Genomic DNA, 115,750 nt, shown 5'->3' on the forward strand with positions numbered 1-115,750 from the left:
CAGGAGTCCAGAGCCACCAGAGTGAAGCAGACGAACCTTAAGTACACTCACCTGAACACTACACACACACACACACACACACACACACACACACACACACACTGCCATCATGATCAGTGACATGGCATCACACCTCCAAATGCTCCCTTTAAATAGCCCCGTCAGTTTATTTAAAATGAAAAAATAAACATTTTCGTGTATTTTGTATGTATTTGCTCCAGTGCTTTCTATGATGTTTACATCAAATACAAATAATCTGGACTCGCAAATATCGGCTAGATGTATTTGCAATCAACTGTTTTTGGTTAATCAGTGTTTTGGCATTGTCAATATCAAGAAGGGACTATGTTATTATTATTTTTTAAATGTTTGATGGTAAAGTATGTGTACATTCTGTGTTTCACTTATTTCCCCTTGGGGACAATACAGTTAAAGTCATGAAAAAGCTACTGTCGACATAAACACACACACACACACACACACACACGCACACACACACACACACACACACACACACACACACACACACACATGGTCACACACATTTGACTTACTTACAGGGTATGTACATACAGGTTTAACCAGCTGAAGCCCTGCAGGCTGTATACACATGTCACTGTAGATACACATTGATAATCAAACTACACATTATATAATATACGTATATAATATATTGCTGCAATACGTCACTTCTTCCTGTATTACTTTTTAACGTGTTAATAGATAACAAAAACAACAACCAATACTTACTTTGGTTGGAAACAATTAAGGTGATTATCTGCAAATGTTGGCATGATTATTGGTCTGGAAGTGTGTTAACTGCGTTAGTTAAAGTGCAGAGGAATTTGAGAACGGGGGTTAAACTTTAACTCTGAGGAGTAACTATGGGTGAACAAGCAAGAGCACATGACTCCTTGCTCCTTCCTCATTAGCCCCTGCTGCCCTTTGACCCAGAGGCCATCGGAAAAAAAAAATCATCTTCTCTTCCTTCTTCTCTCTCTCCCTTTACACAACACTCTCTCCATCCCCGGGCCTTTGACCTCACGCCAATGACGGAGCAATTTAAAATACACAGAGCAGTGGAACCTGCCTACGAAAAACATCTGCTGGGGGGACTCCAGAGCAACACAGCATCCAATCAATATTTGCCCTCCTCCCCGCCTAGGACCTGCTGGTGATGGTGGGAAACTTCCCATTTGGTGTGTGTTGTCATTCAAATCAGCTATCTTGTGTTCAGTGTGAACAAGCTATCAACCCATTGTTTGTAAAAGAGTCAATAGAACGATGTACTGTAATAGAAATGGGGTTTTTTCTCCATGTGTTTGCTTTTAAGATAAGAATGAGTTTAAGCTTGAACTCTGATGTTAACAATTGTATTGTTTCATTTTTTAATCGCTTCAACATTACATAAAGCATTTTCCTACCTGGGTGTTACAGGTGAAGATATACCTCACTTTAGGAACATGATCTCACAGAAATACATGACCACAACTGGTGGTTGTGGTACACGGTGGTGGCAAGTAATGTAATGTAATATTTGGGCTACAAACCACTTTACCAGTTAGGTCAAGGAAAAGCATCATGGTTGAGCTTAAAGTAAATACATAAACAAAAGTAAAATATGTAAACACACGTGACATAAGTACAGGGAAATACGTAACTTCAAAATAACTCAACAAACCTTTAGGACAGTCTCAAAAACAGGCCTCCTGGTTGAAAGTCTTGTGTTTATGTTTCTACTACGTCATCAGCTCTGGTGTTTGCATATTCACATGATACCTTTAATTAATATTTCCACCCAGCCCAGTATGGTGACACACATTGTACATTTTTACATTTCACTCAGCATGAAAACAATGCCAAAGGATAGTCAAATAGGATCCTTTTTCATAGTTGGTACAGAAAATAAACGCATCCACGTGACTCTGACAGTCATAGCTAGAGACGTAGTATTGAGTATCGAGAAGGGCCCCTTATGTTAGGGGGGCGAACACTTGGCTCTAGCTTGGCTCTGGCCAAAGTTAAAAACATGTCTACCGGTACACACTGTTGCTCACCAAGAAATACGTCTTTGTAAAACAATTTATAGTCATATGATGCAGATCAACAAAATACACTATAGGCTATGCTAAGCAAATCTCAACATGCTACATTGATAGACAGATAGTTACTTTATTAAGGTTTATCAAGGTTGCACACTTCTTAAACCACTTAGCCATAATGGCCTGAGATGACTTGAAATATATTATTGTTAAAGTAGCAGAATGACAATGATTATCAGCTGATGAAGTTGTTACACACTAACATTAGCATTCTTCGTGTTTCAGGCCACTTGATTGATGTCAGTCCAATATTCACTCTATTAGCTTTGGTTTGGCCTTCACAAACTCTTAAAATAGCCAACTCTTATAGCCAACTCTTTAGCTCATAAATGCTCAGCTATGCTCACTGTTCACTGGGTCAGTCTGCTGTTTGATGCTGGGCAGGAAGTGAACAAGGTTATGTTATAGCTTGTTCGCTGCTTTAGCTGGAAATGAGGCTGATGAGTCATGATAGCGAACTAACCCTCTAACCAAAGCAATGATCTGACAGATAAATTAGGCCAGCTTTACATTTTCACATTTTAAATATTTAAATGTAGATTCTTCTTCATGGCTAACTTTGGGGGTCACCTATGTATTCTCATTTTCCTTGATTTGTATGGAACGCCATTATGCTCGTGATTGCTTTTATTCTTTGTCTTCTTGCTATAATGAAATGTCATGAACAAAGCATCAAAGTAATTACACCCTTGACCAACATAGATTTCTGTCGATTCAATGTGACATATGGTTGACTTGATTTTAAAATAAAACTAATGGTTTAAACTCAGACAGTAGAAGTTTGTAATGGCGGGGTTGAAGGGGCTGATGTGCATCAACGAGCATTACTCAAACAACTATTTCAATGAAGAAAATATAATTGTTTATTATTAACAGATTATATGTGATGATAAAGTCTTGATTGGACTAGGATTGAACTCTACAGGTAGATTTGTAATCAAGGGGCGTCTGCCCAGAGCAGCAGCAAGATGAATCCCCCCGTGGAGTCCAGACCTGGTGGTTTCTGATGAGGCTGATAGATGATGAGGTGATGAAGCAGATGAATCTGCGAAGACTGACCGGAGATGGAGAGATGGAGAGATGGAGAGGTGCATAACAGCAGCATGAACGTACTGAAGGTAGAGGAACAATCATAAGAGACAGCAGCAAGATGATAGGCGAACAATTGTTTTCATTGTGCTAAGAGACCAGCTGATCAGAACAGCTGATATCTTGATTGACAGCCTCTAGCAATGACAGCAATGCAATTATAAGTGACCTTACATGAGGAGTGAATGGCAGCTGTATGAGAAATAAACAACAGCCTAAGCATTCAAGAGTATAGTCTTCCTGACTGAATTTACGCGAGAGCTTCCTTTAGCTAAGTTCTTAGCTTCAGATGTAACATGATTACCATGGACAGATTGGCAATATGAATTTCAAAGATGAACTTGTTTGGCTTTTAAGATCCAATAATGCCCTGTCTGACAGGGCATTAACCTAACGCTCACTCTAGCCACAACAATTTGATCGTGTTCCCGATCACCAGGTTCAATCTCTTGTAAATCTGAGTCCAATCTGTTGCTCCCTGCTTGTGCCTTATAGGTCAAATACGGTGCTTGGGATGGCAAGAAATTATCCTAATCAGCTCAGTGAAGACGACTCAAATGCTTTAAGGGGATTAGGACGAGGCCACACCCTCGGCCATCTTTCCCCTCGAAACACCTTATTGCTGTAATCTACTGCTCACAAGCTGGCGAGCTAATTGACCTCTTCTACGATCAGCTGCTCTGTTATTGGTCTGTACACTGATCTGTGCTCAGCTCGACTGTGACTTACCGACAATGACTTACTACAGTAGGCCTACATCACAAAAACATGATGAACTCTGTTCAGATGAGAAATCATGGATTTCCTACATCAAGAAAGCATTAAGTTCATATTCACAATGCAATCAATGGAAAGGAAAAAATAAACCAGTGGGCCCATGGAAGATGGAAACACATATTTTGCATTAAGCATCACTGGTTGAATGTTATTCTCCAGCTCTCTCACCCCTTATTTTCTGTCATCGCTCTACTGCCAAAATCCATGACATGGAGCAAAATGTCAACAGAAATAAAAAAGGAATAACATAATTAAACCTATAAAGACTGGCAAGGGCATTTTAAGAAATCTTGTAAAGTATTCTGTGAAGTGTATTTCAGGATGGGATGTTTTATTTTTATGGGGAATAATTATTTCCACAGTTTGATTATAAAAAGTACAAAACTTCTACAAAACTTCTCTCGCATGAGAGAAGGTTTTCAATGAGGCAGATCTATGTATGCAGGTAAGCACTTGGTGCACATGTTGGTAATACGTTAATAATAGTTAAAGGACTATTTCACACTATCGAAGAAGCTACTACATTTTGTGATTCAACACTGAATTAAACTGACCGACTGAAAACTTTTTGGGTTCAAACCACTTTTTTTTACTTTGGTTACATCTCATTTGCTTTTCTGAGTCTACAAGCATCTGGATCTTGAGGGATGAAACAACCTTCCTCTACAAGGTATTTGGTTTGTTGATAGTGGTGGAGAACATGTTGGTTCAAAACCTCCGACAGTTGTTCAACTGGGTTGAGATCTGGTGAGTATTGTTATTCACATCAGAATCTGTAAGCAAGCAACTCCATGTGTTATGTTTCTCCACTGATTTGTTGAGAGTCTCTTCCATCCAATTTGTTGTAATGAAGGAATCTGCTTTGTGTCATACCATTATCTAAAAATGTCCATCTCATATGGGATCACATGAACCACAATAGCACCACATAAAGTTGACATTCATGTTCCAATAAAAAAATTTAAAACATTGCTGCAAACAAACAAACCTTCTTTTTTTCTTCTTAATGACCAGGTACTGTCCAGAAACCCTGCTAATGAGTATCTGGAATAATAAAGTGTTTTATTTGTGTTGCGCAACAGACCCTCTTCCTGGGATTCATAGGAAAAAAATACTGTGACAATAATGTAAATGATAAAACTATATGGAGTCTACAGAAGAATGCACTTCTCCTCTATATTCTTCAAAAAAAATATCTAAGCTCTATCAGACAGAATAAATCTATCTTTGACCACAAGGAATCGCTTATGCTGTTTAAAAAAAACTAATCTCCTTCAATTCATTTGTTCATTGCCACTTGTTTAGTACTGTAGTAGTGCTTATACTATAATTGCACTAGCTGCTTATATGGTGAAAATCTTCACATTGTTTTATCATTTTCCCAAAAAAATGTCATCTTACTTCGCTTCACTAAATAAAGGACCAAATCAAACAAAGTGTGCCAGGTGTTGGACGAATTTCAGGCGTCAAACAACTCTTTTAACCTCTAGACAAGCAGGCATGCAATCCTCTGATAGGAGCTTCAGCATCCAAGTCCCCAATATTCGTCTCAGTCTCACTGGCAACAAGATTCCACTTTTTTTCTGGTGGTTTTGGTGGTTGGTCTGAGCTATTTGCTGTCATTATCTGAGTGGGTGAGAGCACAAAACGGATGTGATCGGCCATTTGATTGAGGTCAAAATCTCTTTCGTGCTTCTCCATGCCAATTGCACCCCCATCCTCCTGACCTCTCCACGAGCGGACTGGTGACAGAAAACTCAGGAAAGAGGTGTCAGGTCAGCGTAGCACAGATCAGAGAACAGAGAGATACAGAGACGAGGAGGAGATGAGAGGGGATATGGAGTGGTTGTGACAGGTGAGCTAATGGCTTTGAGAAAGAGAGGGCAAGGGGATGAAGCTGCAGGCTGTGATCTCTTTATACAGCTTACAGAGGGACAACTTATTAAAATGAGGAACGGATGCAAAGAGTAAATGAGTTGACCTAAAACCCCTAGGTCACTGCCCCTCCCTTCTTGTGGTGGTGTTTGTGTGTGTGTGTGTGTGCGTGTGTGTGTGTCAGTGTGTGTGCGTGTGTGTGTCAGTGTGTGTGCGTGTCTGTCCACCCCCCACACTGATTGACAGCCTCTGTCGTTGTCTAATAAAGGTTTGAGTATTTTTCCCAGGCACTGAAAAACTCCCCTATCCACAGGCTTGAATGCTTGCTGTTACATGTGGGGGTTTTAAAATGTGTCCAGAGATGTGGAGCTTAAATGTTACCAGATGAGAGTGTTACAGCCTTTATACAAGTCCAAAATAATGGCTATTTAAATACCTAATCAGTCCGTTCTCATGCGCTTTGTTTGCCTTTCTTATCTCACTTGTTCTTTGGTGCACTTTTACAAAACTGTATTTCAATGCATATTTTATCACACACATACAACTACAATCATTTTATCAAACAAGATTACAGTAGAGCTTTCATGCTTTCATGTTGGGTCAAGGTCAAAACAAGGTTTTAGTTATTCAACATAGAAATGTTGAGGTATATTTCAATAGCATTTATTTAAAAGCAAAAAACCTCCAGCAGTCCAATGAGTTCCAGTTGTTTATTGTGATTTTACATTTAAGAAATACTAAGATTGAAATTAGAAACCTAATACACTAGTATAAATTGTAATAATATATAAAGTGGTCAAATTGAGCACAATATAGTACATTCTACTGTTAATATTCGTTATTTTACTTCAGTAAGGTTTTGAATGCAGGACTTGTATTGCGGTACTTCGACATTGTTGTATTGGTTCATCCTTTGAGCTATGAATGATAATTAAAAACAACTTTTCTTTATAGTGGACAGTTTGGCATAATGTGGCCTCTTTTCTACAAGAGTCACCCAGAGGTTACAACAAGCATGTCGTCTAAAAAACCTTTGATGAACTCAGAAGCTTAACATAGATCTTAGAGAAACAGAACACGAAATGGAACTATGATTGCATCATCATGCTCTAATGGCAGCTATTACAACAATAGAGATGGTGACCTGGAGGTTTGGGGGGAGCAGCGAGGACTGGTCCTCGTTGGTGACCTCTGCTCGGGAAAGGGCAAGCTCAGGCAAGAGTCAGGGCGTCAGGGGCTCGCCACCTCGTCTGGCACTCTGAACCCTCCATTCACGGTCTAACACAACAGCGCTGCATCGCTGTGACCCTGTGGGCGTGACACTCAACCTTTGCCTTAACCTCCTGACCGCCGGTCACAGCTGCAGCTGACCGGCTCGGGTAGGTCCGGGTAGGGGGGTCGGCAGGAGAGGGGGATGAAGATGATTGAGAGATGAGTGAGGAGAGAAGATGGAGGGAGAGGAAATGGAAGTATGAGTGAGGTAAAGAGTGAAGGATTGGTATAAAAAGATGGTAAGAGTTAGCTGGGGTTTTTAAAGAGGTGGTTCGCCCAAATTAAGTTTCATTTCTCATTTATTGTCAGTTGTGTGTGTTTGTTTATTTGTACAGATTTAGAAATATCTGTATTTTGCATTGGCAACAAATAGGCTACAATGTAATGACTGTTTTAATATTTACATTTTTATTGAGTATTCAAATCTGGGAACAAAAACATTTGAAAGAGGCACAAATACAACATGACATATGCTCACTGCAAAGGACACTAGACTCTATTGCAACTCTAAAAGAAAAGATAATAAAACAAAATAAGTAAGCTTCATGGTATGATCCTCAAACCTGCAAATTAAAGCAAACATAACAACATAACAATAGTTTATTTGAAGATTTTCAGTCAGGATTTAGAGTGCATCGTAGCCTAAAGACAACACTGGGAAACATTACGAATGACCTTCTAATGGCATCAGCCATAGTTATCTCTGTACTTGTCTTGTTAGATCTGAGAGCTGCATTCAACACCACTGACAATCACAACCCTATTACAGAGACTGCAACCTTTAATTGGCACTAAAGGAACCACACTAAGCTAGTTCAAGTCCTATTTATCGGATCTATTCCAGTTTGTACATGCAAATGATAAATCCTCCATGCAGACCAAAGTCAGTCATGGAATTCCACAAGGTTCTGTGCTTGGACCAATTCTTTTCACCTTATACGTATATTCTTCCTTTTGACAATATTATCAGACAACAGACCATACACTTTAATTGTATTGCAGATGATACTCAATTATATCGATCTATCGATCACAGACAAAATAAGCCATTTAGCTAAACTCCGAAGATGCCTTAAGGACATAAAAACCTGGATGACCTGCAACTTCCTGATGTTGAACTCAGACAAAACTGAAGTTATTGTACTTAGTCCTTAACACCCCAGAAATGCATTATTATATAGTTACTCTTGATGGCATTGCCTGGGCATCCAGCGCCACCGTAAAAAGGATCCCGGCGTTATCTTTGATGTGTGGGTTTTTCGCTTTTCCCCAATTTCTGTTTCTGCTTCTGCTTGAGGCTACATTAGCAGCTACTAGCATAACACACCCAAATCTCCAACCCAACTGTTGACGGTCGAGCTGCATTGTGGGTAATGTAAATGCCTGGTTTTGACAAGGAAGAAGAATGCACTGAATGAAAAAGATCCTTTCTTTGAGACTACTGCATCAATTTTGTTCCTTTTCTTTAAATCGCAAGTTGACAATGTTATAGGATTTCATGATGATAAGTGAATTAAGTGATTGAGTGAACTACTCATTCGACTTAAAAAATAATAATAGTGACAGACAGAGGGAACTATGAAAGTGCTATGGAGACAATAGGGCTGCGCATCAGCCATTGTCCTGCCGCCCATCCCCCCTCTCTGAGCTCTGTGACGACAACACGGCCGGCTTGTATGGGAAAAAGGACATGTGCACGCTCGAGGTCAGTCCTGAGCTCCTCAGAGGGCTCAGTCCTTGAATCAGCCTAACACATTCATGACTGCATGACAGCTGTTTCTCTGAAATAAGGAATGTGTCTTGTGATGTGTGAGTCCTGCTAGACAAGTTGAGCTCCGGTTTATTGGTTACTCACACGGGGTGAAAAGGCAGAACTTAAACTGCTTTCCATGTTCTACTGCCCTACATACGCTGTACTTACCTCTCTCAGACAATGAATGCCTGAACAAATTGCTGTAAATGTCATTGATAGGTTGACAGATACGTAGACAAAAAGGTATGAACATCTTAATGAGAAGACTAAGAGTCTACAGCCATGCTAGCAGCTCTGTGAGGCTGTGAGCACCGCTTTGAGCAAAATGCTCACATGCTCACAATGTCAATAACTCCAGAAGTTATTAAAAATAATACATATAAGTGACTTAAAATTAATTATACATTTGACGATTACTCATAGGATCACAGAACCGTCTCTTCTCTCTTCCACTCCAGGCCCTCCGCTGTAGCTTTCGGGGCTCCACTCTGGAGATGGTGACTCTCCATCACGGTTGCCACTTTCTGCTCCAGCCTCCACACCTGCTCCCGGTACTTCCGGCGAATCTGCCGATATGAACCCAAGGCTTTACTGGAATGGAAGAAACCGACGAAGCGAGATACAATTTAATACACGTACATAAACAAGGACACTATGAAACTACTTCTTTTTTTTTTACTTAAGTTGTACAAGCAGAATGATAATGATGAACAAGGACAAAAACATGCAGTCTTTTTATTACTTTTCTTGAGATGCTTACCTGTGAGCTTGTGTAAGTCGGGCAATCTGCTCTCCATTGTCCCTCCTGTGCGAGGTGCTGTCTGACAGAGCTGTGTTTAGTGAGTCTTGAACTAAAGCCAGTCTCTTCTTCAGGGCTTGTTCCCTGAAAACCAAAATAAAAACAGATGAAACACAAGGGAGAACATCATGTAAGTCTGTTCATTTTACTTTTGAGGCACAAAAGATCCTTACATAAACCATTTATAAACTATGTGGAATATCATAAATATTTTTATGACGAGTTCGTGTGAATGTGAGTCAGAGTGCTAAGAGCTGAGCTTTGTTCAGAAGTATTCACGACTCAAGGTCGGTGAGAACAAGAAGCCCTTTATGTCTAAAGTCTTCATTTCGGCTGACAATGTTCCTAAGCAACAGATAAAACCAGGCAACAGATGTCTGAATGATTAATCTACGCTGACAACATTCATCAGGTTCCTTTTTTCATTTACCAGCGAATATCCAGATTTCTCCAGTTGACATTACCTTAAATTATTTAGCAGGTTTCCTTGTTAAAGACACGTTAAAAGGGTAATATTTAAATATATCATGATATGTGCTTTTACCAATAGTATTTTACAGTAAAGTATTTAATTAGTGTTTTAAATATTAGACTGCAGTGCATAGAGAAATGACAATGTCTCACCTTTGCAGTACGGCCTGCAGCTCTTTCAGAACGGGTCTGGTTCGAGGATCCGTGATGTCCCCATCAATGCCCTGTTTAGCTGCATGTTCACAGAGCCTCTGAAACATAACAATCAATTGCGATTATCTTTAAAAGTTCAAAAGACATTCCCCGTTCAATTCTGTACTTGTGAACATGGCATACAGTTATCTAATACAGTGCTGCAGTGTTGTGAGCAGTTTTAACCAAAGAAGGCTTTCTGTTTTATTTGAATAGGCTTCGGAGGCCTGCAGCAGTAAACATATTAAATATGTTTGAATAAAAAAGATTAGAGAAAAGTTAGAAAAAATATACTTTATTAGAACAGAAATGTTTTATTTTTCTTATTTTCCATCTCCTTAATCATCTCCTCAGACTTATCTATCTTTAAAGGGACCCGACATAACAACGTTTATTATGCTGCAATCAGAAGCCAGTGGGGTTTTGGTTGAAATGGTGTGCAACTATGTGCATCCAGATAAAACTTCTTCTAAACAATTTAAAATAACTATTTAGGAAGACAAGAAACCAGTTTTAGAGGAAAACTCTTGAAACCCTTGAAGCACAAAGGCTCTTGTTTCTGAGGCCCAGTGTCTGGAGTGATCGACTGAAAGCTGTGCTAACTTAAAGTAGCTGTTCAGCTCTTTCTCCTTTGACAATGACAGAGGTGTGTGATAAATCTGTGCTGCCGCGACAGGACAGCCCAGCAGAAGACCTTGTGGAACCAAAATATCCCTCTTGGCCTGGAGGGATTCTGCTTTGGTAGATGTGTGATTTCCCATGTGGGACACCCAGATTTGAATCGGGTCTGCCACAGTAGACCAGCGTCCTGCTCCCTCTTGCTCATTTCACCTTGACTTTGTATTATTTGATGAATAAAAAGCCTGGTCCCTGTTGCTGCTGTAGAAGTCTGTCCCACCTGTTGTTCGGTCTTACAATCCTCCATCTCCTCTCTCGGGCTTTCTGGAACGAAGGCTTCAGCTGCTTCATGGGCCTTCTGGGCCATTAAACCCCACTCCAGACACCTCAACTCTTTCTCCTTGAGGCGGATTACAGCTCGCAGATCTGACATCTCTTCCTGAAAAAGTTAAACCATAAACCACAGTAGATACAACGTAAGACGAGCTCTGTATGTCGTAGTGGCAGAAGCACAAGATGTAGATATTTTATCACAACCAGCAGGTTGTTTAATGTGTATATTTGTATATGATTTCTGTATTGGTCCTTTGTTGGTATTTGCCCTATAGTTTTTAAAATGCATCGTTATCTGTCCCGAGCTGGAATAAAACTGTGGAAATTGGGATTATATGCGCCTGATGAGATATAGCATCTTAATTTGTGTGTTTTGGAGGTGCTGGTGGGTGGATTCTGTTACCTTTTGACACAGCCAAGCTAGTGATTTCTGTTCTTTGCCTTCAAAATGGCAAACTTTTCACCAGTTTCAGGGCTCAATGCTCCCTGACCTCCCTATCTAGATATAGTGAGGTCAGAATGTCTTGTATGCATACTGTGTGTACACTACAAACGCTGTATTTTGGAATGATAAGTGTAATATTATGTAGTACAATATAGATGTTGCCTCAAATAAATTACCCAAAACAAATATGACATTAGGACAAAGCCACAAAGGCCACTTTTATGTCATGATCTCTTTGCTTTTTATCAGTTTCAGATCTTGATTTCTAAATCGTATATTAGGACACGCCGTTCCTACCCTGACAGAGACGAGTTCATAGAAGAGGGAAGCCTTCTCTTTCTTGGAATCAGGAAGTTTGCCGTTATCTTTAGTCACATGTACCCCTCTTGATCCAGCAGGGTGAACAGTTTCAGGGCTCATTTTGCCCTCAACTCCTGGGCTCAGCTTTGGTCGACAAATGGCTGCCCGGTCTCTCTTCAGGCGCTCAATTTGCTGACGGAGAACCGTCTCTCGCTCCACCAGCTCAGGTGTCCTGTGGGGTTATAGGTAGTGAGTGACGCGGCAAAAACGTGGTCCGAGAAATGGCCTTTTTTTTTTTTTAAAGTTATTTATTATTGTTGCACGTCATTGATTCCTAATGCTTTAATAGCATGTAGATCTTTGGTGCGGGGACTGAATGATACATATGCAATATTTGTAAAATGTTGATATCCTTCTATTTGCAATTTCAGTCTGTCAATACTGAGAAACAGACACTTTCTTTTCTACTCATTCATATGACTTCTGCTTGAATGTACAAGGAGCACTTTGAAACGTCACCTCTGCCCTTTGTGACTCTGTGTTTCCGTCTCCTCTGTGAGTCCTGCTGTTGAGAAAGAGGTGGACAGCTCTTCAGGTCCCATGAGCTGAGCTGACTGACTGTCGGGCTGCTGCCTGTCACCGACTGCCTCTGATGAGAGGAGAAACCGTGAGCTGTGTGTGTGTGTGTGTGTGTGTGTGTGTGTGTGCGTGTGTGTGTGTGTGTGTGTGTGTGTGGTTGACATGCATACATAGTTGTAGTAGTATTAAAATATGGTATTCAAACACCTGCTGAGTCTGTCTGCAGAGGAATGCTTTGCTGCTTCTCGGCGTCATAGAGTGACAGCAGCTCGCTGTAGGCCTCTTCACACTCCTCACTGTCAATCACAACCACAAAGACAAAACACGACCTCACTACATTAGAAGAACCTACAAGAATACTGTTAGATGGCTGACATGTACACATTGATTATTTTAAACTCCCTTGAATGGCTTCTGTATTTGTGTGCAGGTGTTTGTACCAGTTTCTGAGAGCCATCTGCAGGGCGGAGCAGTTCGCCTCAAGTCTGTTTAGTGCAATGCTGATCTGTTCTGACTCTCCCTTCCGTCGCTCCAGAGCTGCATTCAACCGTCCATTTCTAGCCCTCAGCCTCTCAATGCACCTGAAACAATAAGGGAGAGGATGAGAGAGTTAAGAGCAAAAACGGGAGGAAACACCTTTAGTTCATAAAGAGTTTTAATTCTACAAATAATAAAGCTTCTTTTGAGGAAGAAACCATTTAACCATATTGGTTGATTTAAAGAAAAATAATCACTGGTTTCTAGCTGTAGCAGTGCCTACTTACAGTATCCAGCTTGCCTACGTGATCTTGAAAGATCATTCAAATAACTTTGAGTCTAAATGTAAACAAGAAATATATAAGATTGTAATTTTTTGACATTCATTCATGACATGACTCTTGGAAGGTCGCTTGGACTAACTAGCTAACTTAAACAACATATTCTTTCAGGCCTTTGCTCAGCAGAAACCCTGTATCGGCATAATTCACAATCCTGTTCACGTGCTCTACAAAGTATGCGTGTGAGTTTCTGCGCCTTTGTCTATTAGTAGTACATTTAGTAATAGTAAATGTATTTCAGTTCTATGAATGCTGTATACAGAGCTAGTTGTGCAAGAAAAGTAAAAAACAAAAATAAGTCAATCAAAAATTCATCAAATATAATGTTGCCAGTGTCCTAAGGCTGATTTGTGATACGTTGAGAGAGGCAAATCCCCCTCAGACTCACCTGTTCAGTCGTTCTGTCTCAGACTCGAGGCTGACGGGACTAGGACAAGGACTGCATGAGGTAACCGAACCCACTGGAGAGCCATCGTCCCCCACAGACAGAGGTGTTACAGCTCTGGCTGTCCTTCTGTAGAGTAACGGGGAACCAGGTGGAGGAGAGGCCCAATCAGGACTCAGAGCCCCTGCAGTGAGCCGGTAGGAAGGAGAGTGACCGCCTGACCTCCAGGACTTATGGAGACCCAACAGCTGAAAAACAAGAGAAGGGGTGCTACGTTTATTTTTTTTACTAATTAAGGTGAATTATTGAATTTGTGTAGTATTTATGTACTCACAATTTTTATATTTTGCCTTACCCCTGTTATAAAAAAAAAGCCTCTCATCTACCTTGTTCTTCTCCTCCTCCATCTGGCTGAAGGTGCCTTGTGCTCTCTCCAGCTCCTCCTGGTGACTCTGCAAGGGGCTTCTGAGATCAGAGTCTCGCTTCTCCAGATCCAGGATGTCCTCTTGATATTGGTCCTTTGGCAGGGCGGATGGGCATGAAATCCCAAACTCTGTTTCCATCTCCTCCAATATCTGAAACCAGTGAGCCGAAATTACCAAAGGGTCTGGTGGGATTCTAAAGATAGCCTACACAATGACATATTTTTCTCCTAAATGTATCCATTAAAAATCTGACAGCAATGATTTACCTCTTTTGGTCACTTTTGGAATTAATCAAGTTTTTTTTCATTGTGTAATTCAAGTTAGTTTAGCGATATTTGTCAGTAAATTTGTTCTAAAGAAACAAAAATCTGCAACTTTAAGAACAGAAATTAAAAAATGTCAAGAAATCATGAGAGTTTGACACAGTTTTAATACCCGAGTGGCCTTAACCCAGCTCTCCTGGGCTGCCCACATATGCTCTCTGTGCTTGTCTTGGTCAGAAGCTGTGATGGGGGCGGCCCAGGACCTTTTACAGCTGATGGAGTCCTCCACTGATGATAAAACCGCCTGTAGTTTAGTCCAGACTACACCACCGCCCCCTTGTGGATGTAAAGTAGAGGTGCAGTTAATTATCTGTGCAGTTTACATCTAAACTAAAAATAATTCAATAGTTTCTTTTAAACTTTTTTGCATACTTTGTTAGTATTGTTTGCTTTCCTCAAACATAACTTACTGTCTTTTACTGTCTACAGAGAACACATTTAAAATAATACGTTAGTTTTCTGGCCTGGATGGAGGACAGATATCCTAAATTTAGAGCAGGTGGAAAGCATCCAAAAGATTGATTCTACTGATTAATAACAAAGTATTTTCATTTCAGTAGCAACCTCGGTCAGTCATTGAAGGTTTCGATGTGGCAGCAGAGGCAGCGCTCCTTTCTGGGCTGCTTCTGGCCAGCCTATGGCACAGGAGGTCTGGAACCAGAGGTCTGGATGCTCTTTGTGGTCTCAGGTCCCCTGGTTCACTGCAGAATACCAGCAGCATTAACATTTTTCATTGTAAATACCACTTTGTTTATTTTGAGACAAGCTAAGCAGACCAATATATCATTTATTGATGGGAAATATTAAACAACAAAACACCAACATATTTATTTGGAGTGATCCCAAATGTATTAATTCAGATAACTTTTATGACTCGTATCAGTGCCCCATTTTCATTAATCCACAACTGATTACTCTCTTCACAAATGTTACCTTGGTGCCTTTAATGAGCCCATCTTCTTATTCAATTCAGCAATGATGCTGAGCAGCGTCCCCACTTCAGCCTCACACTGAGCCAGTTCGGCTGGCGAAGGCTCCCGGTTTGCTTTGGGGTCAAAGCCCTCAGGGTCGAGCGTCAAATGGTTGATCGGGGTCATCACCTCCCTGTCATACTCTGATCCAGCATCCAGGCTGTCACATCGGACCAGGCAGAAATCCTGCAGACACATGAAGTCGGAATTTGGATTGTAAGACAATAATTTGCCTTATGTAAGTAATCATTTTTACAGTGGTACTGTATTTTTTTTACCTTTAGTTGTACTCATAAGTTTGCCAACATAGTTTAACAATGTCTATATGTTCTTGCTGCCTATTAATAATCATCTGCCACTGAATAGCTGCTCATAATGAAACTGAGCCAAATACTGTGTTAATACTCTGTGTTAACCAGACATTGTTGCTGCACTATATAGCAGCGTTTGTTTTGAGCAGCGGAAAAAGGAGGAAACTTAAACATCCTGAGATCCAACTTCCTGCTGAGCAAATATTTGTGGACCAAGCCATCTTTTGTTGTGCACAAAGAATGTTGGCTGAAGTAAATTAGAATACATTGTTTATTTTGTATTCTAGTCTCTATTATAGGAAATACTGATATACCATATATAAATACAAATGGGCAAACAGCAAAGACACACTGTGGATAGGTCACTCCTTAAACACTCACATTCCTAATTTTAGGATAACATATAATGTTTAATGTCTAAAACCTGCCACTCACGTCAGCAATATTATTAAACATTATGCTCGATAAGTGACATTTTTTAAAGACAAACACTGAAACACTATATCATAACTTACCTCCATTCTTCTTGATCCTGATGTGTGCGGCAATGATCTCCTTCCTGTTGTTCCTATTCACTGCATTTGACCAAATAAGACGATGTTTGGCTGTTTCTGTGTTATTATATCTTCTAATAGTTAGTCAATCATTGCTGCAGTCTGCTCTCTGCGTGTCTGCCCAACAGTGTTAAGTGTGATGAGTGAAGTAGTGGGAAACACTCAGAAAGTCATCCACACCCATTCCCTGTGACTTTGTGTCCTTTCCTGTTTTGTCCAGCTTGCGTGCCTTTTACTTGTCCACTATGAGTAACTCTGGATAGACACTGTCGACAGAAGTGTGTACTGCAATGTTGTGAAAGTCATGAAGTTACAATCAATTTGGACACTGACTTACGAGACATACTATGTGGTGTTTTTTTTAAATCTTTGTTTACTGTAAAGTCAGTTTCTGGTGTATAAATATACCTAGACTGAAAGTAGTAAGCCAGGTTCTGCAGAATGTGAGAACAGGTGATCCAAACATGAATTATACAAGTTCATACATTCAACTTCAGATTCCTTTCAATGTAGGGATGTGTTTTGAATATATTCATACGACACACCATATGTTTGCATCAAGTAATACAGATTTTGCAAAGGAAGATGTTACAAAACGCGAAACGTATTTGGCGACATCATAACGATGTGTAAATAGGATTAGCATTCATGGAGGACTTTGTTTTTCTGTTTGTTTGTTCTTTCAATATTTACTTCCTTCGTTGTGACTATAAATAGAAAAGAGGAAGGAAAAAAAAGGTTAGACAATTTACCCTTCTCATTAAACTACATTACCCATAATGCTACACATTTCGCAGTTCCGGCTTCGATCATTTCCGGTAAGGAAGTAGTCCGATCATAACAAATGCTAGCTCTTCGTTGACATATTTTGCAACTTTCACGGTCGTTGTATCGTAGACGTTTCGCAGTTGATTATCACGTAAGTGTGCCTGCACGTTTTAACATAAAAATACACACTGTTTGGCTCTAATATCTATTAAAGCCAACGCTAACGGCTCCCATTGATAGTGCGCGCTCATCAGCATCACCTGTTTTAGCTTCATTGATTGATGCATTTTTGACTAAACTCTCCATTCTGTGAAGCTTGAGCATCTCCGTGTTGGTTTCTCTAGAAATAAGATAAGTAGACACAGTGGTGTTGGTTCTGGGATCCATGCAGCTGTCTTGTGTCCAGTGTATCTTTCTTTTTGATCTGTCGTAGCTATTGTTTTACATTTGTTTTATAGGATTTATAGATCTTTGTCTTGTACTTGTATTTTGAGTGGCAGGTACAAGGACCACTTGTGTTGCACTTGCATTTTTAATATCATTAGACTCAATCCACAGGTAGGTGTAGTAAGTTAGTAAGTTAAAAAACAAACAAACTTGCCACTGAAACCAAACTCATCAGCTCCTCTTCCTCAGCACCGTGTGTATCCATGGAGACGCCAGAGCCGGGCCCAGCAGACGGAGAGGAGCATCTCGTGGAGCTGCGACCTCGGACGCGCTCCAACCCTGAAGGCGCCGAGGACCGCCGCAGCAGCACGGGCAGCCTCGGAGGGAACAGTAACCCTAATGTATCTCAGCCCGCTGTGGAGAGTCGTGTTGAGGGTGAGGGTGAGGCGTCCACCAGCGACAGTCCTCCCAGTTCCACTACCCTGTCCGTAGCTGCGGCTCAGAATGTAGCCCCTGTTGCAGCGGCGCCGGCTGCAGCCAGTGCCACAGTGCCACTAGCCACTGCTGCCGTTGCAGCCAAAGAGAGGCCGAAGCCCACGCAGCAGCCGCCCACATTGACGGCTCCCATCCCTCCACCAGCAGAGTACCAGCTCAGAGTTCCACGTGTCAACTGTCCAGAGAGAGTGGTAGGCCCACAGAGCAGTTCTGATTTAGGTTTTACATGGACGTTTATTTTCACCTTCGGGCTTATTCTAACTGGTTTTCTTCATGGCAGATCATCTGCTTAGACCTTTCCGAAGAGATGTCTTTGTCAAAGTTGGAGTCTTTTAACGGGTAAGCTACAGCGAAGCTCACCTTTATTCCTCATTGCTCGTAACTTCATTTGTCATCACTGCCTAATTTGACTGTCTTTCCAAATAGGTCTAAAACAAATGCCCTGAACATATCCCAGAAGATGATTGAGATGTTTGTCAGAACTAAACACAAGATTGACAAACGGCACGAGTTTGCCCTGGTAGTCATCAATGATGACGCTCTGTGGGTGAGTACAGGAATGTTTTAATTTGAACGTTTATGCAATGTATCTGTGCAACATGTTTCCCTTTTTTCTTGATCATTGCCATTGCCTTCTTTCATATATTTGTGTATGTTCCTCAGTTGTCAGGCTTCACTTCTGACCCCAGGGAGCTGTGCAGCTGTCTGTATGACCTTGAGACCAATGTGTGCGAGTCCTTCAGTATCCTTATGTTCAAAACTAACTCTGAAACAATGATGAAAATAAAGTCCACACAATGAAGCGATGCATACAGTAGGACATTAAATACCTTCTAGCTGTTGGGTTTTAGCCTTAACTGTCCTCTATAGACCTTGAAGATCTTCTTAATGTAATGTAAGTACTGTCTGACTATGAAGCCTTTTGGTCTCTTAAATACATGAAATGTTTACTGAAGGTCAGCTCTTCTTTTTTTGTCTTCGAAGTCGTCAGAAGATTGAGCTGCCGTCAATGGACAATGTTCAGACTGTCCCTCCTCCATATGTGGTGCGGACAGTGCTCATTTACAGCCGTAATGCAGGACAGCTTCAGTTTAGCCCTTCAGAGGCTGTTAGTGTAAGTATGACAACTGTTGAGATATCCGTCCTCTACTCTTTGAGTTTGTTCTTTTGTTTCTATTTAATGTGTATTTGATTTTTCCTGTTAGTATGTCGTCGGCTGCTTTGAACAGTGCATTCACTTTACATTGAAGTTAAAGTCTTGCTTGTTTTTGTGTCTTGCCACAGAAAATGCTGCAGTCTCCGTATTTTTTCTTCGATGTGGTCTACCTACACAACGGGGAGGAAGAGCAGGGAGAGGAGACCAGCTGGAGGGTAAGTGACTCCGCTAATGAATAATAATTTATTTTAATGAAGACACTGATTGATTTGATTGTGTGCTGTATGTATGCTGTAGTCGGGCTCAAGTTTGTTTGGTGTGGTGTATCATTAGTGTATTTTAGTAGCACAGAAAAACTTAACAGTTGGACATCTGGTATCCGTAATAATTTGTTTGAACTATTTAAGAGACCTTCCTACGGCGCCGCTGAACGGTCACAGCGGAAATACCTTTATGGCTGAACAATATTTCCTTTCCGTTAATATAGTCAAATAAAGAGTAGTCACTCTTACAGCTGCCGTAGTCATATCCATAGCATCACAGATGGAGCAACAAATGCAGCCATAGTCCATCAATAATTATATCCAGAGCCACAGCTTCAACCAACACAGTCGACAGTAGTTTTGTTCACCAGTGACTGTAAGCGGTTGGAGCTTAGCCTTAAGAGAGGAGTAATGATGATGTGTAAAGTAGGGCTGGTTGATGTGGCCAAAATATACTGTCACGTTGTAGGTCATTTAATATCTTGATAACAAGATATATAAAGATACAGCGTGTTTTCTTTTAGTTCAATACATACGTATTATATATGAAATAAACACATTTTATCACCTATACCGTGACACCTTGGAGGCTCTACACCTTCCTGTATTTGCAGTGAATTAATTTCAGTATTTCTGTCCATCTCACTAAGTCTAAACAGTGTGGAGGGAAGTTGTGTAAAACCACTTTCATCTAACAGCTTGTCACAATGATGTGCTCTATATGTTGCTCTGGTGCTGCATTTCATCCATGTTTTTATGTTTTCTTTCTCCAGGACAACTACACTTCTTTCTGCAAGCTGGACTCAAAGGGCATGTGCTATCGCTTTGAGGTTTCCCTGAGTGGACCTGCCATCGAGCTGCACAACTGCATGGCCAAACTTCTGGCTCACCCTTTACAAAGACCTTTCCAGAGCCACGCGTCCTACAGCCTGCTGGAGGGGGAAGACCTCCAGGACATTGAGGCAACAGTGTAAAACGGGGAACACTCACAAAACCCGTTTCTTTGTGAAATTCACACACTGTAGTTTATTATAAAGGGGCAAGGGTTTTCTAAGTACACCTATAACTGAAGGTTGTCCATTAACTGCTGAAGAGCAATCATTTGTACGAATATTTGTGAAAACCACGTGTAGTTCTAATGAAACGGCAGGGTTTTAGCAGGTTGCTTAACTAATTAGTTGTTTCCATAAAAGAATGAGTCATGATTGTTCCAAGCCGCGGAAGTAATACAATTATCCGGTTTTTGGCTGTAAAACTGCTGAAGGTTTCCAAGGGATGAGGTGATAAAGTGGATGTCAGAGTCCAGGAGGAAGATTATTAAAGCATCAGGCTTTGTTAAACCTGCTCCCTGACATTACATTTTTATTTCAAACATCACCACCCTGATTTGTCAGAGAGTCTTAAAGGGGGAAATCAGTGCACGCCTTTGTCTCAAACTGTCAAACTGTGATATGATGTACTGCATCAGAGAGGTCACAACTTCTGTAATAGTTCCTCCCCGTTTAGGTTGTAGTTTTTCACCTTGTGTTGCCGGTTTTTAATGTTTTTTTCTTCTGTTTTATAATGGGTTGTTTTTAATCTTAATTTAATTTGTCAGCCTTGTATGTTTTGCAGACACTGAAAGAATGTACAGTAATGTAGAAGAGGCCCCTCCTTTGTTAAAGATCTCGGTGACAATGATGGATTGATTGTGTAAAAAAAAAAAAAAAAAAAGGCCCCACATACTGCCAGTCTAGCTGCACTTGTAACACATTGTACAGGTGAACTTTTTGAAGCCGTTTACTGCAAATTAAAAAAAGACATGTTGAATCATATTTTTCCATTTTCACATCTGCTTTGTGTTTTTGTCAGGAGATGGCAGCAGAGTCCCTCTAGAGCTCTGAACTGAATTACATTTCAAAAGTCGAGTTTAAAAAGGTTCTGTGGTCCATGAGGATAGAGGGGAGTCTTCAGTTTTCATAATTTTTCTTTCTGCCTTGATCAATGTTCATCTGTCTTCGGTTTAACGAAACCTTTCTTCCTTAAATCTCCAGTCATTGTCATGCTTCATTAGTGTCACTGTATATTACAGCATGATTAAGTAGTTATCGCAGCTTTTGTTGATGACCTTATCTGTTATCCACCAATGGTATCAGTATTACTTCAATGGCCAAGATATGTTTTCCTCTGACCCTAAATGTGTCTGGTCGGTTATCTTAAAAGGTGTTTTTTTTCTCAGTCTTCAACCGTTTGGTTTCCTGTTTTTGTTCAGAAGTTGATCCGATGTCTGTCCTGACTCCTGATAGTCACTCATTTTCTGTCACTCTTAACATACCTTCATAATTTAGTTTTTTTCCGGTGAGACAGGTTCTCAGGGAGACAATGGGGAGCAGGAAAACCCCGGCCTCACAGGACCTTTCCCCTTTCTCACACACTTCCCCAGAAGAGCCGGCTGTTCCTCACGTCATCCCTGCAGATAACGGCGCAGGGGGATCCAGTGTGTCTGTACTGCAGGGAGAATTTGTTATTCCCTCATCCCTGAAGAATGACAGGTCTCTATTGTTTTCATTCTTTCACTCCTCCACTGCCATGACTCCTTTCCGTGCTCACTCGGACAGGATATGGAGGACATTTTTTTTGTTGTTTGTTTGGCATTTTCTGCTTTTACTCCTCACACAGCTTACATTGTTCCTCCACCAGGGGAATATGATTAGGAATTCTGTAGTCGCTATATTTAAATGTGACACTGATGGGTGATCTTTTCTGGTTTCTTTATTTATCACATGCAGACAGTAGTGGAAAAATAACTGCATGTACTCGAGGTACTTGAGTATCTACTTTATACTTCTAATCCTGTACATATTGTACATATCTAATATTGTACATTTCACTCCACTACAATTATCTCTCACACATACTTGTCACTTTACTCGGCCAATATTTTAAATACAAAACTTGTGTAAATGAAGCTAAAATACCCAACAACTTGCTGGGATTACCCGTGAAGGGGTCCCTATTGCCCCTTTGCTTGTTGGTCAGCCAGTCTCGTACTAAAGTAAGTGAAGTTAGTATAAAGAGGTTAAAATGAACTCTATCTTGACCTAACTTGTAAATGTATATCCCACTTTTGATATTTTAAGTACATTTTACGATTAAAGTGACATAAGTAACATTTCGGAATGCAGGATTTTTAATTGTCCTGGAGTTAATCTGTTGATCTCTTCATCATTTGATGGTCCTGTATTGTTTTTTATCATGTGCATCACAGATAAATCCAAATTTTTTCAAATTTTACTCCAACAGTCACATGTCCAGATGTGGATTGACTGAATTCTTTGTCACTGTGATCATTCTTCCTGTCCATACTGGTTGTAAAGGGATCCCTTTCCCACCTGATTTAAATGTAAATTGTAAGGGACAAAAGCTTCACCCTGTGTAAAAATGACCTCTAAAGTCTTTACTTTGAAATTCACTCTAATTGTTGCAATCTCTCCAAAACCGTTTTGGAAAAACACAAAGAGACAGTACATGCTTAAAAGACCGTAACTTGATATATATAATTTTTTTGTTCTCCATCACTAACCTTGAAAGTGCATTAATAAGGCAGCTCTTAATGGCCGGCATGAACAGGAGGAATGATTACAACAAGCAACACCTGTTTCATTGTAGACATGTACATTAGAAGAGGAAAAAATGTTTATTGCATGAAACATTTTTTAAAGTATAAGATGCTCACAAGAGAAGTAAATACTGCAGCAATGTTCATGAGCCCAGAACATAAATTATCTTTTTGTATCGATCCAGTTATTGACTTTGCATCAGTTATATTGGTACACCCTGAACAAGTCGTCTATCGCAGGGCACCAGCTGTCATTGGGCGAAGGTAGGGTACACCCTGGACAAGTCGGCAGTCTATCGCAGGGCACCAGCTGAAAAAGAAAGATCATACCAGAGACATTATTATTCGAAGCAGAGTATTTCTACTTAAGTTAAATGTCTGGAGAGAATCCTTATTTAATCTTCCTGCTGCAATAGTCTCCTTTTGTCTCAACCAGCAGGAAAATGTGTGATAATTTGGGAGGTGTTGCACTGTAACTGTGACAGAGGTCGATGGGGGAGGAGAGAGGAGGAGAGGGCTGGGCTAGGATGGACTCCAATGTGCCTCCAGCAGCATTTATAAACATGGCCCCTTTACACATCTAAAGGTCATTTTTGCACATCCATACATGCCATATTTGCGTGTATCACCCTGACAGTGAGGCACAGCTGTAGAAGACAGAGACACACACTTCTCACCACCGTTTTTTCCTCCATTTCGGCTCAACAGTGTCCTCCTTGAAGCCTCAGCACCTGCTCTGCAGAGAAGATCACATCTGAATGGAAAGCTTGTGGATTTTAGCAAAAAGAATTCTTGTTTAGTTCTTCCAAGATCAGCTGCCACTATTTCACCTCCATCAGTCATGTATAGCTCCAGCTACTCCCGGGCCAAGTTTGGACTGGAAGCAAGGGAGCCCCTGCACAAGTCCAAAGGGAAGAGCTGTGGCTACTACATGAGGATTGTCTTCTTTTTTTCCTCTCTGATCCAGTCTCTGATCATCGTCAGCCTGGTGCTCTTCCTCATCTATGGACAGCCGGAGAAGTCTGCAGAGGAGATGAGGGTCCAGGTAAGTGATTTGTTTTAGTATAATCCTCATTTAATAGTTGATTTTGTCAGGTATTAAAGGTCCCCTCAAAACATGTTTGAAGATGTTATACTTGGTTTTTAATGATAATTTGTGTCTGATATAATAAAAGACTTTGAGAGACTTAATGATCATTTCTGTAGCATCAAACAGTATAATATGTAAACTATGTATATAATATGCTCAGTGCTGTGAAATACGGTGATGAAGATGCTCTCTGATTGTTATTCTAAAGGAGCTGGAGCTGAACTTCAACAGGATGAGTGAGATCAACATCCAGCTGAGAAAGGAGAAAGGCGAGGTGGGAGCTCAGCTGGGAGCTCGCACAGCTGAGAAAGCTGCTCTGGAGGCAGAGTTGGTGAAGCTGAAGATTAATGCTAACAAATCAGAACATGTGTTTAGGGAGAAGTTGGTAAGTAGATGACTTGATTAATATAATCTTAATCTTAATCTTCTTTAAAAAATTATTGACAACAAGTTTAAATGAAGGTTAAAGTATGTTATAATGTGTGAATTATACAACATGATTATTGTTCTAGTTATCCTATTGATGACTAGTAGTGGAACAAGAATCCAGAACCTTTACTTAAGTTGCTAATACCAGTAAAAAGTACATTACAAGTAAAAGCCATGCATTGAAAATGTCACTTAATGTATCTGATTTTTAAAGACGCATAAAAAGAACTCTAGTGAATTAAAAGTACCTCCGATTTGTTCTTAAGTACATTAGTTGAGTAACTGTACTGACTTACACCACTAGTAGTCACCTTGTTGATATAATAAAACAAATAATTAATCATCGTGTAAATATACAGATTTATTTGTTCTTTCCATTTCCAGTCCACCTGTGAGAGAATGAGTGCTGTAACACTCAGCATGATGGCGCGTCGTCCCACCACTCCGATCCATCTCCCTCCTGTGGTCATGAATAGTGGTATGCACTCCAATGCTATACTGTTGGGAGATTTAATCTAACGCTACAATACTGTTTCAATATATTTTAAAGAATTACTGTTGATTTACTTAGGCTTTATAGATCAATTACGAGACATTAAGAACTTAATTGATGAATGTTCTCACTTTTGGTGACTAACCAACATCCTGGCAATCCAAAAGTTCTCCAAATCCAAAGCGACATACAATAAGTGCATTTAACCATGAGTACAAACTCAGAACAACAAGAATCAAGAACGTACAATTTCTTCAAGAAACAACACTACAAAGTGCTATAAGTAAATGTCACTTAAGTGATACTAAAGTGCTACTTTCTTTATTCAAGGTACAGTCGGAAAAGATGTGTGTTACTAAAAGTAAAACGGTCCATTTACAAGTTCCTGTGATAATCCTGCTTTACACTGAACTCTCCAGGTGAAATGAAGACTTTACAGACCCTCAACGCTCAGCAGAAAGCTATGATAAACCTCATTGAGGCGAACTTCACCCAGACGTTTCAGTACCTAAGCCAGGAGAGAGACAAGGCCCTCAAAAACCGAGACACACACCACCAGGATGCCGTCACCCTGCGCAAGGAGAACGCCATGCTGAATGAGCAGCTCGCCACTTACACCAGGTACTGTGTCTCCATATGCTCGATGTGTCTGTCTGAAAATAAGATAAAACACATTCAAGTTTTTGTTTGCTATTGTTTTTTAACCAGGAAGTGCAAAGAGGACTTTGCTCAATCTTTGGACGGGATCAAAACCGTGACCAGCAACTTCCTGAACAAGATCAACAACCTGTTTCCCCACCAGCTGACCTTTCACCTCACCTGTGAGAGCCAGCAGGACCAGATGGAGAAGATCAGAAACAGCTGCACAAACCTGTCCAGAGACGTGGAGAATAAGTTCCAGCTGTATTTAGACAACGTGGGCAACAAGGTATGTGCAAGATTTTAATTGATGTGTGTTGATTTTATGTAAGTATTTCAAATAAGAGGGACTAAGTAGTGCAATAACTTTGTTTTTACATAAAAAAAATCCTGTTTGGGTAAAAGTACAAAACTATTATAGAGAGATATTTAGATCAATTGTCCCAGAAGGAGATTCATTATCACAGCACACAGAAAGGTACAGATCTCTAACCCATCACATTATCAGCTAAAGTTACTTAAATTATCAAAAGTAAAACTACTTGTTCTGCAGAACAATGGCAGCTACAGGTCTGGTCCATGGAAAGGATCTCAAGATAAATCTAAGGGGACATGAGATGATTAATGAGGAAGAACAGACAAAAAAAACTTCTGCTTCACACATTTGTATTTTCAGACTTTTCTCTAATAGTTGCTTATTTTTCAAATATTGGATACTTTTACCTCTTCAGGCCTCGGAAAGTAATTTAAATGAAACCATCTGATCAGTTTAGTGGGTAAATATTGTGTCACAAGATTATACAACACAACATACATTGTATTTTATAATCCTATCCTTTCTTATTACAATTTTTTTTGAAAATTAAATAGTAACGATGTCGATTAAATTTAGTGGAGTAAAAAGTACAATAATTCCCTCCTAAATGTTGTGGACTAGAATTATAAAGTTGCATAAAATGGAATTTGTCAATTCCATTTTTGTGCCTTCCTTTAAACTCCTTTAACTCTGATGGAATATTCCACATAACAAATTGAACGGGAAGCCAGCTTCTCAAGGGAGGAAGTGCATCATTCACAGTAAAGCTACAGCTAAAGAGACAGCAAAAATGAAATTGTTTGTCTCTGCTGATACAGCAGCACAGTGCAGGACCCTAAACAAGTAGCTTTTCAACAACATACCCGAAACATACCTTCTTCATGAAGTGATTATTTTAACTTTTGTCTCCTTCTTTGTCAGAAGGTAATTGTACATTTTTTTTCACCATTTTGTGCCTATGCCAGCACAATTCTAAACCAATTTAATTCTATTCATGATTATTCATGATAAGGATAAGTATACAACATGGACCACCATGACACACCAGAGAATCTGTATTCTATGCTGCATTAGATTTGTAAAAGTGGCAACTAAGTGTAAGTAATAACACAATAACAATACACAATAACTTAAATGTGATAATAGTGTGGAATAAATTAAACTAATGCAGCAAAAATTGGTAAGCAGTGTCTAGTGAGTCTAAATGCTTCCATTAAGTTTGGTTTTGTAACCTGCAATGTCATGAAAAAGTCATAGCAATTATAAAGTTCTATAAAAGTCAAGGTATATTATGCCACTAAACGTTATACTATGTCATTAAAGAAGTTATGATATAGGATATAGTACACTGTGAAAAGTCATAAAAACAAAGTATAGTATGTTGAAAAAAATAGATAAAAAAGTCATAGTAAAGTATGTTAAGTCGAGAAAAAGTCGTCAGTGTCATACGGCCAAGAAATTATGAAAAAGCCACATGTTTGAAAAAAAAACAAAATAGTCATAATGTACTATGTCCAAAATAATAACATACAGTCATAGTATAGTATGTCAAAAATGATCTGTGTATTATGCCTTAGTAATCAGACTTAGGAAAAAATTAATTAAAAAGCCATGTTATGGTATATCGAAACATTATTGTATAGTATGTCGATGGAAATAGAATGGATTTAGAAGAGACCGTCCTATTCAAATGAACATAGAAGGATGATCAGAGTGGAGGACATTGTAATATGTAGTGTAGTACTGCCATTGCATAGAACTGTGACGAGTGGGCTAACTCATTCCATGTCTGTGGTCAATGCACAGTGCTAATTGCTGTATTCTTTTGAACTTGTCAAATGATCACAGCAAACCGCTCAATGTTCATTCTACTCTCCTTCTATTTCTATGGATGGAACATAATTAGTGTTTGTTTGCGTCACAGGCATCTCAATGGCTTATTTAGAGCAACATGAGCCCAAGTCCCTCAGGGAGACATTCAGTGTATATTTCATTCATGGACTGTGACGCTGAGGAAAATGTACATTAAGAAACACTCACAATGATACATAGAAATAGACACACGGACAAAAACAATTGCAATGATGTAAAAGCACCACCTGGAAACACATTTGGTGCAGTCAAGACACATTTTTCAACCACAGACCCTTATAAGTGACTTTCTGCTGCATCGCCTATTAAAGTATTACATTTAAAGGAAAAATATGGCATCAGAGAATTATATCTAGAAAAAAATGTTCTTCTTTCAGGTGTCTGAGATCCAAGCAAAGTCCAGTCTTATGGAGGTGCAAAACTCCCGTTTGACTTCTGAACTGCAGCAGTCTGAACACAAACACAGCGAGGCGGTCGCCGAGGCAGCCAAGCAGCTACAGCTCGCGCAAAAGACTCATGATAACCAGGTAAATATATTGTGTGTGTGTGTGAAAATAGTAATTTGCACATCATACTTGGCTTTAAGTGTATCTTCACAGGTGTGTGTGTGTGTGTGTGTGTGTGTGTGTGTGTGTGTGAGAGAGAGAGAGAGTGAAATGGAAACCCAGGGCCATCCATGGAACAAGCCGATTTTCTCAGTTATTGCTTGTAAAAATGTGACTACCATTGTAAAATGCATACTCTTCCCCTGTGAATTGTCAGTAGCATTAAATAAATTATATATATATATATATATATATATATATATATATATATATATATATATATATATATATATATATATATATATATATATATATATATATATATATATATATATATATATATATATTTATTTTCCATTAAAGATAAAACATGTATATTTTGTTCAGGTGGAGAAATTACTGATGGAGCAGAACCAGCTGAGAGAACAGAAGAAGCTGCAGGAAGACACTTTGGCCCACAGAGACAGAGAGCTTCAGACCCTCCAGCAAATGCTCCCTGCTCAGCCCAATTTAAAGGTAAAATAGAAACCGAGGACCAGCTAATTCCTCTGCACAGACATGAAGGGAAATAAGAGAAGGCAGCACCCAAAAATGATTAAAAAACTCCATAAATGTATGAACAATATCATTTTTTTGACTTGTGAAAAGCATAATCTAAGCTGCTCTTGAAAACAACCTGGCTTAATATATTGTATTTGGCTTTGAGTGTATGCACACCTGTGCCTTTAGACAATATGCACTTCACTGACTACATGGACAGCAGTGCAGAGGTAAGGACTCAGCGGAAAAGAGGAACCTGAGGGCAGCAGGAAGGATGGACAGGCAAGATAACAACGGAAAAACACATTTAAGCAGTCTTAAGTTCACAAAATGCCCCACTTTAAACCCCACAGTCATTAGTGTGCAGCGTAGGGGTCCATACACCCTCAGAAAAAGCTGCATATGTGTGCTATCTGTGTTGATATAATGTGTGGTAAATAATACTAAAAGATAATCTCATTTGTTTTCCAGTCCGGTGTTCCTAAAGCTGCCACCCTACAGGCTTCTGTTGGAGCCCCTGGCATCAGTAAAACTCCAATGGTAAACCTTATATGTGAATAAATCACAATTAATAGATCATATACTATTTATATGAAGTGTAAATAAAGTGCAGTAAGTGTAGTATTTTGTCGACTGTACAAAGCATGCGATTACATTTAGACCTAAAAAGAAGATGATTAATCAAAGTTTTGTTATTTGGTGGTCTTGGTGTGAAACTGTGCTGTAACACGACCTCATTGATATTTGATTATACTCAATGTTTTGTCTTTCAGGGGAGATGAAATGAACCAGAAGAGTAGTGACGGAAAGCACACAATATGCACCACAGTGAACAACATATTGCCTTTACACATTTTTAAGGACATGTATATATTCCTGATTTGTAAATATGCTAAGTTTATGTTAAAGACATATTTACTGTTGCTGGTTTGTGCATGCTTTTTTCTTTTTAGCTCTACGTGAAATAGAAGATGAATTTGTATTTTACATTTCCTGTTTGATAGTTACAATGACTGTGAATAGCCTTCCAAGGTAAATGTACAAATCTCCATGACACTGGTGTAAATAGTTTCTATTGTGTGTCACTCATTGCGGTTTCTGTTGTAAAGAAAATCTTGTTTCAAAATAAATTAAAATTAACAAAAATCCAACTCTCTCCTGAGCTGTATTGTCCTCTGTCTTGTTCGTCTCGGGCATTCAAATACAACAAATACTTTTGGCAGCAGCTGCTCACTTGTCTGCTATAAACAGAATACTCTTAGCGACATTTATGTTTCCTCGTGGTTCACAAATGAATTTCTACCGCAGCCCGATTTACAATACATACGCCGACCGAGTCGTGAACACATCTCCAGTCGTTAGCCGTCCTAAAAACAGTTTCAGGAATCAGGAGGAAGACATTGGGCTTGAATTGGACTGTAAGTACTAGTTCTTTTTTACGAGTTCAGTGCAGTAGCTGTTAAATAAACTGTTCTCAGGCTTTACTACTTCCTTTTTCTTTTCATAAGCACACAATGTTGAGCGTCTGCAGTACTGCAGCTGGAAACAGCTGTGTTTTCTTTGAACAGTTTTATGATTATTGTAGTACCCCCACACACACCTATATGTACATAATCATTTTTACAGACTGTTCTGTTCACCATCAATTCATTTCTGAATACATTGGAGGTATGTTTTATGTACCGTGGAAATTTACTGTTCATTAAACTGTGTAAATCAGCGTTTAAAAAAAAAAGAATCAAAATGTTCAAGTTTCTAAGAGTCCAGGTATAATGTATAAGAAATCCCATGAGGATAAACTCCCAGGCTGACTGCACTGATGGATGTGATGGTTACAGGTAAGACAGTCTGCCTCCTGTCCTCAGGAAATCCTTTGTTTAACATGAAGTGTTTTCAATCCCATGTATAGACCTGAATGCACACGCAGACACACGCACACAGCCAAATGGCTACTGTGTGGAACTGGGCTGTACTGGACCTGGCTACGTCAAACTTGCAACTCAGGATAGCCGTTAATCAAAACTACAGGAAACTGACAGACAAGAAAGCTAAAAGTATAAATATATAGACTGAAATATATCCACAGCACCAAGTAACAAAAACTGTCACTGTGAAGTTCTGCTTCTGGCATAGACGATCTGGTTATATTTGTCGTCAGCATTTAGCATCTAACACATTTCCTACATTACCTTTGTGATAAACATATCACGCACAGACACTACTTCAAAGATAAACCCAGCTCCAGAATTGACTGCCACTAATTTGTACAACAGCAAGTCCTGCTTTTAGCTTGAAGTCCCCCTCTGTGGTAATTAATCAGGGTGAACATGAAAGAAGACAAAAAAGGCTGACAGAGCAGTGCGGAAAGAGGAAAGGTCAGGTAGCAGAGACAAAGTGGGATGGGGAGTTGTGCTGGTGTACAGCAGGGCAACTGTCGTCAGAGACTGGGCGAGAAGAAACCAACTGGGGAAGAAGGGTGAGGAGTTCAACAAGGAAACATAAATATTTGATCGAGGCCAGATTGACAAGGGAACAAAGGGCACAAAGAGCATTGCCTCCAAAAACGGTCTCTTTCCCACAAAGCAGGAGGGGAGCTGGAAACTCTGGTTTTGTCGAGATCGACCTAAAGTGTAGTTTTCATGCAATAAATCCGAGCATATTTGTACTCAATGTGACAACAGCTACTGTGTAGCAAGAAATTAGACCTCACCAATTTAATCTTTAATATTTATTTCATGTGATGAAGGTATTATAAACACGTGAAGCGCATAATGTATGGTACACCATGAAAGTGCATGCAATGAGGTACTTGAAGTGCCTTTACTAAAGCCTTACATTCATTTTAATTACAGTAACAACCTGATGAGTTTGAACATGTAAAAATGTAATGTCCAGAAACACGTCTGGTGGAACAACTATAAGATGATATTAATGCCGTGCTTACAGCCTGTTGCACTACCTCTGAGTTGTGAAAATACATGTAATGAAATACATTTATTCTGTACATTGTCTCTCTCTCTCTCTCACACGACCTTGCAGCTGGCTTTATTTTAAATGATCTTGGCTGTTGTGTTGCGACCCAAGAGCCCAATGTTCAGAAGCTATTTTTAAATTACGACTCAAGACTTACAAAACTCTTGTCCAGCACATGGAGCTTCCGAGGCACCTGTCATCTTGTGAAAACTATTTCCTTCTGCTGTCGAGCATCAACGGAAAACAAATAGTTATATGTCTTGGGAGCAGAGTGATAATACAGCAAAGAACACACATTGTATTCTTTTTACTCTTAGGACCTCAACACCTGGCACATGATGGGCGGTGCCCTTTCTTTACCGATACCCTGGGATCAAACAAGAATGCAGCCTTTCCTTCTGAGAAGGCGAGCAGACTAATATTACATGTATTTCATGTTTTTGCTGATACTCAACTGACTATTTTCCAATGCAAAAGTCTTTGAAGATAATATCCAGGATCTCCTCTGCCCCGACATGTCCAGTGATCCGGCCCAGACTCGTGAGAGCCAACCGGACGCCCTCGGCTGCCAGAGCGAGGTCAACGTCTCGATAGCGCTGGTACTGAGCCAGGGCCGCTAAACACTGCTGCAGGTGGGCCCTGTGGCGGGCCTGGGTCAGGGTGGGGGCACAAGACAGAGGGTCGCCACACCTAGAGAGGAAGTTAAATAACAAAATGGTTGAAATGGACTTATTTTGTCCTTTAAAAAGGATTAAAAAAAATGTATGAAAAAAAACATTAAAATACACTGTGGAACATCGTATTAGGACATTTTTTGGCATATACTATGATTTTTTATTTAATTTCATGACACACTAAAAAATTACATATTATGACTTTTTAGGACATATTACACAATTACCTTTTCATGACATACTATACTATGGCTTTTTTAAATGTTCAAATATACATATTTGATTGGCTGAGTGGCAACACGTGAGATGGTTTACAACAGTGGTTCTCAAATGGGGGTACGTGTACCCCTGCGGGTACGACACGTGAAGGTACTCCAGGGGGTACGTTAGATTAAAATAATATGAATAAAAATTAGCATCCATTCCAAAATTCTTTGAAAATAGTCATTTATTCGTGAGTGTAAATTCATAAACTGAATGGTGTCTATTCTACATTAAATTAGACACTGATGGCACAGCGCTGGTTAGTACATACTTAAATAATAAATAAATTATCTCTCATTTCAAGTAAAATAAGGACTGGATTCAAAAATAACATACATAACAGTAAGCATCTTAAAATAAAATACATTATTTTAGAAAAATGAACTGAACTGCAGCTTTAAATTCAGGGTGAAGTGATGTCACCCAAAAAAGCGACGATATTATATTCTTGTAATTTTCTTGTCATTTGTGTGCAGGGACTTTATCTGTGGTTATTGAACCACTGGTTTCCGCTCTATTCTCCTCTCTGTTAACATCAATGTTGGACAGTAAATTACTGTATTAGGATTCTCATCAGATTGGGCTCTGGGCTTTATTTTTCAGTGCCTTCATTTCGGATTTGAATGGGTACGTTTGCTCATGTTTGTCTCGTAGTGCTTCACGTAGAAAAGCTGCACCAGTTAAAATAGAAGAGATCCGTGTAAATTTAGTAATTCTCAATTATCTGTCGGTTTTAAGTTTGGGTCCAGATACAACGGTGTCTGGGTCTAGACATTTTTACAAAATTTTTTGACAAAATATACTATGGCTTTTTCCAATATTCTATACCATGACTTTTATAAATACTATATTATAGCTTTTTCATGACTTTTTACACATCTTCAACATACTATATGTTTTCAACATACTATACTATGTTTTAAAATGGACTTTTCTTTCTTTTTTCTCATACAATATTATGACTTTGTAAAAACTTTTTCATGCATACTATACTATGGATGTAGAAACTCACAGAGTCTTGACACTTTTGTGCAGCACTGCGAGGAAGTCCTGCAGTCCCTCATTAGTGTGACAAGAAATGTGACAAGCAGGAGGGAGTCCGGAGACCCTTCTCAGCTCCCGGTCCAGCTCCAGCCTCTGCTCCTCAGGCAACAGGTCAGTTTTATTTAACACTAAAAGAAACCTGTCTGCAGGAAATACTGGGGTAAGACAGGAAAGAATAAAAAAAGTTGATCAATTACCAATGATTCAACTATTACTCCTTCAGGCACAGAGAATTTTATTTGAATAGTCTCAATGACTTAAAACTCTCTTTCAAGCCTGTACTCTTTCTGAAATCCTGCTCACCTGTAGTAATCCAAAGTAAGTAGAACTGAGGTTGTTTGATGAGGAAAAATGGAACTTTGCCAGAGTCTGTAACTGTACCATGGATATCTACTTTATTGTGCTTAAAGTGAAAATATGGTTCCAAACATCCCTGACTGTCCAGGTGAAGCAGGTGAGGCCAAGCTATCATACCTGACTCTGGCTGCTCCTGAGTGGACAGGACACTGCTGAGGTGCCCCTGAAGGAAGGTTGCAGCTTGCTTTACATCAGAAGGTAGATCCGCACAGTCCACAACCACCAGGGTCAGATCTGCCTGTTCCACTCTGGGAAAAAAGGAAATAGTCTCAACTTTTGATCTGGAATTATTCAATAGGATCACATCAGCATTTTGTCATACAGTTTGTCATTTTTCTAACTCCTAAATTCACACTCTAAGCAAATGGCACGAATCTAGAAAATGTACTTGTATGTGCTTGTCCATCATATCTACATTATTACTGTTTGTTTGTATATTTACTATATGTATATATGACTTATAAGACTTATGACCAAATAACTAAAGTATACTATTATAATACTCAGTATTTTCCAGCAACTGTAGCAGCTCCAGGTTGTACACCACTGACACCTCTGAGTAGGGACTTTCCACTGCGTTGTTTGTTTCAGAAACAATACAGGGTAGCCAACAAATACTGTGAATAATGGCAGCGATATTTATAATTAATTCATCCAAATGGTATTCACGTCAACTACTCCTGCAACTTGGTCCCACTGTGCAGTTAGCAGCCTCAGCGGATGCTTGTACTCACCACGTCCTTCCTGGAGTGACCCAGGTCACAAGCCTCTGACCTGCTCCCTGCACAAAAAGTTCCCCGTAGAATACAAACTGCCCACCCTTCCTATAGAGCCACCAGGTCGCCCAAATAACTTAAATCAACAGTAAAGGAATTACAGAACGTTTGCTCTGAAAATAATATTTTTGTAATCACATGTTCATCTGTATTTTCACTGTGCTCCGTGACTCATTTCCTGCAGCATGAGTCAACAAGTAATCTTTAGATTGTCCTTATTTTGTTAAAACATTTAACTAATAAATTACATTTTCAACAGTACTTTCTCAGAGTGTAAAGGTGTGGTAAGGCCCCTTAAATGTTGAACAAATTAAATTGATATTGGTGACATGTAGTGATGTAATATCTAATAAACGTGTCAGATGTTTTATCCCCCTGCCAAGAACACAAGTACTTCGGAAACAATTGCAACTTGTCTTTCTTGGAATGAAAATTGTCATAATTTATACTACATAGTTGCTGAAGTCCATAAATTCTGTACATTGAAGTCATTTAGTCAAATATCAGGTGTGTAGGCAACATACTGCATTGGTTAAACACCACATGTATATAAAAGTATAAAACATTGCTTCTTTTTTTTTTACTAAACTTGACTTTCACATATAAATTAACTAATAATGAAACAACCCTTCTCCTCCTGCTCTCTGACACCAAAATCATCTCACACAACATGGCTGTTTGTATGTGCTAGCGCGCCAATACGTCTGATGGTTTGTATATGATAAAGCAGCGATGACGAGTGCTGGAAATACTGCCATTCTTCCCTTGTGTAAATAGTGGAAGCAGCTGTCAGCAAATTGCCCTATATGTCCATTCTTTACACCACACCTCTTAATGGTAAATACTCTTCAACACGGAAAGGAGGCACTTCGTTACGCAACCTCCTGAGAGTGTTTGTCCCATGTATTTATAACTATGCTCAGTAAGAATATACACTCCGGAGGTTAGACAGACATTTAAAAAATATAGCATGATGTCCAGGGGAAAATCATGACTTATTTCTTCCTTTCTTTGTTTTCAAGGACATATTCCATTGGTCCCATGGCTAATTTGTTTTGCGTTATATTATACTCACATGAACAGATGCTGAAGCAGCAATCGACACATGATGTACTCTACATGTCTCCCTGTTCTGTAGCTCAAACATTCATAATACTATAATAGTTCTATATATTCTCAATAACATAGGAAAACTCAGCTAAATTACTTTTTTTTTTAAATATTAACAAATAAATAAAAAAGACCTTTCCCGAGCACGGCGGACCCCCTCTCTCTCCACCAGGTCCAGGCTTTCTCTGAGGCCGGCTGTGTCACTCAACAGGACCAGGAATCCACCGATGTCCAGTGTCGTCTCTACGATGTCCCTGGTGGTGCCAGCAATGGGAGACACAATGGCTGCAGGTCTCTGGCCTGGGTATACAAAGGTTAAGGGATAAGGTTGGCTATATTGTTTTATGTTTCTTATTATCAACAAATCCCTTGAAAAGACCAACACTAACAATGTTAGTATGAATTTCAACACCTTCTGACTTCCTTAATCTGTTTGTGTCAGACCCAAGCCCATGTGTTTCTCCTGCAAAATTATAAACAAACCGATTGGACAGGCTTATTACAGTCCTGTCGGGATATAATGAGAATTTTCACAAAAATAAAAAAGAAATGTTGAAGAACATTACCAGCCCTAGCTTTAAGATTGTAATACCCGACAGTATCGCTGCAGTGTCTGCAATCCAGGATGAACTATTTGATCATGACATTATTTGTAAATTGCTTTGAGCTTGTTTTTTTTCTCCATCACATTGGATTTTTCTGTGACAATCAAATATATCAACAGTTGCATTATTATTACAAATGTATACCTCATAAAGTTCTGCATTACACAAATAAAACAGAAGATATTCTGTCATAATTTCTATATTATCTTTTCAAGAACTTGGCAGACCGTCCCAATGTATCTAATGTGAAATAACATCGTCAGCTCATGAATAGTTGTCTCTGCTGACAAGGTGTGAGCCCAGGCCACTGGGAAGACTAATCAGAAGAGGAAATGATAACAGGATTTTATCTGAAGTTTGATAAATGTGTCTATTCTTCTGATAGGAAGCTGTGAGGAGGCCCTGCCAAGCTCCAAGCTCTATAGAGTGATTCTAAATGATTAAGGATACCACATCCTAAACAAACATAACCCTAGACCATAAACAAGGGATTCATTAGGTTGCCACCACGTGTGGATAAACATGGAAGAACTAATTTATACAAGGGAGAAAATATAAAAGTGCAGGAGCAGGATCTACTGTTCACAGATGGTGTGTTGTGGTGCTTATGATATTACATGCCTTCACTATGAAGAGACTATTATAAAATAAACCAAAAATGTCCATCTTTTGCATGAAAATAGTAACAGGAAAATATTGCAAACAGTTTAAAAATAATATTAAACTAACCACAAGATCCATTAGTAGTTTAGTAGTGGGAGTTTTCATCAATACGAGGCACAAGTGCCAAGAAAAGTGGTAATTTCTTCATCTACAATTCAATGACAACTTGTCAAACTCCACTTTTGCCACATTCTTTGAATCTTTTGTTAGATTCTGGAAAAACAAGCATGACTTTTGATGAAAATAAATAATTATAAATGTTTATTGTTATTTCAAACTTAAACCTGGTTGTTGGAGTTGAAGGATACTTTATATAACGCCAACCTCCAAATCTATTTTCATGCTGCTTCATTTCAAAGTCAGACTTCCCAAAATCCCATCTTGTCTTTCTGAGCATGGAACAGTACATGTGTTTCTATAAATAAATCACATTCCTCAACACATCCATGCTGCGTATAAGATGACAGATGTTGCATTCTTTCCCTCCCAAGCCTCGGCTGACAGCAATATGATTGAACAGTAAGGTCTGTATCTAGATGATAGTAGGTCATACTTTGTGTTATTCCCTTCACAATGTGTGTATGTGCTGGTGTTCTTGGTTCTCTTACAGAGCGTGTTAAGGAGGCTACTTTTCCCTGCATTGGCGGCTCCTGCGATGACCACCTGGACTCCGCTGCGTCGCCGCTCGCCCCTCCTCTCATCCTGTAGGTGGCGCTCCATCTCTGCTTGCAGATCACACACCCATTTGTCCACTGTGGGAGTTGAGAAGGCGATTAAAGACAGAGAAGGGATGGGATGTGACAAAGGTTTTCATACACAACTTCACTTTCATGGCCTTGTGAAGGGAGTTTCTGTCCTTTGAAGGACAAAGGTTGGTCCGATGTCTGACACCATTTGTCTGGACGAAAAATGGGTCATGGACATGTCTCTTTCCGCATGTGACGAAAGCAGAAAAATGGTTTCGACAATCCAAAGCAATACCTACAGTACTAACATTTATTTTAACTTGTCAATCTTGATGGTCTCAAGCATATTAATTCATCCAACTTGGGATGACTTGAGATAAGACATAAGAAAACTTCAGATATCAAACATGTTATTTGCTCTATATCTTCAGATGGTAAAGTACTTATGTTAGGGTTTTCTATTTTTGGAAATGAGTCTATTATTATTTGCCACTTTAAGGGCGCAATTCCACATTCCGTGCCACCAAAACAAATGTTTCTCCCAGGCTTTGTGTCGAAACTTCACAACATCCAAGGCTTCTGATGAGCTTTTCCAGTGCCAGATAGCAGGACACACACACACGCACACACGCACACACGCACACACACACACACACACACACACACACACACACACACACACACACACACACACACACACACACACACACACACACACACACACACACAGCACAGTTGGACTGTAAGTTGCTGCTGACAGCACTATTCCTGTAAGATTGGCTTATCAGGTTGGCTTTGAAGGGAAGACAAATGCCTCTACTGTCCCCCTGGCCTTCTCTCCACACTTCCTAAAAGGAAATTGTCTTTTAAGCAGTTTGATCTCCACGGCTTCTCCCTACAGTGCAGCAAACACAGCCGATGGCCAGTTGAAGATCCAAACAGGAAAGCCAGCCGGACCCCTCTCTCTTCAGACAGAAACAGACCCCTCTGAAAGCCCAAGGGATGACTGTTCTGTTATTTTCTCCTGTAAAGAGGAGGACAAAGTGTACACATACCTTGGTTTAAGACCCCATCCTCAATAAGCTCATCCTCACTGAAGTCTATGAAGGCCTCAACATGGGCCAGGCACTGTGCGACGCACAAGAGAGAGAGAAGGGAAGAGGCTGAATCAGTGTGTGAGATTAGCACCTTGGATAGCAATTATTTTCTATTTATACTGTAATGATTATTTGCATGTTCAAGTGTTAAAAATTGGGCAGGGAGCACCGAAAACGTGAGTGACAGTAAACAGGGAGCCAATATACAGTTTATCTTGCTGGTGCAGCAGCTGCTTGCATGGTTATATTATTGTGTGATATGCTATATTCATCCAAAGGAGAGAATCCTAACGATTCTTACATACCTAAACAAATAAATAAAAAAGATCTTCACATTTTTAAACTTGTTTTAAAACATTTTTAGTAAAAAAAAAAATTCATTAGTGTGGTGTTGTAATATACCTATGTTGATTTAGGGAAACAATTACGGTTATTTACATTTTTGATTTATCTATTGATTTGTTTTTAATTAACCAATTAATGAAAAAAAAATCACATTTTTCCAGAGCCCAAGGTGACAACATATGCAAAGATTGTTTTAACAGTGTTCACCCATACATTGATACAGCTTATGTATAAAAAACATTAGACACTAACATTACAATTTTAAATGTAAATATATTTTAAACTACGTAGAATACAGAAAGGGGAGAGCTTCAGTATTTCCACCACAGCGCTGATCTGTATCTTGATTGACATGCTGAACATCAACACAATAGTAGTATAGCTGCACAAAAACAGGAAGTGTCAGATTCCCATACTTTTATACATACACAAAAGTGGGAAGCCAGCGGTTAAAAAAACTGCATTGTTTTGGTGTCAAATGAGGGTTGGAGGCCTCGCATCATACAGATGGTATACATCTGATTAACAGGATTCCTAGAAATTTGACTCCAAACCAAAGACACGTTCAAATTGATTCTAGGAACCTTCTTTAGGAAGCTGCCAACAAGCAGCTTAACAGAGTTTCTCAAGGGAGATCACCTGGACCAGTTGGTCAGATCTGGTGCCAAAGTGTTGAAAGATCTAAACTCTTCAAAACAATTCACATTAGAGGAGGGTTTGGCCTGCATCCATTGAGCTTGAGTGTTCATCTGCGGTCAATGACCTTCTGCTCTGAACCGCCTCAACACGATGTGAAAGGAAAACTAAACCTGTCGGGATTAGATCTAAACAAGACAGACATAAGAACATATACTCTACCATATCATGGTAATGAGCTTATTCTGAAGTCATATCAATGAACATAAATCAGTACACTACAAGTCAGGTGTCTTATATGCAGAAACTAAACACAAAATACAGACAGGCTTGGATGACTACAAAGCAAAAATAAAGTTGCTATATTCTCTACCAGATAGTTCAACTGCATGAATGTCGAACATTTTTGGACAGTTGGTTCAAGTATAAAGTGTTGCAGGACCACCATGTGAAGAGGTGGATATCATAATTCACTTGACTGATTCAAGTCAGTATCAGTTCAGTTCAAAGGTTTGCAGTCACTGACAATGTTATATATATAAATACATTTAACCTTTTATTGCAACAAATGGATATACAGGTTTGCTTGGCGCTGATGACTCTGCTCTGAACATACTCCCTGGATTAAGCAAGGCAGCATGAAGCAGAACCAAAGACTAGTTCCTTTGCGCTCATTCTTCCTCCGTTACTCTACCCTTATCTGTATCATTTGGCATACAGTTCAGAATACTGTTTAGAAAAAAACAATACTGCTTCCCAGACTAAATTAATGTCTTGATTGTGTGCCTGTCTTAATACATACAGCAGCTGTGCGTGGTATAATTCATATTTAATCCATCCAAAACAACACAAAACCAGATGTGCTGAGATCGGAAAACATTAAATGAACATTACTTTTTCGAACAGCCCTTTCACTCATCATGTAATAGTAATAGAGACCAGACTACACCTTCTGTTCCTGCCCCACACAACTACAGCGACACCTCCCTGGGCTCTAGTCCAGATGGAAACATCTGTTTGTCCATCATCCTGCTTGTATTGGAAACCGCTATGTGAACCAGTGATTGACCAACCCGTTTCAGTTTGTGAGTCCAGTCCTGATAAAGGCGTCCCAGGTCTCCTGACATCTGCCTGAGAGCCTGCCTCCTCTGAGCCTCTGTCTCAGCATGGATCAGATCCCCGAGCCCCTCCACCTGCAGGGAGCATTATCAAGTTATTATTCCCATTTCTTGGACTAATCATACATGTTTCCACATGATGTGTCACTGTGTGTAAGATGCACAGTATACTGCCACAGTTTCCTGCTACTGTTAAAGACAGCGTTTACATTGTGTTGTGGTGCTGCAGCTCTGAGGTCCACATTCTTCTCAGGGACATCTTATCTCATTATCACATTGATATCTACAATAAGATATTATTTTTGACCAAAGAAAGCCTTTTGTTTCCTTGATGTGACTTTAAGAGGCATTTTCATAATATCCAAGATAAATATTACATTTGCCTTGTCCATTATTAAATAAATATTACATTTACTGTACGCTGCTGAAAAATACTCAATCATAATAGACTATAAACAGCCTGTTCATTTCTGACCCTGTTTATTCAACATTTACCCTGTAAATTGCTCTGGAAGGCTCTCAGTATGTAAATCTGCACTCATCCGTCTCAGTGTGTTTTTACATTCTCATCTTGACCTACCTCTGTTAAACCCAGCTTCCCTGCTTGAAAGGCCCTCCGTGTGAACTCTCCAGCTTCAGCAGGCCTCATGCCAGGCACGCTTCCTGAGAAACACACACACACACACACACACACACACACACATACAGACACACACACACACACACACACACACACACACACAGCATACAAACACGAAGAAATAAATGAGGTACGTGTTGGGCATGAATCATGCACACAACTCTCACACACAAACAGAAGAGGATCAAATGCAGGGTCAATGTGTCACTCGGGGTTCACTTGACACAAGAGTGGAGGTCAAAGAGGTTACGTGTTCATTGTTTTCATGACCATTTTTCAATTCTCATCAGGAGGAGACAACTGTGAACATAAATCATTTGGCAAATGTAGGTCATGATCTGTTAACTAGAGGAAAATATTCTCTGAAACTCTCTTTTTTCTTCACAACACTGTCACTGTTATCTTTCATCATGTACACCACTAATATTTTCCTCTCTCACTTATCCTGATTAATGATAACTTTACATAACTGGTGACCAGCTTTCATTACCATTTCTAATTTATACAATACTGCCCCCTAGGAGACCAGTAAGAGAACTGCAGGTAATATTGTAATATTACTCATCAGACCCAGAGGGATTGCCACGCTTGCCAAGGCACATTTTATAAGTATCTTAGAAATAGGAATGTTCTCCCTTTTAAGTCAGTGATGGGCCATCACATGACTCAACTAGCTACTGTGTTGCAGGCTTAGGGCTTTGGAGACACACAAGCAAAGTGACGGTGCATCACATGACACTGTAGGCATGTGTGTATACCGCATCATATGAAGTTGTAGGATATTCTATCACACTCAGCATTTCTGTATGTTACCTAGAGCATGTAAGACAGCAGTAATGACAGCAGGACCGCCGTGGATGTGGAACTCCACACTGTCCTCTCCTGTGAAGCTGTGTGGAGCTGAGGACATGAACACATGAGACACAACAACTCAATATCATTTAGTCATTTCATATGCATAGGACCAATATGTTAAGGAACACTTAATTCAACGTGGGCTAGTACAAGTGACTGACACTGATAAAATGTAAGATATTCATAAGACTAAATACTGGGATGAGTTACAAACTCTAGCTTGTAGGTTAATGACTCCAAATGGCAGCAAGAGAAAACTGTTTAAAGGCATACGACTCCTAATTCACACAACACGACTTTAGCCCGTATTTTCTGCTCCCAGTCTGCGCACAGACCTGGGAACCAAAAGACAAGTCCACGGTCCAGCACTTCTTTGGTTTGGGGGTCTGTGATGCTGCGTAACAGGGCCTTGCGTGGAGGGGGCAGGTTGCGTGTGAGCCTGGTCATACACCTCAGAGCTGTGGATGAGGCTGGACCAGTGGCTCGTACCACAGCCACTCCACACCTGCCATGGCCCGATGATAATGCAAAGATGGTCTCAGCATCCGCCAGTCCAACTGGGACTCCATCACAGGTGGACACTAATCTGCAAGCTGAAGTTCCTCTGCAGGAGATAAGTGAATGTAAGACACCCGTACCTTCTGACTTTAGTCAACTAATTAAGTCTAATAATCTCATATGCTATTTCTTTTTTGTCAAAACATACATGCTATACATTATTTTACACCAAAACAAACGTATAGACTATATTCTGAAGCATCAAAACTAACAAAAGGTTGTTACACAAGTGCAGTAAACTGAAATTGTCAGTAAATAAGAGAACTCTTTATACTTGCATGGGGGAAGAGAAGGGATACATTTGTAAATGTGTGCCATGGCAAAAGAATATATGAAAAACTAGTGAGTCAAAATTAAAATGCGTTAATAAAACATAAACAAGAGTCAAATTAATTAGGTTTTTATGTATTTAATCAAGTGGTTAAGGACAAATACACACTGATTGAAGGTTAAAGGAAAAGTATATAGCTTTATATTTCTTTTCAGCGTGTATTGATGTGTTCAGTTACATTTTTGCCTCATCTAAAAATAATTTATTGCCTTTTTTTTAAATCTTTTTGGGGCTTCACAACATGAATTGTAACATACATGAAATCCCCCTTTCAACAATATAAATAGCAACATTTAAGGAAAAAAAACATAGGTTTCAGTGTAGCAGTTTCTGAATTAGTGGCCAAAATACAGAATGTGAGGTTAAACTTTGGTAACAAACCTTGTCCTAAGATTGAGGACAGCAGCTCTCCATATCCCACGAAACATTGATGGCAGCATGATCATGTGATTCTGACACCAACCATGTCATGTGCGCTTTCTGGTGTGGCTGATTTTAGAGACTGACATTGAAAAAAGCATGCTCTATCTTTGACTAAATCATTATGTTTACCTTATTCTACTATCAGTCGGAGGGACCTGTGAATGTAGCGTTAACTGGCAAGTGGACATATTTCACGAACCGTATCTGTTTTCTGTTAAAAACTACACGAATAATATTCAGCTTGCGAATCATCTACTGCTTACATTTACCACGATGTCTGTCTGCAGTAAGCCACGCCCACTGTGCGCCATTGAATACGGTCCGTGTAGCTACCGTTGCTCCCTTGTATGATTGCTCTTCACTGTACATCGCTGACTATCTATCTATCTATCTATCTATCTATCTATCTATCTATCTATCTATCTATCTATCTATCTATCTGTGTCTGTCTGTCTGTCTATATACCAACATGGTCAACATTTTGGACATTAGTTTTTAAATTAAAACGGGCACTTTGTTGATATTGTGGAGAATTAAAGGTGTGTTTTTTCAATGCTATAGTGAACTCCACATAGAGCAACGTCCCCTAATATACAACGTTGCTTATGCAAACATTTATTTAGATTACAAACAAGAAATTGTTTCTCAACATAGTTGGAATTCTGTTCATTTTGTTCTCAAATCATTCAAACATGATAAGTGAGAGAAGTCTTGTAACAGATCATGGAAATGGACTCAGGGGGAAACAGTGATGATAGTTGTGGCACTCTCTGAAACTGACAAATAATGGATGAATCCATTTAGATTAAGGATTAGTATTTGAGGTGGAAAAAGGCACAAGCATGAGAAAAAATAGTTTTTTTCAAATACACACATTGTCCATCTATTAATAGTTGAATTGCCACTTGTAATTTTTCTGTAATTGGTAAGAATTAGTTGTTGTCTTATACTTACACTGTGTGTGTGTGTTTGTGTGTGTGTGTGTGTGTGTGTGTGTGTGTGTGTGTGTGTGTGTGTGTGTGTGTGTGTGTGTGTGTGTGTGTGTGTGTGTTCCACTGCAGCTCCTTGCAGCTGTCAGCCCAGGGAGTGGTGAGTAAGCAGAATTTATGCTCAGACGAGGTACTTCTGAGCGGTGAGCCGTACAACGGGAAGGGCGGCCTGCCTGCCTTCTGCACGATGAAACATGGTATCCAGGAGGGCTGGCCAAGGAAGTACATTGTGCACATACATGCTGAAGAGACATGGCCTGAAGCCCCGGGAACAATCTTTAACCTGAGATCACAATCATTTATAGCTGCTCTGTGTGCACAACGCGTGACAACTGCCACCTCGCAGCTGTCTAGCACCATCAATACACAAACATCTTTGTCTCTTCTGACCAAAAGAATGTTAACACGGGGATCTTAATAAAAAAGGGACATTTGATTTTTAGGAAAAAATTACCTCTACCCTCCTAACACACCTCATGTAAAACTGCACATGACCGTTTATGATAGAAACATACTGTATATTTTATAAAGGGTCCACCAACTGATTCTGCGCCATCAGTGTTTGATTTAAAGGATGTGTTTGGGCGTACATAGGGGAGACCATTGTTTGCTCATCATTAAAGACATGTGGCAAATGTGAACACACATAACAACACTGTTTGCGTATACTTTAATTATGTTGATGGTGTAAAGATGAAATGATAACTAGTACAGCTGCTGCATAGAGAATATCCAGTGGACGGAAGTGAAGAGACATACTTGTCCCGACCTGAGTGTCACTAAAATGTGCATCTATGAAGATATACAGTATTTTGCATGTATCAATAAGTCATAGTCTATTAATTCTGCCAGGACAGGGTATAGTGCATTCTCACAATACGACAACCTGCTGGACTGCAGAAACTTGCTTGATAGATCTGCTGCTTGTGTTTAAATTAAAGGTAGCAGGTACAATTTCTTAAAGAAAGAAGAAGAAAGTATAAGTAAGTAAAAGTATAAGTAAAGAGCATGACAACTCATTTTGGATATGCCATAAACGTCATCAATATAAGCCACGGATTTTGTTTGCCTTAGTGAACCAAGCTGATTCTATTTCTGGCACCAATGTCAGGCCTATTGCTGCTGGAAGGCAGAGGTCACTGTAGGGCAATAACTATGAGTGTATCCTGGAGAACCGCGAGACTGCAAGGACATGTATGAATGAAAATAAAAATACACTGTTATGTTCTTAAAATATTAATGTGGGTTGTGCATTAGGTGATTTAGTAATAATAGCATGAATCTTCTCCATTTTTGTTGTATCTGCCCAATGAGACAATATGGGACAATACTAATATAATCATGATGCTATGGTGAATTGTTGTAAATTGTGTGAGTGTGTGTGTGTGTGTGTGTGTGTGTGTGTGTGTGTGTCACCCAGCCCCCCTCCCCTGCGCGCTCCCTCTCTTTGTCCCTCCTCTGTAGTCGTCGGAGGAGAGCTCTCCATCTAGCCGCGCATCAGAGTACCACCAGGATGATCACCCGCTGCACCGACAACCTTCACTTCACTTTCACACTCATTTAACCCTCCACTCGGACACCCGCCGGCCGCTGCGCTACACCCATGCGTTGCCCTCCTCCTGAGATGCGATACTATTGTACAATCTCCCGGAGAATATCTTCATCGTCCGTCGCTCCTCCTCGCTGATAGAGAGCATGCCCGGCACGGGGTCGGCAGCGACTGGCGCTGCAGCCGCGGCGGCCGCCAGTGGCGCGACCACCGCCGGCGACGGCGCCGAGGGCTCCCGGCACCGACACCGAGCCCAGCAGGGAGAAGCGGAGAGGCCGGAGCCGGGCGCTGCCCCGTCACAAGGCTCCACCGGGGTACTGGGTGAGTCGAGTGTGCTTCTTTTCGCGTTGGACGCTGCGGTTTAGGAAGCGCATACAGGAAGAGAGGACAGGTGGACGTGATGTTGGTACCGCAGCGTCATACACCTCGCGGCAGCGTTCTTTTGTCTGCACGAGGGCGTCCCAAAAGTAGCACTTTATTAGACTGCAGGCCTGTAAATAAAGGTTTTTACTTCTATTGCATGTCTGTATAGCAGTGGCTTTTTAAAATTAGCCAGTTATATTATATCGTCTCTTCAGGAAAATGGCTATATTTGGTCACATCCTAATGTCTGGTTTTGACCTTATTCTCGGTTACCTCCTGTCTATTCCCACTGTTTATTGGTAGCTTAGGCTACTATATTTATATACTGCTATATATGCTATATCTTTATATACTGTTTCTCCTACTATATATTGTTTGGGCTGCTTGAGGCTACCATTGGCTGCTAGTTGTGTTTATTTATGTGGATTATGTGGGTTCCATTCTGTATTATGAGATCTGCCAGGTAACCAAATGTTTCTGAACTTCATGATGTCATCCAGCGATTTCTAAACTAGTGTAGCCTGACGAGACTGCCGCTTTCTATTTCCACGTTATTGCCTCACTGTCGGTAGCCTGGCTATTGAACGGGGCAGGTGCATGTTTTGTCATTTGAGGGTTAAACCATAAAGGCTCTCACAATGATATTGTCATAACCTGGTGCCGTTGTATGTGTGGTGTATAGCCCATTGTCATTCATTATTCTTTAGGGAGCCCTACCATTCTAGTATGATGTACCTTTTAACAGGGTAAGCATAACAAACATGCTTTCTGTTTACTCTCCATGACGCTGATAGTGCATCAGAATAGAACAAATCATAGTTGTCTTATTGCGAGAACTGCAAGTGAGGCTATTTTCGGAACATAACACAGTATTAGCTCGTGTAGAGAGAGCCTCAGCTGCCGAGCCAGGCTTGTTTTCCTGTGTGGGGTGCAGACTGCCTCTGCTCCCTGCAAGAGTACTGCTGCAGCGTGATGCAGTGGAGCAGTGGGCTGTCAGCCGATGAGCGCCCCTTTCCACACTTGGTCGAGGTAACTGGAGCTGCCGACTGGAAGAGCAGCCTGATGCAGACACTGGTGCCTCCACGGGTCCCAAATGGGTTTCAGGAGGGTCAGCAAAATGATTTTTTATTTTTATTTCATCAGCTGGAAGCAAAATTGGAGGTAAAGAGGAGGCCTGGGAGCCTACACCTGGAAGGGCAGGTAGCAAACATCAACTCTCACATAAGAGTTTACTGGAACCAAACCCTTAATAAATGGGGGCCAATGCACTTGAACAATCTCACACACAAACAAGTGAACAGTGTCCAAGCTTCAGTCCCTCATGTGAGAATTTACAGCCACACGCTGCTCCCTCATTATGCCTGTAATCATTCAACGAATGAACACTGTCACAAAGATAACAGTAATAACACATTTAGGTTTTGTTAAAAGAGTACTCAACTAATACAAGTAAAATAACCCCAACTTACAAGCATACTTGTTATAAAAGACACAACTAATCTTGTAGCCATTATATTACCTTTTTTGTGGACAGGACTTGCCTCCCCATGCATCAGGACCACCTGCTTTGTGTTAAGTTGCTGTCAGATTCAAATGTTCTCTTTTTTTTGTGAGAATATTATGTTTGACAGTGAATGCCTGGACAACAGCCTTGGGGAAGGTAAAAAAAAAGTCTCTGACAAAAAACAAACAAGAACTTCACAGTCATGAAAAGTATCAAAGGTTAGGCGAGAGGGTTTTGCCCTCTTGAAACCTCCTGGCCCCACTTGCATAAATATTTCCTCGCATTGGTCATGAGGCAGAAGGATTGGGTTTGGGGACTTCAGTAGGATTACCCTGATATCACATAACCGTCCTCACACGTGTCAGTGTCAGTCAGCACTCGCAGCCGCAAGTCAGAATGATTTCTCCAGTTGAGATTGTGGTTCCAGCCTGAAAGGATTTTCCTCAGAGGAGGCTTGGATGCTCGATTGTCTCCGTGCCTCCACCACATTTTCCTAATCCCCCCACAGTAGACTGGAATGACTTTGATCCTCTCAGCCATCTTCCTTTGTAACTCCAACACTCACCAGCCAACATTTCAAAGATTAATTAAGCGGCCATCATTAGAAAACGTGACGTAACAGTCGCACCAATTAGTTTGTGTTCCCTTTGAGGCCAGTGTTGATAAGATTCTGTGTTATGGAAATCAGGTCATGTAATTTGTGGTTGCTAAATCAACCAGATTTAGGATTTAGGACATTTGTTAGGATATACGATGAGATTCTCGTGACGGAAAAAGATGGATTGGAGCCCTATCTATTGTACTATAAATTACATTTTTACTTGAATTCTTCTGGTTTTTCATCTTCAGGTTTAAGCTTTTTGTTGTGGACTGCTGACACTCTGGGCTTAATGAGCTGGTTGGGAGATGACAACTAAGTAGTTTCTCTTGTCAGGACGGTGTCCAAAATACTTCAGTAATGAATGTATTGTAGCCACATGTAGGGAAATTCACATTTTTCTCTCATTATTACAGTCGGCATCATGATCTAATTGTATATCTAAGCTATGATACATATTCTAAACTATATACAATAGGTTTCCCTGTATAAATATATAAAAGTGTGCAGGTTAGTAAAGTAAATCTAAAAATAATTTCACCCATGTTCTGATCCGATAGTGAAGGTCTTTTCTGAGGCAGTAGGTGGACCTGAAGGGCCCATTTTCATCTATGTATACTTATTTAACTCTATCCTCGATGCTTGGCATGATTTATGTGCACTTTACAGTCTGCAAAATGCATGAGAAAAATGTATTAAGCAATGATCTGCACTCATGTATAGACCTTTAGCTGGGCTCTTCTCTCCCGCTCTCACTGCCTCTTCAGTAGAATACCTCAGCTTTGCTTCAGACAGATTTAGTCAGGTTCAGTGTCACACAGGTTGCTTTAAATACAGCAGTGTTGAGAGGAAAACGCATCACACTGAACTCCTCAAAAGAAGAGCTGTTTTTCACAGCAGCAGACAGACTGAACCATTGGTTTTGTGCCCTCCCACAGCTTCATTAGTGAAGGAGCTGATGAATGTAATGCAGCATGATATAATGACAGCAGTGTGTTATCTCTAATGTCTCTAAACTTAATGCCTCTTTGCATCTCTTTGCTCGTCTCACTCACCCTCATTGCATGCTCCCAGAAATATCTTCTCTTTCTCCTCCCCCATATAGAATAAGTACTGAGCTGCACATTAGCTGCATTAGCGAGGGAGGAAAATCGCCTCTCTCTGTGGTGACCTCGCTGCTTGCAATGTTGGAGCTTTATTAATCTTACCTGGACGGTCAAAAAACCACATAACAGATTACTCTGGAGAACCAGTTCTTGATTTTATGATAGAATTAAGCAGACCCTCAGGCTAACTATAAAACTAAGTGGCTGGCTCCTTACTGTGATAACGCTTCATATTTATTATGAGCTTGCCTTAGAAAGATCATTGCAGTGAAGTAGCTGCTAGTCAGATGAAGGTAAACACTGCAGTTAATGCCTCCGTCATTTTAATAGATGTTAGTTTGTGTGACTGGTACATTTGTTTCATGGTCTATTAGGCATAGTGGCTGCATCTGCTCAAGAAAACCACTCAAACTCATCTTTCTGCTACAGTAAATACAAAATCCATCACCGCTTGTTTCTGTGAGAATTAAGGATGCATCTATCCAACACTGACCTTATTAAGCAGGTCAGGAATTGCCCATGATGTGACCGATCCACATCACATTACATTTAGCTGACACTTTTAGCCTGTTTGTTTTTTCACTGTTGCACAGGGCCATGTGCTTATTAGCCAGTTTTGGAGATGATCAATATGTTTCAGAGTTGCCATAATGCATTTAAACAATGAGCGTTTCTTGCATCAAATACATTCTTAAACAAACTGATAGCAGCACGATCTGTTCATTTCTATCCGTTCAGTGACAGGTCAGTGTGGCTGCACCCTCCGACCAACAGCTCAGTGGGCTTTTTGTTATTTGAATCTTGTTTGCTTGGTTCTCTCCAAATGTAGAGATGATCCCGTACATGTAGCCTCCCCCACCATGAGACACCTTCAGGTTACAGTATCGCCCTGTAACTGCTGTGTTGATACCTGTATCCCAAGCTACCATTAGGTGTGTTTTAGGAAGTTCCTGTCCCAGAGTTGTGATAACGCCTTTGTCTTGCCAGTGGTGATTCACTTGCCCTAGATTCTCATGTTTTTAATATCTTAATCATATCAGCCATAATGCATCTTTGCCTCTAGCCAACCAACTTCTAAATCCCCATCCATGCTCTCTGGAAATTTACACTTCTTCCATTTATAGCCGTGAAGATTATCAAACTGTAAGCAGAAAATGATAATGCACACTCCAGCGCTTAATGCACTCCAAGCTCAGAGAGAGAGAGAGAGAAAGAGAGAGAGAGAGAGAGAGAGAGAGAGAGAGAGAGAGAGAGAGAGAGAGAGAGAGAGAGAGAGAGAGAGAGAGAGAGAGAGGTCGCCTGTCTCCTGCCTATGGATGCAGTGGCATGTCGCAGAGACTTTATCGGGGAGTTTATGCTCCATTATCTGGGATCAAAGCAGAGTCAATAACCAGCCTCCTCCTGTGTGTACTGATATTGCATTCCTGAAGGGAAATGTAGTGCATTCGGTCACCCTGTCCATTATCCTCTGTGGCTATATGGACGAGGCCTGAATTAGATTTTTTTTTTCTTTCTCAGTCATAGTAATTGCTCCACATTAGCCACTTTGCGGCCTCTAGAGAATCCTAAAAGTCCATGAAAGTGTAACATACAACACATGGGGGAGAAAAGCTATTTCTCCTGCAGCTAATAACTAGACATATTGTCCAATTCAGAGCCAGTCAATGAGAAGCAAGGGAATCTTTAAGCACCCAGTCTCAGTCTGTATTGCAGGTTTTGGTCATCTCTATTGTTCTTGTTTCCCTCTTAACTCACTCCTGTGTCTTGTTTTATTCAGCAGATATATTTTTACATTTGTTTGGTTGGTAGAGAGGTGCTAATCTTCACCTTTTTTCCTGTGTGGCTCTGTATGTTTATCCTGTTCGATAGTGGTGAGTGGCAGACGGGAGCTTGTTCAATGCATATGAGAAACAGAATCGGTGCTCATCAGGCTCCACCGTTTTATCTCCGACTGAAGTGTTCAGAGAGAGTAACTCATGCCCTGCTCTGCAATGGGGGAAACAGCACTTTCTGCTCATATATTAGCATAGAGGGCACAGCTGTAGATTGCAGATAAGATCTTAGCAATATTTCCCTTTTTCTGTCCTTCCTTTTAATCAGTTCTCCTTGTTGGTGTGAAATATATTGAAGAGAATCACTTAATTTGTAGTCTGTCACCAAGGCACTGCATTAAACTAGGGGACTAAGCATACAATAGTTTGAACTATTACATCAAGTACCATGTCAAATAAAGTCCATATAAAATGAATATCTTCTGTATATTCTTCGGTTTCTCCTCTTCTAGCTCTTTTATTGGTCTCTACCAACTATTTAGATGCCAAATGTTCCAAGAGCAGGTAGAGTAAAGTGAGCTTTTTCAGCAGTGACAGTGAACCAAAACAATAAAGTTGTGGGTGACTACTTAAAAAAATTAGCTGAAACTGATTGAAGCCACTTTATATTTACACTGAATGAAGTATTTAAACCCAAGACTCCATGTTTTAATGACTGCACCATTCCATCAAGTGGAAATATGCTTGACGTCTTGTGCATCATCAGTTTCCCATAATTCACACTGACATCTTTGGGAGCTTTGGTGTTGAATTTATTAAATAAAGTTATGTCGGTTCAAACAAAGCATTCCTAACCAGATTGAGTTTGCACTGACTGGACCAGCGGAGTGTCAGTGGGGGAGAAGAGCTTAGAGTGTGTGATTAGGACTGAGGTAGTTTTCACTTTTCTCTTTTTTGTTGAGTACAGTTTTGCATCTTTTGTTCCTCGTCTGAAAAGTCCAGTCAGATTCTGGCCCCTGCCTTCAATAAGAATTTGAATGTGGTGAAAGCCTTTTCACAACCAAGGGGAAACATGCGGTTGCAGCTCTTATGTTTGCACACTGTCAATGTTGACTGATGAAAGCCTTCAACAGTAAAGTACAGGCTTTCATTTAGCTTCCCTCTGCCTTTACCCCTCTTTTTCCTCCTTTCTCCTTTTCTTTTTGTTTACTGTTCACTCCACACCATACAAAACAACATATACTTTATGTGCCGTCTACAACACGCCTGTTTTGTTGGACACAATCCTCATATGGTCAGACAATCAGGATTCTGGTGCACTGTGTTCTGCTTGCTGCAGCTTTTACTCCCGTCCTTTCCCTTAGAAAAGGCTGCGATTGTGCAGTGATGCTGAAGAAATTGTCTGTCAAGGAACATAAACCGCATTGCCACATTGTTATTTGCATTTAGGAGCGTAATATCTCCAGTTTTACACTTTCCTTAGCAGTCCTGTTGTTGTAGGGAAGTTTCTGAGTATAACTTTCTCCATTCACATGGAGAAGAGTAATAATTTGCTTCTTTTTTAAAACTAGTTGTAGTGAATTTGTAAAATCAGTTGAGTTGAATTAGCTCAATCCTGCACTAGTTTCTGATGAATCAGTCATTATAAACAGCACTACTCGTGTCACATTCCTCCAGCGTTTAATACATTATATGAAATTCTGCATAGATCTTCCTCAAGCTCTTTTTTGAAAGGCACAAGAAATCAAAGCACCATTCAATATGTCTTCCTCTGCTTGTCATTGTGTGGGAAAGGAAATCGGAGGAATGGTGTAATAATCACTGGTTCCTCTGGGTATTGATTGGACTTAGAGCCTCCCTCCCATCTTTCCTGTCCAGGAATAGAATATCGTACCATCATAAAGATCAGTTAATCCACAGCCATCCGACTGACTGACTCACTCCAGCAGTATCTTTTCTCTAAATTCACTCTTTATCATCACTTCCGCTCCTATTGCCATAGTCCCAGCATAATTTCTGACGTGAATAGAAATACCCAGTTGGCCTGATGCTTATTGGGTTGTGTCACCACAGCCCAATCAGTGGCTGATTATCTAATGATTATAATTATGAATGACCTCCAGAAAACTATAGCCCCTCAATTTTGATGATAATTTCTATATTTCTTCCCATAATTCAATTAACTTTCACAAAATAGATGCACTACAACTTTCCTTGACAAAGGTTGCTAGGTTTGAGTCTGCTACAGTGAGTCAGATGTACAGTATGTATGAGTCTCAGTTGTTGGGTCTATGACCCTTTGTGTGCTCTGAATAAGAACAATGTGTGTGCCATAGTGATTCAATTTGCATTGCCATGCAGCAGGCCACCACCTCCTAAAACCTTCAAGTATAACAGTAACATATTTTGGGAAAAATACTATGTATTTACTTTCTCGTAATTACATGACCCATACTACTCTCATGACAATTCAAAATGAAGCTGCAGCTGGTTAGCATTCTGGTATGAGGGGGAAAATACTCTGGTTTGTTTGTATTTCTTTAAACCAATCACAATGGTTTTGGGTGGCGCTAAGCACAGGATGCAGCAACACCGACGTCCTTGCAAAACAGAAAGCAGAAGTCAAACTACTGCTAGCATGGCTCTGTTGGATGGTAACCAACCCCTCTAAAGCTCAATTATTAACCCGTTACTTGTTGTTTGTTAAATCTGTAAAAACACACACGCACACACCATATACCACATGTATCTTAAGCTAAGCTAACCAGCTGATGGCTCCAGCTCCATAATGAACCCACAGATATGAGAGCAGTATTGATCTTCACATCGAACTCTCGACAAGAAAACCATAAGCGACTATAGACTATAATATGAATTCCATCTGAACTGTATTTTTCGTCCACATATTTGGCCATGCTGTATCTGAATATCAAACCTGGAATCTTTGAAAAATGCTGTGGTGCTGCAGGGATCCTTAATGCACCACACAACACAGAAATGACCACCAGGACGTGTTCGCATTGTTGCTATGTGTAATCCGTGTCCCTTTGTTCTGTGTGTTAATCAAAAAACCCTTGTGGCAGTTGTCCACTACTCAACAAGAAGGTCTTTTTGCTCCACAAAGGCTGCTATTCACCCCACTATATTCATCATCACCACTCACTTATTCATAATTCGTAATCCACCCCTGTGACAATGCTCAATTCAGCCAGTTAGATAACCAGCCTGTGGTTGTCTGATGGAGTAGTCTGCATCAACTGGCCAGTGTTGAATTCCTATTCAACACTGGCCAGTTGATGCAGACTACTCCGTCATGATTGTTACCTGACTGAATAGTAAACATAATTTTCCTCATTTAACACTACCTTCATAACAGATATGACAGCTCATTCCCTGCTTCTTCACTGAGATACTGTAGCTCACCAAAATTAACCAGCTAACCCAGAAAGACCCATGAATGAAAGGAAGGAGGAAAAAATGAAACGAGAAGCAGAGACAAAAAGAGAGAAAGAAGATGGGATGGGGGAAAAGTGATACTTCAACTATCCTGCTGTGTGAGCACTGTGGCTCTTCTGGTCTTCTCTTGTCCTTTTCTTGGCCTGCAGCCACGGGCGGCTCGAGTATCACATCTAATCATTGTTATTTTGAGGCCAAGGACGAGCCCCTATTATCCTCCATGCGCCCGTTAATGAGGAAACCCAAGTTCTGACATCCACCAGCATTGACATCTTCATCCCATTTGTCACAAAGGTGGAACAGACACCTCCTATCTGCCCCTGAAGAAAGACATAAATCATAATCTCAATTACATCATATATTAACATCATATACAGGTTATTTTTTTCTAAGAACAGGTTTCTCTAGTGATGGTTTTAGCGACTCTAGCAGCATGGCTCTCGGTATGGCAATATTGGTCGCTTGGTCCACCACTTTGGTCCTGACTGAAATCATCGCAACAATTAATGGATTGCCATTCATGGGGCCTACTGACTTTGGTTCCAACCTTTTGTCTTTTTGTAAACCACAAGGTTAACGTTCTAATTTTTTAGGGAAATGTCTCAACAACAATGTTTTGGCAGAATGAATTGTAATATTGTTGTGTCAATATTGCATGAATGGAGCCTTTGAGCTAATTAGTTAATGTTAGGGTGTTAACATGCTAAACTAAGAGGATAAACATAGCAAACAAAATAGCTGCTAAACATCAGCATGTTAGTATTGTCATTTTGAGGATGTTAGCATGATAATGTTAGCATTTAGCTCAAAGCACTGGTATCTTTACGTAAAAACTCACATACCTCTTAGGCTTGTGTTGTTTTTTTTGTTTACTGTTAAAAATAATGTTTAGTTTCCTTTGGAAAACTACAGTAAAGCTGTCCTGCCTTTGTTTAGTTGGGATCATCGAGATACTAAGACTATGTCAGTAGTGGTTTTAAATGGCTAGAGAAATAATTATGTTAATTATAGTAGACCTGATTTTAAACTTTTATATATAGGAAACCAGTTTTGATGTAATGCTTTAAAAAAAATGCATAACACAGCTGATATTGAGCCTAGCTGAATGTAATTTGTCTTTGACAGAAAACTTGTAACCTTATCTTTTGTATGTACCTTCAGTCCTTTGATTGTCAGTGGTGAGAGATACCTTTTTTGTAATGCCAAAGGCAGAAATTAAGCTTTTGCAAAAAACACTGTTGTCTTAGTGCTTTGGCACTGAAGCATCTGCACTTTGTTAACTCAGGTTTATTTGTATCACTACCAAGCATCAACTCCCTTCTTTCCCTCTGCCCAGTTTGAAGGCATCATCCATAGGAGCTACATGTCCACGGTGATGACAAATACCTCTTGAGACTGCCTGGGTGAGAGGAAAGGCAGGAGAGCTGAGAGAGAGATAAAAAGAACACATGGAGAGAAGGAGGGACTGAGAGATTCAGCCCAGCAGGGCTAAGCGAGAGGATTTGGATGAGAGAAAGAGGCAGGGATGATAGCAACAAAAAGATATAGAGAGTAGGGCGAGAGACTGAGAGGCGAGCAGACTTGGGTGAAAGAAAGCAAAACAAAATGTGGAGTGCTCTGCTGCAAAGGGAAGAGAGGCCTTTCATATAATCTAAAACACATCTGTGTGTGCAGCTGCCGTGGAAAAAGAGAAATGCTATGTGGAATTGGGAGTGTTTGTCAGTTTGGTGCCAAAACGTATGTAGACTGTATACCTTGCATTGGGAGGGTGCAGGTGGCCGTTGCGATTCAGTGTTTGGAAGTTGGAGAAAGCGGGAGGCAGAAGTGAGAGAAGGAGACAGATAAGAGGAATGTTGGGTTAAGGTTTGCTTTTTTCTCCCTCAAGACATGTAGGCTGCAGTTGCAGAACCGAAAGCTTGATTCACATTATATTCACAGGTGGAACGGTCTGATTTGGTATTTTTTTCAGACATTTCAGCTGCATGATTTGATGACTAGTATGCACGTCGTCGTTGAACCTCTCTATATGTACAGTGATGTTTGTTTTACTGTCTTACTATTTTTGTCTGTATTTTCTGTGTGTTTTGGGAGTTGGGAACCAGTTTAAAAGTGCACTGTCTGTCGGTGACTGTATGACTGTGGACTCAGCACAGGATGGTGATATACAGAGTCAAGGCTGTAAATTATTCTAATTAAGAAAATTGTTGGGTGTTTGAACCTGATTAGGCTCTCTGTCCCACTTACTGATGTAATCATTCTAATAGGGTCATTTGTTTCATTCACACACTCCGTAGTTGTGATAATAGAAATGTTTTCTTCCTGACTTATTTTTTATTGCTAAATTCCCTCCTTGTCTCTGCAGAGTTCAGTCAGTATGTCTGGCTTTTATTATATTATGTCTGTTTGCTTCTCTCTATCTGCCTCTCTGTTGGACTGGCTCGCTGAAAAGACAGAAATCCTGTTCAAGTCGCAGCCTCCCATATACACTGCTGCCAGGCATATTTAGAAAAGGCATTTTTTTCTCGAGGTGCATTTGAAAGTACAAATCCTCAACATCACATCAGTGCGGTAAATTTACACTGCAGACCTCAGAAACGGAGAAAGGGGGAACATTTAGTCTCTTCAATGATTCCAGCTGTATTTGCATTAAGGCGCCACTGTTAACAGCGGGTCCATGATAGGCAGCCAAGGAAAAGTATTTTAGTATTTAGTTTATTTGTAATGGGGTGTGAACCCAAACTAAATAAAACATCTATTCCACATTTGCTGCCCACATACTGCTTTGGTGCTCTCTTTTTTTTGTTTCAAGTTAATGCTATGTGAACAATTACTAAGAAAGGTTTTTCTGAGGTAAAGTGATCACTTGATTACACCATCGGTGGTGACTCAGCAAATATCTTGCATACTTGGTTAAACAAATAACACCTTTATGCCCAGTCTAAATCCAGACTGTGAGATAATTGGTGGACTCTTTATGAAAAGTATAACATTTCATAAAAAACTAGATGCATATAATACATTATAATATATTACTGTTATTATCCTATTACTGCATGTGTGGTATTCTATCTATTCTGTTGAAAGTCATGTGTTTTACATCTACAACAGCAGCGTGTCAGGAACAAGGCAGATTAAATGTACAGTATGAAGTAGCTGCAGTAAGTGTCAATGAGTGGCTCCTATGCAAAACACTAAAGCGATTGCTACTCACCAAATTGATTTTCAGAAAAAACAAGGAGCTTGCAGTTCATCACTTTAACTGACACATTTTCTTTCTGAACCATATTGCATAGGTTCACTGTGTTTCGCATCTTTCTTAAGGAATGATATGTGAATTTATGACTTTAAATTAGATAATAGTTTATTTATACAGTTAAACAGAAAATACATACATCTTTTTTAACGGCCTGTAGGTTTGTACTACAAAGTGCTGTATTTAGCCACTTTTGGGGTTTTCTTTATTTTTCAACTTGCTGAGAAGGCTCATGCAGGTATTCTATATGTCTACTGCCCTCCCAGAGCACCACTGCATCATCTATATGAACTGGTTAGTTTTGTATATAATATTTATATGATCATTTTTACAAATAAATCAAAAATGGATTATGTCCGTGTTCATGGTAACAATTAAAAAAATTAACAGATCCCGAGAAGAGTGTTTTGCGGCTGGTAGAACACAATGGATAAGCTTAACCGTGAGCATTTATTTCACACCATAGATTTGACCCGGCAGTTAATTCATGATTTCTTCGTACGACTTGGATTACTCAGCTATTTTCCCCAGCTGTGCTCTTCCTGCCCATTTGCAATTAACGATTGCTCTACTACGCTCTTATGCAAGGGCGTTTTTCTAGTGTTTAATACTAGTCAGCAACTGGGTGAATGACAGTGTCATTGCAAAGGCCCTTAACCGTCTGCTGAACAAAAGTTTCCGTCAAAACAAGAGGAGGATGTGATAACGGTGCACTTCTTTATTGTTGCAATACCCACATTCAATGTTTGTGTCTGTTTATTTGTAGATCAAACAAATCTTTTAGAAGAAGAATATTTTCCTCTGACCACATTTTCTCATGCCATTTTTTTAAACTATCTATTGGAAAGCGGTCTCCATGGAAACTGTAGACTATTATCGCTATACAATCTCAATGCAGTAAATGCCTTAACCTTTTTCCTTAACTAAGGCAATCTTTGAAGGAGTTCTGTGCAACACCCTTAAATAAGTAATAAATTAAGCCTTTTGTGTCATATTTATGGAGAAAACACAAGGTGGTTTGTGCTACCAGCCCCTGAGAGTTTTCAGAAAAGTCACAAAAGCAGCAAAGACAGTGTATGCATCATGAAGTCGTTCCTTTAGTCTGTGACCTTCACTTCTTAGTGCATCGCCTGAGTTTCTATTACTCTAGCACGTTATATCTAAAGCTCACACACAGGCACATAGACAAATACCTATGTGCACACACAGACAGATAAACATCCCGCAGAAAGACACCCTGCTTGTTTTGCCGGCCTGGCTGCTGTCTGATAAGTGCCAGCCTTGAAACAGTCGTCGCCCTGTAAAGGCCGTGAGTAATACAGGCTTTATCTGTATCACTGCTACTTCTGGGCCAACGAGCTCAACAATGCCCTGGTTTCTGTTACAGGGCCAAATTATACATTAACATAAACAACATTTGGGATCACTTTTCTATGTATTTACAGATTACCAAACTTGGCTGTAATGAAAATATTTAGGAAAACTGGGTGCAATTTAAAAAAAAAATTGAAACATTGTACTCAACATGAACTCGAACCATTTGAACATACATGTTTTACAGTGTAAACTCTGCATGTACACAATATCTGTGGCACTCAGTCTATTCAAGAACACTGATGAGTAAAATGGGTAAAAGCCATCAATGCCAAATTGATTTCCCTCGTCAAATCAATCGGGGGGGAGATGGGGATAATGAGAAGCAAATGAGTTTAAAAAAATGATTGTTAGTAATGGACTGTGACTCAAAATCCAGACGGTGAGGATATTTAGTGCATGTAGCTGAATCAATATTTTATTATTGACAATGTATCACATTACTATTTTTATCTCGCAGTTACAAACATTCTCACCTGACTGCAGTTTCCCTCAGCTCTGCAAAGCTGTAGCTTCTTTCAGCTCATTGTTTTGGTTCAGACTTTCAATTCTCATCAGCATTACTTTCAGCTGCAGAAAAAAAGGAAAAGGTCTGTAAACGTCCTGCTCAGAACCAAACTGACGGAAGAAATACATTTCCCTCGAGAGCTGGTGGAGACCAAAAACAGAGCTAAAAGCAGAGTGAATATCTGACTTTTATTAACCAGGTGGCCAGAAACATATCTTAGATTGCCAATGTTTTACTTAACAGTGACCCTGAACACTCTTTCTAATCCTGCTAATAAACAGCCTGAAGGCTGTTATGGCTGTTGTTTGTTATGGCTGTTGTTTCATGTGTGCTGCTTTGAGGGAACTGCTTCCCTGAAGGTGACAACAACCTTTCCCGTGGCAGCTGAAAGGTGGTTTGTTTGCGTAGACTGGCTGAGACTGAGTAGTGAAGCCTTGATGGCCTTGATGTATGAATCAATATCTATCTTCAACCAAATACAAACACACAAATGCATGCAAAAGATCTGGACACATGCTCAGTATTGAGGCTTATAAACTGAAGCATTGTTGAAGCGGCGAAACCAATCTGTTGGCTGTACCAGGAGTGTGTGTGTCTTCTGTGTGCGTTGCCCTCAGCGATGAATACAGGACTCGATTAGAATTGCTGTCATGTCGCACCACTGCCTGCAGCATTTCATCTCAAGCACAGCGGACCGGGCAGTCAGATTTCAGTATCTAGGAGTACCACTCGAGATTAAATAATAAAAAATACCTTGTGCTGTTTCCTGTTCGGCCCGTTTTCGATGTTTGAACATGTTCTTCAGAAGGGAAGAGCGTTGTGGAACCAGATTAAGTTGTCACAACCTCTTTGTAAGTACTGAAGAGGGATGCTTTAAATAGTAATGCTACCTTTAAGTCTAGGTCTGTTCAAGTGTTTAACACTAACGTGTTTTGATTTATCTTGATAGAAAATATCTTCCGCCAAATGTGTTTTGAAGGCATCCTCTTTGTATCTTCAATGACTTTTGCTTTATTTTGTACAAATATAAAACATTTTAGATGACAGCCAAGGGAGTCAAGAGGAGGAGATAGGACTGCTAAAAAAGTATTATAGCTGAGTCATGATACAAGGCTAATAAATACAATCTGAGTTGAAGCTTGTTAGAAGAAAAACTTATTTACTCTTAATCAAGTACTGTTTCACAGTTATATTATTAATCATATACTGTGTAAAGGCTTGTGGCTTCTCATTTGACCTACTCTCCTGTTAAAACATACGTATGCTTTAACAGTGACCTTCTGATAGTCTTGAGACTGTGGATGCCTATATGTCTCTGCGTGAAGAACGTGGTGTTCCTTGGTATCATATGACAATGCCGATGCAAGCGAATCTAAAGACGTCATGAGAGCTTCTGTGATTGTTTCATTAATGTATTTAAGAGGTAACTCTCTGCTCATTCATTGAGCAGTCCAGGATACGCAATTGACATATCATGTTGTGATTCTGACTCTGTTCCTTCTTCGAAGAATAAATGTCCTGATCTATGATTTTACCTCAAGGTGTCGAGTAAATTTTTCTAACAAAGCTACAATAGTCAATATTCATTCACATTAAAGTCTGGAGGAATGCAACATCTAAGCAACAAAAAAATAATGGCAAAACTATGAAAAAAAGGCAAGTTTTAAAGCTGCAATAATTGACTTTCTTAGCCACCAGAACACAACATTGACATATTATTACATAATACAATTGTTTTTCGGTGAATAATTTAGCAACAGTTGACTATTTGCAAAGTCAGCAGACACAGAGCAACATTTCTCTCCTTTCACTGTAGTTTACTGGTTTGGTCTCCACAAACCTCTGAGGGAAACGTATTACTCTTCAGCTGCTAAATACTTAACTTTGTTACCCAGCTAGTTGCTAACTTTGTTTGTCTGTGGTTGGTGATATTCAGGTAGTTTACAGTGGGTTTATCACAGCTCTTTACCTGATAACAGCTGCGTACATTGGTTGGAAATGAGGTGGAGATTATTGAGTCAGAAAACCAAAACATTGACCCGAAATGGATCAGAGGCTCTGGGATGAAGGTTACTGCAGATTTGGGTGATAATTGGTTTTCAATAATAGTAGTAAACCCTTTCAATTAATTACACTTAGTAAATTGCATTGGACAATGGTTGGTGCAGTGCTTATGTGCAAACATGGAGCGAGTATATATTCCCAGGATACGGCTGGTTTCTGGGAAGCCCCATGACGTCTCCATCTCTGACACCACTCAAGGAGTAGAGATACACATTCGGCAGCAGCACAGTGATGTTTTTATGTGACAGGTGCTTATTGGACCCACAGAGCACTGTGTGATTTACAGCATCATGCTAGTAGCGTTGATATCATGGTTAAATTTACAGCTTGCCATGACCTTGACTTTTGTGAGGGTGTTTGTCTTAGCATTCACTTTTGTAACTGTGTAAGCAAAACGTGAACCAGTTCTGGGATGTACATTACATGAAAATAAGATGTATATTTTGGTCTCTTTATACATAAGAATAAACAAATAGTCTTTTATTGGATGAATTATGTGATACTTAACATATTTATGTGTGACCTCTGGAAAATGCCCCACTTCCCAGCTCTTCTGTTGCTTCATGCCTCAGTGACCACAGTGCTGTTGTGAGACAGGCATTCTCTCCAGGCTACTGTCATTATTATTCAGGACCCGGGAAATGGTTTTCACAAACTGTCCTCTGACAGCTGAGCAGGGTCTGGGGTTAAACTGGTTACAGAATCGCTTGCCGCTGCTGCCCTTCTGAAGAACACATCAGTGGGAATATGAGAGTCAATGGGGTCAGTGGGAGATAAATGAGGTGTCAAAAATGAAGTTCATTTGAGCCTGGATACAAAAATTGCAGTTGTTTTAAGAATGTTTCCATAACGTAACTGTATCCACTCTAGAAGAAATATATCATTTTCATTCAGATGGCTGCATGAAGGGAGACTGTGTCATAATGTGACATTACTGTGTGGCTAGAGTGGAGCTGTGTTTGGTGTACTGTTGACCGCAGGAAATGAGACAACGTCATTCTACACAGGAGGCTGTTTATTCATAGTCAAACTTATTGTATTGTATTGTGGTATTGTGGTCTTTTACTATTCAAGGCTCATATGTGGGAGTTCCTGAGACTCAGGACATATGACAACACTGAGAAATAGCTTCACTTGCATGTGTTGAGTTGATTGAGCTGAGTGTCCGTGTGTGTGTGTGTGTGACAATTCAGGGAGTGTGGACAGTGTGTGGCCTCCGGTCTTGGCACGGCAGGATTAGCTCGGTCAGTCTCATGTTGTGAGGCGAGGGGCCGTGACATTTAAATCTGTCTTGTCAAGAGGGATGATTTTGTGTGCCTCTGTGTGTGTATCTTTCTGCGTGTGTATCCGGGCAGCAGGGGTACGAGTTTTGAATGCAGGGTTGCAGGAAATGTTATTGCTCCGTACACTTTGAAAAGGTGACTCTCTCTCTCTCTCTCTCTCTCTCTCTCTCTCTCTCTCTCAGATAAGCTGTTTGGAAAGCGGCTGCTGCAGGCTGGGAGACACATCATGTCTCATAAGTCTTGGATGAAAACGGTGCCCACGGAGAACTGTGATGTCCTCATGACATTTGCAGGTCAGGCACTTACACACACTCACATGTTTGTATTTCTATACTTGTGAGGAATCTTGTTGACGTTATGCCACCGTAAGCTGTAACCATAACAAAACATGCCTAAGGTCAACCCTTACCCTCACCTAAATGTGCTACTAACATATATTTCCATTAATTCCCTGAGCCCAAAGTACTATATTCAACACAGTCCCTTAAACCTAAAACTTTAAAATGTACTCGTCAAGATCAATACACTTACTGTTAATAATAAAGAAGAGGATCATGACTTGTACATTAATCACTTAACTTTCTGAGCCATAAACTGAAGGTCAGAGAAGCTGTTTTATGACTGGTTTAAATCTCTGAACTTAGAAAGCAGAGAAGAAGAGTCGTTCTCAAGTGTTTGTTAGTACGAGTCTTAACCTCCAGCTGCTGCTCAAGAATAAATAGTACAGGACTGTGGGAGTACTCCCGGCAGCTCCAGTGTACAGTAATGCGTGGGTATTGTTAAAAATGTATTTTTATTTTTCATTTCCTGTCACAGACACTACAGATGACCACACGTTGCTATGGCTACTGAACCATATCCGGCTGGGAATCCCAGAGCTCATCATCCAAATACGACATCACAAGCACACACGAGTCTACGCTTTCTTCGTCACTGCTACATATGAAAAGTAAGGCCTCCCTCCAAAGGTTGCAAACTCATTTTAGCAAGGGTGTATTTAGTCATTCATTTCTATAATTGCTTATTATTGAATGTATGGCTTTAACTGAGTCGTAATTTCATTATTGGTGTATCTGTCAATTTTTGTATTACTCAAGCATTGTTTTTTGTTGTTTTTAAAAGTGTAAGTGTTCATAACACTGACATCTTCAGATATCTTGTTTTGTCTGATCAACAGTGCAAAACCCAAAGATATTCAATTAACAATTACATAAAACAGAGAAAAGCAGCACATCCTCAAAGCGTGGAAGTTAGAACAAGTAAATGTTTGTAATTTTGTATTTATAAATGACTCCAAACTGTACCCAGTACATTTTTTATCGACCAATTAATCAATAAATAATTGTACTTCTATTTGACAGCCTGAGGAGGTAGACATAAAATAAGATAAGATATTCCTTTATTAGTCCCGCAGTGGGGAAATTGCAGGATTACAGCAGCAGACAGGTAAAGTGCACACAAGAGACACATAGTAAAATAAAGATAAACAAGTAATATAAATAAACAGTAAAACAGTAATGCAAACAGTAAAGAATCTACAACAGCAATGAACTTACAGTTATGTATTGTTTTAAAATCAGAATATCTACTGTCTGGGAAATACAATAAAAATAGACGAAGCGTATGAAAAATAAAACAAGAAAAGAAGAAACAAATAAGATCCAATATCTTGAGTTATATATGGTTTTACCAGTGGCGAGCCGTGGATTTTCTAGCTGCGCCTTCAGTCTGAGTCATAGTCTCTATCAGCTGTTCAACAGCTGGGCGCGGCTGACACAAGGACGTACGGCGAAACACACGTCCATAATGCTAGAAGGCCTCTCCATGTAGTTTAAACCGCTAATCTACTGGAGAAACAGAGGTGAAATGTGATTGGATGAGCGCTCTTAACCAGATCCTTAACCAGCGGCCACGCAGCAGGCTGGAAGCTGCAGGCTGAAGGCAGAGCAACAGAGGAAGCTGTGCAATGAGAAAATAAGCTAATAGGGAAAATAATTATAATAAATGTAGTGTATTTGTGAAAAGTAATTAAATTATAAAATAGCTATAACTTTGTGATTCTGTTTAGGCCAGCAGAGAAGGCTTAGCAGGCCCTGACAGCCCACCACTGGGTTTTACCATCAGATAGATACAGTAGTTTTTCTCAATGATTTAACATCCTGAAAGGAACAGTTTGACATCTCTTTCTTGCAGAGAGTTAGATAAGAAAATTGATACCACTCCAGTGTTTGTAATCTGACGGTACAGTCAGTAACATAGTTACAGTTAGCGTAGCTTAGCTTAGCATAGAGGTTGGAAACAGAAGGATGCAGGTAGCCCGACTGTCTGCAGGTAATGGACTCCGAAGTTAACTCGCTTATTTAATCTGCACCAAAACTTCTAGTTCTGCTTCCAGTTTATGAAATGCTTTATGCCAAACTGTTACTACTGTTTAAACTGAAGCTGTGTGAATTAATCCCCTTGTTACCCGAGACCAAATACAGGGAGGGAAGCAGCTTTTATCAACAGAGTCAGAACTGCCAAATGAATAATACAGTATATCATAGTAGTTTGAGGTTTAGTTATTTTTAAATGCTCCAAAAAATACTCCTGGAGTTGGGATGTTTAAGACAAAAATATTTGTTTATTTTTTTGTAAAGCTGCAGCTATGGTAGGCACAGTATCAGCATCGCTGCTCCGCCTCTGGCTGCAGGTTATTTAAAGTTTTGCAAAAGGTTAGAGTCAGACCAAACAGTATGGATTGCGTTTCCTCTGATTACACTGCCAAGACATGGTCTCTTGTTTTGAAAACATCTCCAGGGGAATTGGGGATGAGCCCAGGGTCATTTTAATCTCATCATTGACTTTGGTGTATAAATACTGAGATATACAATCCGGGGGTTAGGGTGACACTTGCTGTTCCATACTGCATTTATGAACTTGACAAAGGTAGAGTCCTCTCTGTTGACTTGGCATGTAATAATGGGCCTCTTGAAAAACTGTGAGTCTTAACCAGACCTCTTACCAATGAATGCAATAGAAATTGACAGATGGCCTGAGGGAACGAAGAAAGAGAGCCAGATAGAAACAGATGCAAGAGAGAATAAGAGAGGAAGAGAAGGAGTAAAGCAGAGAGACAAAGATAAAACAACAGGGAGGGTAATGTGGTAGGAGGATGGAGAGAGTGCTTTCTGAAAGTGTGCCAGTGGGTTTTAGATGAAATACTCAAGTAAAATGATTGCTGTGTGACAAGAAGACCACTCTCCTCTCTCTCTACACACACACACACACACACACACACACACACACACACACACACATACACACACACACACACACACACACACACACACACACACACACACACACACGCACATCTGCCGTCAGATAGGTTGACCTACATTTCATGTGATAGAAGAGATAACCCAGAAAGTATTACATCCTCCCAAACTCACCTTGAATGGTCGTACCCTTTGCATACTAAAGCAGTGAGCCGTCCCATGTGAGAATCCCAGCTGAGGGCTCCAGGAGTGTTTACTGCCAACTATAGGCTGTTTTTTTTAATATTATCCTATCAACTGAAATGGCATTGCTTTATCTCCCTGTCTATTCAGTGAAGAACATCTTGGTCTGAGATCAAACCAGCTGGGGTCATAGAATCAGTGCTGTTATTGTGTGTTAGTCTCCAGTTCTTGCTTTGAAAACAACTATTAGCAGACAGTACAATTGCAGTAATTACCATACTGAAGTGTGTTATATGGTTAATGTCCTCCTCCTCCTCTGTTCCTAGCTGACATACAATCCATTACTCATTTCTCAGCTCTGACTTGGAAATTTACAGCATGCCGTTCTGTTCTGCTGAGTTTCCATATTACGCCTGATAGATATTTGCTAAATTAGCATAAACCTCACGTGCAGTACTTTCCCTCGGCAGTATTCTGCTCTTTTACAAGGTTAACGCTGTCCACACATTCCCTTTGACTGTGTCCCAAAATTAAGACTCCCTTTATTTGGAGAGAACAAGTGCAAAAGGCGACAAAGTTTTAGATTGATTAAGAAAGGGGAAATGGTTTCCAAATTCATGGCAGCAGCAGAAGTCGCTCACCTCTCAAAGCCCTCGCAGTTATTGGCTTAGATTGCTAAACAGTTGGTTTAAATAGATACAGCCCTTTTCTTTTCTCAGACAAGGACCTTTGTTGTGATGGGGCTGCACACTAAGCAGTATTCAGCGGTGATACAGAAGCTTACACCTCACATTTCTGTTGTAATCCATCATGGTGCTGATTGTAGTTCACTGTACAGCTCCTCCAAGTGCAAGTGCTCGGAGCTGAATGATGGATGGATGTTACAGGCCCACCTCAGCTGCACTCCTGCATGTGTGTGCATACACTTTATACGAAAACAAATAATATATATATATATATATATATATATATATATATATATATATATATATATATATATATATATATATATATATATATATATATATATATGTGTGTGTGTGACAGAGAGAGGTGAGCTGTCCGCCTGGAGGGTACAGAGGGCGTGGTGTTGCATTATTACTGCGATTTCAGCACAAAGCTGCTGGGAAGGACAGAAGGGGAGGAGGGGTTGAAGGGATAAAGGAGGAGGAGGGGGTGAAGGAGACAAAAGAGAGGACCCTGGGAGATAAAAAAAAGGATGAAGAGAGAAAGGTGGATTAAGAGTGATGGGGAGAGGAGACAGAGCTGCTGGAGAATAGAAGAGGGAGGATGAGAGGAGACATGGAGGAAGGGCTGATGGGAAATGAGACGATGAGAGAGACTGATGAGGTTAAAGCATTAGAGGGGAGATCAGATGACTTTAACACTATGAAGGACAATCCTTCTCTGCTAATGTCATTGTTTACTGTACTCTGCTTAAATTGATTTTCATAGACATTTGTCCCGCTATCCACAATAGGATTGCAACTGTTTCTTTGTTAATAATAACCAAAGTTAAATCTGCAAATTGTATCATCCAGCCAACTGTCCAAAGGCCAAACAGATTTACAAAGATACAAAACAGAGAAAAGCATGATCCTCATATTTGGGTAGTTGTAACTAGAAAACATTTGATATCTTTGCTTAATAAAGTACCTAATCAATTATCAAATGTGTTACTAACTAATGTCAACATTAAACAGGAAATGACTAAATGACTCCATCAGAGTCAAAGAACAAGGTTATAGAACATTGACCATTTTCCCCCAGTGTTCAACAATCGCACTCGGAGAAGACATCTGATGCTCGGTAACACTCAGTCTCGCTCTGTTGTCCCCCAGTTTGTTGCGAGGTGCTGAGGACATGGGACTGAGGAAAGGGGTGAAGCCGGAGTTTGGCGGAGGAACACGTAACTTCTCCTGTGAGGAGGATTACATCTACGAGAACATCGAGAGCGAGCTGTGTTTCTTTACTTCACAGGTCAGTTTCAAAATGCGAAAAAACACACACACACACACACACACATATGCAAGTAAATATGCTGTCATCGCCGGAATTTACTCCCCCCTCCTCTCGTTCGCTGCAGGAGAGGCAGAGCATCATTACGTACTGGCTGGACAATCTACGGGCCAAACATGGGGAGGTGCTTCATAATATCAATTTCCTGGAGGGCCAGCCAATTAGTAAGTCGGATCCTTTTATAGTATTCTATATGATATTTTTCTTAAACATAACTTCTTTGGCAGCTTTTGGAAATAATCCCATCCATTTTCGGGGTTTAGTATCTTTTTAACTCACTTGGTACTGTGCTTTATTCTTCTCTGCAGTCCCGGAGCTGAGTGCACGAGGTGTGATCCAGCAGGTATTTCCTCTCCATGAGCAGAGGATCCTCAGTCAGCTGATGAAGTCCTGGGTCCAGGCTGTCTGTGAGAAACAGCCTTTAGGTCAGCTGAACAAAATACTCATAAACACAAACATATACATTACGCTCTAGTAAAACCACAAGAAAGTACTTTTGGCGTACTGCGAATTACCTTCGCCGCTCATGGTTCCTTAATAATAATACTTAAGAGTTAAACATATTTAACGTATGAAGGAAATGGAAATACTCATATTGTACTTGTTGAGTTTGTGTTGTGGTTTCTAAGTACTCAAAGACGCTTAAAGCAAACAAATCTAAGACGAAGCTTTGCAGTAGAATTCAAAACAGAATAGAATGGCTATGTACGGTGATTACACTTAACTACACTGTTAAATAAAAAAATAAAAAAATAAAATGTATGTTAAATTGTCAATACGGTAGAAAAATCTAACAAAAACTGTACCAAACTGTCCTTGTTCTATCTTTTAACTAATATAATAACTGTCATATCATCCTTCTAATTTGTCATTTATACTGGTGTTTACAGATGATATCTGTGACTACTTTGGTGTGAAGATTGCCATGTATTTTGCCTGGCTGGGATTTTACACCACTTCTATGTTATATCCTGCTGTGATCGGCTTTGTGCTGTGGATGCTCACTGAGTCAGATCAGGTGAGGAGGGATGCTATCATAGCGTAAAGCAATTTAAATCCCCTACTGAACAATTATCATCAACCTAGTGTGTTTGTGTTGTTTTAGACGAGCCGTGACATCTGCTGTGTGGTGTTTGCACTGTTCAACGTGGTGTGGGCCACTCTGTTTCTGGAGCGGTGGAAGAGGAGGGGGGCTGAGCTGGCATTCAAGTGGGGAACACTGGATACTCCGTCTGAATCCCTGGAGGAACCACGGCCTCAGTTCCGGGTGAGAGAAACTAAAACTTTGACTCCAATCTCCATATCTTCTTCTCTTCTCTTTCAGGCCCTTTCATACTTTCTCTCTCTCGGTAGGGAGTGAAGCGCTGCAGTCCCATAACAGGTTGTGAGGAGTTCCACTATCCTCCGTGGCGGCGGCGTGTATTCAGGTGGCTGGTCAGCCTGCCCATCTGTATCCTCTGTCTCTGCTTTGTCTTCCTGGTCATGCTCATCTGCTTTGAGCTGCAGGTCAGTCAGCTGTCAGCATGGGTTTTGTACGTGCCCTGCTTGTATAAATCTAGCAATAATAGTTTCAATGGTAAAAATCTTCTCACCCTGCATCTGTCTTTCTTTAGTTTCATTAAATGTATTTAAAAGGTGGATGTACTGATGCAGCAAGCCTGTTAAACATCAAAGTGTTTCATGCTATGGGTAGAACTTGATATAAATAAAGCAAGAAAAAACACCTTCTCCTTCAGAATGTTGGTCCAAGAGTGAACACAATCATGTTTAATTTCTCTGAGATGACAAGTAAAAAGCTGTGATTGTATCTCTGCAGGAGTTTGTGATGGGGATCAAGGAAATGCCTCGGCTAGCTCGCTTCATCCCCAAAATCATGCTAGCTATCACTGTGACTGCATGTGACGAGGTGTACAGGAAAATCGCCTGCTGGCTCAACGACATGGGTGAGAGTCAAGCTTCCAGATTTATCAAGATCTACATAAAAAAGATAATACAAATAATCTTAAAAAGATTGGTTTCATCAGAAATCTTTAGTAATCTCTTGTAAACTTTAGAATTCATTTGACCATATTTTACATGTATGAGTGGTAATGGATGCTGTTTTTCTCCACAGAAAACTATCGACTCCAGAGTGCCTATGAGAAAAATCTCATCATCAAAATGGTTCTTGTGAGTGGCTTTTCTACATAATATCTGAACTCATGGGTTTTGGAAACTTGCTTTTTAAAAGAGTCCCTTTCACACAACGTTCTTCTTAATGACACCTGACATTTCCTTCTCTTACAGTTTCAGTTTGTAAATTCTTATCTCAGCCTTTTTTACATTGGATTCTACCTCAAAGACATGGAGCGTCTGAAAGAGGTAAGAAACATCCCAGTTTTAATGTTTCTCTGTCATATATTAGCTTCAGCAATTCATTTGGCCTCCAACATCTGGCATTCTCCCATCCTCAAACGCTTTGCTCTCTCTGCTTACACGCATTGATTTCCATAACCAACCATTTGCACATCTCATCCATTTGTCCATCTGTGGAAGATGCTGCTGGTGTTGTCTCTGTTAAGGAGCCTGCAGCGGCAGTTCCGGGTCAATGTGCTGCCTTCCCTCTACCTCAAGATCCAGATGCTTGTGGTCTCTGTTCCCTGGTTCTTCAGGGCTTTACTCAGGTCCAAAGTATGCTCCCTGTGCATCCACTGCCTGGGCGAGAGTTATAAGGCTCATTGCTGACCACCTCGGTCTTAACCTTGCATGCTCCGTGACGATCGTGACATGGACTTGAACTACCAACCTGCTTTGTGTAGAATTATATTGTGTGTGTTTTGATGGTTTGTCTGGTGAAAACCTTGCAACCTGAAAAAGATTCAAAACCAAATTGATAATCTCAAAATGTCATCAAATATAATTCTTTTTTTGTTGCTTCTTCAAAGGACAATTCACCCCCAAATTAAGAAAAATATGTTTTTCCTCTTACCTGCACTGCTACTTATTAATCTAGATCGTTTTGGTGTGAGTTGCCTGGTTTTGGAGATATAAGAGGAGATGTCTGCCTTCCCTCCAGTATAATGGGACTCCATGGCACTCGACTTGTGGTGCTCAAAGCATCCAAAAATACATTTTAATAACTCAACAGTAATCTCTTTTCAGAAATCCCTGACCCGGTTACTTAAAATAATCCACAGACCTAGTTGTAAAGCAAAGTTAAGCAAAGTTGGATGAAACTGCCACCAAAACAATCTAGATTGAATAATAGCACTGCAGGTAAGAAGAGAAATATGTATTTTTGGCAAACTGTCCCTTTAAAAACTTTCACCAGACAGAGATAATAGATGAGTGGTTTATGGCAGTAAATAATAAAACATGTAGCTGTCCAAAGATAATGTCTGATTGTGTAGATGATTTTTTTCTTCTTTTTTTCTGACTGATTGAGACACAAATTGTGCCTCTTCACACAAGCAACATTATTAGTGACAATAATTGAGTGGTTTTCGCCTCTTTTTTCCTTTGACATGGAGATGTGGCAATGTGGATTTTTTTTTGTGGCATTTTCCTTCCGTGTTCTTCCGTTACAACTCTCACCAATCAAACCTCAGTTCTCACTCTGTCTGTCAGTTTCTGTTACACTCTCAGGCAGAGTGCTGCCTCATTGAGCTTGTCATATTCTGTTAACATCGCCTAACTTCCATGTCGGATTCCCAACCAGTACAGCCCAGCTTCTGCAAATATTTGTCACAGTATATTTACTTTTCTGCTCAAGACTGCATAACAAAACAATAGTGAATTATCATTTAAAATATAAGCAAACAGGATTTTTCTTACTTGATTTTCTGAAGATAATTGAATGGAAACCAATAGCTGCCTCAAAGGTCAGAAAAACCTTGCAAACCATACACTGACAAAAACACTGGTGTCGTCCTAATGACAACCGTCTGGTGTTGTCAGCTTGAGTGTGCCAATGTCTGACTCTGTGCCGACGGTTACAGCAGGTAGCTGTGGGAGAACAGTATCTCCTTTTCTCTGAGGTCTCCCATCATTGACTTAAAGTAACTTTCTGTTCATGTTCTGGTCAGAAAGTCATTGTGGGTTATTAAATTATTATATTAAATTGGCGAAGAAATACTCACGACTTGGTTTTGAGTTTAAGGATAATTCAGGTCTTTACAACGTGGGTTCTATTTTCAAGGTTTCGGCCAACATTTCTATCAGGGCTAAGTATTAACTTACTGAGATTTGGAAACGTAAGCAACATTACTCCAATAAAGCTGGATGGGCCAAGAAACATGTGCAGTAATGCTATTACATAGGTTAAAAACATAAACTATTTAAATTAAATAAAAAAATAAAATCAGCCCGCTCAAAACGGTGGGAATAATAGTTTGACTATTTTTAACAAATAAAGTACATTTTGCCATTCTGGGGATTTGTTTGAGATCTGTATGAAGGTCTGACTGCGTAGGTTAATTCTCAATTAACTTGTTGCGTACACTGTTATTATACATAGTAATGAAGCTCTAAATCAGGAAATATACTCAAGTATCTTTATCTGTAATAAACCTGAATCATCCTTCAAATTCAGCTTATTCGAACTTCCTGTTGTGTGTGATTTGGATTTGTTCGGCAAGGTATGAGTATGTTCATCAATCAGAAATGTTGTTTCAGTAGTGTTAAAGGGCACCTCAACAGTGAATCACATTGTCCGGAAAACTGCTGCTGCACTGCTCCCTGTTGGTTCTTTCAAACATATGGCACTTCTGAGTCCCAATTAGTAACAGATGACATTTCTAATTTATAAGAAACCATCCAGCTGCAGTTTTCTGCCTTCTATGAGTTTTTTGTAGATTAGGTCTGCATACAAAATTGTGTTTTGATTGATTTGTCGAATCTGTTCCACGTTATACTGCTTTCTCAGCCGGTTATCATGCCCTCTCTTCTGTCCTCTGTTTCTCCATCCACCCATTTCCTCTTGCATCCTACGTGTGTCTTTTAAATGCTCTGATTAGACAGTATGTTCATTGAGTGTCGCAGCGAATTTTGTCTGAATGTTTCTCTCTATCCTTGTCAGATGCTGGCCACTCTACTTATCATACGCCAGTTCCTTCAAAATGTGAAGGAGGTGCTGCAGCCTTACCTGTATGAGCGTCACAAGCTGGGCGAGCTCACACTGCGAGCTCTGTGGGACTTGCTGCTCTCAGTGCTGCTGAAATACGGCCGGCTGGCAGCTGGAAAAGCCCAGGCCTCTCCTAACGATCAGGCCATGACAGGACCTGGACTGAGGGGCACCAGGCCTGGATTGGGGCAGCTAGACAGAAGGTCAAACTCATTATTTGAAACTCTCATTCAATTCTTAAATGCAGTAAGCATACACTTTAATACAATGTGCATGTAGGGTTTTAACATTTAGATGACAAATGTCAAAAAGAGATGAAATGAGTCCGATGCAATTTGAAGCAAGAAGAAAGAGAATCTGATCATGAGATCAGTGAGATGAACAGCATTCAAGTGATCACAGTTGTCATTCACACCAACACTAAATGTGTTAGTCACAACAAACAGACCTGCACTTGACTGTCATTCTCCTCATACTCAGCTCAGGTTTTATACATGTTGTAAACAAGCACTGCAACATTCAAATTCAAAGCCACTCTATCTGCACTTGACATTGTCTGCATGCTGCGTGCAGTTATGATTAAAGCCAGTCGGACACTGAGGGAATAGCCAGAACACACACGCATATTTTGTGTCTATCTATATCCTGATGTCTATCTGTTCCTTCAACTTCTCTCAGGGAAAAGAAGTGTTTGAATGGAGGATGCGGGGTGCCTGATGAGGAGGAGGGAGGTGAGAAGGACGAGGCTGACAGCGGGAGGTTCAGTGAAGGAGAGACGGAGGAGGAAAGTGTGATTGACTGCGGTTTGAAGCTGAGGAAAGTCAGCTTCATAGAGAAGGTACAAGCTGTGTGGTAACATACATTTATGAAGCGTTAATAGGCTTGTTCTGTGGCACTTTCACATGTGCAAATATAGTAACACCTGTTTTTATTAGCATTAATAGTGTTGTTTGGTGTCACTAATCTGTCGTTGTTGTTGTTAAGGTGGACAGAAGACCAGTTTGCAGTGGGCCCCCCATTGACACCAGTTTCCTGGAGGACGGCAGCCCCACTATGGTGGAAAAAGGAATGGACCCTGCTTCTGTATTTGAGATGTGTGACGACGACGACGATAATGGCATCCATGATGTGAAGGAGTCAGGTGGAGGAGCGACAGGTGGGGCTGAGGGAATTAATGCTGCTGCCGGCGCTGCTGCTGCTGCTGCCAGCGCTGCACCGCTGCCTTCTGGGTCTGAGAGCAGCACATCACTGCGCCACAGAAGAAGAGGCAAGAGCACAGAGAGACTTGAGCCGAAGAAAAAAAGGGAATCATGGATTGACCCCCCTGAAGAGAGAGAGAGCAACACACTCACTCAGGCTGAGATGGAGAGCTGCATGCAGACTTATGCTGTAAGGACTATGTGCTGAACGTATTCTATAAACTCTGCTCAGAGTTATATCTCATCACCTTCCTAAAATAATGGCCTATGTCATTTTTTGACAAAAATGATTTTCTTGCCTAAATCTTCTCATCATGATACTGGCCACCTCTGGTAAAATCGCCTACATCCTCAGTTGAACAGATCATGCGATTCTATAACGGAGTATAACGGCCTATGTCAAGAGTGTGACTTAGGCCATTTTATTTTGCCTAAGTCAAAAGACAATGTGACTTAGGCAATTTTATAAGCTTTTCAAGATGGCATTTTGAAGCTAGCATTTAAGCTAGCTAGTTAGCTTTTTTGCAAGCATTTTTGTCAATGAAAATCTCACAATAATGGCTCATGACATGGGCCATTATTTTAGGAAGGTGACGATATTTAAAGGCATATTTCTTGAATTCAGCACTCTGGGCGTTATTCTCATATTGTGACCAAAATTGTTAAAAGTTTAACCAAAATCCTGATCCTGAATAGTAGTAGTACAGTGGCAGCAGGCAAAGAAAACTGCACGTGTGCCATGTCATTTCAGTTCAGTGATTCAAAAACTTGTAAACCATCATCATCATCATTTCTACGACCTCTCCAGCGTTTACAAAAGCTACATTGAAAGAGAGCAACAGCCATTCACTGCTGTAAGAACAACTGGTGCGTGTGCATGAAGCTCACAGAAACAGCTGGAGGGATTTCTCGGGGACTACGTACTGTGATTAATGATGGCTGGATTCAAAAATATATTTGAGATGATTTCTGTAAATTGAGAAGCTGCAGGTGACTGATGCTCCTTCCATCAACTGACGCAGATGTTGGAAGGAATATTTCCCCCCTCCCCCAAATCTCTATAATGGTTGAGTTGAATGTTATTACTACGATGAGAATAACACCCAGATTGACAAACTTCTCTTCCATCATGGATGTAAGATGTCCTCCATTGAATCTGCCGAATAACATAACCTATCATCATTTACAGTTGAAAACAGTTTAGTCTCAATTAGAATACAAAGAAAACAGCTGTATAATAGTAAATTAACATGTATAATAGTAAGTTAACAGCTTAACCACATATGTTGCCAGCTGGGCAACATTTGACTGTCATTCTCCTCGTACTCGGCTCAGGTTTTATACATGTTGTAAACAAGCACTGCAACATGAATCCAACAGAATCCCTCAGCCTTTTCAGTTACATGACACTCCACACGTGTCCTGAGTGACAATAATGTGATGAGGATAACACTGGGTTATTTTGCAAAAGGTCATAAATCTCTATATTACAGCCAAACAAAGCTAACAACGTCTTTCTTTACATTTGGTACCATGTCACATTGCTTTACTATACATAAATGCCATTTATATGTCTAGTTGCATTGAGATTGTACTGACGGGGGAGAGCTGTGGTCTAATCATCCACTCTGCCCTCTCAGGACACCTTCCAGGACTACCAGGAGATGTTTGTCCAGTTTGGCTACGTGGTCCTCTTCTCCTCGGCCTTCCCTCTTGCTGCCATGTGTGCTCTCATCAACAACATCATTGAGATCCGCAGCGATGCCTTTAAACTCTGCACCGGTCTGCAGAGGCCCTTTGGAATCAGAGTGGAGAGCATCGGCCAGTGGCAGGTCAGAGTGACACTCTGTGAAAGTTGAAAAATTGCTCGTCACTTTTCTGCCATTGTTGTAAATTGACCATGTCATATGTGACAAACACTGGCTCCATTTTGAAAGTCATGCAAATGAAACTGTGTAGCATTCACATTAAATAAAACAATTGGCAATAATTAACTGGAATAAGTGAAGAGGACAGAACTGAGCAAAATTGAAAGGATTTTAATGCGCAAAGGAACTGCAATGTTAAGCTTTCTCTTTTTTCTAATTCACAGACTGCGATGGAAGCCATGGGCCTGATTGCCATCATAGTGAATTGTTACCTGATTGGTCAGTGTGGTCAGCTACAGCGACTCTTCCCTTGGCTTAGCCCCGAGATGGCCATCATCTCCATCGTCATCCTCGAGGTACCGCCGCTCCTTCCTGCGAGTCTGTCTGAAGTGCTTTTTCAAACTTTTTCTTAGGCCACCCAGAACAAAATATTTGGTAATCCAAAAATGTGCCAGGTATTGAAACTGTCTGTATATTTCTACCTGTAGAGACTTTTACACTGATGAATAATAATGTATGAAATGGTTTTCCAGCATGCCAATCTTTATGAAAAGCACAAATAGATGATTTGGAACTCTCTTCATGTTTCTCCTCTTACCTGTAACATATTTAGATACAGGTTTTGTTAGCGCTGCACTACATGCCTATAATTGTGAAAGAGGTAAACAGCCTGCAGCTCTGTCTTGGCCTGATAAAGAAGTTGGCCTATCAGGAGGAGGGTTTCACGTCCTAGATGATGTGCAAGAATTAGTTAAAGTAAAATACGCTTAAAGAATGTTTTCGAGCATTGTGTATCTGATTGGGGTTGTTCTTTCAATTAATATCTTTTTTATTTCATCCCAAACTTTCCATTTCTATATATCTGCAGCACTTTGCCATCCTCCTGAAGTACGTCATCCATGTGGCCATCCCTGACATTCCTACATGGGTTCGAGAGGAGATTGCTAAATTGGATTATCAGCGCAGGGAGGCCTTTAAGGTAAATAATGTGACAATTATATTTGTCAAGGAGAAGTTTTAAGAGATGAAGTTTAATACGTATTCATGTGGTTTGAACAAGCCCCTCAAAAGACAACCTCATTATGAGCAGAGTTCTGTGTTGTCAAAACAGTCGCTATCAGAGGAGCTAAACTTTCTGCTGCAAACAAGCTGTACTGCAACACTGCAGCTTTTATTTTGGAACTAAATTGCTTATTTTAAACTTCTGGTGATATTTTAGTAATAATAGTTTTGAGAAAGGCGATTGGTAGAACATAGAGAAAAGACTATTCTCTTGTAGTGGTTAATGCAAGCTTCTTATTAAATATTTGCTTGATGGGTAGCACTGCAGCAGTGTAATGGTTTGCTGGGTTGCTGATTCGAGTAAATGCATTGTGGGAATGTTTCTTTTCCTCTGCAGAAGCACGAGCGGCAGGCGCAGCAGCATTACCAGCAGCTGCAGCGGAGGAAAAGGGAGGAGGAGGAGAGGCAGAGGCAGGCGGAGCATATGGCCCGCAGGGAAAGGGAGCGGGACGAGAGCAAGGGGGACTCCTCCGGGGATCACCACCACGAAAAAAGTCACAGCAGCAAATCCCGTACTGGTGGAGGAGGAGGGGGCAGTGGGTCGGACAAACCCAAGAGGCCCAGCTCTCTGTTGGGCAACAATAACGTGATGAAGTTGAAACAGATCATCCCGCTGCAGAGTAAGTTCTCCTCGAGTGGCGCCCGCTCCCCTCAGTCTCCCACTGAGCCGAAGCTGCCCGGGTTCTTGAGCTTCAAATTCCTCAAGTCACCTGAGAATAAGAAGGAGGTTGCTGCGGCTTCTGGGGCCACAGCCGCCAACGCCACAGCTACAGCATCATCATCATCAGGTAGCAGCTCTCAGGAGCGTTCTCAGTCACCCAGCAAAGCCTTCAACCCTGGGAAACTGTTTAACTTTGGGAAATCTGAGGGCGGGACGTGTGTGAACGGGGCTGCGCTGGCCAGACCCGGGGAAGGATCATCATCACAGATGTCAGACAGACAACCATCGAGGTCTGACTTGAACGGTGTTCCAGATGAGATCCCCTCGCCTGGAGGGGAGGGGTCAGAGAACGGACATGCAACAGACTTAAACCCGGCCGGCTCTAAAGTCTAGTAGCTCCATAGAGAACAAACTTGCCGTTGGTTACATCTCAACAGAAGAAGTGATGTGTTTACTGTGAGGAGAGGCCTGACCTACCCTCTGTGCTACCACAGGCTATGTGTAGAAGTACTTGAAGAAGAGAGAGACGATGAAACTGATGAGAGGTGACTGTCGTTTTGGTTAACTTTTTGGCTGTGAGACAAAAAAAAACAGGCTCTATAAGAAAGACATAAGCCCGCTTATCATGACCGAATAAACACGCACACACACACACACATACACACACACACACACACACACACACACACACACACACACACACACACACACACACACACACACACACAAATCCTTCCTTGTCTGCAATACACAAAGAAATGCATGAGCTGCGTTTCTAATATTTTTAAGCCTTTAAAGCAGAGAGCTGTGTTTCTTGATTTCTTCTAGTCATAAATTGTAAGCATCTCGTTGGCCTCCCACTAGGACATAAGAGCCTGTTGTGGAGGAAAAAAATTAAAAAGCTTGAACAGTGGTATGAAAGGATCACAGATTGTACATCAAATAACTTCGGCGAGTGATCATTAGATATTGTCTCATTTTAACTGTGAGGAATTCTTGGGCCCTTCACTTATATATTGAAGTGGAAAAAATAGAAAAGCAATATCAATCAGTTTGAATTATTCTTATCAATCATCACCAATCCCTCCCTTAATAAGCATCCCTGATGTATCACCAGCTTTATTTTCAAAGCAGATGTGATGTCTGAGCTTTGAACCCTTCTTCCCTGTGAAAGTAGCAGATTTGCTCAAAGTAAAAATGAAGGAATGAGCTTAGTAAGTCAAGTTTTCATGTACCAGTATTCTTTCCAAGAGTTTCAGTGGGAGAAATTTTTTTTTCAAAAAATAAGCAGAAGTTGATGAAGGTGATTTTGAGAAAATGGCGCATTGAAGGCTGTCCTTCATCCAAGCCTGTAGAGCGCCTTGTAAACACAGATGGTGCTTCACAAACTCCAACCAGACTTGGCAAACAAGCGTAGAGTTAAAGAAGTAACATTTGCACTAAACCCTTACGACCTGCATAGAAACCTATCTCGCTTTGCAGGAGAGAGGACCAACACCAGCCTGCCTCATAACATTATGCAAAAGCTGGGTTGTTTATATTTTCTCCGTTCACACAGTACATGCTATCTACTCACCGGCCCCTGCGCTCAGCAACTATGGCATATCCTAAATATTGAGATGTTTTTTTGTCATTTTACAATAGTTGCTCTTATCTGTGTTCGCTCCATATCTTTTGTATACGCACCATTTGCTGCATTGCTTTATCAGAGTGCTGATGATGGGAATTTACTTTTTTGAACCAAAGTGGTATTTTTGGGATTATACGGTTAATCCAAGATGTATGTGTACTGTATGTTTTGTTGACCATGTACATCAACACTGTTTATGGTATGCATTACGCAACTCTAGCAAGCAAACAAACCATCTAACATTAACAGATATTTCATTTCTGCAAGGTCTCCAGAAGGTGGCGCCAGAGTATATTTGCATCGCAAAATGTGTTGTTGAACAGCTCGATTTTGACCCATCACACCAGTGTCTAGTCATCAGTGTACAGCGTGGACAGTAGGGCATCAGACTGCCGTGTAAGAACACTTTAAAGGGAAAATGTATAATGGCGACATTAGATAAGGCCACTGTAGGTTGAGAGACAGAAACATTAACTATGCATTTCCATCACATTTGGCAAGGATTTTGGCAATAACACTGAGTTGTTGGAGACTCACACGTATTACTATACTGTGAGTCTAGACTAACTCCCCACTCATCCTACTGCATTATCCCAACCCACTCTATGCATCTTTTCTTTGTCCCTTCAATTTCCGTTGTCAGTTCCCATCTGTCTCATATTTAGCGTGAGGAATCCCCTCCTGACTCACAATTCATATAATAACAATTATCTCATCCATTTATCACTTTGTGTTTACAGAATCTGTCTAATCGAGGAGTGATGATGGCATTGAACTTTGCTGCTTTCATGTGTCTGTAACAACTTAAGCATAAGTAAAGTCCACAAAAAAACACAAAAATGTACTTCCGCTGATAGGCAAAAATATCTTACTGACATTAAATGCAATAAGGAAATAGACAGGACATCAATGTGTATGGTCACAGCATAGTTTTACTGTCAATCTAAACTATGTTCTTTTTATATTTGGAAAACATTGTACATTATAAATGTAAAATGAGATGTGCAAGGCTGAGAGAAATGTAATATCTTCAGTGTCTTTGTTAAAGGGACACATGATGGAGAACAGGATGGTACGTGTAGCTAAGCATCATCTCATCCTTTGTTCTTGCAGCAATTGGAATTCAGGGAAGAGTAAACACTATGATGCAACAGAGTCCAAATATTACTAATTTGAAAGTTTGCGTAGAAAAGCAGGAGACAGTTTCAAAGCAGAGGTGGCAAAAGCGACAAGGCTAAAACAAGAGCAACAGTTTAGATTAGACTTTCATGTATGTAGTTATTTCTCATTCAGGGAGAACTTCCGCTTTTGACGATAGAAATGAATACCATTAACCAACTTACCCCTTCTTTCATCCTTGCACTCTTAGCAGGAACTCATACATGTTGTTAATATGGAGGTCTTTGAATAAGTACTGGTTGACATAAATGAACAGATCTTGGGGATCAATGAAAGCATCAAGAGATAAGACCGCACAGGCGTCCCTCGCAAAAGGACAGCAGCTCAGACAGCTGACACTCATCAGCCGTCTGTAATTCACTATCAAAGCAACAGCAGTTATTTAAAAGATTTGGGCTAATCTAGACCGTACTAGAAAGGACGGAATTTAGTAGATGTTCTTCTGGATTTTAAGATGTGAACAGTTGAAGTTTTCACCACAGCTACATTAAAACCTGACCCTAACCTCAAGAGTTTAAGCTAAGACATCTTCATGGAAGCCTCACTTACTGAACATCATTTGCTCTTCCAATGTACAGCCATACAAAAAAAAACTTTTAAAGAGGAATACTGGGAAATGGGATTATTTATTTCTTTTAATTTATTTTGTCATATTTTTGTAAGACCTGAAAAATAGTTAATAAAACTATTTCAAAAGCATTTTGTGTTGTGACCAACTTGCTCCCTGCTAAAATCATGACTGCACATTTCTTTCTTCACTCTCAAATGCTGATTTCAACACTGGGTATAAGAATCTCCTCAAATCAAGGACGTCAATTCAGCTATAGAAGTACCACATGACAAAACCCCAGTTTCAATCCAGTTTTATTTCAGCAAAGCTAAAAAGAACATGTCTGATCTAACACACACGGGATGGGGCAAGGCTTAGGGTGTTATAGAACCGTCTATCCGAGCAGAAGCATAATGTGGTTTTACACTTCAGAAACAGACAGCATTTACACTGCAAGTAGGAAGATGACTGACCACAATGTCAACCCACATTACAGCATCGACTGAAAAAAGGACAGGAAGAACAGGAGGCTTTGATGTGACTCTGCTGGGCAGTGATAATATAAAAAAAACAGCTTTATTCAGTGTTGTACAGTATATGACACCAATACAAACTGAAGCTTGGGAACAAGGCAGGATGGCAACTGCACTTTGCTGTGCATGCTTATTGTGCATTCTATGGCTGAAAATGTAACACCTCTTTCAACCGCCCGGTGTTCATCGTAGCCAGCTCTCAGACAAAAACCATCCAGGGCTGTCACAGAGACGGGACCAAATGCACAGCTATCCCAGGCCCTGCGTGGGGGGAGCCGAAGGGTCCGAACCATGATGACAGGTTGTAAGGCCTCTGGGCTGATACCTTCCACAGTCACATAAGATAACACCACAAACCCAACACCTCTCAAGTTGTATTACTGCTCCAGAAGTTTAATACCCAGCCGTGAAAACATCAACATGCAAGGCAAGGTAACTTACATTGGGCACTGAGGCTCTTTTCTTCTTTTTACATTTTCTATTGTATCCATGGGCATGTATTATTTTACAAAAAAAGGCAGACACAAAGATACTGCATTGGATAAACTAATTCTGATACTGGAAATTATTTACACACATCATAATGTATTCTTTTTTTCCCCTTTTCCAGATATTATTTTACATATTTTTCTCCAATATCTTTGCTGTTACCTTGTTGCGCAACTGAAAATCCAATGTTAAATATCCATATTTGAGCTCAACTTTTTCTTTTACACCTTTTGATGAAAGAACAGCTAAAACTCACAGAAAATCCCATTCTTACTAGTGTTAATTAGCCAGAAGGTGGTGCTAGATGTAAAACATTTCTCAGAAACACCAACACAACGTTTATCCTACGAGCACAAGTCCCAGACTAGAATGAAGATATGCATATTCACCATAAACACACATCTACGGGGGATTCTGGAAGAGTTGCTTCTACTTTGTGCTGTTCTGTTCACAGTGCAGTCTTGGTTCTATTGATTCAAACAGTATGAAGAAATGTTGAATTGCCCCCACGTGGCTGCAGAGTGGGCAGTGAAACCGAGAGGGTGGGCACTGTGGCTGGCAGGAAGCTCATTGCCATACATAAACAATATTAGTTAGAATAAAATTAAAACAGTAACAAAAGTTATCTTTGCACAAATCAGGGCAGACTCTCCAGGTGACAGATGGCTACAGGTCATGTGCCAGTAATGAGATGGTTTTTAAGGATAATGTCTGACTTCTGTCAAGTCCCTCTCTGATTTTAAAATCTAATCTGACATTTTTTTCAACTGTTCATTCACATCACACATACAGTACAATACACACTCACAGCTCAGCATGCATGCAAACATATACACACTCTCTCCTACACAGGGAATAGCCAGCATAGTTTTTTTTTAAACATCAGTATAAAGTTCCCTCTCTAACAGCGACAGTGTCGGTCAGTGACTTTCAGATCTTTTCTGGTTACATTATTTGCACTCAGGCAATCTTTCCACTTAAAAATCGCTGCTTTGTTGACTTGAATTTCCCAAATTCTCTTTGAGTGACTCTTAATTTAATACCAGAAAAAGCATCCTGCCGTAGTGCAGAACGGCCAGAAATATCTATACTTGTGGGAATATCCTTTGTTATCGTTAGTTTTTACTGGCTATACTCTGTACACACACACACACACACACACACACACACACACACACACACACACACACACACACACACACACACACACACACACACACACACATTTATGAGTCCTCGTTCATCTCTTGGCTATCTGTCCTGGCGATCTTCCTTGGGGGTGCAGGACTGTCACCCTCACCTTGCTCCTGTTCCCTTTTCTTTGCTGCATTCTGTGAGACACAAATGATGACACAGCAGTCAGTACATTTTTTATAATAATTCAACTACTAAAGATTACATCAATAAGAGAAACCAGATTATTGAAATTATCTCGAAAGGAATGGACATGCTCACCTTTTTGTCCCACTGCTGATGGAGGTAACGCAGAAGGATGTTGGTTTTCTCTGTTACAATAACTGTAGAACAAACACAGTCAGCCCATTACTGGAAAAATATGTTAAAAATGTATTTAGATTTGTTTAGAGCACAGTCACCACAAAACTATGTTTGTCGTGAAATCAAATCATTGACAAACTACTGTACAAAAGCTTTTACGAGTCAAGTACTTACTCTGTTCAGAGGGGTAATCTCGCGTTGGAAGGTACACTGAGGGCCTCCGATTCTGTAAAACAGGACCAGAGAGGTTACAAATTAGATTTCCCTTCTCCTGATGCGTTTGTGTGTAATTAAGTTAAGGGACAATCACAGCATTTCCGCTAGTTTCTAAGACATTTTTCTTGTGAATGAGCAAATATTTTAGACAATTGTCAGGCATTGTATCTATAGCAAGTGACAGTCTTATTATATAAACATGATCAGAGGCTACTTACAGATGCTTTACAAACTGAGTCTGCATGAAATCTGCTGAAGTTGCTCTTATTGTAGACGGGAAGTCCTTTCAAGAAATCAGCCTGTGGAAAGAGAGGGATGTCATGAATATACCCCCCAGCGCTGGTTTCTTTTATTTTGCATTTAATCTGACCCTAAAAACTGCAAGTCCCAAGTCATCTGCTCTACACAAATACCCCACAAGCTAATTCACCTGTGGCATTTTGTAACAGAAGTCCAACTTATCAGTTGTCATCAGAATCAAATGTGTTTAATATATATCATGTTTGATGAAAACACAGTTGAGGACTCCATACACATGACAACAGACAGCAAAACCTGTGACTGAGTCGGTGCTGGGCGTTCCCTCTTCTAGCAGCCCATGCACGCTACCGGGCCTGCTACTCTCCCTGTAACGTCCCTGGGAACCCCCCAAGCTGGAGATGACATCAGACACAGTGCACAGAAAGTGGGTTCAAACGAGCAAGGCGAAGCTGAGCCGCTCTGAGCACAACACGATGCCGGCTTGGCCTCTGTAAATGAATGCCGACAGGAGAAGCAGGTGTGGCTAGCAGCTATCCGTTACCCACATACAGCTAGTTCGGTATCACCATACGCCCTCGGGTGCTGTGGAGTTACGCTGACGTTACAAGCCCTCTGTATGTGGACTACACACCTTCTCCATGGTGATGGTAGAAATTCCCAACGTCGCACCGCCGACTTGAGGACTTGGCGTGGTGTCTGTTGTGCTGGTCGTGATGGCAGGCAATATGTTGAGGTTAGCCGCGCTAGCTTACAGGCTAGTTAACCGAAACAGCTGTCCTACCGGGCCGTCTTGGCAGAGAAAACAAGGTTCTTCACACACAAGTAGCTGTTTCCATTGTAGATCCCAGTGTCAATGACAAAAAAAAGATATACACACAGATAAATGAACCCAATATGTCATTGCATGAGTTAGCAAAGCCAGTTGCACAGGAGTTCTTCAGCTAGCATGATGGCTGGAAGGTAGCGGTGCTACATTGACCACGCCCCGAAAGCGCCCATTGGTCGAGCCTTGCTCCCACGTGGTAGTAGCTTGACCGAGCAGCCAATCATTCAACGCGACATTTCATGTTATCATCATAAATATTTACTGGGAAATCTTGCTCTCCCACATGATGAGCATAATTATAAAAAAAAATAAAACATCACCAGCTACTGCCCTTACAAAGTTTTCAGTTTGCCTGAATACATCCATGATTTGAGTACATGTATGTCCGGTAGCTCACTGAAATATTCAGTAGGCCCAATTGTAAATATTCATGCCCCCTTTATATTGCACTCTGTTTTATGTTTATCGTTAAATGTGTATTGTTAAATGTTAAATGTTGTGCATCTCCCGCCAGGACAAATTCCTTGTATGTGTAAACATACTTGGCAATAAATGGTTCTGATTCTGATTTATCTGTGCATAGTATAGCCCATGGGAAAGTTAACATGGCTTTTAAATGTTCATTTTACAGTTTAAACACTCACTGTTTGAAACATGCAACTATCATCCATGCCAATGTTAATTTAAAGCACACTGTATAGGCAAGGCAAGGCAAGTTTATTTGTATAGCACATTTCAACAGCAGGGCGATTCATAGTGCTTCACATAAAACAATTAAATTCATCAAAACATAATGCAGAAGAAAACAAGATTTAAAAACAATTAAGAACATTCATTTTAAAACATAAAAAAACGGTCAAAAAGCAAAAAAAAATGAATAAAAGCTGCAGTGTAGTTTAAGAAATAAAATGCAGTGACTGTATATATACTATACTACCCAAGATATTCTAATTGGCCAATAGCTAATTATTTTTATTATATTATCAAATTCAGGTTCATGAGTCATTATACAAAATACAACTGAATGGGGTATAATTCCTCTCAGGACCAGGACATAAAAACAAAGGCTATAAAATCACGAGACAAAACATAACATTGAAAAGCATTTTAGTCTATTTTCTCAAAACTGGAGTTGGATACAAATTGGGGTATTTCTTTTAGAATTCAATAATTACACATTCTTCATTTATACTTGGTAGGTCATCTGGCAAGTTGACCCAATTAAGATATGTTTTAATAACTGTACCGGACATCTTGTGAGGGAGTCACCAAAATATATATAATTAAAGCATCAATAAGAATCAAAAGCTTATTGATATTACTTGAACAAGATATTTATTGATATTTAAAACGTTTGATAGTAGAATCAGTTTGAAACAAAAAGACAAGAGGCACTAATGCAGTTTCAAGCTTTTGGTTTCACTTCAACTTGGTTGCATTCTGACCTTTTTACTATAATTAATCTAATGTTTTTTTTAATACCCAGCTATATGCTCTTTTCAGCGTTGTCATATTTATATAAAAAGATACACTTTGAATTACCTTGATTTGTTACAGCAGGAGGGAGATATATACTTTATAACTATCTCGGTCTGGATTTCTCTGGTCTTCCTCACACCTCACTGGCACCTGCAACTGGACTCCTTACAAATAGTTACCTAGCAACAACAGCCATGGCTACTGCCACAGCACCAGCTCCTTCTGGTGCTGGAGAATGGGATGCTGATAAAATGGAGCAGCTATTGTGGAATAAATATGTCAATGGTAATTTAATTTAATTGTAATGGCTTGTTGTTGCTTTCACGCTGTTTACTTACTTAAACAAATCAATTAATTGAATTTAATTCAATGAGGTTATTCGGTAATACACCTTTTATTTACTTTTTATACTAAATATAGACGTGTTTTATGTTTCAAGCATGTAATACAAAATATCTATTGGTTGTCTCGTGTCACATAGCAGCAGCAGGGGGCAGCTCTTCACAGCCTCAAATTGAGCCAGGATGTTTCACTTTGTTGGATTAAAAACTCCCTGCCATCAGACCGGCGGAGCTCCGGCGCGTCTCCACCTGCCGTCAGACATATTCCAACATGGAAGTGAGGTGCTGGCACACACATGCATTTTGGATCTACCTGTGATCCACATAGAGAGACCTGCTGCCAGCGAGGCTAATGCTGGCCGCCATGTGGAGGCTACCTACGGGACAACAGAATCCAGATAAATTAGATTATTGGATTGCCCGCAACAGATTATAGCTCGCCTACTTCCTCGATGCCTCATAAGAAAACCACATTAATCTGATCATATTTCACGCGGAGTTGTTGGAAATATACAGGTAAGCAATTTTTCTTTCATGACACTTTTTTTTTTACTTGTCTGTGTGGTTTTGTTTGGTTATAGTAGAGTATAAATCGCTCCATATCAAGTTGCGTTGCAGTTAACGAGACAGACGGGTAATTGAGTGATGTACAAATGTGAGAGTAGATTTAAAAGGAAAACATTCTAGCACTTGCCTCATTTTCTGGATCAGACGGCAGTGAGTGGCGTTTTAACTCTCTTCATTGTCATCAGTGAATAGAAGTGGACCACGAGCTTCAGGTCAATCCGTTGTATTCTAACAAAATCAGCTACAAAGCTTATTAGTATGCAATGAAGCCCTCGAATTGGTATCTAATTGGTAAATCTTTTGAGTACATTATTTTTTGCTGAACATTGTTAATTAATTTCTCAAAAATTGTGTTTCGAGCATTTGTCTACATACAAAGCAGCATGCAGATAGTGATGGTATATTTGTCTAAAGAGCAATACACAATACTATAATGCAGTTCTTCAATGTTGAAACTATCTTGCAGAAGTCCATAAGAAAGATATATTTCAAAGATAAACAGCGCTATTTACTGATAAAATTGTGGCATACAATAGCAAGCAAGTGCAATACCTACAATCAGGATATAATGTTCGTTGACACATTATTTCGTAAGACCGTGAACCTACTGTAGTTGTTTTTAATCCCTATGACAGCGTCTACTCTTCTCTGGGCATCAGTCCGACTGTGATTGTGTCTGACCTGCGTGAATCGTTATATAACAGCCTCTTCCAGTCACTGTCAACAGAAGATATACCCTTGTAACCACGAGATGAATCAAACTTACTGCAGTGCACAATGTCCAAATGTAAAACGTCAAGCACAAGAAAGCAGACTCGCACAATAATGAGACACAGCACTGGGATATTATGGAAGAGAACAGTGTTTTCGCTATAACATTCAGTTAGAGAAGCAGTATTGGGACTGTGTGGGCAGTTCAATCCTTGGACCAGCTTAATAATTGAGGTGTAAAAATGAAATTGTAGTCCTTGCGTTTCCCTCATTACCATCCGTCATGATTGAACTTTATTAAAGCAGCTAACACCTGACATGCTCCACTACAGTGGTAGTACTGGGCAGGTAATCCCAGGTCTGATTTATCTTTAAAAAAGGAGCACAGAAGCATTGTCATCTTGTCCTCTTGTCCTCTTGTCCTCTGGCTTGTAATTGTGAGGTTGAATCACTTGCATCACAGATATATTTAAAGATTCCTTATTTTACCAAACTGAATTAATTCAGATATGCAAGAGATGTGGGAATTTAATTAACATGCACTTGCATCATGCTCCATGCATGATATTCTCACAGCATCAATTAAGAGAGAGATTGGACCCTTGCAATCCCTTCTAATGTTGGTGTCAGTCCTGGGGTTTCCTTATGAAAGAACCTATGCTTTACCCATTGAATAATACGCTTTCACTAGATTACAGTGACTGTGAAAAAGAGGCCAGGAAATACGGACAGGATTTCACCAGATAACAGCACCTCTATATTTGGTTTCTATCACAAAGCAGCAGTCTATTTTAAAGTTGATTCTAATATCTGAGTTGTATGAGTGGAACAATGTATAAGGGAGGCATGGAGGATAAATGGCAGTGTGTTATGTCTGTAAGGGTAAAAAAGGATACATCAGTTATAGTGTCAATGTTGAATGTTAATGGACAATATGCCTTTTGATGTGAGAATAATATTAGAAGTAAATGTGTCACCCACAGTGATATCAAAATGACCCGCTCAGGCAATTTGCTGTGTACAACACATTTGGATAAAAGATTTGCAAGTGCAAGCAGAAAGGGTATAAGAACCGCCAGCGAAGCAGGAATGTTGTGTTACATTGTGTCCATAATCCCCAGATGAAAGTAGCTCATGGGGTTGCAAGTGCAGAAAAAGAGGCAACACATCCTGCAGAAGGTAAAACTGTTGTCGCACAGGGTCACTGTCTTCATCGAAAGAGAAGATAGACAGACTGTGTTGTGTGGATTTAGACAGAGAGTATAATCCCCTCTAGCAGGGAGGGGAGCGACAGGAAGGTAGGATAATGACACCAGCTGAGAGACTTGCAGACCCTGCAGGCTGCTGTGATGTTGCCACGGTTGATAATCAACTGACAATCTACTGTACCTGAAGTGTGTATGAGTATGTATGAATACAGAGTCTCATCCATTATTTGGATATTTACCTCTCTGATGGTTCACGTTTTTTTCCCCTCAAAATTAGCAGTTTGGAGCTCATCAAGAAGCCAATTTGTTATTGTAGGTGATAAGTACATATTGAATCCTTATCTTTAACGTGAGCCTACAGTTTTTCCAAATCATCATAATGTGAAGACTGCCAGGACTTAGATCAATTGTGTGTGTGTGTGTGTGTGTGTGTGTGTGTGTGTGTGTGTGTGTGTGTGTGTGTGTGTGTGTGTGTGTGTTTGTGTGTGTGTGTGTGTGTGTGTGAGTGAGAGAGAGAGTCTTCAAATGTGTGTGTTCTCTATAGGAGCCTAATTTTACACATTGAAGTAATCTAACCTTCCTTAATTTTCTATTATGATTTACTGACTGAGCCATATTAAAAAAAGTACCATTAATTACGGTTGGTTGTTTTGTGGTTTTGAAAGACAATATGGTAGTATGTGCCACTGCAGAGTGATCACATGGTGGACAGCTTTAACTCAAGGAGCTATTACTGGTCCCTTCTATTTATACCCCCAAAGTCTGCGCTGAGGGAAGATGCTGCTCAGTTACGTCTGACAGAAAGTCTCATGGGTGTGGGATGTAATTAGATGCCAGATTGTAAAGGCAAAATAACTTGTTACCCCAGTTGAATGGTACATTTAAGGTTCCTAGATGCTCATTTAATAAAAATGGCATGGCAAAACAACGCAACACAGTGGTATTAGCACGACATTGGGGCAGATGCAATATGATTATTTGGGAGTACATTAAGTAGAGCATAGTATGGTAATGATATGCTGAATGATAAAAGAAACAAATTCAAAATAAGTGTATTTTTATAATAATTGTGCAGCTTAGATCATAGATCATCAAATGTGTCACAAAAGAATTATAAAGATATACAATATGAACTTAAACAATTTCTGCTCATGTATTGCATGTTAATCAACACACACACACACACACACACACACACACACACACACACACACACACACACACACACACACACACACACACGTTTTTTTTAATCTATTGCTGATATTTTGTTTAACTCCACCGTTGACAAATTTTTTAACCTTACAGAGTCTTGATCGTCTTCTCTCTTTTTTAATCTAAATTTGCTTCAACTATTATTGATTTATTTTTAAATAATGCATTCGCACATCAAAAGTTCATAAAAAAAGTAAACTTTGATATTTTTATGTTTGTGATAAGCCAGTATCAGCCAATATTAACAGACCTTATATATATCTAGTCAGTGAGGCTCTAATAGACATACAATACACTTCAACATTGAATTATGTTCAGATCATTCTTCAAACTTAATAATAAACATAAATAGAGTTAATTCATGAAGTTCATCTAGATTAGGCTTCACTTAAATATATTTTACCAGTTTTTACTGACCATTAAGTTTAAAATAGCGTCAACCTAAATGGAGTACTTGCTTGTAAACATGGTTCATTTTATGAATTCACGAGCCTTAGGTTCTCTGTGATATTTAATTTATGTGTGTTGCTTCATGTGTGTTTACATGATTGTATTCCCTACAGACTGTCAGCCATGCTGACCCGCTTTCTAGAGGGTCTTCTCTGCTGCCTCACCTCAAAGTCGGCTAACATTGTGGCTCCTGCAGAAAGCTCAGAATCCACAGATGGCTATGAGTTTGTGGAGGTGAAACCAGGCCGCGTACTGCGGGTTCGACACATCATCCCCGACCGGCCGGTGGTGGAGGAGCCCACTGGGCCCGGTGGGACTGTCAGCTGCAAGCGAAAGATCACAGTATATCGTAATGGACAGCTTTTCATTGAGAACTTGGGTGACAGGGCGAGTGCAGAGCTGAAAAACTGCCAGAATGGAGAGGCAGAACCAAACAGCACTGTAGAGGTTGAACTGACAGACGGTGGGAAGTCCTCGGCGCCGGTCAGCATCCCTGAGGTCGGGTCTGAGTCCGTCGCAGCTGGAAAAGATGGAGCAGCTGAAACAGCAGCAGGAGGAGAGGCACCTGCTGCTGGGCAGACGGACCAGTCGCAGCAACCCAGGAAGCGCAGGAGGAAGCCCAAGCGCACCGTGGTGATCGACTGTGAGAGGAAGATATCGGCCTGTAAAGGGACGCATGCGGACGTGGCTCTGTTCTTCATCCATGGAGTGGGAGGCTCACTGGACATCTGGAACAGCCAGATGGACTTCTTTTCCAGGCTGGGCTATGAGGTGATCTCCCCGGACCTGGCAGGTCACGGAGCCAGCTCAGCACCGCAGATAGCTGCTGCATACACTTTCTATGCCCTGGCTGAGGATATGAGACTTATCTTCAAGAGATACGCACGCAAGAGGAATATTCTCATAGGACATTCTTACGGGTAAATTTAAGATTTAAACATTCATGTAGCACATAGTTCAATTTACAGAGAGGATTTAGAAGACTTCAGGATATGCCACAAAATAGTTAAACATCACAATTAAAGTGAGAAAGTTCAAGACACTTAACTACATACGTATCCGTTTTTTTAACCTTGATATTAAGCCCAGACATTCAATGATAATATAATTGCTTAATCCTTTCATTCATTTCTGAAAAATGTCACATTTGCCAGTTCCAGCTTCTCAAGTGCTTCTGCATTTGCTTTTTTGTATTTTTTATGATTGTCTATAAACTGTATGTCTTAAAGGAGAAATAATAAGTCTCCCTCTTACAAATACACCTTTTAATTCATAAGCATAAGATGCACCATTGCTCAATTCAATACATGTGGCTGTACTTGGTACCTTAAAGTGGTTAATGTTAGCTTGTGTTAGAACACTTTAGATAGATATGGTTGTGTGACAGATACACTATGCTTTAGCGTCTGTGTCGTAAGTGCCGCTTGCAGCCACATTGATTATAATTTAACAAAAGTTACAGAATTGCTTGAGGTTTTGGACAGTTGGTCATATAAAAGAAGGAATTTGGAGAAGTCGCTTTGGGAGAATGTGTAATTTCTACAATGTTCTGACATTATACACCGTAGACTGAAAAAATTGTGATAAGTAAATGACACTGTCACTCACTACATTACTCACTGTTTATTATACTATTACAGCTATTAAATATTATAATGTTACAGAGCTTTACTTTCTTATTCAGTATTTGCTTTATATATACACCAGATATGCACAATCAAACTAAAAGGCAACTACTACCAAACGAAAAAGCATACTTACCTTGAGTCTTCTATCCAGTCCTGTAACCAGTCTCCTGCTTTGCTCCCCTAGGGTGTCGTTCTGTACCTTCCTGGCCCACGAGTATCCAGAGCAGATCCACAAGATGGTGATGATTAACGGAGGTGGTCCCACAGCTCTGGAGCCCAGCCTCTGCTCCATCTTCAACCTGCCCACCTGTGTGCTTCACTGCCTCTCGCCGCTGCTAGCCTGGAGCTTTCTCAAGTAAGGCACACAGCAATGCAACAGTAACAACTGTATCAGCCACACGATTACCATGCATAAACGTAAATCTCCTCCGCTCGGCTCGACAGGGCTGGCTTTGCTCGGCAGGGTGCCAAGGAGAAGCAACTCCTGAAAGACAACAATGCCTTCAACGTGTCGTCCTTTGTGCTGCGCGCCATGATGAGCGGGCAGTACTGGCCTGAGGGGGATGAGGTCTACCACGCTGAACTCACAGTGCCCATCCTGCTGGTTCACGGCATGCATGACAAGTTTGTCCCCATTGAAGAGGACCAGCGCATGGCTGAGGTGAGTGCACCTCTTCAAACCCCAAAGCCCGAGATTCAAACTGCAGGGATGCAGATGCTACTAAAGACACTGCTGTCATATTGTGAACTAAATTTGAGTTAGTGAACTGTCTTTTGTCTGGATCACACAAATAAAAAATGTAGCTAATATATTTTATTACCTAAAGTGTCATCTTGTTACATACTCTCTATTGTTTTTGCTGATAATCCCCAGCATTTTGTCCACTTCAGATCCACATTTTTATTAATTTAGTTGATTTTTCGAAACTATACAAGATCTTCTACAGTATATGATGTTTTCTGACCATAATCTTGAAAGTCTCTCCCAATACAAGGTTTAAGGTGGTCTTTGGTCCTCAATAGTCAATTTTAACTCACATTTTGTAGTTAATGGGATAAACATTGCAACCTCTTACAACTCCTTGAGCTTCAGGGACTGTTGTGTAGAATCACCCTCTGAAAAAAGACAGCAAACTAAATTAGAAGAACACATTTTTCAGTGAACTCAAAAAGGCTTAGAAATTAATTTGTTATACTATTTTAAAAAACTGAAAACTCAGCTGTGATCCAGAGGCCTGGAAGCAAGACAGCGCCACAAAACATATTGTTGATTATAAAAATCCGACCTGTTCTTTTGCTTTAAACTGTCTGTCAGATCCTTCTGATGGCCTTCCTGAAGGTCCTGGAGGACGGCAGTCACATGGTCATGATGGAGTGTCCTGAGGCTGTCAACACACTGCTGCATGAGTTCATCCTGTGGGAGCCGACCACCCCTCCACCGCAGAAGAAAGAGTCCAAAACACGGCCAGAAACTGCCCAAGCCCAATCTGACAACACCAAGGCTACATCTGACCCGTCCAAGGTCCGACCTGCAACAGCAAGGCAGACCTCATCAAACAGCAACACAGAGGAGAAGCCAAACAGCAAGGCCAAGAAATGATTAAAGATTCAAGCTGAATCTTCCAACGGTTGTTACACCATATCATGGCGGGCCATGCTCCTCGTGGGTCCTGATAATCTGAGCTGCTTTTAGCTGCTGAACCTGATGCTTAGCCAAAAGAGACAGTTTATCTGAAATGGCCCAACTGAATGTTGGACAAGTGAAGATGTGACACAATGCAGGGGATTTAAGTCTGGGTCCAGTTATGTCAGCTGCTGAGCTGAAGGACAAAGGAAAAAGAAGTTGCAATAATGGATGCTGGAGTTCCATTCTCCAGCTGACAGCTTCCTGTCCTCCACATCAGGGAAGATAGAGCTGTGCCTTGAAGTGGAGGGTGGTGATGATGCCAGGGTAGTTGGAGGCACAAACAGTTGCCTAACATTCTGCCATGAGGGTGGAAATGAACAGTTGTTGAGTGGCAAAAGTGATACAATTTGACTTTTATGGACAAATCAAAAAGTGTCCCATGCCACCCACATTTTAAGAAAGGATAACACTTGATAATCTGGTCTGACTAAATAAAGCAAAATTAATGATCTGTAACATGCTCCTGGTGTTACGCTGCCCGACAGACTGCAAGGCTGCAGCAAAGCATCACATCGTGACATGTTAAGCTAGCTGTGAAATGTGTGTGTGTGTGTGTGTGTGTGTGTGTGTGTGTGTGTGTGTGTGTGTGTGTGTGTGTGTGTGTGTGTTTAGAATGGACACACAGGGTTGTATGCTTTACAGAAAATGGCACTGAAAACAAATCGGAAGGCATTTCTTATTTAGAAATGTCCTTTTAGTATTTTGGCAATTGTTTTTGTTCTTTGGCACTTCTGTGCACCAGAATATTATGTTTGCACAATACAATAGAAGGTTAAAGAAGGTTTAGAAGTAGCCTTAGCTACTCCTCACATATAGTGATGGGATTTAGCTGCTTATGGTTCTGTTTTGTGTGACTAAATTGTGACTTGTGAAGCTGAAATATTAAGAATGATAAAGACAGAAGTGAAAGTAAATTTGCTGCTTCCAAGAATTCTGAGAAATGCGTTTTCAGTCAAGTGTTTCCTGCTTAATGTAGCAACAGTTGAGGCTCAGCAACGAATCATAACTTTATATGGACAGAATGGGCCAGCGGATGTAGCACAATTCTCTTGTACATAATAAGACAACTTGTATTGGGACGCACAAGGGAAGTGAGACTGCAGGATTTAACAGACAACATAAATACATATACATCATATATATGTATATATATATATATTTATATTTATATTTAACTATAAAGCCATGTGATGTTACCTTAGCATCGTTGATCATTAAAATTCACTCTTACAATACATTATCCAAAGTTGCTGACATACTTATTAACTTCCAGGTGGTATGAGATGATTCCTCTATTTCCTGCACACTGCCTACACACATTGTGTAGGCAGTTGTTTGATATATTATACTTATTTAAAAAAAGTCAGTCCTAGAAGATTTGAATGAATACATTTATTGTTATAAATCAATATTAAGCTTGTATTTCTTCCCAAAACTGCTATTCTACAGATTCTGCACAGATGCTCTCTCTGATTCAACAGCATTGATGATTTTTGTTTTGATTATTTTTTTATACATTGTATTTCTATTTATGTTGGGTGTTTAGAGATTTAAAATACATTGTAGCAGGAATTTCACTGAATCAATTCAAATGTATTTCTTACGTCAGGGAAATGTGACAAATTTGTATTTATACTGAAACTAACACAAGATCATAATTTCCATGTATACGGATGGTTTGTTTATATGATTGTGCTGAATTTGAGGAAACTGTTCTTTTTGTATCTTGTGTGTCTTAAAATTTGTAACCGATTGCCTTTGAAAATGATTACACTGATTTCAAATTGTATCAAAGTAAATTATTGTGAGTTTTCCACAGTTTTATCTTCTTTTTGTTGTTGTTATATTTCAACTGTATTAGTATTTTGAGTGACTTTTGGGCCCTTTAAGTTATATAACTTAACTAAACAACTAAACACCTGTTTACCAGTTGAACCACAGTCTATTAAGCAGTTGGGTGTTAAGTGCGTTACTAATGTTGTGTTCAAAAACAATGTAATTTGCAACCTTCAGTCAGAAGCTTAATGTTTAGGGCACTGTCTCCACCTGTCACGTCGTTTGAGCACTAGCTAGCTAACAACTCCACAACTGTCACCTGATTTTGCTTTAAATATTGTGTTATCATGATTAGTGAACCTAAATATGTGACATTGTCTTTCCAACCGAGCCCTGCCACCGTGAGAAGAGCACTGACATCGCTCATGTGAGATCATCAAAACCCTTCATGTAGTTGATTGATTATAGTAAAACGCTGATTTACTTTAAACCAGCAGAATAAAGTTCATCTAAGCAGAGAAATTAAACTTTATTGTTAAAATGCATGTATTCAACATAAATAAGACTCTTTTTGTAAGTGTCTTTTAATGAAATGACAGTGTCACATGACCAATTTTGAACTTAACGACCATATGTGTGTGTGTGTGTGTGTGTGTGTGTGTGTGTGTAACTGTAGACGATAAAATCTGTTTATTTAGGGGGAAGAAATACAGAAACTAGCGCAAACTCAACATGCACTTATATAGGTATAATTTAACATTTCTCACCAAGGCCCCTAGTTTGACGACAGCATTTCTAGTAAACGTTGCTCACAGAACGTATTATTTGCATCCTTACACTTTTCCAACTTCAAATATTCATAACTTAGAAAAATTATATTTTTGGAAATTGACATAATATTTGATCGAATTCTTTAACAAATCTCCACACAACACTGTGTAAAAGCTTTACAACGTTTATACATTCATACTGTTAAGTAATTAAAAGAAAGCATTCAACTAAAGCACTTATTCCCAAAAGTAAAAGGCACAACCACCAGCCAGCCAGTCCTCTCAGACCTCCACTGTGACAGTGGCACTGTTGCTGGTGTCCTCCAGTGGTGCTGTCTTCCTTTCAGGCTCCTTCTGTTTGACTTCCTTCCCTCCATCAGCGACAAGAGGAGTGATCTCTGCTGCCCCCTGCTGGTTGTTGCTGGTAGTGCTAGCTGGCTGCTCAACCTTCTCCTCTGCTGGCTGCTCTGCTGCTTTGGTTTCATTAACAACCTGCACAGAGTTGCCTGCAGAGGCCTGTACTAATTCCCCGTTCTGGACAGGGAAGACCCCCTCCAGAGCCTCGTACAAGAACTGGTACTGCTCCTGTAAGAGACGCAGACAGATTTTAGCGGAAACATAATCATGTGGTGCTGTGCTGTAGAGGAAACAGTTTTACTTTTCATAACACTACGCAAATAAGAACACCAGAAAACAGATTAGAATGATTATTCTTGCAATATTCTATATTTTATATATCTGTAATTTAAAAAATGCCAGAAAAGACCAAAACAAACAATGAATGTATCCTTAAGTGTAGCTGATTCCTCTGAGCCATATACCTCTATCCAAAAACTATTAAACCTTTGGTAAAACAGTATATAAGAGGTAATTAAAAACTCCTCTACCTCATCTGTCAATTACTGACATTGAGTCACTGACCACCCAAGTGCTATAATACTTTACACTCTCTACGCTGTTTGAAGTTAAAGCTGTGACTCTGACTTCTTACCAGGTGGGAGAGCATGCCTTGTCTCTCCTTCCGGAGGGTTTTGACCACTTGGAAAACATCCACCAGCTTCTCAGTCTCAGCGATGTCCAACAGGTTCCACAGAGCACAGAAAATTCCTGAACGGGATGAGCCATCCCTGAGGAAAGGGCAGTGCGCACGCACGCACACACACACACACACACACACACACACACACACACACACACACACACACACACACACACATACAGGAGGTTTAGATCACGCTTTTGCCACTATTTCATTATTCGTTCTCATTAATCCTTTTAACTTTACCTTTTCCAGGTTGCAGCAAATATATTACATATATAGATTGTTGCTGTTAATTGCTACTGGTAATGTTAAAGATTTCAGACAAATAAAATAGTAGACTTGAATAAACAATGTTTTTGCGGAAAAACACATAACTAATTAGTTAATTAGTTAGTTATGAGAGCTCTCATACATGTTGCTCTTCCACTTTGTTGTACGTAGCTTAATGAAAATAGATTTTTCAAGCCAGACTTGGATCTGCACAGAAAGTCAAGCCGGAGGGGAGGATTTGTCTTCCAAAATAAATTAAAGGCCTGAAATTGAGCTTTGAAAGCTCCTTATAAAAAGCTGCATGTATTGTGGCTCCTTTAAGATTCGCTGTGAGGTTGTCTTACTTGCAGTGGACCACAATGGGCATGCTCCTTTGTGATTTGCTGCTGCGCTTTATGTCCTTGATCATGTCTGTGAGATCTTGAGCTTTCTCCGGCAGCCCGTCGCTCGCCCACTTCAGCAACTGGAACTGTTTCACCGGCCGACTCTCTTTCCTCTATTGACAGAAGTGTGGGGTTAAAACAGCTTGTTGTAACCACTCAGATCACAGGCTGAAGCTGATGAATATGGTTATAGAGCCGGGCAGCCGTTGCTAGTAGGTTGCAGTTGTGTTACCTTGACATGACGTATCAGCATGTTGCGGCTGATGAAAGTTGGGGAGGTGTCCGTGCTTGCCAGTTCAATCTCAAAGTCGCCGAATGTTTTCTTGTCTTCATCCCAGTAGACAGAATCAGACTGCTGTGAACAAGCAGACCCATAAGAAAACAAGTGTATCTCCCATACTGTATATGCACCAAGAGCATTAAGTATTCCATATGTAAGGCACATACAACATTATATATATCATGATATGTGCATTACACTTTACCTTATCTCCATCACTGCAGTCTGAGAGCATGACAATAGTAGACGCTCTCTTCTGGTAAACCATCGACCAGAAGTCAGCCATGGTGTCTGGCAGCGGAGTCTGCGCTGCGAGGAAGGTGCGTGGGCCCCAGTATCCCTGTGTGGGCAAGAAAACACATCACACATCTATTGTTGTACACACTCATAACAAATAGGATTTGGTACATTCAATTAGAGTTCTTCAAATTAAATTAATTCAGAGTTAATGAGATAACACCTGATACAACAGGAAAGATGATATAACAGGAACAGTTTGTCTTGCTGCCATTAGACAAAACACTGTTATTTTTGTACATGATGCAGAAAGAGGTTAGAAAATATGCTGAATGTGCCAGTAAAATAAAATAGCATACATCTATGTGGGAGGCATTGATGTATATAGTGGACTCCTCATTCTCCTCATCTGATGAGTCTTCTTCATCTTCCTCGCTGGGGTCACTATCATGACTGCGTCCTTCATCTAGCTTCAGCAGCACTCGGTTGTAGTCATCTGATTGAAGAGAAGTTGAAGATAATTACTTTGGTATGTGATTGCATGTACACTGTAATGCACATTATAAACATAGTCCATATACAAAGATATATTACGATTGTTATTCTATAGTTTAAATTGTAACTGATCTGAGTTACAATTGAGCTGATACATACATGGGATGACAGATGAAGAGCGATTCTTCTTCTTGTTGTCTTCTGTGGTCCCTGTGTTGAATGTCCTCCAGTTTTTGTAGATGGGGAGTCTCTGAATTACAAGAAAAAGATGTTTCCCCAGTTATATATGAAGGTCTGTAATTTCTTCCATATTAAATATTAAGAGGGGGGAAGAAAAACAAAACAAATGGTGGGACTACATTTTTACATATTTTTAAAGGGATCAGAAACACAAATGTTGTGAAGTGCCATACCTCAAACTCCTCTTCCATTAAGTTGTGTTCGTTTCCCGGGTTTCTTTGTTTCAGCGTGCTCAGTGTGCTGTGGAGCTCAGACACAGTGATCTCAGTCTCTCCGAACTGATTGTGCTCCAGCAGCGCCTGGTGAATCAGGATGTACTGGGCCTGTGTGCGGATAAATGTATTTAAACAACAAAGGTCATACACTTTGGGGATATAAGACAAACTGCTATTGAGCCACACAATCCACATCTCAGATTTTTACACTGTTACAAATGCCTCCTTCTCCGTGATGTTTTACATTTAATAAACATACCCTCCTCCTCATCTACAACATGCTTTAGATACTGCCCTCTAGTGGGCGCTAGAGAGCACACTGTTTCACTCCACACACCATCACACTCATCAAACCATGTAAAGTGTTACATACACAAAAAATGTACATTGACAAAAGATGATATATATATATATATAAAATCTAAAAAAAGTTGTTGTAAATTAATTAATGACATATATCTGCTTTTAAATAGTGAAATAATAAACTCAGAATAAAAAGGTCTGCATAGTGTAGTTACTAATCAGACCTTAATCTTGGACAACTGTGTAAAGTAACACTGTATTAACCTCTATGTATACAGTGTATGTTTCTTTGTCTACCTACATAAAGGCTGTATCTATGCTTGTGTATCCCTTTTTGCTTAATTCTCTTAGTTTAGCTGTTTGTTCACGTGGCTTTCCTTCCTGTATGTTTGGTCTCTGATCTGTGAGCACATACACTGAGACCTGGAGTCAAATTATTTGTATGTGTCATACATTTTCAGCCAATTAACGTAACTAATGAGACACACACTGTGCTTAAAAGATGATCTAAATTGATATCTCACCTCGACTTGAACCATGAGACATCTCTGTCTGCGCAGTCTAACTACGTAGCCGTAGATGTCCACTCTCCCCTCCGCCTCCAGACCCTCCATCATGGCATCGATGCCAATGTAGGTGCCAGTCCTTCCGACTCCCGCGCTACACATGTATAACATTGTGTTAATACAAGTTGGTACACATGTCATTCAGAGGCAAGTAGATGAAGTCAAGCATCAGTTTGGAAGCAAATAGACAGGAAACAGCCTGATGAGACCCTCTACCGTATTCTTCTTACTGTTTTTATTACTGTATTACTGTTCTACTGTTTATTTATATTACTTGATTTTTTTTACTTACTATATGTCTCTGTGTGCAATACTGCTCTAATGCTGCAATTTCCCCACTGCGGGACTAATAAAGGATGATCTTATCTTATCTTATCTTCTAATTCAGCAATGTGCCTGAAAAGACACTTGAAGTATCTACTGTGTGCACAAGTCTGTCTGGACTGGTCATTAATACAAAGAAGGGGAATTAGGAGTCCAGTTTGGAATTACTTGGATATGAACCGAGACTTTACTGCCACACGGTCAGTATTGGTACAACTAAATGCAGTTTAGCAGCTAACCAGATAACACACGTTTATAAAGACATATGCTGTATATAAAGATAAACAATAAATCAATATGGATAGTGACAATAGGAAGGTATATGACTGTGACGTATGCAAATTGAACAAATACTATACATAATGTAAGGTACAAATGAGTACAGCAATACAGTAATGCACTAAATACTGTAAAAGAGTTGCACAGAATGTATTCTCAGGTAAATAATGGGAAATGGGAATATATATGTGTACTCTACTAAAATAAGAAGAAATCACATCCAATGTAGCAAAAGCACAACTATTATTAGTAAATTAAAATGTTGTTCATGTTGATATTTGGAACAAACAGGAGTGAATGTTAGTTGATCTAGAATGGGAGCTTGAACTTACCTGCAATGAACGACGATGGGGCCGCTGAACAAATTCTTGAAAGCATTGACACGCCTTCTCAGTTTCAGGAGCAGATGCGGCTCCCCGGGGACGCCGTGGTCCGGCCAGCTCATGAACTGGATGTGGGTCACCTCCCTCTCTGAGTTCTTCTCCCTCTTCTGCAGACACACATAGTTATGTAAATATTGCATAAAGACATATAATAACACTGAATAATATTCAATCAAATGTATTAAGATAAAGATGGACAGAAATACTGGCCTTTTCTTTTACACATACACACATGTGTACACACACACAAGTTAAAAAGCAAGAACATACAGTTCCATACTAAACGTTTGATGGAGACTCACATTAGTTAGGCTGAGACGGCGGATGGTGTAATCCGGACAGTGGTCCTCTGAGTTCAGCTTCACTATAAACTCCTCAAAGATCTCTGTCTCCCGTTCTAGAGACGGCCAGTACTGCGCACACTTGATCTGCAACACAACATGTGAGAGGGGAGAGAGAAAGAGACATTTTACATATAACACATCAGAAACACTGTTGATTGCGCACTTTAACCCAAAAGTCAAATATGTACAAACATTCTCCAAGAAATGAGACCACAGTGTGCGCATGAGTGTGAATTTTTATAATTTTGTCCATATCTGATACAGTAGCAGCCCATGTGGCCGAGTAGCTATGACATGAGCGTGTTGAAGCTATACAGACACACTCAAGTCAGTCAGTTATGGGAAAATTATACTTTTTTTGTGATTGCTTACACACTAAAAGTGAATACATAAGCATAAAAACATCAACTTATGTAACCATGCCTCAAACAAAGGCAATAAACACATATTTTGCTTTGCACTCTGTTTACAATTCTGCAACACACGTCTTACCAAACACTACACAGTTTCCTACATTAGATACCAAATGCAAAACATACCAGTAACTGGTAACAAACACACACACGTACAGACACACATGTACAGACTAATTGAACACATCTGTCTGAACCATACAAAGTAGGGAAGCTGACCCGAGGTCTTTTTGTAAAGGACCAGTACAAATAGACCTTTGATAAGCTCACCTCTTTTTATTAAGAACTGGGGAAATGGAGGCAGTGTGAGCAAGAGGACTAGAGGAGGAGGAGGAGAGGAGAAGGCAGGAAAATATTTAAAGTCAACAAAAAGTTGACTTACCCTGTTCCCCTCTTCACAGCGTGTGACCATGACAATGATGGAAGACTGCTGCTCCCAGACCATCCTCCAGAAGTCACTCACAGTCTCATCTTTCGGCCCTGCGCATACAGAATATCTTCATAGTCTCATCCAGAAACATGATTGCGTGAAGAATATGATAACTTTACCTTACCTTGAGCTGCAATGTACTTTTTGGATTCCTTGTACCCCTGCAGGAGGAAAACAAATGATGCTCAATAAAGTGTGTAATATCAGAAAGGGGTCGTGAACCATGTGTCTATTTAGCTCCCCAAAACTGTGCTGTTAGGCCAAAAAAATTTAGCCCTTTAACATGGCTATTCTGGCTATTATATTTATATGTTTAAATGTGTATGTTGTTTGATCATTCTTATGACTGCAACAGTGGATGTAAAAACTGCAGTAGTATGATGTGGATGTGTTTCATACATCAATGAAGCTGGCATTGATGTATTCACATCCTGCCTCTCCATTTCCGGTCATCAGCTGGACACGGTTATAATCATCTGGACAGGAAATGAATGAATAAATAGAGTATTAAAGAATCAAAAATCACAGAAGACACCTTAGCAACCCTAAAACATGAAAAATGAGTGAATGTACATTATCTGGAAATTAAGAAGCTGTTTTCAATGTAATAGGTATATTTCACATTTATTTAAACATTGGAATAAAACCAACCTCCTCACTGATTTGAAAACATTTCCAAAAATAGTTAAATATACCGAGAAATATTAAAGAAATAGCGGCCACTGGATATACTGAAAGCAAAACATATAAGTGTAGACAAGCCTAGTTTAATTGTAAAACTTCACACTTCTGGCAGCATGCATTCATCCCTTTTATCTAAAAAGCCTAAGGTGTTGTTGGACAGACTCACATGGCAGGATGTCCACGTAGCGGTTCTTGGAGACGTTGCAGGGCTTCTTGGCCTCTTTCACGGTGTACCTCGTAAAGATTCTGGGGATGCTCTGAAAGCAGAAACAATTGATGTAATTTGCGAAACACCAAGCAGCAATTCTAAAGTACCATCCACACTTCTAACCTATAATTGGCCAAGACCCTTAGCATGCAGAACCTTATTGGTTCAAGTCCAGCCTTGGACTTTTACTAGGCTATTTGACCATCTTCCTTTTGCCTTCCTCTGTTCCATCTAATGAATTCCAATAAATACAAAACAAACAATGCTCCAAAAACAACAACAAAATATCAAACTAACCTGAAACTCTGCCAGGAAAAGTCTTCCCTCATCAGCAAGCTTCCTCTTGTAAGCTTCCAGCAGGAACTCTGCTGCAATCGGCTCAACAGGCATCAGGTTCTCTTCATCATCTACAAGAGCAAACCAGCCAGCAGATAAGAAAAATAAACAATGTAATGCTAGTATTACTAGCCATTATTCTAAATTAGAGTGTAGTAAATATTTGAATAGATTTCTGTGTTTTTATTAATTATTTGTAAACATCATAAATCATTTTAAAACAGTAGCTGCCATTAATCACATACTTAAAGACTACTTTAATCAATTGGTTCACGACAAATTATAAAGTCTACTCACTTGCTGTAGAAATAAGCATCATGTGTTCACCCAGGTCACTAAAAATTACAAACAAAATTGGATGATTGGCCCAAAATTATTTTAATTACAAGGACATTATATAAAGAATGGAGAAAAAAAAGGCCTACACAAAAAGTTTTATAACAGTAATGATATTTATATCTAAAATGCAATAATAGTTATCTTTGGGTACTGTAAAGGAAAAGATATGTATTGGATATGTGTAAAACAATCACAGTCAAACTGACAGAATAACCCTTACCGGGACTTTCTGCGCTTCAGAATGTAAATCTTGTAGACGACTAAGAGCAGAGCCACAGATGTAAGGATGATGAGGAAGACCAGAAGGCCAATGACAGCTTTGTCATTATCTGTAAAATAAAGGAGAAATAATATCAAAGTGGTGGCAATTATGTAAAGATGCAATGTTTAGCAATGGATGTGTCAAAGCAAAATGTGTCAAATGATTTAACTGAACAATGTTAGACAATTTGTGGCATTAATTTAAACAGCACATACAGGAAGTGGTAACAGAGTCTTTCTTGGGTTTGCTGCAAAGATATTCATTGCAAACAAACACCTGGAAATTGGAAAAAAAAATCCCTTATTATTAGGAATTATAGCACTTGAACAAAACAATTAATTAAAATATAATAATCTTGTGAAATCTTATGCAAACCTCCAGTGTGTATTCCGTTGAGTAGCTTAGATCTTTGAATTCAAAAAAGCATGTTTTTTTGTTAACCTTCCTCTCGACACCATGAAGATGTGCAACGTATTCTTTCAGAGGTCCATTGAAATGTTTTTTTTCAAAAGCACAAGATACTGTTATCACGTTATGCTCTGGAACATTCACCGTCAGTGAAGTAATATCTTCTGGTGCTAAGAGAGGGAAGAAAAACAACATATCTTCCTTTAGCTACAACACTTACTCACAGTCAAAGTGATACTTCAGTTAGCTTTATTAGCCATTTTAACACTGATTCACACTAGTGTCTTGCTGTATTGGTTGTAAGTGGTGTGTCTCACTTATTTTTAAATAAAGCTATTCTGAAATGAAAACTGTAGATGTTAAAGCAGGAAACACATTAATTAAGAGATGATATATGATTGGCAGACACATATTATTAAAACTACTAAAAGCGTAATAAATTAATAGTCTGTACTTTTTTTGAGACACTTACTTCCAGCCTTAGTTTTGTGGTTAACTGTAGTTGGTGGGTTAGGTGGTTGGGTAAATTTATTGTCGTATTTGCTTTGGACTTGACAGAAATAGTCGGTGTATGGTTCCAGTCCTGTAATGTTGCATGCTCCTCCTGATGGGTTCATGGTAGCTGGAACTGCAACATAGCTTCATTAGTTTGGTTGTGTTTGACTAAACAACAAGGCCACAAAAACAGAACAACAGAAATATACAACAGCAGATTGTTTTGTTGGTGAAGTTACCCATAAAGAGACAAGAACATGATTATCAGTCAATCAATTATTAATATCCTCCATGTGTCATTGGTAGATCACAGCTCTGGTCATGCAAGCTAAAACTTGAGTATACATGTTGTGCTATGAGGCTAACACAAATGTAATAACATTGAGCCAAGTTGTTTTTTTATGTTTCAATGTTATTTATGTATCAAACTTCATGTCCATTAGTGAATCTTCACCAAACTGTGACTTCTTATATCATCTCAGGTTTTTACACCTAGGATCACTCAGCGTTTTCAGCATGAAGCACTGATTCAAATGTCCACAGCATGTTTCACTATTTATTTAACAGACAAGTAAAATGATCTCCAAAGAATTCCAAAAGTGCATTCCTGTAAAATACATCAAATGATAACAGGGTTGCTGTAAATATGTTTACTCACTAGGGTGTCTGTGAAATCGGGAAGAGGTTCTACAACTGCAGACATAAGAAAGCTTCTTCAGTTTAGGAAGTTCACTTCGACACTTCTGACTGGTTGTGTCCCAGCTCAACTCAATGGAGGTGTTGGTGACAGCTTCCTTTGTGAGGACTATTGTGAGATCTGTTGGAACACATCAGACATCTGTAACACTGAACTGAACATCTGGACCTGTTCTTTTCTGCAAAGTTATCTTAGGATACAAGTTCTTATCATTGCACGGAGGAGACGTGGATACTAACGTACCACAGTCAATCCTGAACTTGACAGCAGGCGTTTCATTTACGGTGTCGTTGCCGTCTTTGATCTGACCAGTACAGCTGTAGTCTGTGAAGGGCTCCAGCTCAGAAAGTTTCTTGGTCTTGACGCTATCGGCTTCTGTGGAGACACAAAGACGACAGCTTTTCTTTAACAGCTGGTATTTGTATTGCAATAAGTGCTTCGATTCAAATGGGAACACATTCAGAGCGAATAAATACATATTCTATATACAGAGTGCACAAAGCAATACCTCAACTTTCTCTTCCCCCAAAAGACAATTTAGATTCAGTTTTAAGTCAAATTGTTACTACAGGTTGAGCATCTACTGTGACAAATGGTTTATTTTTATTTCCATGTAAATCCATTCATAATGCTGACAGACAAAGTCTCTTTACCTCGAGTCGTTCCACTTACCCTGACAGGTGTAATCAATGGTGAGATTTGTGCAGTTTGGAGGTAATTTTGATTCTATTTTTGCAGGAAATTCCTTTGAAACCGTCTGATGTATTTTAGTTGGATCTAAGAAATCAGTAGAAAAGAAAGAAAACAGCACACACATTAAACCTGATGACACAAGGTGTACAGTACGCTACATGCAATTCAAACCACACGAGGACTCGACTGTACTTACCAAGAGGGATACGTTTGGTGAGGCTAAAGGAAGCCCCACACATTTCTGAAGTGAAGGTTGAAGTTAACTCTGTGCATAAGTCATTGAAACCAGGTTTGATGCAGAACTCCTTAACGTCACTTTTGCATGACTCAGCTGAAATATTATTTGATGTTGACAGTGAAGAGCTGATGTCCCAGTCACTCCGGTAACAAACATATCCAGGCATGCAGCTGCCATCTTTAACGTCATCTTGACCTGAAATACACAAGTGAAATGTTCTGCACACATCCGTCTGTTTGTCTCATTTCATAGATTAGATGAAAATACAATGACATTCAGCCATTTTTACTCACTCATATTCAGTGTCCTATTTTCAGTTTTACAAGGTGTTTCTTTGCCATCACTATCGATAAATGTAACACTCAGCTCATATTCGGTACAGGGCTTCAGGTGTTTGATTGGATGAGAGCTTTGATTGAAGGACTGAACGATGGGATCGCCCGGTTGGCCCTTTTCTTTGAAGCTGATGGTGGAGCTGGCATTGGTGGAGTTCAACATGTTAACCAGGAAGCCAAACTTGATGGGTGTGACGGTGTAAGAACCTGAACACAAAATGAACAGTTATAAAAATAAATCCTACTGTGGTTCATACAAACCACCTGATGACATCTTTTAATCTCAGTTTGCTTATATATGTTGGAAAATTATATAATAAGCGGTTTGTTAAGTGTGTTTGTTGAAGATAAATGTAAAGATGAAAAGTATTGTCTCTTGAAAAATATTACTGATACTCACATTGTTGAGGTGGAGGGGTTTGTGTTATGTCTGGAGAACACATTCAGATGAGAAACAACAAAATGTTAATAGATGATTATAAAATATCACAGTCATCGACAAGACAAATGGAGAGCATGTAAGTAGAGAAATCCAACCTTTGGTGGTGTTGGACGTGGTGAGTGGAGGTGAAGTCTGGATTTGATTGGTGTTATTGGTTGTGGGTGAGGGTGCGGTGCTTGTAGGAGGAGCAGTGGTGGCTGTAAGATGGAGGGCATGCTGGAGGTCACCTTCAAGTGGAAATACTTTACTTTCTAACAGTGAAGTCTGACTATGAGTCTTACCTAATATAATGCATATACCTGCAATATCATGCTAAATACAACCCTAATTTTCCCAATAAATAAAACTGAGGCGGAATACATTACCAGTCACGTCGGTTAAATTGAGCGTTGCATTTTGGGAGTTTGAGGTGATGGGTGGGGAAGTGAGTGGAGGTTTGTGGGCCGCTGTTGAGGTGTCTGAAGGCGTGACAGTAGTTGTTGTCACGGTGCGTGCAGTGGAGGCGGGGACAGATAAGCTGGTCATTGTAGGGGAAGTAGAATTTGTGGTGGTGCGTGGAGGTAAGAGGGTTGAAACATCTGTGTTCCAAGAAAACCAAAATCAGACCAAACACAGCATCTCAATGCAAAAAGTATAGATACTTTGCAGTCCGAAATTGATAGTTTGCTTTCGCTCAGCTTAAAATCCGGGACACAGCAAATGAAAAGGGTAAAAAGATTAAATACTAGATAACATCTTGGAACTTCCCAATTTGATTACTTACATTAAGATAATTATTTTTGTAATATACATTTTCTGAAATATTATGTATGATTATGCAAATTATGCATGATATGATCATTTGGATACATTTCCAGAACAGTAATCTGAATGTTGGATAAAGCCTGGCTTTATTCATTTTATCCACATATGAGTCAAAAGTTTTTACGAAGGGAATTTTGGATATATCTTGTTATCACCCCATATCAAGTTTTCAAAAATGTTGCAATGGGTCATTATCTAATGCTGAATCTTCCCAAATAGACAAATTGTGGTAAAATATACACCTCAATATGTATTTTGGCTGTTTTCTTTCCACTAGTCTGAAAGAGAACCTTGAAGCAAAATAACCCAGCATGTCAAAATTAAAGAGTGCATGAAAAACGATGTTAAGACACCTCAAGAACAGAAGAGGAAATATACATGTAAGTAAAATTAGAACTGCAGAAAGACATTTATTTCCATTGCACCACTGCAAGCATTCTGAATGCCACAATACTTCCTACACTGGGTTTAAATGAAAATCACCATTGCAGATTAGTTGCATACTGTATGAACATAAGCGTTTCATACTGCTTTGGTAAAGCAAAATGTTGTAGACTGATACTTTGAAACTGTTTATGGGTGTCTACCATTAGAACCTGAGTCAAGTCCCTTAAAATGAGGCGAATGTTAAGCAAGCAACTTAAAAAGAGTGGGAAGATATATTTCGGCCACACATTATGCATAAAGCCCATTATTTCCATTATCAGATGTTGCTGTACAGATAAGACGGAGAGTGTGAAGGGAAGGTATTGTACAAGGTATAGCACATTGGTGGCATATTTCAAATTAAACATTTTATTAATTATAGTAATAATTGAATGTTATATATGTATGTGTTGCCCACTCACTTGTTGGGGGTATATTTGTACTTTGACCTGCAAAGAGAAAAAATTAAAAAATCATTCAAAGCTTTTTTGACATGAAATAGTACAGTAGTGCATAGAATATGCAGAAAATTAAAGAGACAAATAGGCTCAAAAACTGTGATTTGTTCTTTATGTTGAGTTTTATTAAAGTGTCCACTTTATCTGACAGATAAAACTCTTCCTGCAGGGCCAAAAGCATTGTCAGGTCAAACAGAGGAAAACAACCATTTCATCTGAAGTTCTGCATTAGGTTGCTACAAAAATGCTGCAAGGAGCCTCACTTGCTATTTCAAAAAAAGCAAACCACGATTTCCTGCTTTGCACTGAAACCTAGAACCTCTCCACACTTGCACAATTCGTGTCAGTTTGCACAGATCACTAGCTCATATTGAAGGGCAAATGGACTTGCTCTTTTATATCCTCGTTCTAAGTTATTAGAAATGACAGCGTCCCGTAATATTAGTTCTGCATTTTTATCTGCATTATTTTAACTCTGTATTCTGTTATTATATTTGTTTTAAATAAGTATTATAATATGGAATAAAAAAGCTTGTAAAAGTGTGGCTGTTTGCTCACTACATATCTGATTTTCAGAATGGATTTACTGCAAACACGTCTTGGCTGTTTTGTCCATTTGTTCTTTATAACAATCTCAATGCGTGGGAGGTGATGGGGGACAGTCAAGCAATGAGCTCAGGATGTGGTTTTGTGTGCTCTTGTTTCAATATATCGAGCATGCTCTCTGCAGTGACATTTCCAACTTCATACTTTAGTGACTCATTTTAATTGTTTCAGTGAAGGGTTTGAAAGATGCACTTAATATTTCATCATAACTGAGTTTTTTTTTTTAGTTTTAAGTGACGCCTAGTTGGTCCACTCTTTCTGTGTCTTCATAGCCAAGAGTGAAACAAAAGTGTGATACTGTAACTTTAGTGCGTTTAAGGTCACAAGCTTTTTGTCCAAGTTTGAGAAAGAAGCAGAAGTAGAAAAAGGGAGACAGGGCGACCATGGAGAAGGTATTCAATAATGTCACAATTCAGTGACCCGGCGCCTGGCTTGCTTCACATTTAGTAAAGAAACAGAAACAGTGTCTGAGTCTGTCATGTAGCAGTTTTCTCTCTATCAGTTCTCACCATCAGTTTTTTTAAATCTGCCTTTACTTTCTTCTCATATTTTGCATTAACAAGCACGCACATGTTTAACATTTCTGACCTCACTTCTTCATTTTACACATTGCACTTCCCCTTTTTCACAAATTCTCAAGTCATTTACTTGTGCTCTGTTTTAGCCTGCTTGCTGCTCTGCCAGGAAATGAAGGAAACTCAGAATGGAACACGGAAGTGGTCAACATTTTGACAACTCTGTCCTGCCACAGCTAAATAAAGTTGGCAATTATTTTGCATCAAGACTAGTTTCTTTGTACAGAGGCAGCGATTCACATATTTTCTGCTATTTAATGTCATGGTGAAACCCCATAATATGCATACTTGTGATACAAGTATACATTGCATGTCAGAAGTATTTACAATAATTCCTTCACAAAGGGAACTTTTCTCCAGAAGCAGTGTGACATGATTGTGATACTTTTAGGATTTAGAATGTTAGACTTGTGATAACGTATTTTCCCACAGAGGCATGTCCAGTGTTACTGAAGTAAAGCATTGCAAAATAGCAATACCACTTGTTACATATTTCTTAACTGGTTATACTGTATATCAATGTATTGGTGTTTTTGCAAATTCTTATGATAGATTTTAAAAATCTTAATCTGCAAAAAAAAACATAGAAAATGAGTGGCGTGTAATACATCAGAATAGTACTGATGTACAATATTTGAGTAACTGTACTTTGTAAATATCAACCAGTGGTTATAAAGTATGATATGCATGTTAAAATAACTAAATTGAAACAATATGAATGAAACAGATTGCTGTTATAGAATATTGCTACTTCACTGTACTGTGTTTTAATTATGAAAAAATATGCTTGATCAATAAAAAGAGAAGACATATTAATAAAAATGTCTGTCAATGCGGTGTACCATGATGACTCGCCTCGCAGAAATACTGTATGTTAGACACAAACGACACATGCTGACCCTCACTGACATGAAAGACAGCCGAGTGAAATAAGTAGATTGAAGGGTTCATTCAGCTCATGTATGCAGACGTCCCCGCTGAAAATAGCAGAAATTATTTGATGTGCTGAAAAGTAGCAGAACTCTGAGTGATGCAAGAGGCAGCAAGGTTGGTCTGACTAAACACACACACACACACACACACACACACACACACGCACACACGCACACACACACACACACACACACTTGGATATGTATCATATACAACACCTACAGCCACTAGGGTTGAAGTGAAGAGCTTGCAGGGACACACCCAGAAAAAAAAATCCTCTCATCTGACAGCACACTCACACTCACACACACACACACACACACACACACACACACACACACACACACACACACACACACACACAGTGTCAAAGCAGAACAGAAACATGATTGCAAAAATTCCCATAGCTTTGTACCAAATGAAAGAACACGTTTTAAAGAGTTTTCTTATTAACAGCACGCTTTGACTGAACATAACTGTTTATTCTTTCGCCAAAGGGGCTCACAAAGCTGTCACTTATCAGCTTCTCACATCACAACTGTGTGCTGTAATATCTTGGGTTTGGAAAGTTAAAGAAACGTGTAGCTCAAACGGAGGCAGAGCTCAAAAACATGATATACTATAGCTTGTCATTTCTGCCCTTAGTTTTTACTTTAAATTATTTTATTTTGTGCAGTGATGTTTTCCAGTTTAAAAAAAAAGCAGATTGTCAAGTGTTTGCGCTGACTGATTTATCTCTCTATCTGAGGCATGGATAGCGTTTCACCTTTTCTCATAAAAAAAATCAACATTATGCTACAATTTCAAAAACAACTAAGTCTGGAATTTAGAATAAAAGACCTCATCACCTACAGTTGGATGTTTTATTCTTCGAGAAGACTTTCCGATGACAGACACAAGGTCACAACATCTTAAAACCCCAATGCTTTTCCTTCATGAGGAAGAGGAAGATGGTTACTTACAGTTGGCTAAACTGATGATCCCAGCCCAGAGCAGCAGGATCTTGAGACCACAGAGACCGGCCATATCCCGGTTAGGGTGTGTACGGCTACACACCATGCAGTACAGTCCTAGAGGGGACCAACAGGCTGATCAAACAAGCCAAGCCGAAGCCGTAGTTCCACTTCTTAACTGAATTCTCACAGAAAATAAGTACAAATATGTTATTTTAAACTACATACGTTTTCTGTGTTATCAGTGGACGCAGCTTCCTGGACTTGTTCCCCAAACCCTGAACCTCTCCCTTGGTTTCAAGTCGAGCAAGTGGGAGTGATGTCACACCAAAAGAGCTTGCCTTTACCTTAACGTTTGGTGACAGGAAGCCTCACTTCAGCTACGCCACCAAGAACAGGAAGTCTTCTCTCATCTAATCTTAACTTGCTTCTGCTCAAGTGTGAAACCCCTCTGACTTATGAAAAGACGGAGTGAGGTGGTTTAGCTTTAGGTGAAGCCTTTATTTTACTCAAATATTGTGTTTTGGCATATTAGGCTTTTAGACTCATGCTCAAGACATGGCTGATATCCAATGCACAGTTTAACTCCATATGAACAGACAGAGAAATGAAAGGAAATGCTGATGTTAACACACATTGAGGCTTCCATGTTACTGTTTTCTGTCTATTTGGCTGTTTAAAATTAGACTTGATGAGAAGATTTCACATCTGAGACACGAGAGATACACGAGTGAAACTTCTCAGAGCTCCTCTTCTTTCTCGGTAACTCCTCCCAGTTCTTAAGCTTACAGGCCGACAGTCGCTCAGCCATGTAATTAAAAACTCATGACGAGCGAGCACTGCAATGTGCAAGGAAAAAGATGGCGTCTTTCCTTTCTTCAACTTGGCTCTCTGTTTTTTTCTCTCTGTCCAAAGAAAGAAAACATGTGGCCATTGGCTCCAGAAGTGAATTTCTTCATTTCTGCTGTTCCTTCTGTGTGAAATACATTTATAAGGGATGTTAGATCTCTTCAAAGTCATTGATCGTGCATGGTGTTTGATCTTCATGCTTTGCCTTGGAGCCCAAAATGCTTACTTCTGTTTACATACACAAGAAAATAGGGGATAAAAGAGGAAGGAGAGGAGGGGAGAAACTCTCCGGGGAGCGAGACTCACACACTGGGTGGTGAGCTGATAGGAATCTGGATGAAACACAGTCAGCTATTGAAATATATGAAAATAATACATGCAACTAAGCAGACCCATTTTTGAGTTTAGACAGTTAGATACTGAGCTTTTAGAGGCTTTTGCTTAAACCTGCAGTTATAAAGTGGATGAAGCTCAGCGAGGAT

General features: G+C 39.9%; 8 protein-coding genes across 8 annotated transcripts; 4 read left to right on the plus strand and 4 right to left on the minus strand.

The window, feature by feature from the left end:
* Positions 1-9,293: 9,293 nt before the first annotated feature.
* Positions 9,294-16,359, minus strand: ushbp1 (Usher syndrome 1C binding protein 1; the record flags this gene model as incomplete). The annotated part of the gene is made up of 14 exons (XM_079221574.1): positions 9,294-9,459; positions 9,629-9,751; positions 10,292-10,389; positions 11,229-11,387; positions 12,024-12,258; positions 12,546-12,675; positions 12,813-12,901; positions 13,046-13,186; positions 13,812-14,056; positions 14,198-14,383; positions 14,669-14,832; positions 15,121-15,257; positions 15,490-15,713; positions 16,354-16,359. The coding sequence occupies 14 exons, from the start codon at positions 16,357-16,359 to the stop codon at positions 9,294-9,296; spliced, it is 2,103 nt and encodes a 700-aa protein (XP_079077700.1).
* An 876-nt stretch (positions 16,360-17,235) lies between these two features.
* babam1 (BRISC and BRCA1 A complex member 1) lies at positions 17,236-21,241 on the plus strand. The gene is made up of 9 exons (XM_079220932.1): positions 17,236-17,311; positions 17,797-18,233; positions 18,323-18,381; positions 18,469-18,589; positions 18,706-18,784; positions 18,913-18,937; positions 19,027-19,156; positions 19,327-19,413; positions 20,235-21,241. Exons 2-9 carry the CDS (start codon positions 17,811-17,813, stop codon positions 20,433-20,435), a joined length of 1,125 nt encoding a protein of 374 aa, XP_079077058.1. The 5' UTR covers positions 17,236-17,311; positions 17,797-17,810; the 3' UTR covers positions 20,436-21,241.
* Positions 21,242-23,900: 2,659 nt separating this feature from the next.
* On the plus strand, positions 23,901-29,951 carry plvapb (plasmalemma vesicle associated protein b; the record flags this gene model as incomplete). The annotated part of the gene is made up of 9 exons (XM_079221576.1): positions 23,901-24,104; positions 24,358-24,534; positions 24,963-25,056; positions 25,491-25,692; positions 25,780-25,999; positions 28,276-28,425; positions 28,831-28,959; positions 29,455-29,523; positions 29,937-29,951. The coding sequence occupies 9 exons, from the start codon at positions 23,901-23,903 to the stop codon at positions 29,949-29,951; spliced, it is 1,260 nt and encodes a 419-aa protein (XP_079077702.1).
* Positions 29,952-32,414: 2,463 nt separating this feature from the next.
* Positions 32,415-44,155, minus strand: gtpbp3 (GTP binding protein 3, mitochondrial; the record flags this gene model as incomplete). Its single annotated transcript, XM_079220903.1, has 11 exons — positions 32,415-32,646; positions 33,907-34,093; positions 34,413-34,543; positions 36,316-36,481; positions 38,058-38,201; positions 39,191-39,263; positions 41,287-41,406; positions 41,912-41,994; positions 42,785-42,871; positions 43,162-43,430; positions 44,097-44,155. The coding sequence occupies 11 exons, from the start codon at positions 44,153-44,155 to the stop codon at positions 32,415-32,417; spliced, it is 1,551 nt and encodes a 516-aa protein (XP_079077029.1).
* A 17,239-nt stretch (positions 44,156-61,394) lies between these two features.
* Positions 61,395-79,703, plus strand: ano8b (anoctamin 8b; the record flags this gene model as incomplete). Its single annotated transcript, XM_079221379.1, has 20 exons — positions 61,395-61,461; positions 64,140-64,250; positions 64,774-64,906; positions 69,242-69,380; positions 69,487-69,583; positions 69,728-69,844; positions 70,310-70,437; positions 70,525-70,686; positions 70,773-70,925; positions 71,236-71,362; positions 71,533-71,588; positions 71,706-71,780; positions 71,955-72,089; positions 74,476-74,723; positions 75,199-75,358; positions 75,505-75,909; positions 77,360-77,551; positions 77,812-77,943; positions 78,456-78,566; positions 78,987-79,703. 20 exons carry the CDS (start codon positions 61,395-61,397, stop codon positions 79,701-79,703), a joined length of 3,465 nt encoding a protein of 1,154 aa, XP_079077505.1.
* A 5,214-nt stretch (positions 79,704-84,917) lies between these two features.
* dda1 (DET1 and DDB1 associated 1) lies at positions 84,918-86,427 on the minus strand (the record flags this gene model as incomplete). Its single annotated transcript, XM_079220948.1, has 5 exons — positions 86,297-86,427; positions 85,623-85,703; positions 85,363-85,414; positions 85,147-85,208; positions 84,918-85,022 (listed from the first exon to the last, which is right to left on the minus strand). The coding sequence occupies exons 1-5, from the start codon at positions 86,303-86,305 to the stop codon at positions 84,918-84,920; spliced, it is 309 nt and encodes a 102-aa protein (XP_079077074.1). The 5' UTR covers positions 86,306-86,427.
* Positions 86,428-92,579: 6,152 nt separating this feature from the next.
* On the plus strand, positions 92,580-95,690 carry abhd8b (abhydrolase domain containing 8b; the record flags this gene model as incomplete). The annotated part of the gene is made up of 4 exons (XM_079221578.1): positions 92,580-93,382; positions 94,275-94,445; positions 94,535-94,751; positions 95,406-95,690. The coding sequence occupies exons 1-4, from the start codon at positions 92,586-92,588 to the stop codon at positions 95,688-95,690; spliced, it is 1,470 nt and encodes a 489-aa protein (XP_079077704.1). The 5' UTR covers positions 92,580-92,585.
* Positions 95,691-98,072: 2,382 nt separating this feature from the next.
* On the minus strand, positions 98,073-114,492 carry ptprc (protein tyrosine phosphatase receptor type C; the record flags this gene model as incomplete). The annotated part of the gene is made up of 28 exons (XM_079221579.1): positions 98,073-98,908; positions 99,315-99,450; positions 99,980-100,131; positions 100,251-100,373; positions 100,504-100,638; positions 100,895-101,031; positions 101,190-101,280; positions 101,444-101,593; positions 102,313-102,448; positions 103,290-103,447; positions 103,643-103,768; positions 104,480-104,577; positions 104,652-104,688; positions 104,927-105,003; positions 105,378-105,468; positions 105,717-105,826; positions 106,053-106,090; positions 106,315-106,423; positions 106,572-106,632; positions 106,732-106,934; positions 107,237-107,392; positions 107,918-108,076; positions 108,200-108,331; positions 108,629-108,733; positions 108,846-109,082; positions 109,268-109,429; positions 109,760-109,861; positions 114,429-114,492. The coding sequence occupies 28 exons, from the start codon at positions 114,490-114,492 to the stop codon at positions 98,606-98,608; spliced, it is 3,588 nt and encodes a 1,195-aa protein (XP_079077705.1). The 3' UTR covers positions 98,073-98,605.
* Between the last annotated feature and the right edge of the window lie 1,258 nt (positions 114,493-115,750).

The sequence above is a fragment of the Taurulus bubalis genome (genome assembly GCF_910589615.1).
Source record: "Taurulus bubalis genome assembly, chromosome: 7".
Lineage (NCBI taxonomy): Eukaryota > Metazoa > Chordata > Actinopteri > Perciformes > Cottidae > Taurulus > Taurulus bubalis.

Excerpts from the sequence above, each read along its gene's own strand:
- babam1 (XM_079220932.1), top strand. The coding sequence starts at position 17,811 with ATGGAGACGCCAGAGCCGGGCCCAGCAGACGGAGAGGAGCATCTCGTG. Across the intron at positions 18,382-18,468 it reads AAGTTGGAGTCTTTTAACGG|GTCTAAAACAAATGCCCTGA; the intron begins GTAAGCTACAGC and ends CTTTCCAAATAG. Across the intron at positions 18,938-19,026 it reads GAAGATCTTCTTAATGTAAT|TCGTCAGAAGATTGAGCTGC; the intron begins GTAAGTACTGTC and ends TTGTCTTCGAAG.